The sequence below is a fragment of the Chiloscyllium punctatum genome, chromosome 14 (genome assembly GCF_047496795.1).
Source record: "Chiloscyllium punctatum isolate Juve2018m chromosome 14, sChiPun1.3, whole genome shotgun sequence".
In the NCBI taxonomy this organism is placed as follows: domain Eukaryota; kingdom Metazoa; phylum Chordata; class Chondrichthyes; order Orectolobiformes; family Hemiscylliidae; genus Chiloscyllium; species Chiloscyllium punctatum.
Genome location: NC_092752.1, coordinates 28,308,037 through 28,426,776, shown reverse-complemented (window position 1 = coordinate 28,426,776; position 118,740 = coordinate 28,308,037). Strand labels below are relative to the sequence as shown.

Below are 118,740 nucleotides of genomic sequence, written 5' to 3'. Positions count from 1 at the left end.
TAAAAAGGGAAAACAGATAACCTTTTGAATGTAAACTCATGATTCAAGGCATAGATCATGGCTTTGTCCAGGTCTTGTGAATGAGTACTACTGTTTAACCATGCTAAAACATTCACTGAATCTCTTTGCACAAGATGGCAAAGTCAAACTCTTTGTACTGAAGATACAACTCTTGAAAATTAGTTAAATGCCTACTTTTCAAGAAAAATATTCAATCTAAAAATGTCACCAGTTAATATTACTTAAAAGTGTTAAAAGAAACTTGTTCCATTCAAATCCTGTGCCAACATCAGACTAACATTTGCATTTTACAAAGATTACTCTTTCACTACTGTGCACAAGTTAATGTGGATGGTATTTAGTGCAATGTCCTTGTCTGATTCTCAAGGAAAAAGATAATCTACCAACAAAATAAGAGTGGGGACAAACACAATACTGGAGAAACTTTGCAGGTCTGGCAGCCAATAATGTTTTGATTCTAGTATGATCCTTCTTCAGAACTGAAAGCTGTTGGCATTTTTATTGTATAGGTTTTGAGAGCTGGAAAAGTAGGATGGCACTCCAACAAAATGGATGCTAATTAAGATGTGAAAGGGAGACATTTGGTATTCTCTATTAAGAGCAAAATAAACAAAATATAAACAAGGCTTTGTGTGCAAGCCTACTGGAAATTGCAGCAAGCCCAAGACAGAAATGTTAGCATTAATACAAGTTGGTTTATTGAAACAAGAACTAGGAAGTCAGGGTCATACATATGGACCTAAGTTATTTTTCAGAGAGGTCAACCCTGACACGGCTGAGACTAAACAGGGTTGGTCTCAGCAATGGAAAGGAGACTGCACGGAGAGCAGTAGACCAGATTAAAACACAAGGTGGTTATGGTTGGGGCGTTGGACAGTGAAGAGGGTTCAACGGTACCAGCACCTCCACTGTAGGAATGACACTACCCTCCCAGTTGTTTGTCATTTCAAAAAAATGACCTTGCTCTCATGCTAATATTTCTGCCCTTGGTTTGATGCAATGTTCCAATGAAGCACAACACAAAGAAAAACACCTAATTTTCCATTTAAACATTACTTTACAGCCTAAATCTTGAATCCATAACTTCAGAAACTGCCCACTTATATCTGATCACCATATAATTTTTAAATAGTTCATACCCCTACAGCCTTGTTTCTGCCCCTTACTTTTCTCATCATAGAGAGAACCTAATGAAGCTACTTTACATCTCTTTCACCATTAACACTTTTTTTTTGCACAGGGTCTCTACAAAATCTACCTCTTGCTTCTCCTCCACCTCTGTCAATAACAAATTATGAAAAATAATTCCAACACTTTTCAGTTCCAAGTCAACCTGGACTTGAAATGTTAATTGTTTCTCTCTTCATAGATGCTGCCAGACCTGTTGAGTTTCCCCAATAGCTTGTATCAGATTTCCAGGGCCTGTAGTATTTTGCTTTATTCACAGGGGGATGGTATTACTATAATCAAGAATAAATGTCAAATTATTTAAAATTTATTACACTATCACATCATAGACTTTGCATATATAGAAAAAAAACTTTACAAAGTGGCTTTTGTGGAGAGGATGATAGTTGATAATCTGCTTATCCTCAACTTCTCTCCTTTCTCCCCATAACCCTGGATTCCTTGATAAATAATGTCTATCTCAGCAGCCCACTACAGTAAAGAACATTGCAGTTTCACTACCCTCAGGAGAAATTCCTCCACATCTGCTTTAAACACGCAATCCCTTATTCTGAGATTATGATCTTTTGTTAAAACTCAAATACATTACTAAATATAATTGGTAGGTTTAAGCAGGCAAAGAGTTAAAAGATAATGATTCTGCTGTTCTCATTGATTGGTCTTCTAGACCCACCCATTATTTATCACATTACCACTACTTTTTCTCGGTTAATCTCTCCTGCCTTCCATCCAATCGCAGGCTCTCTTTTGGCTTTTCCAATTCCACTTGCTCAAACTGCTATATTCCAGTTGTAAAGGTAACCAAACTGAAATGATAACTTCTCTCTCTTCCCTTCATCACAAACGTGATCATCCTCCTTCTCTTCTCACTCTTCCCCCCCCCCCCCCCCCACCCATCCCACCTGCCCGCCCCGCCCCCTCACTCTCCACTTATTTAAAACCTTTTGCACTAACATTTTCCGATCTGGAAAGGCTGAAATGGTAACTTTCTCATCACAAATGCTGCCTGCAATGAGGATACTCCACGGTTTATTTGATTTTGCACAGGCATGATATTTTGTTCTGTATATTTTTAGTGAATAATGCATTAAGTTAACATTTCTGGTAATTATTATTTCCTATATAATTAAATCTTGAGGTAAAACTTCAAACTGGACAGAGAAATGTTCTGGCTCATATAATTCATCAGTGGAATAACAGTTAATCTAAAGATGAGATTCCAATTACAGAAAGCCAATATCAAATATTCAGCTTGTATTTATGTATCTTTACAAATTCAGCTTTATTATTATTATCACTAATATAGTTTAGTTAAAATAATCTAAAATATAGCTTACTGTATCTTCAAAGGCAGTCATAACATTTCTGCATAATCAAAATTTATACCAAGTACTTTTTAATATAATTTCTAGACAATGTTTCCCCTTTCCCATTAATCAAACGCTGTTGCAAATCCTAGGGCAAACTTTGTGGGTTTAGGAGGGACTGAAAAACCCTGGAACTAGTTTTCTTGTAAAACTGTCAAAAAGCATTTAAGAAACATTGTGTCTACTGCAGTCATCAGACACCTCTCCAATTTCACCGTATTTTATTCTTGGCAGCTTGAAATTGCTAAATGAGGTGTGTCCTGGATATTGTACTCTTGGCAGCTGGAATGAGACTCACCAAGCTGGTGAGCGCTAAAAAAATGCATTGTACTCTGATCTTACAGCATACAATATAGCTTCTTTTTAAACGTTTAACAGAAACACTAAAATGCAAAGAATTTAGATAGTATAGTTTCTTGAATAACTAGAGACAGGAAGAATTGCCTTGTCAAAGCAAAAATTAAATGTTTTCTACCAGGCCAGAGCTCGATTTGTTTCCTCACCTAAGATTAACGTGGCTTTGGGTCTTCCTGGTAAGACATATGCCAGTTCAGCGGGCTAATCTGAACCTATAGTGAGTGGATAATGAGAGGAACCTATAATTTCTGCTTTTACCCTATCAATTACAGCTGCAGTGACGAAACAGATCACTTATAATACTTCTACATGCTTGTTATTTGATCCATTCTCTATGTGTGGAAATAGGCACACCCACATTTTCCAAAGAAAACAAAGCCTTCTAACATAAAGGATTCCCACTTGCAACACAGTGAATGCAGTTAAATGCACAGAGTATGGATTCTAACATTGAGACTTATGACAAACATGACACAAACACTACCAGTTTATTAGATGCTGAATACAACCATTGTGGTTAAAATGGAACTAACCACATAAACAAATGTAAAATTTTACATTTCATTTGCTGTGCCAGTATCCTGTGTGCTGGATGGATCTCAGACAATGAAAAATAAAACCCTACACAAGGCTCAGTGCTGAAATGGTTTAAGACATGAACACAAAAAACCTGTGATCAAAATCAAATCCTAACAAGTTCAGGGTCAAAGCAATCGTATTGATGTGGACCCACTAATAATCCTAGCTTGTGAACCAGTGAGGCAGTCCATCATTCATACCAACCTAGGAAACTCTGTCAACAGACCCACAGCTGTATTATTTGGATAGATGTAGATAGTACTTTCGGCCTCCAACTTGAACGGCTTCAAAAGTGGTCAGGAAAAAACACACAAACGCGCTGCAACATTAAAATGGAACATTGTGCAGTCATTTTACTTGGTTTGTGTAGCCAAAATGTTAAGTCAGTAACATAAGAATTCACAACCTTGGATTCAACTTCTCTGAAATGTACGTTTAGATACCAGTTGGGATTAGGACAGACGAAATACAAACAAGTTGTATACAATTAAAATCAAATAAATGGATCAAATCACACTTTCTTCAGAAGTAACAGACAGTGCTTTAGAATCAAAATGCTGGGGCACATAATTTTTAAATAAACCTCCTGGAAACTGAAATCTCAAATAAAAACCATGTTAATAAATACCCCAGTTGGAACAATTTTCAAAAAAACTGTTTATTGCATTGTATATTTGGTACCTTTTGCATTTCAGAACGATGGGAATTAAGTGTAACTGCAGAAATAAAGAAGCAAATCCTTTTTTTTCCCCAAAAAATTCTGGGCCCCTTTTAAAAACATACAAAGTTTGGGGCATGAGTAAAACTGCAGAGCAATAAGTATCTTTAGAAATGTTGGGCTTCAAGTACTATAATTGACATTGCATGGAGGGAAAAACCAGTATTCAAATGATCAATGTATAATTTTCGACATAATCTGTGTCAGGTAGTTACTGATGAGAACCTGCATCTGCATTAACAAACCAGTCCTGAGTCTAAGTTCAATCTTTGAAATTAGAACATGAACCAAGTTAATCTATCAAAACACTTCCTACATCACGCAAACTTTCAGGATTTAAAAATAAAGTAATAACTGTTCGCTGACTACCTAAATGTACTACTTTAGGTCGTCAATAAGCAGCAATATGGAAACACAGACTCAGAACTGTTCAGTAATGCAGCTGGTGATTTCCAGATGTACTTAACTTATGTGTTTATTAGAAAATTCCAAAGAATTTAGAAATGATGGTCAATACATGCCCTAATTTTTTTTTCCTCTCCCTTCTTTCTCCCATCTTCAGTTCCAAATACCTCTATCCCTCTTTAACACTTTTTTTTTTAAACTGGGTACATTAATCTGTACATCACAATATACATAAGGTTTTTCCTGTGGTCTGCATGTAGTTTCCATTCATTTTCTGTCAGACACTGCCACCCTGACAAAGTTTGTGCTTAGAGGATCCAGTGCTAGGGCAGCATAATGCTGACCATCACAATCTCAAGACAGTAATGATTAAACAACATTTTTGTGTCACACCCAACTTTTTAAATAGCTCTCAATATTCTTTAGAAATTACATTAAAAACCCGGAAAGCCAATTGCAAGAAGGGTGTTGAGTGCATTCAATTGATGTCAACCTCTCACTCACAGGAGGTTCACAAACACATGGTACAGAAGTTGCCTCCAAAATTTCAGATAATATTTTTGAAGTCAGCAGGATAAAAAAAAAGACCTTCAATTCTGAAAGTCTATGCTCTGTAAGCATTTATGAAACCCTGACATATATTTACAGATCCTGTGGATAAGAGTGGGGGAACTGACATCAGAGGTGTGCAACAAAAATGTGTTCACTTCAGGCACCATCTTCATTCAGATCTCATTGGCCAGTTCTTCAGGTTCGGTAGCACTATCTCCATTTACTGTGATCTTTGCATCATCTTCGTATCCAGGAGGCATGAATGCAAGAGCATAGGGAAAAATCTTGTGACACTGTGCTCTGTAGGTTTCAGCTGTTTCTTTACAGACTCCCAGACTACCATCCCGTACAGCGTCCAACACCTTCACACATATCTGAATTTTAAAAAAAATCAGTTTTGTCAAACTAAGAATTATAACTACCCTGTTTGCACATTAGACCAAGTGTTGATAGACCTGTGGTTCTACAGTATCCAGAAATAATTAAGGTATCTTCATAAAATGTACATTTAATCAAGACCACAGAACTAGCTCCTAAAACCATTTTAAACATGGAGTTACTAAATGTGGTTTTAAATGGAAATATCCCCTTATGAGAAAAGTACATTTTCTAGCATTTTGTACATAAGGCAGACTTAGACACCTCGACCATGTGGAAGTCATAACAGCAGTCAGCCTGGAAAGTGAAATAATCTTTACTACATGTTCATTAGAAACCCATGAAATGCCTGGCAAATGACTGGTTCATAAAGGAGCTTCTCATTGGGCAATCTTGGTTTTCCCCCTGGTCTACATGAAATTTTAGGCTACAGCAGGTCCTTAATAACAGATAAACCAAATTTAGATAACATGAAACACAGGCCATGCATCTAACTATGGGGAGCCATTTAGAAGTAGGGAAAACAGTCTATATAGATAAGAAATGTTTTTGTGGATCCCACAGAGAAAATTAAAAACTCTTAAGAAGATTTCAGCTACAATTACTAAAGCTAGATCTAACTGTCAAAATTGTTGATTGTACTTTTCACTGAAAAGCTGGCATTTTACCATACGGATGATAGATTCCAGGGAATTATGAAATTACTGAGGGCTATTTCCCCCTGCTCCCCCAAGGTCAAACTTCAGCTTTACTAAGAAAATGGGAATCATTTGACCATTTGCAAACGAAACCATAAGTCACGAAAGTAACTCTCAAAAAAAGGATATCTGATAACACCTGACATGAGTGTTTACAGCTCTGTATTACAGCTGACTTCAATGGTAAAAATGAGCATTGAATTGCCAGTGTTTAGGCTGCTCTTTACTTCTAAATCTATTAGAAATAATTTTCTGCTAAAATTAATAGGCTCCATCTCTCTTATCAGCACATATCCTGCATCTTTGGGCTTTGCATTAGATTATGCAATAGAATTTTCACAACAGTCACTGTCACAACACGTGCTTGTGAAAACAGATAGGGGGAGCTGGGTAAATCTCTCTCAGCCAAGTAGACTTATGGACTGAAAGAGAGTTAACAGTCCAGAAAACTAATTAACTGAGAGACTTGACTGAGCCCATTCATTTTGGCCTAAGTAATATTCATTTATCTCAAGTCCTCCTGCACAATTGTAAAGTAGCAATCAAATGTTGGTGAAATAGTTTAGAAATCCTTATCCCACTAATCCCTTCCTATTCATATATGGGTGGCATGGTGGCACAGTGGTTAGCACTGCTGCCTCACAGTGCCTGAGACCGGGGTTCAATTCCCACCTCAGGCAACTGTCTGTGTAGAGTTTGCACATTCTCCCTGTGTCTGCGTAGGTTTCCTCTGGGTGCTCTGGTTTCCTCCCACAGTCCAAAATTGCCCATAGTGTTAGGTGTAGGGGAATGGGTCTGGGTGGGTTGCTCTTTGGAGGGTTGGTGTGGACTTGTTGGGCCGAAAGGCCTGTTTCCACACTGTAAGTAATCTAATCTCATCACAAAATAACTAATAAAAAAACACTTTTCTCCTTTTTTTCTTGTATACAGCTTTTCCTAAAGCACTCCTGCTAATCCATGCTTTGAAAGCCAGACTCATATCACTGCACTCATAACGGTGTTCCATGTAAACATTAATAGCAGCATGCAACTCTATTCCTGATGCTTTAATAGAGCTTACACATAATTTTCTGCCTTTTTAACCACAACATCATTAATAGTTTATAAGATTTTGAGGAGCATGGATAAGGTGAAAGGCCAAGGTCTCTTCCCCAGGATAGGTGAGTCGAAAACTACACAGCATAGGCTCAAGGTGAGAGGGGAAAGATTTAAAAGGGGCCGAAGGGGCAACTTTTTCACACAGAAGATGGTGCATGTGTGAAATGAGTTGCTAGAGGTAGTGGTGCCGGCTGATACAATTACAACATTTAAAAAGGGACCTGGATGGGTATATGAACAGGAAGGGTTTGGAGGGATATGGTCCAAAAGCTGGTAAATGTGACTACATTAATACAAAATCACACAACACCAGGTTATAGTCCAACAGGTTAAATTGGAAGAACTAGCTTTCGAAGCACCACTCCTTCATTACGTGCTTGTGAAGGACACAAGTGTAAGACACAGGATTTTTAGCCAAAATTGTGTGTAGCAATTTTATAGCAAAATTTATTTTGCTATAAATTCTGTGTCTCACAATTGTATCGTCCACAACCACCTAATGAAGGAGCAGTGCTCCGAAAGCTAGTGCTTCCAATTCAACCAATTGGACTATAATCTGGTGTTGTGATTTTTACTTTGTACATTCATTTAGAATATCTGGGCGGTGTGGACAAGTTGGACTGAAGGGTCTGTTTAATTGCTGTACGTCTCTGTGACACTGAGTGATCAAATCTTAGAACCTTCTTGATTGATAAGACTCATAGCTTAACTAAGATGCTCCAAAACGGAACAATACTCAGCTGAATACTAACTAGTGAAATCTTAACCATCACTGAACCATGCATTTCTTGACTAAATTGTAGTCATAATTGTAAGCAGTAACGGTAATCTGCTACACAATAATGTTAGTGAGGTATCATAAGGTTCAGTTCCTCGGGCCCCAAGTACTCACAATCTATATTAATAACTTGGATGCAAGGATAAAAGCTACTATACCCAAATTTGCAGACACCTCTAAAATAGGTGGGAAATAAGTTGCAAAAAAAAAAGAAATTTACAAATTGATATGGAGGTTGGGTGAATGGGACAAACTCTGGCAGATGGCATTTAACATGGATAAGTACGTTTTCACTTTGATCTGAAGAGTAGGAAGGTGTGTTATTATCTAAACAAAGACATACTTTATAATGCTTTAGTGCAGAGGGATCTGTGCATGAATCTGTTCTTGAACATGAATCACAGACAGCTAGTATACAGGTACAGCAAGTAAATTGGAAAGCAAATTGAGTTTTAGCATTCATTGATAAAGGAAGAGTTAAAAAGCAGGGAAATATTGCTGCAACTGCAGAAGGCATTAGTAAGTTTACACCTGAAGTACTGTGTATAGTTTTGGTCTCTATACTTGAGAAGGGATGCAGTTGCACTGAAGACAATTCAGAGCAGATTCAACAGATGAGGGGTTTGACTTATGAGGAAAGATTGAACAGTTTATGTTCATACTCTATAGAGTTTAGAAGAATGAAAGGAGATCTAATTGAGATACAGAGATGTTAAAGGGATTGACGACGTAGCCATAAAAATTAGGTTTCTTCTTGTGGAGCAAGCTGGACAGAAAGGTTATAGTTTTAGGGTAAGGGTTAATAGATTTAAAGCAGAGAAATTACTTATCTCAAAGGGTTGTGAATCTGTGGAATTCACTACCCCAGAGTAGAATGGATGCAAAGACATTTGAGTAAATTTGAGGAGGAGATGAGGGTACTTTTAATTAGTAATGGGTTGAAAGATTATGGGGAGCAGGTTAGTAAAATAGAGTTGAGGACAAGATGAGATCAGCCATGATCATATTGAATGGCGGAGCAGGTTGAGGGGCTGAACTGCCTAATCCCTGCGCCTATCACTTAGGAAGTATAATACATACTTTGACTTGCATGAAACCAAGTAGACCCAAGAATTGCTTATTGTTGATCTTCACCACATCACAGCTGTCTGAATTTGACATAAGCCACCTGCTCTCTGAAGTTTAATATTTTAAAAAGTTTAAAAGTTCCATTATTCCATTTAAAGCCAAGTATCTAAAGGCATCCATGAGATCTTCATTTTCGTTTTTATGCCAGTTACTGTTTTTACCTACCCTAACCCTTTACCCTGTATGTCTTATCATTAGCTAGGCAAGCAAAGGTAACAACAATGATCCTGAAATAGTTCTGTTAACTTACAGTTTACTTCTGTGTACTTGAATGTGTCTGAAAGAATAAATCTACGAGAATTACAATATACAAGTCTTATCTGTAAACTCCCTATTTTTTTTTTACTGTATACTGTTCTCCCTTTGCCTCACAGGCACTACTATTACCCTTCACAAAAATAAGACGACCAATGTGATGACATTCTTCTCAAAAACAGATACAATTACAAAAATATATACAGATTATATATTTATGGATAGTTTACACAAGGACATTTCACAAATAATTACAAATAATGATCACAAAAATTAAATTTCACTTAACACATTGTTGAACACTGCTTAATACTATTCACAGGAGAGTTGTGGGATCAAAGGATTATTTAATATTTTAGCACAATGAAGGAGATCTTGAAGGATATGTTTTGACGTTACTTGTTTGCAGTTGTAGTTTCAATTTTAGCCCATTGGATCAACAAAAGTAGAATTTTCTTGTTTACTGATACAGAAGAAACAGAGTAACTCACTAGAAGTGGATTTTCATAGTATAGTGGATCTTTTGCAGAAAGATCTATCGCAATGCGTTTCAAACTGACAATCACATGTGCCAAATAAGTTTGAATATTTCAAATATAGTACCAGATATACCAATGATCCCAAACGAAGCAGAATATGGTAGCTCTGATGCAGTGTTCTATCCCAGCCCCTTTTTCTCACCTTGCTAACCTCTCACTTATGAAGCATCCTGCAACCAGGGGTGGGACAGCCTTAATCATCAGTCACTGCAGATTAAAAGCAGGCCATTTCTTTTCACTGACTGAAGCATGTATGAGGGGCCTGCAAGGAGAGAAAAATGGGAATATGTTTCTCAAACAATAAAGCTCACCTGGATGCTTCTCTTGTCTAGAAACTCATCAAGTCCTGTAGCTAACTCCACCGCCCTTTTTTGATTGGAAGGATCATTGTAGTACATCATTTTGGCAGCTGTAAAAAAAAGTATTAGAAGTTTTAGACCTTCCTGCAAAAGAATAACCAAAGCAATTTGGAAGGAGGGACAAAATCCCAAAATCTTGACTTTCTCTGGCAAGGTTTCAAAAGCTGTAACTAAGGCACATTCAACTTAAGTTTTCCTTAAAAGAAATCAAGCCACCTCTAAGCTACTGTGCTTTTTAGGGGATTACTTGATCACTAGATTTCAAATAGAATCCCAATAGTTTGAAAACAAGCCATTCGGCCCAACAAGTCCACACCGGCCTTCCTGAGAGTATCCCACCCAACCCCATTTCCTACCCTATTAGTCTAAGTTTATCCCTGGCTAATCCTCAAACTACCCACCCACCCCTGAATACTATCAGCAATGTATCATGGCCAATTCCCCTAACCTGCACATCTTTGGACCGTGGGAGGAAACCGGAGCACCTGGAGGAAACCCATGCAGACACAGGGATAATATGCAAGCTCCACACAGTCACCCAAGGCTGGATTTGAATTTGGGCCCTTGGCGCTGTGAGGCAGCAGTGCTAACCACTAAGCCACTGTGCTTTTCCTGTAATATTAAATACAGTGACAATTGATACTGGTCATTCAAGCTTACTGCTTCTATAATGTATTCAGACCTCTCCTCGTGAAAAATTCCTCTACACAAAACAAATTCTGACTGCTAAAGATCACCAGGTAAGCCACACAAAATTGGCGCTCCTTAATTCTGAGACAATGCACTCTGTTCTTAGGCTCTGCCACAAGAGGAAACATCCTGTCAGCATTTACCCTGGCAAGCCTTTAAAGAATCCTACATGTGTCAATGACATCACATCTTATTCTTCTAAATTCCAGTGAGTACAGTCCCAACATGTTTCGTCTTGCGCATAAATCAATCTCCCCCCCCCCCCATATTATGGAGATAATTCTAGTGAACGTTCTCTGAACCACCTCCAATGAAATTATGTATAATTCTTAAATACGGTTACCAAAACTGCTCATGGTACTCCAGATGTGGTCTCACCAGCACCTGGTACAGTTGCAGTATAACGTCCCTCCTCTTATTCTCCAATCTCCCTGAAATAAAGGGCCAACATTCCATTAGCCTTCCCAATTACGTGCTGCACTTTTTCTGTGCTTTGTGCACAAGTACCCACAACTCCCTTTGTGTTGCAGCTTCCTGCAGTTATGCTCTAGTTAAATAATGCTCTGCACTTCTGATGTCCCTTCCAAAATAAACAACTGCACACTTCTCCACATAATACATCAATTGCCAACTTATCAAAAATCACTCTTGTAAACTTTGTATGAACCAGATGGGTTTGTAAAGAACATTTAGCAATGGCTACATGGTTGCCTTTAAGTTAGTATTGAATTCCAGACTTTAAAAAAAACTTATTAAATTTCACCACCTGACATGGTGGCATTCTGGATTACCAATCCAGTGATATCATCGTTACTATCTCCCATATTTGACAACAGGAACACATCCTGTTTCAGTACACATGTTCTCTTATGGATTTTCAGATAATTCAGGGTAATACATTGGTATGAATGAGATCAGATAGTTCACGTGTAAAATACACAACTTCTTTGTATGGTAAGTGTACAAATCAGCTTGCTTTCAAAAGTTTACATATCTAGGGCAAGGTCAACTGATGAGAGAGTTTGATCTCTGAACATATCCACATAAAACGGTTCAAATGAGAGTATAAGCACTGTTCATGTAAGATTTTTGCAGTTTGTTTTTTGTAGTGTACTTTGCTTAAATAAGAACACTGGATATATCCCATTGTTCGAACTGCCCTTGGGTTACTGAAATCCACAGTAAACCTCACGAGTCATGGAAAGTGGGAATAAAAGTCTACACTAAAATGTGTACCCATACAATACTCCAGGTGAGGTCTAACAAGTGCCTTGTACAAGTTTAACTTCACTTCCTGGTTCTTATTCTCCACGCCCCTTTATTAAGCCCAAGACACTATACACTTTAACAGATCTTCCCACCTCCCCTGCTACCTCCAGTGATCTGCGCACATCGACCACACAGGTCCTGTATCCTCTTTAGAATTTACTCCTTATATCATCTTTCAATGTTCTTTCTACCAAAGTGCGTCACCTCACACGTCTCTGCATTGAGCCTTATCGGCCCATTTCTCTCATTTTCCAATGTCCTTTTGGAGTTCCACATTGTTCACCTCAGTGCATAACTCTTCCAAGGTTTGTGTCATCTGCAAACTTTGAAATTGCCTCCTGCACACCAAGATCCAGATCATCAATATATATCAAAACAAGCAAAAGTCCTCATACCAACCCCTCAGAAACACCATTACAAACTTTCCCCAGTCTGAAAGATATTGACCATGACACTGCGTATTCAAATTGTTACTGTTCCATTTATAAGTTTCCTCAATTCTGATGTCTGGCACTGTATCATGTGCAATTGTGAAATTCGTGTATACCACATGAACATTGTTACCCTCAGTGACCCTGTTCTTCAAAAAAAAACTCAAGCAAATTAGTGAAACATTGCCCCTTTAAAAATCCATGCTGACTCTTGAGTCAACCCACTATTTTCCATGCAATACTAATCTTATGCTGAATTTTTGTTTCTAGAAGCTTCCCCACCAAAGTTAACAGGGCTGGTCTGTAATTGCTGGGATTATCCTTATAAGGTGGTAGCTACTGCGATGCTCCAGAAAGCATGGGCCCTAGCTATTCACAATATATAATCAATGACTTGGATGAGGGAATTAAAGTAATGTGCCCAACCTTGACAATACAAAACTATGAAGAAATTATTAGTGGTGAGGAGGAAGTACAGATGTTTCAAAGCAGCTTAGACAAGTTATACTGTATTTGCCTACTCATTCAATGTGAATAACGGTGAAATTATCCACTTTGGGTGGTTTGGCCGTGGGGTGCGGGAGAATGGACAGAAGAGGAGGATGAAGCTAAGTCACTGAATATATTTAAGAAAAAAATTGATAGATTTGTGAATTCTAAAGTCATTAAGGAGTACAGGGAGAGGAAAGATGTGCAACTGAGACAGAAGATCAGACATGTCATACTGAATGGTGGAGCAGGCTTGATGGGGTGGATGGCATACTCTTGGTCATATTTCCTGCATCTCTATAATTCAGAGACTTCAACCTTGCGTTTTGCATTCATGTACTGGGCTTTTCCACATTTAAGAATGAGATGGCCGTGGATCCTTCTTCTTTGGTTTGCTGTTTTGTTGTCCGATACTATTCACCACTCAAAATGGCAGGACTAGAACGACTGGTGTAACTAAATCACATGCTGTTTCTCGTATGCGAACAATTCTGTAGTTTCTCCTGCATAGAAATAACTAATGCTGTGGCTGGTGTGCTCTCCTAAACTTCTCACTGAATCCATTTATACTCTGGCTTGACGACAATGCCAAAGTGTACAATGGGCCAGGTCTGAGGATTTACATAGATGTTGAATGCAATTCTGCTCATGGTCGATGGCATCTCAAAGATACCCGTTTTTGAGCTGCTATATCTGTTCTGAACCAATATTTAGCAGTGGATGTGTCATATAATGTGACAGAAGTGTGACAACAGGATGTCAACTTTATAAGGACTGTTGTGCTCATTACTACCAGTGCAGAACAGTCATCTTTGTCAGGTGAATTAGTGGGCATGAGCTCAAGTAGGTTGTTTCCCTTGTGATTGTTCCCAGCCCATCTATTCCTATCTATCCTGGCAGCTATGTCCTTGAGTATTTGGCAATTAGCTAGCAAAGGTGCTGCAGTGTCATTCTTAATGAAGAATATGTAAGACTACTATTCAGATGAAATTTTCTATTTTATACCTCCTTGAAAGTGGAGTCGCAGGTAGATAGGATAGTGAAGGCGGCATTTGGTATGCTTTCCTTTATTGGTCAGAGTATTGAGTACATGAGTTGGGAGGTCATGTTGCAACTGTACAGGACATTGGTTAGAATATTGCGTGCAATTCTGGTCTCCTTCCTATCGGAAAGATATTGTGAAACTTGAAAGGGTTCAGAAAAGATTTACAAGGATGTTGCCAGGGTTGGAGGATCTGAGCTACAGGGAGAGGCTGAACAGGCTGGGGCATCGGAGGCTGAGGGGTGACCTTATAGAGGTTTACAAAATTATGAGGGACATGGATAGGATAAATAGACAAATTCTTTTCCCTGGGGCCGGGGAGTCCATTACTAGAGGGCATAAGTTTAGGGTGAGAGGGGAAAGATATAAAAGAGACCTAAGGAGCAACTTTTTCACACAGAGGGCGGTACATGTATGGAATGAGCTGCCAAAGGAAGTGGTGGAGGCTGGTACAATTGCAACATTTAAGAGGCATTTGGATGGGTATATGAATAGGAAGGGTTTGGAGGGCTATGGGCTGGGTGCTGGCAGGTAGGACTAGATTGGGTTGGGATATCTGGTCGGTGTGGACGGGTTGGACCGAAGGGTCTGTTTCCATGCTGTACATCTCTATGACTCTAAGTGATGTTCAATGCAAAAGTGAAGCAGGTCAGGCTACAACCAATGTTAAAACCTGACTAAACCTAATTCTAAAATCTATGATGTGGATGTTTAGAGTCACTCGCTTCTGATGTTATATTTGTGTGCCACCTCTTATGGCAGATGTGTCTTATTGATAGGGTAGCATGTAGCCAAATATGATAATGGAGGAAGGTTGAACATTAGCTACTTTGACATGATTCAGTGAGTGCAACCATGTTAGTCTGTTACTTGGCTGGTCGGGAGGGCTGCTCTCCCAATTCCGGCATAAGTCCCCACATGCTAATGAAGACAACTCTGGAGGGTTCATAGGGCTTGGTGTGTCTTGGTCAATGCTGACTGGTGCTCCAATCTTTTTGTAGAAACTTGATTAGCTCTTCACATAATTGTAAAGGGTAGTTAAGAACCAAAACTATTGTGGTTGACCTGGAGTCAGAGAGGCTGGTCTAGTTGAGAATCACAGAGTAAGAATGGGAAAAAAATCTTTTACTACTTGATATTGGTGAATCAGTTGGGTTTTTACAACAATCCAGTTGTTTCACAATTACAAATGAATGATAATAGGTTTTTAATTTAGTTTACTTTTTGTCTAAATATATACTCCCCCAACTGCCACACTGGGTTTCAGTTCATCTTCAGATCATGAGTCCAGATCTTAAGTTTACCAGTATAATAAAAAATATTAAACAACTGCATTTGTAAATAAATGTACACACTTTCATCAAAGTTTAAACCACTATTTGACAGTAACATCATTATATTTTCATTACCCAAAATGACAAGGCAAGACATCTTTTAATCTATGTTTTTAGGGTCAAGTTCTTGATACCTTCAACTTTTGTGCATGAATCATGAACAATGGCTTTGATTTTGGTTTACCATATAACAGCCAGGACTGGGATACAACTATTACTAACCTGTCCACATCATCTTGACTGAGGACAACGAAGCCAAGGATTTGTAGTTTACTGACAGTCTTAATTCATTGTTTGAAAACTTTCCTGGTTAATACGATTTGGTAACGAGTGCGCAAACCTTTCAACTTACTTTCTTTTTAAGTGACTGTTAAATAATAATTAACAATACTACTTGAATACCTATTAATTGGAGACGCCCTTGAGTTTCAGCCTCATTGTTGTCATGATTTATAAATGTTTAAAATACATCAAGTTAACCCTTAAATGTATCTAATAATAAAGAAATAGCATCCTCGTAATGCCCCTTGTAATATTTTAGTGTGCTGCCTTTAAATTTTTTCCATTCTAATCAGAAGGGGCAGACTTGTACGTAGCCTAGATTTTGGTTTGTTGCAAGGCTGTGCAACTTTGAGGAAACATTGGCATTCTATTTTAGACATTTATCAGAAAGAACTTCAGGGCATCACAGGATGACGGCAGCTCAGTTCATAATTCTCTATTTGATGAGTATCTAATCTATTATAATGAAGTAGCAAGTACAAGTTAGAAACCTTTCACAACCACAAGGATTAAAAAAACTAAGATTACACATTGCTAATATTGGAATTAGTGCACAGTACATATCCAATTACCTGTTTATTTTGAAGGAAAGCAAATAAGGTCAAATGAGAGAATCCATGTGAATAGGAAGGACAGAATTTCACAACTTTATTTAGATTCAAGGCAAAACTACAACTCGAGTTGTAAATTCCTTGTACAATTTCTCCACAAGTAATTTGAGTAAGGTCCTATTCAATCATCATTTTCCTTCATAAAAAACAATGAAAAGGTGATTAAATATTTCTATGATTAGACGTGCTTTATGGGAATCCTGGAAACTTTCACTGGACAAACTGGAAGCGTTTTTTTTTTAAAATCCAGTCTCATTATTTCCAGTTTGTTACCTTTTATAGCTGGCAGTAAATGTGGAGTGACGACCTGGTTTAAACTCCATTAGTGGAGCTTCCTCAAAGAAACGCTCAGATGAACCACTTCTGCAATAAAACCACTACATGTCTCTTTTTTTTGCAGCGAAAGACTAATTTTGATTACATTGCCCATTTAGTAGAAGCTGCAAACAGACAAGAAATTAGTTTATAGGTGCACAACAGCTTTGTAGTTTAAAAAAAAGGCAGGAACAAGTGATGTCAGACTAAAATGAATGCAGACTTCATGTGTGGGAATGAAATGTTTAACAGCTCTAAGCCCATTACCAGCACAAAGTGCCACAAGAATACCTCAGGTTGTACTTATGTTCTGGTGAATTAGCTGATCTCAACAGAGAACTACTAGAAACATTAAGATTATTTTGTGTTGATGAGCTCTGAAAAAGAAAGCAAGAGGTGAGACAGAGGCTTTGCTTGCATACATACAAGAACATAAGATGGGGTGCAAGTTACAAAGATGCCAAGGGATACATTGCCAAGGACTGGATCAGGTTTATTCCTGTACAAGAAATAGCACTTGAATACATGCACAGCAGACCTGCTGATATCAGTAGATTTGCTTCCCAGCAGGAGTCACCATATTTATAAACAATTTAAGGCTGCAGAGGACAGCAGTGTTAAGAATAGAGCTTTGCATATATTACAACTGCAATGGCTTGAATCTGCTTTTCACTTTATGCAACATGAGCACACAAATAATTTCCAAAGTATTTCCCTCTCCAGCTGAAATCCTATTAAGCACAGGAATGACAAATCATCCTGTTAACGACACTATGCAGATCCAATAATAAAACTACCTTCACTTACCAGCTAACCTGTGTGGAATTGAGTTCAAGTGCTTGCTTAGGAAAGCCTCATTAAAACTCTTTGGATTTGTGTCTCCAAACAACCTGCTCATTTGCTGCATCAGCACTGTTTGAACAGCATCAGGCACATTTTTACTCTCCGATACTGTAACAATAAAAGAAAAATTTGTTTGCTCATGTGAGTAAGCATACTTCTCAACATTATACTAATGTGAATGAGAAAACAATTTATTTTTTTAAAAATCACACTTTAATCTGTTAATCCATGTGGCAAAATGCAATATGAAAAAAAGTCATGGATGGATGCCAAACAACTAGTGACTTCAAGATTAATGATCTCAATTGAAAATTTTATTGTAAATTCAGTAAGATATTGTTCTAATATTCTCCACATATAATTCAAAGTATCAGAATACAAATGTCCTTTTCCTCTATTGAACTGTTATCTTGGCAAAGGAAATAAAGGCACGGGAACAGCCTCTACACCTTTTCAAAAGTGTCCAGCTAACAGATAGCAAACTGCATTCTCAAAAATGTTTCAACAGGATTCGATGTGATAATTGAAAGAAATATTTCCCAGGAAGAATCTGAACTCTACTTATCTTTCAGAAATTAAATGAGGAACTCCTCATGCGAGAAATAATGTTGCATCACTGTCTTTCAAATATGAATGTACTATAACATCTTAATATTATATCAATTAAATTTTGATATAAAGTAGAAAAACATAATTCCATACATTAGGCTTTGAGAACATATACCAAAGAGCTTTTTTATTGCCAAACTTTTAACAACATTTGTTAATCAGCATACTCATTTAATAATCTACAGAATTTCTAACCAAATGAAATTTGTTGACTTCACATGTTAAATAAAAAAACTTTTAAATAAACTAACAAGTTAAAAGGACATTAACTGATAAGTATGCTTAACATTTTGTTTGGTGATGAACAAATGTAGGCTAGTGATTCACCATACCAGCTTTGAAGAACCGGAACAAACACTCATGGAGCCAAGGGTTGTCAGGATCAATGGCAAAAGCTCTTTTGACTGATTGCAGCATCAGAAGGAATTTCTCTACAGAAAGAGATAAAATGGCACACTATTAGAAAGAAAAACAAAGCAACAGGTTGTGCTTCAGGTTCTTTACTGGGATTTGCTGCTAATGGATTGTTCTTTTAAGTACAGTATCAGTGATTCTGTAGGCAATCAACCAAGTTTCACTTCTCAGGACACTTGGGAATGCCATGGCTTTTGTTGAACAGTGCCTAATATGGATGTCAGGATTATAGTTCAAATCCTCAGCCAACGAAAACACCTCCAATGTCATACTGCCTCAGGACTACAGTAAACTGTCAGTGTAAATCAAGTGCTCAAGTACTAAGTGCACAGAATGGGGCCAGCTTATCAAGTCCATGCTGCTCTCCATATAGCAATCTAAATCAGTCTCATACTCCTATTCTATTCCCATATGCTGTGATTTATTTCTCTCAAGTACCCATCCAATTTAGTCTTGAAATAATTCACTGTCATCACTTCCACTATTCTGACAAGAGCTCAGGACACTTGCTCTGTAAAAATATTCTTCATCATATTCCTCTACATTTCTTGGCCAAAACCCAAAATTTGTGCTGGTTAGTCCCTGTACCAACAGTTAGTGGGGACAGATTGCCATATCTATTTTACCTAAACCTTTCATAATCTTACACACCTCTATCAAATGTCCAGTTTCCTTTGCTCCAAAATATTTCCAACCTAAATGTGCAAATAAAATCTATGGGATCATTCTCACATGTCATCTTTGCATGTTCTCAAGGAACCCCACGTTCATCCTGAAGAGTGGTGGTGGCAGTGGGGAGGAGAGAGAAAAAGAGGAGAGAGCGAGGCGAAAAAGACTGGGTGTAGTACACTAGTTGTGGTCTAAACAGACCCTCAAAGATCCAGAGTAATTTTCCTGCATCTGTACTTCGTACAAAAGTCTGAAGCATTTGCAGGTATCTTCAGCCCCAAGTGCTGATGATGTGATCAATCACAACCTTCCCGAGGTGCCCAATAGCAATGGTATCAGCTTTTAGCCAATGACATTCATTCCACATGATATCAAGAAATGGTTGAAGGTACTGGACACCGGGAAGGCTCTGTGCACTGAAAAACGTTTCTGCAACAGTACCAAATACAGAGGAATCTCGATTATCCGAACGGGATGGGCAGGCACTATTTCATTCGGATAATCGATTCAACGCCTTTCCTCTGGGGCTCTGAGTTTTTAAAAAAATGTCTGCTCCACATTCAGGAGACATGGCAGCAACACACGACGGCACCGCCCCCCCCCCCCCCGGGCCGTCCACCTCCTCTCCAGGCAGCCGGACGGGACACCAACAAGACTGCTGCTGCTGCCCCCTTTGTGGGTAAGTCTTCAAATAGCGCGCACACACCCACAGAGGCAACTTTTTACTGCAACGTTTTGACAGGTTCCACCTTTACCCTGTACAGGACAATGTTGGAGAGATTATCAGGGTATGGAGGCTTTAGGTTACACCCCTCTGTAAAATTCCAGGGAAAGAGAGGGTGGGTGGGCAGTCAGTCATTTGGAGACAGTGCCTGTTTAATTGTTGTAAACAAAAGACGCGATCACTGTTGGAAACACGTCTTTGATGTAATGTTTCTATCGAGACCTCCTTCAGATAATCCGATATACGGATAATCAAGGTTCCTCTGTACTGGTGTTCCAGAATTAGCATATCCCTAACTCTGTACAGCAGTGGAAGCGACCTGACAATGTGGAAAATTGCCTACTTATATCCTGTCTACAACACACAGGACAAATCCATTTTAGCCAATTACGCTCCCTCCCTCCCTTCCTTCTATCCCCTATTATTGGAATTTTTTTTTAGACAGTGAAGACAGAAGTTGTATTTATTCATTTCATCTGCCTTTTTCTCCATCCATTAACTCCCAATTCTCAGTCTACAGGACCAGTGAAAATTTAAACCTTAAGAATAATTCATTATTCTTATTCAACTGTTGCCCCAGAAGGATCACCTGATTGCAAAGCATCAAATACAGGTGCCTGGTGGATTGAAAATATACTGGTCAAAGAGGTTCTGCTGATCACAAATTCAGAAATTCCTCCACCACCTTTCCTGGTACGCCAATATTATCATAACTTGATATTGGAATCTCTAATCCCTCAAGATCCTCATGTGGCTTTTGCACGTGTCTTGCTTGCATTTGCACACATCTCTATTAGTATTTCAAGGCCTCGTGATTATTCCCAGTAATCCGATCATTTGGCTGCTCATTCTGCTTCTCAACTCTAACCAAATGGATTCTGTCCTCGTTCCTGGGTGATCATGCCTTCCCAACACAAATATTTTTCTTATTCAATGGTGCCACCTCAGTGGCATCATGATAATGTCACTGAATGGACTTCGGAGATCCATAATTAATGCACTGGTAACATGGCTTCAAACTGCATGACTTGGACAAAAAAAAAAAAAAGAGACTGTAGATGCTGGAATTCAAAGTAGATAAGCAGGACTCTGGAAAAACACAGCAAGCCAGGCAGCTTCAGGAGGTGGAGAAGTCAACATTTCCTGAAGGAGGGTTACACCTAAAAGGTCAAATTCTCCACCTACTGATGCTGCCTGGTTTGCAGTGTTCTTCCAGCCTGTTGCTTATCTACTTTCAAAACCTATGGTAGTAGCTGGTGAAATTGAAACATTATTAACAAACTTGGAATGAAAAGCTACTTTCAATAATGGTGGACATGAAACCACCATTGATTGTTGCAAAATCCTACCTTGTTCACTAACGTCTTTTAGAGAAGCAAATCTTGCCACCTTAACCTGGTTTCACTAATGGGGTTGATCCTTTACTGCTCTCAAATGAGGCAGCACGCAATTCATTTCAAGGTCAATTAGGTATGGGCAACAATAACATCACTAGTGGTGACTACATTCCAGAAAAGATTAAATTTTGAAAACTCTCTTTTGTCTTTCCTCATATTTCTAAAGACTTTGCATTCTTGAACATTAAATACCTAATTTCAATATTTTTAAAACACAGCATTACTGCACAACAGTATATTTCCACACTAATTTTCACTTGTAGCTGAATTACCTTATTTAGCACACCATATTAGTCTACATACAAGTACTTGAGCATCGTACGCTTTTCTATTACTTACCTTTTCTATAATAGATTTCAAAAGCAAAAAGGTGGGTTTCAATTTTGTTCTTTACTAAGGTTTTCAAGGGTGTCAGAAATTTAATGGCTTCTTCAAGTGGACTGTCCACCTATTTAACAGAAAACAAATTTCTTAGCATGGGGAGAAATTCAATGACTTTGTGGTTAGTTGATAGCTTTGTACTCTGATGTAGAAACATTACACAATGCATTGGTGCTGCCGCTACAAAAGCTCCAGCGCTCTTCCTGGCAACTGGAAAATTTAGACTCTCTAGTTTTATCACCTTCTCAACCAGGGAAGAGGACACCCATCAATCCTCATGTCCACACTACAGCATTTCCACTAAGGTGGAAATTCCTGATGAAGGGAGAGTACCCGACACAGAACACTCTTGCTCCTCGGATGCTGCTTGATCTGTTGTGATTTTCCAGCGCTACACTTTGATTCTCCAGCATCTTCATTTCCACTAAGTTCACAAGACAGTACTTAGGACAAAAGACTTTAACCCAATTCCTCATCTCTAAATGCTGATGCCAATTTGGCAACCATAGTGCTGGACTAATTGGCATCAAACAATGCAGCACAGAGAAAAGGAACAATCAACTGCTTCAGTTAACTATGAGATTACAGATAATATCTTTAATGTGATTACTCATAATTATTTTTACAGAATGGACAAGTTCGGGTGATGGGGAAAAAGACAAAGTAAAGGAGGATTCGAAGCCTGGACCTCACTCAAATTTGCCAAAAAAAAACCTATACATTTTCAGAAAATACATCTATAGAGCCAGTGCCATTTGTTTGGGCAATTGCACAGGTTACTCTTATGTGACAGTCTACACTGACAATATGGAATTCAAGTAAAAAAAAGGTACATATGAAGCAACGCCAATATCGACAACATACCTTTGCTAATTTCTCAGGTACAAGCTCCTCTTTTTGTGCACCAATCTCTTCCTCATCCTCTTCCTTTTTCTTTCTTTGATTTTTTAGTTGTTTCTCTTTTTCAGCATTTCTCTTCTCTTCCTCCAACTGCGCCTTCTTCTGTGCCCGACGCTGTTTATTTCGTAACTTCTTCAGCTCTTTATCTGAAAGATTTGCTGCAGAGAGAAAAAAAAATCATTTGGTGGTGGACTAAATAAGCTATGTGTTGTTCAAAACAACTGCGATCTTTATCAGAACAGGAATAACGAACAAACTAAGATTATTTAACCAGAAGCCACTGAATACCTGTATCAGCTTCCAATTCTTTGTTCTCATCAGTGAGAGGATGATCATGAAGTTTCAGGTAGATCTCAATAGCCACCTTTGCAGCTTTAAAATAAAATGGATGACACCGGAGCACATCTTCAAGTTTAAGTAAATCCACATAAGACCTCAATGTCATTTTCCTCATGCAATAAGTGTGGAAATCAAATTGGTCATCTGTAATTTCTGCAAAGTGCTATTGAAAAAAAGACTTCAAATCAGCATAAAATCTTACAGATAGAAAGTGCATAAGGATATATCGGGATCACGGGATTTTTTTAAGCTACATTATACAACATACCAAAGAATGCCATTATCCAGCATTTTAGCAAACAAGAACTGTGGATTGGACAATTAAGTTTTCAAGAACACTAGTTTTCTAGAAAATGGCTAAACAGGATTAAATAAATTACAATATAAAGATGTTAAACGCCTGACACTAGAACCATTGATTATGAATAGCCAGTATCATTGGTGCTATTTGGGCATTGATCAGAACGTAAATGTTCAATACCAATTATGAATTGACTTACTGGGAACAACTTCAACCGTTTGCAAAAATACAGACATGATTTAGCACAATGTTAATTTTACACAATATCGGAGTTCTCTCCTCTAGAAAGTCAATAGAATTCGATCTTAATGGGGACAGAGATTGGGGGACTGCAAAAGCCAAATTTCACTGAATCCAATGGGTTTCCTATCTGAAGAGTCCATTTAGAATTACCTGAAGATATCAGTTAAACCACTGTTTCATAGTCAACAATATTGTTTCAAAATATAGCAAATGACTACAAGAAACCAGTTTTGCTCATATAGATATAGTTGAGGAAAGAAAAGTTTCAACCCACAAAATTGTGGCACATTTTAAGGTTTTGTTTTATAATGTAAAACACAAAGCTGAACAAGAATAAAATCCATTTACAGACATTCACTTGACATTACAAAGCAGATACTGAATTCACTTGTAAAATTTAATATATAATTTCCAAATTGATTAGGAAGAACTGAGTGTCTTGGAAAACTTGCATTCCATTAATTTTAGGCAATGGACCTGATAAACTGTTCACCTGGCTTCAACATATTTCCAAGCAAACAGTCTTTGCCTGAATCCACAAAGATCACAGGTTTACATCTACAATGATATAAATTTAGCACTTTTTAAAATTCCAGTTTAAAGCCAGAGAAACCATAACTGCTGAAACTAAGATGGTCACTTGCCAGAATGTTAGCTATCATGTAGGAAACTACCAAGTCAGAAACAGCAAGAAAGAAATACATACTACAATGAATCAGAATCAACTCAGCATCTATTAGGAAGAGTTGGGATAGCTTTCTTTAACCACAGTATTTTCAGTCAATAGACTAAAGTTTAAAAGAGAGAGCACAATGTTGTCTGAAGTGCTCACTAAGCTTTTAGTGAAGGAGAATAAATGACTGCGTATTTGAATTTAACAATGCAAGTATCAGTATAATTGGGTTAAAAGTTATTTCAATCAGGAACCGGTCATGTCTTACTGTGGATAGAAATTGCAGAGTCCGTGTTAACAAAAATATATCTGTATTTAGAGATTTTAGAATGCATACTTCTACTTTGAAAAGGTGAAAATTCCCGTCTTCAATGGCTAAATTATTCTGTACGTGACCAACACTTCTAGAAGCTACACAGAATTAGTTTTTGGCCACTACTTTCTCCAGTAAATCTCTTCTAAATTACCTCCAATGTTTCAGTCCACAAACTTGGGAGTTTAGAACTAGTCTAAATCTTAACTGGAACGAAGTAACAAATTATAAATGATGTATTCCCAGAATCAATGCCTTTCTGAATATTTTACATGACATTAATTTTTATATTTAGTAATCTAGAGGATTGTATCTTTCTTGCAGAACAGGAATACAATAAGTGATCTATTTTATTTAAATTACAAGAGTGACAGGAATTTTTGATTTAGACAGTCGAATCTGTTTAGAGGCCACATTTTAAAAATATTTCAACATATTAGTTTACTTATATTTGGAAATTAAACTGAACAAATAGTTCAGAGTGTATTTTCCAGCTGGCTAACTGGTGGGGACTATGCATTCAGTAAGTAACTGACCACAATTCTATATTAATAGTTAACCTTTTGCTGCACTGACCCATTCACAGTAGAAGATGAAGGTGAAAGCTTGGCTCATAAAATACCACACGCGTGGCATCTAACCTGAAACACTGCCACAGTCCAACAAGCAAATGTTCACTTTATGAAATTGGAATTTGGAATCAGAGCAGGATTTGTTTTTTTTCTTCACTACTTGAAATTATCTGACACTTGATTTACCCCCCTCCTTATCCTCTACTCCTGAAATGGCAAAGTAATTATTTTGGGTTTCCTTGAACTTACCCTCTCTATTTCATGACACTTTTTCAGAGCTTCTCCATATTTGTTCATCGACTGATAGGCCAGAGCACACTCTGTCTGGAACCACATACACTGCATCTCGTTCAGATTGTCCACTGCAGCCGTTCCTTCCTAATTAAACAAAGTTACAACTCAGCATGTAACCTGGAAATGCAGCGACACAAAATGTAGAAATTATACTTTATCTCAGTCACCTATTATTGCTGTTAAGGACATTTAGCAAAAATGACTAGAATGATAAGCTTAGCTGAGTTATTTAGTGAGTTAATTATTAACTACTTTAGTTAAACTAATTAAGAAAAAGTTAAACTAAAAAAATGCATTTAAAGAATCTGTGCTATATTTTGTTTGCAAATACATAATGTTTATTACAGGATCTGTTTTTAAAATTTATTTTTTCCAGACAGCAAACCCTAACACCTTTAAGCATCGATATCAACAGCAACATAAAATCGTGCACAAATGAATTAACTAAAAAAAATCAATTCACATCATGCTATTAGTATACAAATTATCGTGCAGTTTCTATTCAATACAGCTGTTTGGACTGTACAATTAAGTAGCAAGGAAGATACCAACTCTCGTAAACTTGGAACACATGTCCTCAGCTTCTTTCACAAGGTTGGCCTTTAGCATATATTTAGCACATTTGGAATTTATAAATCTGTCAGCTGTATCTAAGGCTTGAGCCTCATCCATCCATTTGGCAGCTTCCTTTATGTTTCCGGCATGCTACATGGGAAATAACAACTCATTAGACAAAAGGAACTAATAAGGTTAATGGCACAAATTTAACTGCAAACACAAATGTTTAGTTTACTAATATTAAACACGTCATTATCTGCTTTAAAGCATTCACATTTCAAATAAATTGCAGATCCAGTAAACTTTTAAATTACATTTTTATAATAAAGCAATTTATAATTTCTACATTCATATTTTAACTGCTTCATCTAAATTTCCAGCATCACAGGCAACGTTTCTTTTTAAAACTATATTGCCAGATTGGTATTGACTGAGCAGAAAGAAATTAGGAACATTAGAAATTTGTAACCCTTAAGAGTAGAAACATTCCAAATTTCAGAAATACAATCATTCTTTTATAATTTTACCTTGTAGATTTTGGCCTTGACAAGGAACAATTCTATGAGAGTTGGGGTACTTTCAATTGCAGCATTGATGTATTCCAAGGCCAGAGAGGGTTGTCCAATTCTATCATAATGTTGGGCTAAAAAGTACTGGACCCACAATCTAGTGGTAGGTGGTTCTAGGTTTCCATCATCTATAAATGGAGGAGGAAAACTAAATTCAAATGGAATCTTACAGTTTCTCGGCAAGCATGCAACCCAAATTATTCAAGACAACCTGCAGTTAGATAACATATAAATACCACACAAAGCCCTAAAGTTCTTCACAGGTTTGACATAAGCTATAAAAGATATGAAAGTAGGAGAACAAAAGACTGGACAAAAAGATAAGTGTTAAGGACCATTTCAAAGGAGGAAGGAAATTTGCAGTGTTTTTAAAGAAAGAATTCCAGGAACAAGGACCTTAGTTGCTGAATGCGACACAAGGTTCTTGACACCTGACTTCGCTGACTGGTTTTAATATCTATAAATAAATGCTAATTTCAATTCAGATCATTTTGCTTATTCCACATTGGTTTCCTGAATTTCCTTTAATTTGCAGTAAGTGATTAATGCAGCCATTTTAAGTTCATGTTTCCGAAATCCATTCTAGTCTATAAATGTCTCAATTCATAAAAATAAATCAGATAATGAAGATAATTACTATTTACATGACATGACACACTATGGTTTTTAGCATGTCAGGTTTTTTTGAAAGCTAACAGTAGTCGTTCAAATCAAGGCAACTCTCAAATTTGTTCAGCGTGGGTACAGCCAAATGGATAATGCTTTCTGCAATTTATTAATCTTACTCAAGCCACGGTATTGGAACTAATTCTACTTGGCTCTAAATAAACTTGCTGGCTGAACAAATAGCAGGAGACTTAATGTTTATCTTAGTAGACTGCATAGCTTTAACTGGTTAAATAAAGCAAAACTCTATAGACCTTTCCTGAGAGATTGCTTAACCTCATCTCTCAACAATTTGTCTCAAAATTATCAGGGATTTGGAGCCTGTGCTTACAGAGGGGATGCATCGTCCAATTCAGACAAAACATAAATCTTTCAATAAACTTATTTCAGCATCATAAGCATGGTGATACGCTCTTGTTAATGTCATATAAGTAGCTATCCAAAACAAATTTCAGACTTGGAAAATACCATTCAATACAGAAACATTTGAAAATGATTTAACTTGTACCCAACCTGTCAGCATTTCATGCTTATGATAGTTGTACCATTGCATTTCCTATTATTTACCCAGCATGTATATTTTTTAAAAATTGACTAAGCTTTCTTACTGTCAAAAATGAAAGGGAACCAAGAAAAAAAAACTGGAAGAGCAAAATCTGTTACATTCGACAGAAAAAACAGGAAACTGTCTTGAAGCTACAGAAATAAGCCAGTATTAAAAAAACAACAATAGTGAGGCTTTGGTGCAGTTCCTCACTGTGGAGGCCTTGTTTAAAAAAACAGAAGGCCATTATATTTCCATATTAAGTCAATGGAGTATCATGGCTTCAGATCAAGATAATGGGACAAGGGAGTTCTGGATAATTAAAATCTAAGTACGCGTTTAAGATTATCAGTTGTTGATGAATAGTGCCATACCAACACTGAAATCCAAAAATATACGTTTTGATGGGTTCAAGAATGGAAGCAGTTTCAAAATTCAAGTCATGGATGTATAAACATAGAAACATACCATTTGGGTTAAAGAGATTGCAACTTTTCAAAGATGTTTCATACCCAACCACTAATTCTTCTAGAATCGATACCTATGAAAATAAAAAGACACCTTTTTAGATTTCTCTTTGCAACAAAATATAAAAGCTCTGATAGCAATACAAAAAAGAAATTACCTTCTCTTTATCATTGTATAATGACTTGAGTGTTGTAAACACGGGAGGACAACCTTTGCTGAAATTTATCCTTAAATATTTGTCCAAAACTTCTCGGAATTTTTCCCCTGGCAGGATGAAAAACAATTCAGCAGATTTTAATTACTGAACATAACTGTTAACACAATAAACCACCAGTATTTTAAATAGAACTTTCAGAACATTTTTGTATGGGCTACAACAGACAGAAAAGCATACAGGCATTGACCATTCCAAGAGCAATACAATTCACTGACTCAACATAGTAACCTCTAAAATAAGTGTAATATACCTCATTATATCCTCCATAAGTAGAATGGAAGGGAAGGACAATGCAGGGATAGGATTAAAAACAGAAAATGCTCGAGAAACTTAGCAGGTCTGGCAGTATCAGTGGAGACAGGAACGCCCTCCTACATATTTCACACCAATGTTCTAATACCCTGTAACCGACATCTTTCATTTTTAACTTGTGTGTTCATTTCAAGTAAATAGTGGAAATCTGTGGTTCAAACTACAAAGAACCTCAGCTAACATGATACAAACATATGAAAAAGGAACAGAAGTATACTATCCAGGCCACCAAGTCTGCTCCACCATTCACAAAAATGACAACTGATCAACTGTGTTTTGAATTTCGCATTCCATCTGTCCCCAGTCAACTCTAATCTGCTGCCAAACAAGGATCTACCTACCTCTTCTATGAAGATATTCAGTGACATTCTTTCACCACATTCAGAGGTAGGGTGTTCCAAAGTTGTGCAACCATCAAATAAAAGACAAAGGTCCCCCCCCTAGTACTGGACTGCCCCAGAAGAGGAATGAATCTTTCTACATCCACTTTATCAAGACAATTCAGGCAAATTGCAACTTTAATCGAGTCATCCCTCACTCTTCTAAACGCTAGTGGAAACAAACCTGGTATGTCCAACCTATCCTTAAGTCAACCCATTCACTGCAGTTATCAATCCAGTTATGTCACCTCTGAACTGCCTCCAGCACATTTTACATCTTTAAGTAATGAGATCAAAACAACACAAAGTACTGAGACAGTGTCTCACTAATGGTCTGAAGTAGCTGATACATAATATCCTTCCTGGTGTAATGTTGAGATTGTGTGCAGAAAAGCAACTCAATCGTAACAACCGAATATGGTGCAGAGTTTTTATCAACAACTAACAATTACCAGAGCTCAAGATTAGTGGACAGGACCAAACGTGCAATGACTGACACATTATACCCAAAGGCTCATTGAACTCGCAATGAACAAATCAAATGTTATGAAAAATTCCTAAATTATTTCCCAAAGCCTCTCATGAAGATAGAATACAACACAATCCAAATGACCTCCAAAGTTCTCTCTAATCACAAAACGTAAGAGAAGCAGGCAGTTTGGCCCATCTATTTTGTCACTGTTCCTTTATTTATTTTTACATGAGCATTTGTGGCTACAGTGCAGTCTGTCCTTTCGTTCAGGTTATTCAGTTTGATCATAAATAGTTGAGGCTCCAGTCCCAATTCCTGTGGCACTTACAGGCTACTTTGGCAACCTGAAATTAAGCCATTTACCCAGATCTCTCTGCTGTTTGTTAACTAAATCATCTATTTATTCTAATCTCTCATCCTCATTACCATGAACTTTTACTTGATTCTATAACTGTTTGTGGCAATTTATTAAAGGTCTTTTCAAACTCCAAACACGCTAGTATTAATGGCTGCCCTTTATCCAACCCATTTCTTACATCTGTAAAGGTCTCTAATAAATTTGTCAAACACACTTTCTCCTTTACAAATCCATTAAGACCCTGCCTGTATTATGATTTTCTAAATGTTCTGTTACAACTTCTGACACTGGATTACATTTTCCCAATGATAGATAATCTAAATGACAAACTGTTAATTAGATCAACTGGTCTAGTTTCTTGTCTCTCCCTCCTTGAATAGTGTTATCATACTTGCAATTTTTCAACCTGCTGGGAATTTTAGATTTGGGGAAATTATGGAAAGTTACGGCAAATGCATCCAGTATCTCTTCAGTCACTTCCTTTAAGTGCCTACAATGCAGGCCATCACATGAAGTGGACTTGTTAGTCTTTAATCCCATTATTATTCTGATTACTTTTTTTCTCTAGCTATCTGGCATCAGATTCACAGAAGATGGATATTGTGAAGATAGATACAAAATACTTGTTCAAAGTTTCTAATATTGCATTGTTTCCTATTAATTTCACAGTATAAAAATGTATGGAACAAAGTTTAATTTAGTTAACTTCTTCCATATTATATGCTTGGAAAAGCTTTTTTTTTTGCATTTAGTTCTCGCTAATTTTCTTTGATACTCCAATTTCTCCCTGTATTTTTATTCATTCTTTGCTTTCAAAAATTTGACAAATCTTCTGGGCTACTAGTAATCTTCACAATAATGTATAAAATTGAAAGGGTAGATATACAATCTTTAAACCTTCTAAATTTACCCAATGATGGTGGTTCTTACTCAGATATCTTGAAGAATTAGGCATTCTCTTACTAATGAATCTGACTCTTTAAAACTGTCATGTAATGGCACAGCATACACATTTCAAAGGGACCACTTCTTGTACACAGTAATTTCTGGACTGCTGTATGACCAAGCAATCAGGAACATGGAGGGAACTCTAATGACCTCCTTTCTACTTCAGAAGATATTGGGAGTTTTACTGGGCTCAAAACATTAACAGTTTCTCTCTCTACAAATGCAACCAGACTTGCATTCCCTGCATTTCTTTCAGCTTTCCAGAATCTGCAGTATTTTATCTTTATCTGGTTTTGAAAGCCAGGCTTCTTAAATAAAACCACCAATAACAGATAATGGATCAACATGGAGGAAAAAAAAGATTTAATTATAACTAATCTGGCAGGTAGATGTCATCCAGTAACAAGGGTACATGAGTCAAAGTCAAGTGAGCAGACATTTTAAAAAAAATATGTTGACTGAGGCCAACAATCCTATTCCATGAGCAATGTAAAGCAGATTTTAAAAATCTAAAACAATTCTTTTCTTTTAAATCTGTCTCTATTTACTGCTGCACTCAATTATTAGGGGCAGCACGGTGGTTCAGTGGTTAGCACTACCACCTCAGTTTGATTCCCACCTTGGGAAACTGTATGGAGTTTGCACATTCTCCCACTGTCTGCGTGGGTTTCCTCCAGGTGCTCTGGCTTCCTCCCACAGTCCTAAGATGTGCAAGTTAGGTGGACTGGCCATGCTAAACCGCCCATAGTGTTCTGGGATGTGAAGGCTAGGTGCATTAGTCTGGGGGAACGTAGAGTAGTAGGGTAGGCGAATGGGTCTGGGTGGGATACTCTTTGGAGGGTCAGTGTGGAATTGCTGGGCTAAATGACCTGTTGCCACAATGTAGGGATTCTATGATTTTCATTGTTAGCTCTGTTAGGTTGTATCATTCTATATTTAAATTTTTTTTTAATATTTCACTCCTAGAGCACATGAATATCAGCAAACACAAATTGTTTTTAAAATTCAATTTAGAAAAATCTTGAATTAAAGAAAAATCCTCAAATTTGCAACTTAATTTATGGGGTTGCAACATTGCTCCCATTCATGGGATAGAGGCAACATTACTACTGCCATTTTTAGAAACCTAAACTGGATAAAACATCAAGGCGGCAGTTAACTGCCTGCTGTCAGAGCTTCTATGAATCTTAAAAGACAAGGACAATCTTCGTGCACGGGACCACTACTCATCTGCAAGTCTCCCTCCATGACACACAGAACTGTGAACTTGACTGTCATGAGGTGAAATTCTTGGAACTCACTTCCAAATTCTGAGAAAGTACCTATGCCCCAAGGACCAAAACAGCTCGTGGCAGCAGCTAATCACTACATTCTCAACAGTAATTAGTTATGGAAAATAAATGCTGGTCCATAATCCAAACAACCAAAGAAAAACAAAGAAAATAGGAGACTGTATGTGTAGCCCAATTATCGGGTCAAGTAAGCTACAAAATCAAGGTGAGTACTAGATCAAATTAGTCCACTTTCATTCATGACAATTTAAGTGTATTGTAGTTCCCCCCAACCCCCCCATACCAATGACAGATACATTCCAAGACCTACTGCGGAAGCCCAAAACCACGTATCGATGCAAACTCATTCATTTAAATGGGAAATGTACGTTCCCGGCAGCCTCCCGGTCCCCGGTTCTGGACGTTTCCTATAACAACATTCAGGCCGCCCTGTGTATCAATCCATTCCTTTTGAACACAATCCAAATCAACTTTTTCAGGACAAATTTTGAAATGCTGCCATATTCTACAAAATTTATCTCTACAATTCCAAATCTGTTTTAAACCATTAAAACACTTACAACACCTTAAAACAAAGCTAGACAGCTAACAAGACTTGTTGTTTTTCACAAAAAGAAACCTGCTCTTGTCCCAAAAAAATTGGAACAATTAGCCCAAGTGCAGCTCCTTATTTTCCTACTGGGTAATACATCGCCAAATTCCCAACATTGTCAATATACAGGCAGGCTATTAAGAGAATGTCAAAAGCACATATCAGCAACTGAGCAAAGTGCCAGAATCAAATTGATAGAAGGACATATAATACAGGACATATCATACAGGTCACTGCATGAAAATTAAGTCTTATTCTGAGGACTTGAATAATAACAAAATAAATTAAGGAATTTATGAAAACTATTCAGGGGCTTACAATTCCACATAAATATCAGCAAGGGCTCCATTTCACTTAAGGTAAAATTTGAATTTTTACTACATCAATTCCCTCAAAGCTGCAATGCTCTTTCTGAAACTGTGTCACTGTAATGCAGCCCTTATTCAATGAGTGTAATTATTCTGCTGAAGAACATTGTAATGAGGCATAAAATGTCCATATGTAGCAGTTAAAATTGAAGTTCTGAAGTAGCATTTTCAAAATGGAAAGATTAATGAAAATATAATTTCACTCACCAGATAAGAAGTTAAGAGGTAGCCTTCTAGGCACCAGCCCTTTAGGATACTTAGTCCAAGCATTTTCATAGATATCAAGTCTCTCCTCCACATTGACTACAGATCGAAATAGAGAAAACAAGTTAACAGATTTTGATAGATGGTAAATAAATCTGGGTGAAAAGTTGGGCACAGACTCTTCAATAGTTCAGTATTATCTGAGCAGCTGAACCATGAGAGAAATGATGTCCAGTTCCAGGTTGAGTTGATGGAGTGTAACAATCTGGCCTAGCACTTGTATTTGGTTGTGGAAACTTTAGCTCCATTGCATTTCTGATGCAACAAAACAGGAAAGAAAATGAAACCTGCAAGAGGAACAGAGTGGAAAGCTAACTCTTTCCACTTTTTAAAAAAAAAATCACTCTTTCCCTTCAATGCAAGCTGAAAATTACATCTATTAAATCTACTTTCCCTTCCTCTTCTATTCAATCATTTAAGTTCCAAATTACATTTCAAGGTACCAACTCAGACGATTTCCTCTCCCTCCTCAAAGACAAGCAAACTGTTCATAAGACACGACTGTCAACTATCAAAGGGCTGTGAAAGGAGTTCATGCAAGATAATTCCACTAATATATTCAGTTATGCTGTAGCATCTGAAAACCCTGCAAGGTATAGTACATTTCCAATGACAAAATGTTGAAGAACAAAAGACTGGTTCTTTACTTTGTGAGGTTAGTTAAAATTTTGCTTTTGGTATTGGCTCCAAAAATGGAGGGTGGAACTCGAATAAGGTTACCTGTCAGGAATTTATCACTATAACTTCATAAAATGACATCAAGATTCATTTAGAAAACAAAAAGTCTAGCCTTGCAAGCTTGCATCTCAAACTCAGGTTCTCTCTCTCTTCATGCGCTATAAAAAGCGCAACTCAGCAGGACCTTTTCTCAGCCAAGATCTGAAACTGGCTTGTGGAAAACAGAATGAAAATCAAGACTGCAACATTTTACAGCAAGATATAGCTGCATGGACAATTAGTTGGCTGGCCTTTGAAGTGGTTGGAGAACAGCACAGCAGTTAAAATCCATGTTCTATTATATTAGACATCTGAAGAGCCCACACTTTCACATATAACTCACCAGGCCTCAGTGCCTTTTCTAATCCTTCATAGTAGGCCCAGTTTTCAGGGTTTCTTTCCAGCAATCGTCTGTAAACCTCTGCAGCCTCCTTTAGTCTGTTCAGTTTTAACATTAGTTCTCCTGTTTTAAAACAGATTAGACATTACATTAAATGTTCAAGTATGAAATTACCATTAGACAGGATATATCAGCCAGTCTATTTTTTAAATTATGCTCACTCATTTTTGTTTCCGAACCTTGAAAATTTTGAAAAAAATGTATGTCCTACAAACCTGATTAGTGGAACATACACTGTAATTAGAGATTACTTGCTGTAATTAATTTTTGAAGACAAAATACAGTTGGTAATCATGTAGCTAACACAAGTTAATCAAAAAGATTATTCTGAATTCATATATTTGAAAATTTAAAGATTATACAAAAATTAAGTTTCCTAAGAATTTGTATTTTTTCCACAAAGATAAAAATGCTATAACATTTTTGATTGCATTAGAAAGAAAATACTGCCTTTAAAAGCTGAAATTTATGAAAATGGTTGACTGTACTTAATTAATTGTTGTCACCATTTGGCACATTACCCTAAGATAGCCTCATGCCTTTGGAAGTGCATAAATAGCAAGACACAGTATTAGTTTTTAACCCAAATACATCAATTTTAATTCAAATACTCATGATTTAAATTACAAAAAACAGGACTGTATGTAAACTTCAGCATTTTTACAAGTTGTGACAAATAGAAACATTTGCTCTACCTTGGCACTCCTCCACAGCCAATTTGTCACAAATTTGTTTCTCATGATTGTCGAGATGCTCCAAAGCCTCCTTATACATCCCTCCTTCCCGCAGTACTTGATTCTGGTAAAGTAACAGTTCACTATACTCATAATCAATTTTATCGGGAGAAGCCTATGAAAACAAAAGGGATCCAGTAATTCCTTTACCTTCAGAAATACTTAAATTAAGTTTACTTAAAAATAGCAACAGAATGTACTCCCACTCCCAACCACAAGGGAATTGTGAAAAAAGCAATGGCTGTACTTCATAAGAATTTGCTGCAAAGCATGAAATAAGCATTTTGCAATTAAAAATATTTTTAAGTTAATGTTTCCTTTACTTCATTCCTTAAAATTTAGTCACAACAATCTTCACAATAACTCTCACATTGCACTTCTCATCATACCTTGAGCTGAAGCCATGTGCCTGACCTAAAATTCAGGGCTTGTACTGGACTACAAATGTGAAGTCTAAATATGGACAGCTTTCAGAATTGGTACATTGGTACATTGACAGGAGTAAAATTCTACACGCATTTATAAGTCTATTTTCCAAAAAGGGCCGAAGTAGTTGGTGAATAAATCCAAAAGCACAATGTAACTATATATCAACAAACCACAATCTCGATTTTACATCTCCTAGTTTTATGAAGGAAAAACCACCTATGCTTTAAAGAAAAGACTGATGAGGAAAAAACTGTTTGATGCCAACATTTCAAAGGTTCGACAGGAGCAATTTTTTGGCTCCAATTTTCTTGGCCCAGGCCCTAAAACACTACTGAATTCTGCATCCAATCTTGTATCCCAGCATCAAGCACAATGTCCAAATATCTTTTACTTTTTTGAGCTGTAACTCACCACACATCCACCCTCAGGTCAGACAATGCTTCCTTGAAGTGCTCAAATGTCCACTAGGTGTCAGGCCAATGCTCCTACTTCCTTCTCTCAGTGAACCTAGCACACCTGCTAGTGTTTCTTGTTAACCTCTACAGTAATAACACCAGATCAGAGAGCAGGACGAATATTTTGGGAGTGCTTCAAAATACTTCCAGAACTTGGAATTCCATTTCTACAAACTTTTAGGTCTATTACTAATGATTTCAGAGGTAAGATCCTAATTTTAATGAAAACCTCAAGCAATTAAAAATACCATATCATAGTAGCTAGCAATCTACCCACTAATTGTTTTTTGTAATGCACAGATTAGTCGAAGTATGTGGCCTTTAAAACTTGTTGGAAGAGGACAGTTGTGAAGATTGTATTACTGGAAACTTAGGATGGAAAATATAATGGATTAAAACTCAAAAACTAGAAAACTAATATCCAATATAGGTAAATGAAATCAGGGAATCATAGATGAGCTGGATTTGGGTAATGGATAAGATGCAAGAATTTTGACAACTGGAGTTTACGCAGAGTACGGGATGAATGGCAAGCCAGGACAGCATTTAAAATAGCTGAATCTACAAATGGAAGAAGGTCATCATTTTAAAAGCTCAGGTTGGGAAGGAAGGATCTCTACCTTTCTACCTTCCTTTCACTAGGGTTTTGGGTCATCTGTCCAATTAATGGCTTGGTATCAAATATTGTGTTATAAGAATCTCTTATGGAATACCTTGGTACAGCTTGTGATCTTTAAATCTTATTTTATCGACGACATTAGTTCTTTTCTGTATTCACTAGAGCACTAATTTGTCAATAAAAGTGACTCACCTTTTATTGTTAAAAATTACACACCAGGTTATAGTCCAACAAGTGTATTTGGAAGCACTAGCTTTCGGAGCATGCACCTTCAAAGGAGCAGCATTCCAAAAGCTAGAGCTTCCAAATAACCTGGTGTTGTGTGATGTTTAGCATTGTACACTCCAGTCCAACATTGGCATCTCCAAATCATGACACCTTTTATTGAGTCAATATGCACAATTACCAGTGAAACAAAACTCACTTCCAAAATTGCATTCAATTCACATATAATAAACCACTATGTCACAAGCCCCACAACTTCACCTAGCTGAGATGCTCTACAGCATAATATTCTAACATTAATCAGCCAACATACATTACTTAAAATAGAAAGCCAAACTGTATTAAGAGTTGGACAAATGAATCACAAACAAAAAAAAAATCACTTTACAAGTCAGAGGGTGGGAAGTGGTATTCCACTAGGTTGGAATGCAGACCAGGTGGGAATCAGGGAGAAGCTGAGAACTGTTAAAGAAATTAACAGACAGAAGGAATGTGAGCCAAGAGCATTTCAGGTCTGAGTGTGGAACCAGAAGCAAGGAGGAAATAGTCATATGGGCACTATGGCAAAAGGCATTAAAGTGAAACTCATGAAGTTAAATATATGGGCACAACTTTATTAACATTTAGCAAGATGACTTTAAGCAGGCACTTGCTATTGAAGATTTTTTTTGAGACGTTGGGATTACATCAGCATCAGATTTCTCAAAGCCAAAAATATTTTTAAAGTAGTCACAGCTACAATTTAGGAAAAGCAGCAATGAACAGCACAATAAGATCTTACAGACAGCAATATGATAATGATTTGATTTTCTGCATTTTTGCTGATGTCAACTGATGAGTAAATAGACAATACAGCATTAGAAATAACTTTGTTCTTCAACAGAATGCAATGAGACTGAGTGGACAAAGAGCATTGCATCCAAAATAAAGCAAGGCACCGTCATTCCCTGAGTGGTCTGTGGGCACCAATCTACTTTTTTGTTCTTACATGCTGAAGCTGAAGCATGGAGGAACGATGCAGTTAAGGATACATAGAAAATAAAACAAAAAAAATGCAATCCTTGCTTAAAAGAGTAGACATGTTCCTGAAAATTATGGCTTTGAGTATTATAATTTTAATAGTCTTTTCAGGGCTCCCTCTCCTCTATTGCTTAGCATTTTCTGCATATGATGTCCCTTGCTTCAGAATAGTTAGATTGATTTCACAACTGCTTTCTATGAATGCAAGAGCATATTTACTTCATTAATCTTGCTTCAACAAGTCAAAGATTTTAAGAGGTTTAATATAAAATTTCACAAAGAACCACACCTGCAGGAGTGAAAACTGAAAACTTTCTTCAATGCTATGGCATGCTATTGGCAATTTACATTTACGCTCAATATTGGACTGGGTTTTATCAATGGCTCCCATCCTTGTGACGTGGCACACAGCCCAACAAACTGGCCCATTAGCCAAACCTGCAGCAAGGTTTGTAGCAATGGCCTGTCTAGAAGAGCTCCAAATAGGAAAGGTTTAGGCAATAATGATCAAAAAAGGAAGTCTTCCATGGCATCTTTCATAAACATTACCTTAAGGCATTTTATAGCTAATAAAGTACTTTAAAAGTTTAATCACTGTTTTAACGGAGCAAGATAATTAACTCACATTTTATTAGCCAACCTAAAATCACTGACAATCTAACGCAGGTGGACTGACACCATGCAATCAGGTTGGGCAGCAAAATGGTCTATTTATTCGGCAGTCTATTTAAAAATCAAACTACAAAGAGCTAAAGACCAAAATTACAACAGACATTCCTGATAAAAGCAGAAGTGTTTTTCAGCGAAACACAAATTTAAGCTCTCCAGGTATTAGCAGGAAAGTCAATCATCTGCACTCTAGCCAAGTCTTGTACTGTCAGTATTACAGATATTTCAATGCCGATTGCTAATTTTGAGAGCTTTTTTTCTATACAAAGCTGGCAGATTCATAAAACAATGACGCAGTGATTCTATTAAACAAGGAAGTTAATGCAGAGTAAGAAATTAGCCAACTTTAAAACGTTTGAAAGCAAAGAACAATGTTTGCCCCAAATGAGAATGTGTATAGGGTATAAAGCAGGCAGGAGGAGTTAACTTCTGAGTTTTGTAAAACAGGAGGTTCAGCTGAGCCTGACTCAGATCAGGTAAGAATTTACAGTTAACAATGGGGTGCTGTAGGCAAGGGTAATGGGTTATCAAGGTGGAAAAGCTGTCATTATGTAGAGCCATTTAACAATACTGGAAGCATTCAGTATGTGAGATCAGTTTAACAAGGTGAAAAGTATTCATTTGTGAAATCAGTCATTCTTTGTGTAACAGCAAATGACTTAATCTTTAATACTGTGACTCGTTGATTCTAATGGTCATCCAATTAATATGTACACTGCCTTATCTGTGTATGCTTCACCCTGTAAAATAACTACACAAGTTCATTGAGAAACTGCTGTTCTGGAGAAGACCGTGAACTCGTGTCTCTGTACACATGGGCGATCATTCTCTCTCCCGTTAGGGCCCAGAATAAAGATAAAGGAGGTAAAACGACACTGTGTCTCTGAGCACTTCGCTTTGACTGAGGCAGGGAAAAACAAGATGACACAAGGATTGAAAACTAGGCACAGAGCAAAACATAACAGCTAACAAGATATCCATAATAACAAATAAGAATTTTCTTAGAGATTAAAGGAATAACATTCACAGTCCAGGAAGAAAAATATGGCACACAAGGGCAAGTGTCAGACCAAACTCATTATTAGACCACTGTAGTGGCAACAACAAAGTATTTTAAATCTGCATTAGAAATCGGAAGACAACTGGGGCTTTTTGCTTCTTCCATGGGATGAGAGTATCACTGGTTAGGCCAGTGTTTGCTAGCAAGACCTAATTCTCCAGAGAAGGTGACAGGGAGATGTCTGCTTGAATGGCTGCATTTCATTTGGCACAGATGCACTGGCAGAACTGTTAGGAAGACAATCCCAGTGATAGAGAAAGAACAGGTACGTATATTTCCAAGTTTGGATAGGATGTGGTTTGGAATGGAAATGCAGGCAGTCGTGTTCCCATCTATCTGCTTTGTTTCTCCTTTTTGATTTAAGAGCTCATAGATGTGAAGAGTGTAAAGGGGGATTAAGGAGTTGCTGTAATGTAGTTTGTGGCAAAAATGGGCAAACACTTCCTGACATCCATCAAAAAAATCACAGAATCCTACAGTGTGGAAACAGGCAATTCAGCCCATCACGGCTACACTGACCCTCCAAAGAGTATCCCACCCAGACCCACCCCCTCCTTATAACCCTGCATTTGCCATGGCTAACCCACCTAGTTTGTACATTCCTGGACACTATGGACAATTTAGCATGACTAATTCACATACACATCTTTGGACATTATCTGATTTTAATATCTCAGACATTTCATGAATAAAATGCTTTGGAAAAAATGGGAAAAACAGACTTAAGGTGGCTAGTGGTCACATGACCAGGTTATACCAAGCTTATGAAACAAACTATGAACAAAGTTTGGGAGAAGATTTGTAGCTCGGGTGCTCATTGTTGTGGTTCTGTTCGCCGAGCTGAGAATTTGTGTTGCAGACGTTTCGTCCCCTGTCTAGGTGACATCCTCAGTGCTTGGGAGCCTCCTGTGAAGCGCTTCTGTGATCTTTCCTCTGGCATTTGTAGTGATTTATATCTGCTGCTTTCAGTTGTCAGTTCCAGCTGTCTGCTCCAGTGGCCAGTATATTGGGTCCAGGTCGATGTGCTTATTGACTGAATCTGTGGATGAGTGCCACGCCTCTAGGAATTCCCTGGCTGTTCTCTGTTTCATGGCTAGTTGGTGACATGACCAGCTATCCTTAGTAGCCACACATTCAGATGACAAGCAACATGAGTTCGACTGGGACAACACTACTATTATAGGACAAGCCAAACAGAGAACAGCCAGGGAATTCCTAGAGGCGTGGCACTTATCCACAGATTCAATCAATAAGCACATCGACCTGGACCCAATATACCGGCCACTGCAACGGACAGCTGGAACTGACAACCGGAAGCGGCAGAGACAAATCACTATAAATGCTGGAGGAAGCATCACAGAAGCGCTTCACAGGAGGTTCCCAAGCACTGAGGATGTCACCTAGACAGGGGACAAAACGTCTGCAACACAAATTCCTAGCTCGGCGAACAGAACCACAACAACAACAACAACGAACAAATTTCACTCCAAGTCAAAAGTGCCGGAAAGCTATAAAATGGCACTGAACCTCATGTATCTGTTTGTTGATTCAGACCTTTTTGGAAGTTAATAAATTGCAGTGACAGGTGCCTACAAACTATCCTGTTTGAAGAAACTAAAATGCTGATCATGAGAACAGATAAGTGAAATACATTCCCAGCAACAGCTTTTGGGGAGTGCAAATGGACATTATCAGCAGATTTGGAAGATACTCTTTCTTCTCAATTTTTCTTAGGCTCCCAAAAGCAGCATCTCGTGGTAACTGGAGAAATATCCACAAAATCAAGGATATCTACAAACTTCACTACTGCTCAAGATAAAAGATATGAATGAAATACTATGATCTTCTCAAAACTCGCAAACCACGATCTGGGATTAAATCCTCAACTCAAAGACCCCAAGGATTTTTAAAACTGGGTGTTCTTGGTGCCTCTTTTTGCACTAGACAGGCTCCTCCTTTTAAATTTTATACTTCTACTATATTTGTGTCTGTGTTTGATGTGTTTTATTATTTATCCTTGAGGCAAGTAACAGATCCTCTTTCTTTCAATCAATCACAAAACGCTTGCAATTGGACTATTTCTTTTCATCTAGCAAACTACATTCTAATTGACAGCTGTAGGACAAAAATACTTCAAATACTGTTTCGTAGGCTGCCAAGACATTAAAAAGAGGGAGCACTTTTGAAAAGATTAACCCTCCTCACTCGGTCATAGTCTTTTTTTTTGAGGCATACACATGGGTCTTCTGGTGCAATGGTAGTGCCCCTAACTCTAAAGGCTTAGATTCAAGTCACACCAGTGCTTGAGGTGTGTAATAACATAACTGAACAGGCTGATTACAAAACATCTACTCACTGTTGAGGTTCTTGTGATGCAGTGCTACTGCTCATATCTCTTAACTAGGACAGCTGAGAAGAGGTTGGGGGTGAATCGATCAGGTGAACTGCTTTGTCCTAGACAGTGCCTGCTACTGCACCATTCCAGACAAGAGGAAATTAGCTCATCACACTTTCGGAATTTAGAATGGAAGTTACTCGTTACAAAATAGCATCTGACCTATTATTGCCATAGCATTCAACTAGCTGGTCCAGTCAGCTTTGTGATCAATAAATTCAAAAACCGTAATGCTGTCAAACATCAAGGAGAGATGGAAAATTCCTGTCGTAGATGGTCTTTGGCTGACACTTGTGGCACATATCATTCTGCTTATTGGCGAAATCTGAATGCCATCAGGTATTGGTGCATCTGAGGAATCATTAATTCTACCCAATGTCGTGCAATTATCAGTGAACACTGCAACTTCTGACCTTGAGGAGGGAAGGCTATGATCAGGCATCTGAAGATGCGTAAAAGTTAGAACATCACCCTGAGGAACTCCTGCAGCAATGTCCTGAGTTTGCTATGACGGCCTCCACAACCATGTTTTGTGTTATTATTTCAAACAGTGGAGTGTTCCCTCAATTAACAGGTCAGACCTGGTTCAAGGCAGTTTTAATATCAGGTTGGATTTGATGGTTTTTTTTTAAAGAGCAAATTTTCCACTTTCAAAAAATACCAGTTCTGAAGCCTTCGTGGCTTAGTTAGCTAGGTCTCAAGCAAATTACTACTGCTAGGTTGCTGTCAATCTTCATAGTCTTTATTCTATGGCTGTATCCAGCGTTTCAGATGTTTCTTGATGTCATCTATAATAAATCAAAATTGGATTGAAGACTAGCATCTATGGTGCTGATAAATGCAGGAGATGTGAAGATGCATCGTCCATTTGCCACTTCAGGTTAAAGGTGGCTGTTAACGCTTCTGTCTTGTCTTTTCCACTACATGGAGACACTGAAAGATAGGTCAAAAGCTGATTTGATTCCATACGAAGTACAGAAATGGCCTTAAATGTTTACTTCCAATCTGTCTTCACTCTGTAGACAGTGCATAAACGATTGCACTGAAAAGTCTACAAATCCAAGCCTAATAGTGCATTTGATAACTTAGACAAGTATTGCAACAACGATCAACATAAGCTCAGCAATCTGTTGCCTTCCCTGATCCGTGTAGATACACATCAATGAATGGTTGCAGAATGTTTTGGTAGGGGAAGTGAAACAGCCTCAGGTCATGGTCAATGTTGGAAATAAATGTAAAAAATTAATCAATTCCAGCAACTACAGAGGTTAAAGAATATTTTTCCAAGATGACAATTTCTGGATAACGCAAATACAGAGTAACCTAGATTATCCAACATTCAAAGAACCAAATTTCAGATTATCCAAACAAGATTGCACGGTTCTAATGCTTGGCTAATAATGTTATCCGGCATTCAATTAACTAAACAAAATACTCCTTGCCCATGTCCTTTGGATAATTGAATTTCTTCTGTATCATGTACTAGTTTACTTATAAACAGTAAGCTGAAGCAGGTTAACGTGTGACTGGAGAAAGGACACAGGGATTCTGATTCCTGGGGCTCAGTTCTGGGACACAAGTATTAACAGGGATGGGACAAAAGTCCACACTAGAAGGTTAAGTAGTAGTATGGGATGGTCAAAACTAATATGGAAGGGAGAGAAATACTGAGATGAAAGACAGCACAGGTACGAGGTGCACAGAACTGGGAGAGATAAACATGAGAATACAACATAATTCAGAAAAATGAAGAATTGGGATGTGGAAATGTGAGACGCATTAAACCATTGTAAATGCACATATTGTACAGATGCATTGGCAGGATATTAACAACAAATAATGATCATGGTTATAACAGAAGAATCTCAAAAAAATAAATGGCATTTAATATTCCTGGCTGCATTTCTTTTTACTAATTCATGGAATATAAGCGTCGCTGACAGCATTTATTGCCCATCCTCAAATGACCTTGAGAATGTGGTGGTGAACTGCCTTCTCAAACCACTGCAATCCATTTGACATAATAGACTCACAATGCCATTAGGGAGAATTGCAGGATTTGGACCCAACAACAGTGAAGAAACAGCAATTTATATCCAAGTCAGGATGACCAATAGTTTGAGGGGAACAAGTCATCGTGCTGTTCCCATGTATCTACTGCTTGTGTACTTCGAGATGGCAGTTGCCATCAGGAACATAGGGCAGGGAAACAAAGCTGTTTGCTGGGTAGAATTTAACAAATTCTATCAAACACTGTCGAAAGCTATGAGCACACTACAGCATACCTGCTGTGTCTTTCTGAATTCTTCAAGAATTTTTGAAGCCATGTCATAATCTTCCAGTAAATGGTATGCAATAGCATAGCCAATCCAAGATGCTCGCTGAGCAGGGCGAAGCTGAAGCAACTGGTACCTGGTTTCCTGAAATGTATCAAACACATGGAGGTCTGTGGCTTGTTATTATTAAATTATATGAAAATACAGTGCTTTTAAATTTATAAATTTGCGTTCAAGTTGAAAATTTTACAAATAAACAAAGATAGTGTATGGTTTTGAACTAGATTTCAAGGTAACACAAATATAGATACATTTGCCATCAAGTAATGGCTAAAGTAGCATGCTTTCTCCACGTTAATTTCTTAAAACTGATAGAGGTCACTGAGGTCAAATAATAATACATCCCCTCTCCATAAGTGATGCCTGAGAGACGGAAATATTTTCAACACTTTCTCTTATTTTGTCTTAAACTTAAAGCTTCATGTGAGGAGAATATAAATTCCCTTCAGTAATGGTACTCTAACGTAATGTAGATATAACATCAACAAGGAATTTTACACTAAGAGGAAAACATTTGAACACAGTCAGTAAAAGAAAATAAATTAAAAGGGAAACAATTCAGTGCTTTTTTCTACTTCCTGGTTTGCAGTCAGAGAATGTGGATGAATTTGTGGCCAATGCCACTACTATGTGACGAATCACATATGGGTGCACAAAATTGGGAATCTATTTTTAAACTTGCATCCAGGAGCAGGTCTGGACAATCACGAATAAAGTAACCATGACCAAAGAAATAACTAAATTTTGAAGAAATTATTCTGGGAGAAAATTGAAAGTCAAAGGCCTTGGATCCAATTTGTGCCCAAAAATTACGTAAAAATAAAGAAACTTTGAATTGCTTCAATTACCGTCAAGAGCTGGTGTGGCATCACGGGTGCAACTATGCACGCGCAGATGGATCACAGCGGCCATATTTAATGGCAGTGCCGATCTCCTGCGTTGGGAACATACACTCCGTGAGAATATTTCAATGTGACTGACTGCTTATTTTTTAGATGACATCAATATTGTAGGATATAGAGATTAGCTTCATTTGGGACAGAAACAAACTAACAAAGTGAAGTCTGCACATCAGAGATTACAAAATCCTCGTGGGCAGCTTTTTTTGATGTCAACAACTGACAACTGCTAATTCCAACCCATTCCCTATAACATCATTTTCTTGCGGGCTGACGGGTTTTCTACAGCCATTATTATCTGGCATGTGAAACAATGAAAGCTCTGTGCCATCTTGTACCAAGGAGGCAGCATGCGCAGAAGAGTTTTTTTTATTTTTATTTTTTCTTGAATGTGGTGACCTATCTTTAAGTACTCTTCCATCTACGCCTATAGATCTTAAGGCACTTGAGAATTTAAATGTAGATAGTAGTTGTTTATGCTCACACTTAAGAATTTGGATTATTGCCCCACCCACACTCCTTCTAGCCTTGGATATATTCTTAGCCAAAGAGCAATTAGCTCACTATACTTTAAAATTAAGACTGTTGTAATCCATATGACTCAGTACCTCTTCACATGGTGATACATTCTAATGACACAATAAAGATGCCCCCAAAACAAATGCTAAGAAAATTCTACATCAATGGATAGAACAAATTTAAATGAGCTTTGTGACATTCATTAGCGATAGAGTGTGAATATGATACCTTCCAATGCCATTCATTCCATAGGAGGACAAGACAAAAAATAAACATTAATTATGCATAATTTTAAAAGTTTTTCTGCAAAAGAAAAAGATGAACAATATAAAGCTGTATGATATTTGTAAAAATTACATATGGCTAATGAATTCAAGAATACGTTTGCTCAAAAATATTATACAAGTTATTTAAAAACAGGCATTTTGGTGTTATTTTTCAACTTTTATTTATGCCATTCTACTGTCCTTTAGGGAAGGGAACTGCTGAGCTTACCTGGTCTGGCCTGCATGTGAATCCAGACCCACAGCAATGTGGTTGACTCTTTAATGACGTCTGGACAATCAAGGATAGACAATGAATATCTGTCTACCCAGTGACATCCAAAATGCCATGAATGAATGAATTAATTAAAATTTTAAAGGCTTCAAGAGACTGATGGGAAAAACATTTATAGGAAATGCAACAAATCCAGCAGCTACTGCCACAAGGGTTAAAAAAAAACAAAAACGGTTTTGCAGAGAAAATGCAACACATACTGACCAAAAGAACTGAGTCAAATATGGAAATTTACAGCCTAAAATCCCCTGGGAGAAAAATCAAACCACTAACTGCACACATTAATCTTCTGGCCATTCAGAAAAGTAAAACTATAACAAACTAGCCTGTTACCAATGCTAAGGTTATCCACACAATTGATAATATCTGTTAAGATGTAACAAATTTGGTGATGACAATGATGATCATGGATTTCCTATAAGCAAATCTATTGGTTTGGAAAAGTTTCCAGCTAGTCAATTGAGGAATCTGAATGATCTTCATTGAGGGAGAAGTCTTAATATCCAGGCTAAAATCAATGTTGCACACAAAAGTAGCTATGCCTACTGTACTTCTCAGATGACTGGGGCACACCGTTGTGACCAAATCTTTATGGGCATATGTGGAGTAATTACAATTTTTTTTTACTTTAACAATATCCCCGAAGATTTTGACAATCCAGCTGCCAACCAGTAAGTGGAAGAAAGAAAAAGGTTGATATTTTTGTTTGAGCCAGACAAGTGCATGAAATGCTCCTGAACCTGCTTGTACCAGCCAAGGTAAAGGACCTGGTGCTACTGTACATTTTGATTAAGTTTGAGCCCGGCAACACAACACCAAGCCATTAGAGATTGCAGCAAGCTATCATTTCAGAATAAGATGTCAACACCATCAAGCCACCATTTGGCCCATCAAGGCCTCTATCATTCAAACAGATCATTGCTGTTCACCATCCTCTTTGGATGTTCCCCATTATCCCATATTCCCTATGTCCTCTTGGACATTGGCTGCATCATTGAAAATGCTGTCAATTCATTGTAATTTGAGAATTTGAGAGTTTCTTTGCGGTTTAAAAAGTGAGCACATTCAAAGGAAGTAGATGACATCACAGACTGATCCCTGAAATGCCTTACTGAGTTGTCCAAGGATTTGGCAAAATAGGATGAGAAACATCAGAGAGTTAACAACCTTCAGGCATGAGGTAAATAAGCAGCAGTTGAGTATACAGAAGCCCTCAACAGACTCTAGTCTTCCCAGTGTTACAACTAAGACCTGTTGTTGGTGCTCAGACCAGTTTTAGACACTGAATTCGCCATTTGTGACGCAAAGTGTTACAGCTCCAAGCAGGTATGCCACAAGAAGTCAACCTGAAAAAAAAGATTAACTGGAGGAAGTGTCAGTCACTGGGTAGGAATGTCAAACGATAAATCTTCACCAGCCACTAATCAATCTAAAATCAGAGGCCTAAGTACTGCTCTGTAGAAATTTGCAGGGCTTCATCATTCAATTACTTATGCATGAAGCCAGGAGACTGGCATGGGTACAGTTAATTGAATTCCCAAGTTACTGTATCATGGAGGTTAAGTCAATATCAGCTGGAAAAATTACCAAGAGCCTAAAATGGAACGGTGTTGATTCCAGTCACGCACAGTAAGCAATAAGCATTTTGAAAAAAGTGAAAAATTAGATTTGGTAGCATCACTTAATTGCAGTAGGCATTTTCACGGCGAAGCAAAATTCAAGATGCGATTGATAAAAATATCCTCACTATCATTGAATTGGTTTCTCTAAATACAATGCTAATGAAGAGTTCAGAGGAATACAAGGGCAGTTCATGATACAGACATAATTGGAAATATTCAGCAACTCAAACAGCATTTTTAGAAAGACACTTTCGAGTTGAGCTGACCTTTCATCAGAACTTTGCTGTCCACAAGGTGTAGGAGCAGGACTAGGCCATTTGGCCCATCAATCCCTCTATCATTCAAACAGATCATTGCTGTTCACCATTATCCCATATTCCCTATGTCCTCTTGGACAAAAAGCAAGATTAAGAATGAAGAATGATCAAGCTTCCACATCCCTCTGGGGTAGAAAATTTCAACCAGTGATTAAATTCCTAATCTCAGTCTTAAATTTTAAAATAGTGATGGAAAAGGATAGACCAGATCGAAAAGTTGAAGTTTTAAATTGGAGAAAGGCCAATTTTGACAGTATTAGGCAAGAACTTTCGAAAGTGATTGGAGGCAGATGTTCACAGGTAAAGGGACGGCTGGAAAATGGGAAGCCTTCAGAAATGAGATAACAAGAAGTCAGAGAAAGTATATTCCTGTCAGGGTGAAAGGGAAGGCTGGTAGATACAGGGAATGCTGGATGACGAAAGAAATTGAGGGTTTGGTTAAGAAAAAGAAGGAAGCATATGTCAGGTATAGACAGGATAGATCGAGTGAATCCTTAGAAGAGTATAAAGGAAGCAGGAGTATACTTAAGAGGGAAATCAGGAGGGTAAAACGGGGATATGAGATAGCTTTGACAAATAGAATTAAGGAGAATCCAAAGGGTTTTTACAAATATATTAAGGACAAAAGGGTAACTAGGGAGAGAATAGGGCCCCTCAAACATCAGCAAGGCGGCCTTTGTGTGGAGCCACAGAAAATGGGGAAGATACTAAATGAATATTTTGCATCAGTATTTACTGTGGAAAAGGATATGGAAGATATAGACTATAGGGAAATAGATGGTGATATCTTTCAAAATGTCCAGATTACAGAGGAGGAAGTACTGGATGTCTTGAAATGGTTAAAAGTGGATAAATCCCCAGGACCTGATCAGGTGTACCCGAAAACTATGTGGGAAGCTAAAGAAGTGATTGCTGGGCCTCTTGCTGAGATATTTGTATCATCGATAGTCACAGGTGAGGTGCCGGAAGACTGGAGTTTGGCAAACGTGGTGCCACTGTTTAAGAAAGGCAGTAAAGACATGCCAGGGAACTATAGACCAGTGAGCCTGACCTTGGAGGTGGGAATCCTGAGGGAAAGGATGTACATGAATTTGGAAAGGCAAGGACCGATTCGGGATAGTCAATATGGCTTTGTGCGTGGGAAATCATGTCTCACAAATTTGATTGAGTTTTTTGATGAAGTAACAAAGATGATTGATGAGGGCAGAGTAGTAGGTGTGATCTATATGGACTTCAGTAAGGCATTCCCCATGGGAGACTGATTAGCAAGGTTAGATCTCATGGAATACATGGAGAACTAGCTCAAAAGGTAGAAGACAGAGGGTGGTGGTGGAGGGTTGTTTTTCAGACTGGAGGCCTGTAACCAGTGGAGTGCCACAAGGATCGGTGCTGGGCCCTTCACTTTTTGTCATTTACATAAATGATTTGGATGCGAGCATAAGAGGTACAGTTAGTAAGTTTGCAGATGACACCAAAATTGCAGGTGTAGTGGACAGCGAAGAGGGTTACCTCAGATTACAACAGGATCTGGACCAGATGGGTCATTGGGCTGAGAAGTGGCAGATGGAGTTTAATTCAGATAAGTGAGAGGTGCTGCATTTTGGGAAAGCAAATCTTAGCAGGACTTATACACTTAATGGTAAGGTCCAAGGGAGTGTTGCTGAACAAAGAGACCTTGGAGTGCAGTTTCATAGCTCCTGGAAAGTGGAATCTCAGGTAGCTAGGATAGTGAAGAAGGCGTTTGGTATGCTTTCCGTTATTGATCATGTATATTGAGTACAGGAATTGGGAGGTCATGTTGCGGCTGTACAGGACATTGGTTAGGCCACTGTTGGAATATTGCATGCAATTCTGGTCTCCTTCCTACCGGAAAGATGTTGTGAAACTTGAAAGGGTTCAGAAAAGATTTACAAGGATGTTGCCAGGGTTGGAGGATCTGAGCTACAGGGAGAGGCTGAACAGGCAGGGACTGTTTTCCCTGGAGCGTCGGAGGCTGAGGGGTGACCTTATAGAGGTTTACAAAATTATGAGGGGCATGGAGAGGATAAATAGACAAAGTCTTTTCCCTGGGGTCAAGGAGTCCAGAACTAGAGGGCATAGGTTTAGGGCGAGAGGGGAAAGATATAAAAGAGACCTAAGGGGCAACTTTTTCATGCAGAGGATGGTACGTGTATGGAATGAGCTGCCAGAGGAAGTGGTGGAGGCTGGTACAATTGCAACATTTAAGAGGCAGTTGGATGGGTATATAAATAGGAAAGGTTTGGAGGGATATGGGCCGGGTGCTGGCAGGTGGGACTAGATTGGGTTGGGATGTCTGGACGGGTTGGACTGAAGGGTCTGTTTCCATGCTGTACATCTCTATGACTCTAAATGACTTGACCCAAGTCCGAGATTGCATTCCTGGTTCTCAACCTACTAGCTGGGGAAACATCCTATCCATATCCACCTTATCACAATGACTTTGCAAGTTTCAATGAAATAATTTCTCATTCTTCGAAAGTCTGGAGAATACATGCCCCGTTTCTTCAATGTCTCCTGAGAAGACAATTTTACTATCCCAGAAATTAGTCAGGTAAACCTCCATTGTACTCCCACAGTGAAACTACGTTCTTCTTTAGATAAGGAGACCAAAACTCTTCATAATACCCCAGGTTCAGTCTTAACGAGATTCGATACAATTGCAGCAAAATATCTTTATTTCAGTACTCAAAGATCCTTGTAATGAAAGTCAACTTATCATTTGCATTTCTAACTGCATGCTAGACTTCATTGATGCATCAAGGAGGACTTTCTTAAATATCAACACTTCACAAATTCTCACTATTTCAGGAAAATGCAGCCTTTGTTTCTTCTACCAAACTGAATTATTTCACACTTAGTCACGTTGTACTGTCTGCCATGTTCTTGCCCATTCACTAAGCCTATCTAAATCCCTTCATTGTATTGCATCCTACCCACATGCACATTCCCACCATCTTCCAAAGTCTTACTGAACTTGAAACATTGATGCCATTTCTCCAGCAGTATATTACCCTCAATCTGTGCACTCTAATTCTGTTCACGATATATTTGTGTAGGACCTTACTAAAAGCTTTCTGAAAATCCAACATATCACAACTATTGGATCGCCTTAACATTTGTGACAAATAGCATCCTCAAAAAAACACTCCAATGGTTTGTCAAGCACGTTTTCCTATTCAGAAACCCATGTTGACCAATCACAGGGTCCAGTTATCATCTACTTTATAATAGATTCATAGGATTTCCCTATTACAGACATCAACCTCACACATCTGAAGCTCTCCATTCTCTCTTTTCCTCACTTAATTAGTGGAGTTGCATTAGTCACTTTCTAGTCTGCTGTAATGCTTCCAGGATGTGAAGATTTTAAGAAATAGGAAGAGGAGGCTGTATAGCCTTTTGGCTATTCAGTGAGCTCACAGGAGATCTATCTCAACATCTGCATTACCCCCATAAGCCTCGATGCTTTCAGTACAGAGAATTTTTTTAAAAATCAAAATACTCCCCAGATTAACCACTCTCTTGGTTGCCCCAATGGACTGATTCTGATGCCCATAATGGCTCCAGAAGATCCCGCAGATGAGAAAACATTTTTTCTGCATCTGAAATTTGAAAAATAACCACCAGTGCATCCACTATCCATTGTGTCACTTCTTCAATATTCTAGAGTGTAATTCCTCTCCTCCAGGGAATTTAACAACATTAAATCCGGATTATTTTTCAAGCACTACCTCTTAATTAATACAACTTTCATTTCTGTTCATCTGCACAAGTCTCTTGGTTCTTCAGAATTTCTAAGATATTTTCTGCATCTTTCTCTGTCGAGACAAGCAAAATAGTTTTATTGTCTAGTTGGTTGCTTAATGTATTGTTCCAAAAACCAGTACACTCTCCAGAAACTTGTCCTCCAAAGTCTGTCTTAATTAGGCATACAAATTGAATTTGCCTATTATCATGTTGCATGCAGCTCTAATGTCCTGATTTTTATTTTACCATTACTACTAAAGCTTGATATCCTATTTTAAAAAAAAAACAATGCTTCCTGTCTTTTGCTGTTTCTTAGCTTCACCTAAACTGCTTGGACATCTTGATCCTTCAAGTCTAAAATCCTTTACCATTAATATACTAATCTCAATCCTTAGCAACAGCAGTACCCCACTTCCTTTACCTTTCTCAAATAATGAATAGATCAGTCATGGTCACCCTTTAAAGTCTCTATGGTGGCAATTAAATCACATCCATCTACCTTTATTTGTAGCTTCAACAGGAAAATGCTTGATCCACTATAATGCCCATCTTAATTTCATTCACTTTCTAATTTTGCTCAGGACTTTGCTAGTTCTTGTTACCAATTTAACTTCCCTCCAATCTGAATTCCCTTTCATGATTCCATATCCCTTGCCAATCTACTTTAAACCTTCCCGAACAGTACCAGCAAATCACCCAGCAATTATTCTAGTGCCACTAACGTGCAATGCAATTATCTTGTAATGATCCTGCCAGTCCCAATTCCTGTGAAATCTGATGCCCTCCTCTTTGCATCAATTGTCCAGCTACACATTAAACTGATCAATCCTTCTGCTCCTATGCTGATTAGTACATGGGACACAGTAATCTTGAGATTACTGCTTTTGAGACTGACTTACTTTAAAACTTCCTAATTTAAAAAAAAGTTAATCTTTTCCATGCTGTTGGTACAATCTGAACTGCAACTCTAACCATTCACCCTCACACAGGGTAAACGACCGACAGTTACTCTATGACATCCCTGACCCTGGTATCAGGGAACCAACACACCATCCACATCTTTGACTACCAAAACACCTATTTGCTTCCATAATGAACCCCCTATCATTTCTAGCTTTCAACTCTGTGCACTTCTGCAAAGCTGAGCTACCTGTAGTAGCAAGGATTCGGCTTTTGCTTAGTTGCAGATTCATTGCCCTCACCGGTATCCAAAATGGAAAACGAGTTTAGCATGCAAGATTGTCCAGGAATCCCTGAGACAATGAAACAGCCTAGTGGTCAATCCACCTGCATACTCATAACAGATAATGCAACTGCCTCCGTAAATATGCTGTCCACATCGCTCTTGTGTCTCACGGGTACACAGAACAGACTTCAGCTACCTGATTTCCAAAATCCAGAGCTCAAGCTCCTGCAACTGGTAACACCTCCAACAGCTGTGTTGGTCAAGGACACATGGTGCAGCCACGATTTCCCACAAACCACAGGAGACATTGCACATGGTCAAGCTGCCCTGCCATAATTATTATTCTAATAATGAATAGTTTGGTGAGTAAAAAACTTGACAATCAAATTATTCCCTGTATACAAGTAAAAACTAGAGGTTAAGGCAGCTATAAAAAAAGAGCACTGCATTCCCTTCGTTCTCTCATGCACCAAACTCTCAATTTCATTCTGTTCAGCTACACTCTACCCAAGTTACACTTAGACCCCTACATTCATGCAACACAGTTTAAATGGGTCACCTCTGCTAAAGCTACACAACTTTTTATTTCAGCTGCTCTTTATTGGAGAGCTTGGTTTCTAGTTGCCAGCTGAGGGAAGAACGAACAAAAAAAAAAGGATGAGAACATTGTCTCAAGCAGAACACAATGATTTGGCACTAGATCAACTGCAAGAATATGGTGATTACAAGGTAACCATAAATCAGGACATCACTGACCCCTTTTCACACCACTGCCAGGAAGCCAAATCTTTTCAAAAGTTAACTCTGACAAATGCCCATCTGGCATTTGTATTACTCGAGTCTAAATCATAAATGATCACCAATGTACACAAGTCTTTTGCAGGTTATGGGCTGCCATTTTGTATGTCTTCAGTCACCAAAATTTTCCAGTTTGATTAACCAAACTTTGCAAGGAATTCAGGGTCTGGTACTTGGGATGACAGTTTATTTCAGCTCCAACAGGCGCACCCATATTAACAGACTGAAAGAGGTGCTCCAATGTTCATATGACTTATTCAGTTGAATTGAAGGCACACAAATGTGAAATGCTTCAAATACCTGTACAGTACTTGAGTCATAGGGTAATCAATTATGAGTTAAATCCTACCAAGAATAAGATTCAAGCTATGATGTGCTACACCTTTGAAACATTTTAGTTCAGATCATTTTTGAGCTAAGTAAATTATTGCAGTAAATTCATACCAGATTTGGCAACACTATTGCATCCGTTGAATCATCAAGGAATGCTGTTCTATGCACTTTGATGAAAGAGTATGACAATGCTGAATTTGTATAAAAGTCAATGTGCATAGGGAACAAGGCTGACACATTACACTGTTTTCAAAGAAATTAAGCTAAATATGCTGCTTCTCAACATGGAGTAGGTGCAGCAAAGTTTCATGAACAGGATAGTGTAGAGGAGAGACCAACTTTATTTGCAGGTGCCATGACAAAATTGTGCTCAGAATGTGAAATATTGTCCTTGAACTTTGGACAAAGAAATTTCATAAATATTTGTATGATCGTAGCTTAAGAATTTAAACTAACCATAAATCAATGACAGCCTTGTGGAATCCAAAGTCTCCAGTACCCACATTAGCTGCACCTTAGTGCAGAGATGGGGTTTGATTTTCGCTGCTGTAAGTCTAATATTAAATATAGATGATCATGCAGACCCAAGAGAAAAGATACATTTTTTCTTTTCATACCTAGATCAGTTGGTAGTCACAGCAAATAGCATTGGTAGAGTAACTTGCAGCACCCTGGGTTGACAAGAGTGGATGACTGTATCACAAATGGATAGCAAAGACAGACCCTGGGATGTAGGAACCAGGTCATTGTTATGCGAAAAAATGAGCTGTCAGATAGTTGTGTTCGTGTCATGTGGGGAGCCAGAGTTATAACTCCTGAAAAGTACAGATTGCAGTTGCTATGTTGATCAAGCAGATTATAATTAGGAAAGTGCTTAAGAAAGATGAATGAGAAGCAATCTTTGGTAACGATATCCCATAAGGCCATGGTAAAATACAATGAAACACTGCAGTACACATCAAGCCATAGAAAAGCTGCTGCTCTTGACACCTTTAGAACAGAAATGGCTGCCTACGTGTGATAGATCTGTACATAGGTTTTACAGACTTTGAAGAGCAAAAGATATTTATGATAATAGATAAGCCATGTGAAAGGGTCAAGGAGCTTCTGATGAATGAAATGACAAATTGTAAAATATCCAGATTTCTATTAGTTCACTGCTTACATGTTGCCAGAAAAGATTTTATTTGACAACAGACCTCAGCTTTAAGAGTTTGCACAATTATAGATGAACAGAGTAGAAAATAACAGAGTTCCATCATATCAGCCAGCTTCCAATGAGCCAGCAGGGCAGAGAGTACAAACAGTCAAGCTTGCTTGTTAAACAAATGCTAGGTAAAAATCTGACAACAAAAAAATGCAGGTCATCACTGGATAACAAATCATTCTTTCCTTTACCCATCACAATAGACCTCAATATTACAAGTGACAGAACACTAACTGAATCAGTTTTAAGGAAAAAACCTAGAATGAAGCTTTCCATTAGCAATGCCACATTTTCTCGATCCTAGTCCTATCATGATTCTCTTCAGGTCTTGATCGTTTCTGTTCAGGTCAGAAACCGTCAGACAGAGTCATGAGAGGGATACAGTGAGTGAAAGAAGACACATTGAGTCAAAACTTTTAGTCTTGGACTCATTACAAACAAAATGCAAGAAATCAGCATTAGAAGGTAATAGCAGAAGAGAGCAATGATTAATTGGACCAAAGTTGGCACGGCGATGCTGTAGAAACTATTTATTGATTCAATTAACTGATTAAATTCAAACTAGGCAAGTGACTCTAATTGGTTAGAGTGCTGCCTCACAGAAACAGTAGGGATTGGATGTGTCCACTGCCCTTTCCTCAGTGAAAACAAGGCAGTGTGGTTATATTCCTTTTACACAGCAAAAGCAGAATGCTGTGTGTTAATAAATATAGTTTCAAGCATATACAAATGAATCACTGAGACTTTAAAAGTATGTATTTTAATATAATTGTAATTCTAACTGTTGATCTTCAATTGATTTCCAGTATAATTGGTGCAGTCAAGACTATTTGGTACAAGTCGTCAACTGCACAATCACATCTAAAGACACAATGTTATGTATGAATTTTGAAAGCACAGGCTAGTTAAGCACAATCAGCAGTCAAACAAACCTGCTGTTTGGCTGTTCACAAGTCACTGGGAAGCATGAGCTACATACCTTTCAGAAATCTGAAGTTGAACCAAGTTAGAACACACAAGTGATTTAAATGGCTACCAAGAAGGGGTGCAAAAACATATGGCCCTCACACACATTTGGTCAACATGCTTGCCAGCCGAAAGGTTACATTTGTATGTGCTTGTCAAGTTTCAACTTCAGAAGTTTATGAAAATGAAGTGAGCTCTGAAGAATCAAACAAGTCTGATGAATCAGAAAGTTGGGATAGAAGTACAGAACCAATAGTTACACCAATGCAAGGAATGCCAGAAACCAGCTTAAATCCATGTCAGAAATGAACAGACATGTTTGATGAAGTCAACAACTCAATTGTACGTCTAGGTCAAAATCAGTTGGAGGAACTGCCTCAGTTCAATTTGGTGTAGGGATTTTCCACAGTTAAGGAGACAGTAACTTTTTTGGAATAGAATATCAGTAATTAAGTGATTAATGAATAAGTAAAAAGGACTAAGATTGTGTGGAACTTTAAAACAGAACACAACTTTCCCACTAGAGGAAGGAATGTTATAGCCCCCTCATGTGGCCATTTATCTAAATATAAATGACAAAACTAGATTAAATTGGTCTGCTACTGACCCATATTGTTTATATGATTGTGTGTAAATTTATGCTACTAACCATAACTTAAATTGTTAATTTTATCATACAATTTAATATACATCAGATCGAGCCTGTAAACCATGCAGCTGTAGAAAACTATGTAAAAAAACTCAATACAGTTTTTCGTCACAATAAAAGCATTTTCATGCAGTCAACATCAGTAAGATTAAATTTGTTTGCAGAGTATCAATTGATTTAAACTGGCTCGCAGAAAAGCCAGTAACCTATCCCCAAGTTTAAAAGTACTAGTTGAATTGTACGTTAGGATCTCATGAACAATAATGTGGATTCATATCAAGTGGATCTACAGACCTTTTTCCTTGAAAACATGGAGGCAAGAAGAGACATCAATATAACACAGTTGTACAACTATCTATTTTCAATGCACATCACAAAGATGGTACTTTCTAAACATCTTAGAGGTATTACAGTAACGATGCCATGCCTTTTTAACTCAGACAGGAAGTTAGCAGTCTTGAACATAAATTCTGCGGCAGGAAAACTACATTTATAGTGCGTTTGTCACTTAAACATTTCTGCACCCGGTTGGACAAACAAGATGTGAAGTAGTACTCACCCTGTAGCCCTCAAGGTCCCGCATTTGAATTTGTAGAAGGGAAAGGTCTCTTAAAATCTGAAGATTGTCTTTGTCCCATTTTAGCGCATTCCGGTAGCATTTGATGGCTTCATCGTATTTCTTATCTGATCTCTGAAGGAGACCATAAACGTGCCAGCCTGTGCCATAGTCAAGAAAAACAGCATCTGCAATTTTCATGAGTTCCTACCTACTTACAAAGATTTCATACTACTACATAGTTTAACATAACTTTACGTGGATATAATTTCCCTCTGATACAAGATCCCTCTCAGGTTTTATAATACTACTACTTCAAGATAATGAGTACTAAAGGCAACAATGTCTTAAACTGCAAAAGGAAACAGCATCAGGAGTACTAAGTATGAGCAAAAGTAACAGCATTCTATTATTAAATAGTGACAAAACAATGTATTAGAGGCTAGTGCAACATGAAAAAGCAATGTTATTAGAGGCTAGTGACTGCGTTTGGTAATCTAGAATGATTTTAACAAATTGTATCATGAACAGCAATCAGGTTACAATGATCTGCAATATTAGCACTTACTACAGCTGTATCAGCACCCTGCAAGTAATGATAGTCAATTTGGAAACAACCAGTAGCTCATTCTCACAACCAGCAGTTACTATTTGTCCTTGGTGGAAAAGATTTGTTGGATATTGAATTTAAGATAAAACTCAATTTTCAACACATGAACTATGCAAAACAAAATACAGCTGTGAACAGCCCAAGGTTTGTTTAAAATGATGGCTTCTCAGGAGAGTATAGGACTAACTGCTGGTATTGTAACTGACTCTATTGTAATGAGAGGTATGTCAGGTTTTAAACAAATAATTGTAATACAGGACGCTCCAGTCTGGGGCACAGACAGATGCTTCAGTGGCCATCAGTGAGACATCAGGATGGTGTGTTATCTCTCTGATGTCAGGGTTAAGGTTGCCTCGGACAAGGTGCAGAATATTCTGAAAATGGAGTGGCCAGCAGGAGGTTGTGCACTTTGTACCAGTGCCATGTAGTAATGACAGTAGGATTACAAAGATAGAGCAGATGAATGCATGGTTGAGAAGCTGGTGCAAGGGAAAACGATACACATTTCTGGATGATTGTGATCTCTTTGGGGTAGAAATGACCTGAATTGGAAGGGAGACAATATCACCGTGTCAGCCCAGCAAGTCCACACCGACCCCCTGAAAAGTATCCCACCCAGACCCATTCCCCTACCCTATTACTCTACACTTATCCCTGACTAATGCACCAAAGCTACTCACCCCTGAACATTGTGGGCAATTTAGCATGGCCAATTTACCTAACCTGCACATCTTTGTGATTGTGGGAGGAAACCAGAGCACCCGAAGGAAACCCATGCATAGCCCGGGAGAATGTCTTTGTGGAGTTTGCACAATCACCCGAGGCTGGAATCAAACCTGGGTCCCTGGTGTTGTGAGACAGCAGTACTAACCACTGAGCCACCATGCCTCCCACTCGAACCTAACAGGGGAATTTGCTAGTGCTACTCAGGAGGCTTTAAATGAATTGGGGAAGGATGAGAGAGAGATCAAAAGCGAGAGTGAGAAAAGCATAAAGGCTGAGGTTGGTTCAGTAGATAAGGGGAGCAAGACTAATAGTAAAGGCAACTAAGAGTTTGGCAGAGAATGAGGTTTGACTGATAAATGAAACTGCATTTACTTCAACGCAAGAGGCCTGGCAGATAAGGCAGATGAACTTGGGTCTGGGATATCATAGCTATTACAGAAATGTGGCTCAGAACTGACAACTGAATGTTTTGGGGTATAGGAAGGATAGAAAGGGAGATGAGAGAGGAAGGGAGTGGCGCCTTTGGATAGGGAGAACATCACGGCTGTACTTAGGGAGGATATTCATGGAAGATCATCCAGTGAAGTTATATGGGTGGAACCTAAAAATAAGAAAGGATGATTATCTTGTTGGCACGTATTATAGGCCCCCCAAATAGTCAGCAGGAAATTGAGAAGCAAATGAGTAAAGAGATTGCAGATATCTGAGAGGAAAATAGGGTTGAAATGGTCGGAAATTTTAACTTTCCAAACTGGGACTGTCATAGTGTTAAGGGCTTGGATGGACAGGAATTTGTTAAGTGCACAAGATTCAGTCTGTGGATATACCTACCAGAGTGGGAGCATTACTTGAACTTTCTGTTGGGAAATAAGGTATGGCAAGTGACTGAGGTGTCAGTGAGGGAGCACTTTATGGCAAGTGATCATAATTCTATTAGTTTTAAATAGTTATCGGAAAGGATAGGACTGAAGAAGTAGTTAACGCTCTCAATTTCAGCAAGGCGAATTGAGACTATTCATAGGTAAAGGGATGGTTGGAAAGTGAGAGGCCTTCACAAGTGAGCAAATAAGGGTTCAGAGACTGTGTCTTCCTGTTAGAGTGAAGGGCTAGGCTGGGAAGTATAGGGAATGATGGATGACCAGAAAAATGGAGGCTCTGGTCAACATAAAGGAAGAAAAATATATCAGGTATAAATTGCTGGGAGAAAGTGAATCCCCAGAAAATTATAAGAGTTGTAGGAGTATACTTAAGAAGGAAATCAGGAGGACAAAAAGGGGACATGAGACAGCTTTGGCAAATAGAGTTAAGGAGAATCCAAAGAGATTCTACAAGTAGACTAAGGGCAAAAGAGCAATTAGGGAGAGAATAGGGCCCCTTAAAAATCAATGTGGCTGTCTATGTGTGAAATCATAGGAGATGGATGAGATACTCAACAAATATTTTACACTCGTATTTACTGTGCAGAAGGACAAGGAAACTAGGGAATTTGGGAAATAAACAGTGATGTCTTAAAAAGAGTTCAAATTACACAAGAGGTGGTACTAGAGGTCTTAAAACGCACAAAAGGTATATAAATCCCTGGGACCTGATCAGATGCTACCCAGAACTTTGAGGGAAGCTAGGGAAAAGATTGCTGGACCCCTTGCTAAGATAGTTGTATCACTGATAGCCATGGCTGAGGTATTGGAAGACTGGAAGTTGGCCATTTGGTGCCATTATTTTAGACAGGCTGTAAGGTAAAGCCAGGAACTATACACCAGTGAATCTTACCTCAGTGGTGTGTAAATTATTGGAGAGGATTCTGAGGGACAGCATTTATACGCATTTGGAAAGGCAAGGGATAGTCAGCATGACTGTGCGTGGGGAATCATGTCTCACTAACTTGACTGAATTTTTTTTGAAGGTGTGAGAAAGAAGATTGAAGGCAGCAGAGGGATACATGTTGTCTATACGGACTTCAGCAAAGCATTTGATAAAGCTCGGCATGGTAGACTCGTTAGCAAGGTTAGGTCACATGGAATCCGTGGGGAGTTAGCCAATTGGATACTAAATTGGCTTCCTCTTACGTAGAACATAGGTGGTAGTTGAGGGCTATTTTTCGGAATAGAGACCTGTGATCAGCTTAACCCACAAGGATTGGTGCTTTGTCATTTTGTGTAAATGATTTGGATGTGAACAAGAGGTATGGTTAGTAAGTTTGCAGATGACACCAAAATGGGTGGCGTAATGGACAGGGAAGAGTACAAGAGGGCCTTAATCAGATGGGCCAAGGAATGGCAGATGGAAATTTAATTTAGATCAATGTGAGGTGTTGCATTTTGGTACGGTAAACCGGGGCAGAAAGTACACAGTAGATTTTGAGAAGATTTGTAGCTCAGGTTGAGTTTCTGGATGTAGGTTTGCTCGCCGAGCTGGAAGGCTCCACCTCAGCAAGCAACCCAGTATACAATAAATGCTAAGGCCCTGGGAAATGTTGCTGAACAAAGAGTCGAAGGGGTGCAGGTGCACAGTTCCTGGAAAATGGAGTCATAGGTAGGCAAGGTGCTGAAGGCAGCCTTTGGCACACTTACCTTCACTGGTTATAACACTGAGTATCGGATTGGGAATAATGTTGCGGCTATACAGGACATTGGTTGGGCCACTTTTGGAATACTGTGGGAAATTCTAATCACCTTTCTACAGGAAGTTTGTTGTTAAACTTGACAGAGTGCAGAAAGTATTTACAACGATGTTGTCAGGACAGGCTGAATAGGCTGGGGCTATTCTCCCTGGAGCATCAGAGGCTGAGGGGTGACCAAGTAGACGTCTACAAAATCATGAAAGGTACAGATAGGGAGAATAGCCATGGTCTTTTTCCTGGGTTGGGGGTCCCAAAACTAGAGGGCACAGGTTTATGACGAGAAGGATATTGTTTAAAAAAGATGTGAGAAGTACCTTTTCACACAGAGGATGGTGCTATATGCAACTAGCTCCCAGAAGAAGTAGTGGAGATGATACAATTACAACATTTCAAGGGCACCTGGATGGATATATTAATAGGAAAAGTTTGGGGGTATATCGGCTAAATGCTAACAAATTGGTCGAGGTTAGATTGGGAGGTCTGGTCAGCACAGATGATTTGGACGAAGAGTCAAGGGCACGGACAGACCTTATGTCATTAACATTGAACAATGTCAGCCAGAATGGCTCGCCTATAAAATAACAGCTCTTCACACCAATATACTGTAACACCACCAAGAAATTTGCTTATTTGAGTTCACAACAATAAAAGTAAAGCTTGAAAAAAAAAAGCACAAAAAATGGGTTAATTTTGATATTACTTGGGATGCAAGCATTTGATGTTTAATTGTAGCAATACCTATTATTATAAACAGGAATGGTGGCCTCATCATGGCTAACAAGGAAAATTATGAATAGTATTAGTTCCAAAGAAGGAACATTTGAATTGGCCAAAAGATGATCTGAGGATTGGTAGCAGTTTAAGATTGAAGCAAAGAAGAACGGGAGTGTTTAGGAGGCATGAGGAAGAGTATGAGTGTAAGCTTGTGGTGAACATATAAACTGAGCACAAAAGATTCACAAGTATGTGAAGAGAAAAAGATTAGTTTAGAAAATGTACATCCCTTACAGTCAGAAATAAAATAAATTGTAATGAGACTCGCAGGTAATGTCTCAAAAATGTTTGGGAACAAAGGGTTTGTAAGAGGAAGGAAATCAGTATTAGAAGGAAAATGGTGTTGGGGAAATTAGATTAGATTAAATTCTCTACAGTATGGAAACAGGCCCTTCAGTCCAATGAGTCCACAGTGACCCTCCGAAGAGTAACCAACCCAGATCCATTCCGACCCGATAATTACCCTTGACTAATGCACCTAACACTACGGGCAGTTTAGCATGGCCAACTCACCTGACCTGCACATCTTTAGATTTGGGAGGAAACCCAAGCAGACATGGGGAGAATGTGCAAATTCTACACAGGCAGTCGTCTGAGGTGAGAATTGAACCCAGGTCCCTGGAACTGTGAGGCAGCAATGCTAACCACTGAGCCATGACAGCAAACTCCAATAAACCCCAGGGCTCAATGATCTACATCGCAGTGTAGTAAAGAAGTGGCTCTAGAAACAGTGGATGCAATGTTGGTCATCTTCCAAGATTCTACATACTCTGGAACAATTTCTACAGATTAGAGGGGTTGCACACATTTATAAGGTGAAAATACTAGAGTCCATTGTAAAAGACTTAACAGTAGTTGACTTTGAAAGAATGACAGGATCAGACACAGTCAGCATGGATTTACAAACAGGAAATCATACTGGATAATTCCAGTAAAATCTTTCAAGGATATAAATAATAAGTTGATGGGGAAAGCATGGATGTGGTCTACATGGACTTTGAGAAAGCTTGCAATATGTTCCTACACAAGAGGTTAGCGTGTAAAATTAAAACATTTGGGATTGCAGGTAGTATACTGATATGAGTACCACCTGATAAAGGAGTAGCGCTCCAAAAGCTAGTGCTTCCAATTAAACCTGTTGGACTATAACCTGGTGTTGTGTGATTTTTAACTTTACATGGGTAGAGAACTGTTTGGCAGACAGGAAACAGGGTAGGAACAAATGAGTCTTTTTGTGGTAGTGGGCAGTGACTAGCAAGATTAGTGATATTCATAACCTATACTAATTATTTAGATAAGAGAACTGAAAGTCACATTTCCAGGTTTGCCGATGACAAAAACTGGGTGGAAGGGTGAACTGTGAGGAAAATAGAGATGATTCTATATGATTGCACAAGTTGAATGACTGGGAAAATGAATTGCAGGCTAGGTACACAGGAATCCAGATTATCTACCATTCGATTATCCGAATTTTGGATTATCCGAACAAGACTGCAAAGTCTTGACGCTTGGGGCTAAACTGTGTTGTGGCATTTGATTATCTGAACGAAGTACCCCCCTCCCGTGTCCTTCGAATAATCAAGGTTCTTCTGCATAATGTGGATAAATGTGAGATATCTGAAATGGCAAGAGGTTGGAAAAGAAAGATGCAACAAGATTTGGGTGCCGTTGTACATCAGTCATTGAAAGTAAACGTGCAGGTGCAAGAGGCTGTGAAGGCAGCAAATGGTATGCTGGCCTTCATAATGAGAGGATTAGAGTACAGGAACAGGGATGTCATGCAGCAACTGTACACAGCAATGATGAAACCACAATTGGAGTAGTGCGTGTAGTTTTGGTCTCCCTATTTTAGGAAGGATGTTCTGGCTATGAAGGGAACGCAACAAGCATTTACTCCCGAGATGGCAGGAATTCCATATGGACAAAGCCTGGATCAGTTAGGACCATGCTGACTGAAGTTTAGAAGAATAAGGGCTGGATCTGATAGAAATCTTTAAAATACAAATTCAGATGCCATTTAAATGTTGCAATTGTACTAGACTCCACCAATTCCTCTGGCAGCTCATTCCATTCATATACCACCCTCAGTGAAAAGCTTGCCCCTTAGGTTTCTCCTCTCACCCTAAACCTACACCCTCCCGTTCTGGACTCCCCCACCCCAGGGAAAAGACTTGTCTATTTACCCGATCCATGCCCCTCATAATTTTATAAACCTCTATAAAGTCACCCCTCAACCTCCGACGCTCCAGGGAAAACAGCCCTAGCCCTATTCAACCTCTCCCTATAGCTCAAATCTTCTAACCCTGGCAACATGCTTGTAAATCTTTTCTGAACCCTTTCAAGTTTCACAACAACTTTCCGAGAGAGGGTAAATACAGAAATAATTGTTCCTGATGACCAGGAATCCAGAACCAGGGATCATAGAATGAGGATATGGGCTGGTCCATTCAGAACTGAAAAGAAGAAAAATCTCTTCACTCAAGAGAGTGGTGCTAGAGTGGAATTCTCTGCCACAGAAAGCAATGGAGGCCAAAACACAATGTTTTAAGAAAGAGCTAGATATTGTTTTTAGGGTTAGAGGGATCAAAGGGAATGGAGTTATAGAGAGAGGTTGGATAGGCTGGTAGGTTTTTACCTGGACATAGGAGGCTGAGGGGTGACCTTATAGACGCTTTGCGATTTTTAAGAGGATTTGTGGTTCAGGTTGCAAGTTTTCTTGTTCAGCTCGCAGGTTTGTTTTCAGATGTTTCGTCACTATGCTCGGTAACATAATCAATGAGCCTTCGGTGAAGCGCTGACGTTCTCTCCCACTGTCTGTGTATGTGCGTCTTGAGGTCTCTCTTGAGGTGGGTGATATCATTTCCAGTTCTTTTTCTCAGCATTTGGTAAATGGGGTCCAAATTGATGTGTTTATTAATGGTGCTCCGATTTGGCCTCTCGGAATTCCCATGCGTGTCTCTGTTTAGCCTGTCCTAGGATGGATGTATTGTCCACGTAGAGGCTTATAAAATTATGAGGTGCACAGATAACATGAATAGCCAAGGTATTTTCCCCCTGGTAGGAGAGTCCAAAACCAGAAGGTATAGCTTTAAAGTGAAAGGCGAAACCCTTAAAAGGGGCCTAAGGGACACCTTTTTCACAGAGAGTGGTGGATATACAGAACAAGCTGCCAGAGGAAAATGGTAGAGGTAAGTACAGCTACGACACTTAAAAGATATTTGGACAAACACATGGATAGATAAGGTTTAGAGGGATATGGGCAAAATGCAGACAAATGGGACTAGTTCAGTTAAGGAAACTTTGTCGGCTTGGACGAGTTGGGCCGAAAGCTGTTTCCATGCTGTATGACTCTATGGAAGAAATTGTGGTGTAGACTCAAAGGCTAATTCCTGCTCCATTTTCTAGGTTTCTACATTTTTGACCAGTGTATTAAATTTAGAAAGGATTAAACAGCAAGGTGATTTTGAAAAAAAATCTTGGGAGGAAAATACTCATTCTATATAAACTTGACAGAACAGGTTCAAGTAACCATTCAACCCTTCAAAGTAGCTCTGACAAGATCAGGATTAGAAACAGGCGAAGGCCACAATTTTAACTTGGTGACATTTGGGTAGTTACATAAATCAGAAAATAAGATGGTGAGACTGGACAAACCAGAACATGACGACAGCCCAAATGGGCACTTCTGTTCCACGAGAAGATTAAACACTTTGGCAGCCCTTTTGGATTTCAATTTACTTGATTATGTCCACAAAAGAACCCAAAGACCTGTATCTAATGAATAGCTGAATTTTACAATCATGGGTGTCAGTTATCACAGTTGGCTGGACAGCTGGCTTGAGAAACAGCAACAGGTTCAACTCCCTCACTGAAGGTCATCAGGATGGTCCCACTTTCTTGACACCCCCAGCACACCCAACCCTCTAGTCAGAGGCATGGTGACCTTCAGATTTAACCAACTCCAGTAGTCTCTTGCCTTCTAACGAGAAAACAGTGAGAATATTCTCTAAGACTGCAGCAACAATCAATCATTATCTCCTCTACTCTTGGCAAAAAATGACTGAAAAAGGATACAGACATGACTCTTCAGATCATTGCGAAGGCCTCGCCGCACATACTCATATGCTTCTTCCTTTTTCCCCAAGCAGTTTAGAGTCAAACCCTTCATCGCCAGGGTCTCTGCAAAATTAAAGTGTACTGAATATGTCACCACTGATTTGACAATTTTATTATAAGATCACAGGTGTGCTATGATTTAAATTATAGTTCTGATTGCCAAACCTAACAGGAATTCAGTTTAAGCATTTCTTCTGATATTCCTTACCAGTATTTATTTTTTACTTGATACATACAGATCTGGAATGTATTAGCAAGCTTTCCTCAAGTTTTTGTTCCTCTTAAGTTAAAGAAAATTGACCTTCAATTGTTCCTTCTGCACATTTTATGGTCTGCATCTCTTGCTGATATGCATCAGACAAGAATGATAATAATTATATCACTTACAGAATAACTGATCGCGTCTAACTCAGATTTTCGTCAAAACTAAAATTCACGATGCATGCAATATTAAGTGTTTATAACAGGATCATACTTAGGCATACGCCCGAAATGTCAATTCTCCAGCTCCTCGGATGCTCCCTGACATGCTGTGCCTTTCCAGCACCACATACTTGACTCTGATCTCTAGCACCTGCAGTCCTCACTTTCTCCATACTTGTATACAGTAGTTTTGTTAGAAAGAAAACATTGACAGTAATAACTATACACTCTAGGCATTAACAATCACGCAAGATTGTGACAAATTATCATTTGGCAATTATCTGTAATTCTGACTAACTCCTTGGCATAAGGAATTTGTAATCTCCAAAATGAATAAAAACAATGCGAAGCACTTCTATCATTTCTTGCTGGTATTACGTTTATCTTCTTTTCTGCCCCAACTGATAACCTTATGGTTCACTTGGCTCAGAGTTACAGCAGGTGAAGCTTTTGTTCTTTAGCTCATCAAGGGAGCAGATCTTCAACAAATGAAGGACACTATCAGCCTCATTACTATTACTTTTTACTAATTTCACAATGATAACAGTGAAATCACAACAGCACTGAACAATTTTATTCCAAGTACATTTAAACACAGCTTCAAAATAACTGTCAACCTACTTAGGTACATTATAGGAGAGAAAGCTATTGTGCTTCATAGCTGTACTTTCAGACCTAACAGATCTTTATATCAGGCTAACACAGGTCAATTAGTACTCTCAGTGAAAGAATAGTTCAGACTTTACTATTAATTAAAGATTAATATAACAAAAATGAAATATACCATATCCTAATAAAAGAGCAGCTTCCACCTCACTAAGAACTTAGGGAATAGGTCTGTTTGAAACAAGGACCCTATACAGGCTTTCACTTCGTTCTCTCTGCCCAGTCCACCACAACAACCATGTGCAGAATATCTCTCGTTTGTGGAGATCAAAAGATTGCAGCAATGGAAAGTTAAACTCAAAGCTCAATTCATAACTTAGCAATAAGTAGAAAGCCCCATCCAAGAACCAAATCAAATAGGCCTATCATTTAGATGAGGTACTTGCTCCATCTTTCAGGGAGAAGTGGCTTTGTATCCTCCATTTCTAGTTCAAAGATGCTGAAGCCAGCTGGTGTACCTTTACTGACCTGAACATTTTTGCACAGATCAAATGTTGAGCCTAGCAAAATTAGTGCTCTGTCTAAAAAAACAACACAGAAGTATAACATTATAAAATTAGTGATGGAAATACGCAGAAGTCAGTATTTCTCTGCAAAGAGAAAAGAATGGCTGACATTTCCTCAAAATTCTAAGTACATATCCCTAGAGTCTACTGTTGGATTATTCACTTAGTGTTTATATTTATGGAATCAGAAGGAGGCCACCAAAGTACATGCAACTTGGCTACGGCACTGATTGTGTTCAGCAAACAAAAACTTGAATGTCAATTAAAGCCAGGGTTTAATCACAAACCTACTGAAATAACAGATGTGAATTTTGCTTTCCAACAACTAGAGCACAGTTTAACAAGTTAATTTTGGATAATTTCTGTAAAATTGTAAATGAAATGTTTCTAAGTTCCAACTGTACAATGGAATCAGTTGTTGATCATCTTAGTGCGTTGGGAGGATCAGATGAATACATTTTTCACCATCTTGGATGACTGCAGAGCTGCTGACCTTAAAATCAAAAGAAAGCTAGACTGTTTAAACACAAAAAGTGGAACAAACAGCTCCATTATCATACTGTACAGAGAGACAATAGTAAAAACCTAAATATTACTTTGTAGGACATGATAAATTGTGATTCATTTCAAACTGAAATTACATTTAAACCAGGTAGTTAGAACAGCTTTCAAAGCACTAACTATTACATAACTGACAGCAATTCATCAACTAGTTATGTGTAAAACAGTTGGGCCACAAACATCCCAGATCCAACGATCAAGGCAGGGATAGTAGTACTTGGGTTTGTTGATTATGATGGATATATAGCAACCTCACTGGTAAATGCATGCAAATAGATATCTGGTGGTACAGAATCTGCCTGGTTAGTGCTAGGAGCAAGAATTACATGAATAAACTCATGACCAAGTGCAAGTACTTAACTTCTTCTCCTCCTACTGACAAACCATGTTCCTCCCACACACAAAGACCCTTCCAAACTACCACCCACACCCACTTAATGGAGTGCCAATCAAGAAACAAATAAAATGCAAATCAAATGGCACAGAAAATATATGTTAAGTGTTTAGTTCAACACAATAAATCAGGTGAATAATTAGACAAATGTTCAATGATGAATAGAAATGTCCACTGTTACAATGGACACGAGAACTTCGTGGAATATTGGGTGTTATGGCAAACATTACAGTACAAAATGCCAAACCATAACAGTAGCCCTATATAAAATCTTACTAATAACAGTCTTGGGCTCTATTCCATGAGAAGTCAAGAGGATCTATCACAGAATCATAGAATCCCTGTAGTGTGGAAAGAGGAAATTCGGAAAGTCTGCACTGATCCTCTGACCCCAGCATCACCAACTCTCCACCCATCCCACTAATATATCCCCATAATCTTGCATTTACCACTGCTAACCCACCTAACATGCACTACAGGGCAACTTTTTTTTTAGCTTGGCCAATCCACCTAACCTGTACATCTTTGGACTGTGGGAGGAAACCAGAGCACCTGGCAGAAACCCACGCAGGTACAGGTGGAACACGCTGACTCCACACAGAGCCACCAAAGGATGGAATTGAAACTGGGCCCCTGGTGCTGTGAGGCAGAAGTGCTAACTACTAAACAACTGTGCTACCCTGGAACACCAATTTTGTACTTGATATATTAATATTCCAATGATAATTTGAAAATGGAAATAGATGTGAGATTCGTATGACAGCAGGAAACTTTTGGTTTTATAACAGATCTTACCATTGTGGAATGCACTTCTAGTGTTTAGTGTCTGAAGGAAGGAGTCATGACTTTTAAATAGGTTATGTAGATAATTGAAAGAAAGGGAATAAATAAATCTCAGTAAAAGACTGGAATTCAAGATTAAAACTGCTGCTCATGTGAGGGAAAACGCACTGGTGAGCTGAATTGAATTATAAAATAGATCAAGGCCATTGGGTCTCTATATTTTGGAACGTATTGGAAACAGGAAAAGACTCCAGTTTAACCAACCTTTAATTTTTTTCATGTTTGTATTTTATAGGTTGAAAGTAGAAAGGTCAGAAAATATGTCATGCATTCCACTTTTAACAATATCAATAAAATATCAGCAAGCTACCAGTGTTACAGGTAAAAATGCTGCAGATTCTCCTTGTCTCAAATTGTTAGGCATCATTACAGATTTTTCCTCCAATTCTTGACAAATGAAATATCAACCGATTCGCTGTTTTCTATAGTGTCATTAATATACTTATTTTATTTTATTGTATAATTAAATTCTTTTTATTTGTGAAATCTTATTTTAATTCATTTCCCGCATTACTGTTTTTCGTTTCCTGTCAATAAATCCAGCTCAGTGTCTACTTGCTATATGCACCCTACAAAAGCAATGAAACACAACTCTATGAAGTCTTGTCTCAACTGAAATTTAGCTTCTGTTTTTCCTATTAAAAATCACAGATATTTAGAAGTTAAAGTATTTGCTCATTTGGAATCTGTATTACATTATAAACAGAAATGCTATTGATCAAGTCAGTAAAACAAAGTGGCATTCAGAAATATTTAGGTGAGCTTCTGGAAAGGTAAACTCAAAGATTAAGCTCTGATGACACAAAGTTGGCTGATTTTGAAAACAAGTGGCAGGTGATTGAGCCTAAAGTCTGCTGTCAATGTATTCTTAGGCAATTTTCCAACACTCATTCAAATAATGACTTCTCCCACATTTAAACCCATCTAATAAAACAAAATTATAAGAGCCATCCCATGAACAACTATAAATAGGTAAAATAACTTGGGTAGAAATCAGAAAAATATTAAATATTTCACAGGGTAACAATATAATCCATCTGATAAATATAACGCTCATTCAATATAAATCATTGGCTTTAAAATTACAGAATAATATCAAGATTTAGGTTAAAGAAATACAGCTAGATGGAAGTCAGAATATCAGGCCATCAGGGTAGAAAAAGCAAGTCATGAAAACCCATGGAAACGGACTGACTAGAATAGCCCCAAAATGTCAAAGTTTGCCTTATCTGAAGTACAGCAACAGTGGCAAGGAATGAAAGGTCCAGGGGAATTGAAGGGTAAGACCCACTTAAAACAGAAATCGCTATGCCCTTGACAAAGCCTCTAACACTTGACCTTAAAAACAATTTTTTTTCAAAATTTTCATTGGCAAAGCAACTTAACCCACTGCATAATTAAACCACATAGATATTGCTACTACATGTATGTTTCACTTTTGAAATAGGAAAACATTGCAGGGTGCTTCACAGAAGCATTACAAAGTCAAATTTGACACTACAACATGTGGAAAAATGTTTTAAAAAGGTTAAGGATCACCTTAATTGAGAAAACAGGTAAGAGAGATAACAAACTTTGGAGAGAGGGTTCCAGTGGCTCAGGACTTTTTGACGACCTGGAGATAGGTCTGCCAATGATGGGGCAATTAAAATCAGGCATGTTTACAAGCCCAGGAGCGAAGTAGTGTAGATATCTCAATTGTGCGCCTACACAACATCACAGGCAGGAAGGGTGCAGTCACGGATGTATTTAAAAACAGAAGGGAGAATTTTAAATTGAAGTGCTTTTTAATTAGGAGTTCATGTATGATGATGATGAACAAAGGACGAGAGCATAGATAAATGGGACTGGATGAGAGTTGAGACCTGGGCTATAGAGATTTGGCTGACTTCAGACTTATGCAGGGTATATTAAAAAAAATCAGTTGATAATGTTGTCATTGTCAAGACTACAAGCAAGGAAGGCACAGATCTAGGATTCAGATGGCATGAAGCAGAGATTGAGCTGGGTGGTGATGCCTCTGACGGTTATTTTGTGGATCAATTATGAACCTACTTGCTTATACTGAATCGGTGGTTAAGGAATACAGTTTACAGTGAAGATCAAAGATAATGGCTTAGTCTTCAGGCATGCCTTAAATTTGATTGCTTGGTTTGTACTGAATTAGCTGGCAATCAATAGTGAAAAAAATAGATTTCCTACAGACTATATCTTATCATGCTGGCTATCAATAGGGCTGTATTTGCAGTACTGTTTTCTTTGGTGCCTTCCCCCACTTCCACCACCAAACCCAACTCACCCTTCCCTCTCAATTCAACACAACAGAGACAGTATATTTAGATTTAGGTTAATTATTGAAAGTCGATCTTCATTTGTAGAGTGCTAACTCAGCAGCATGAACACTCTCGGGAAAAAAATTTAAGAACAACTTGATATTATCCGAACAACAGAGACAGTATAAAAATATTTTCATGCTCTGCAAATTAACAGAGCTGTGAATTTACCTGCACTGCCACCTAACCTGAATCAGCCCTCCATTACTGAGGATAGTCATGACAGCAATTCTGCATTGCAAGTCAAAGACAATGTTCACATTATAAAAACAAAAATGCAAAAGGAAAAATACACAGGCACACGTGTTTAGGCCTATCCATCCAAAACTAACTTACCTCCGTGTTCTGCATATTTTGGATTGCTCAGAATTTGTTTGCAGAACTTCAACCCATGTCTGTATTGCTTGTGTTCGTAGCATTTCTGCGATGAAAGGGGGGAGGAGAGAGAGAGAAAAAATAATGACAATCATTTACATACGTTTAACAACCATTTACTCAAAATTCTAATCAGAATCAGATCAGAATTTTTTGGCCATTTTGTATTTAGTTTTGATTATATATGGGCATTTTTTAAAAAAATAATCCTTAAATTATGCAGAATATATTGAAACTGATAAATACAGAGTGTGCGCAAAGTAATTGCATCACATTTTAGTGTGAGGTCTCAAGTATTGTGCAAACTTTAAAATCATAAACTTCTATCACAGAAACTGTGAAAAATGTCTACAGACACTTTGAAAATAGGATATACCAAAAATGAAAAATGCAAATACAAATCTTCTTGCATATTATTCTCAAGTAAAAAAATTCAACTATGGCTAGGAAGTATTGATATAAATCTGTGACACAAACAGACATTTGACCCACAGTGAACAAATTGTGGGTGTACAGTTATGGGGACATTCTGAAGCAACTAACTGAGCCATGATCCTACGGTTTTGCATGCATGTTACTATGTTTTCCTATTCATGATTTTGCACCTTCTTAAGCTTCATTAGTCAAGACTCAATCACAAAAGTGAGGAATATCAATGCTGTGGAATGAAACAATTTGAATGTCTTAACTGTTAACTCTGGTGCCATTACAGATGCAAACAAAACTTGCCCTAATTCGCTCTGGATTGAATAAGAATTTTGATAACTTAGAACATTAGCCATCAAAGTCACAAATTAGTCATGTCAACACTATGTTACTTTCTGAAAATCTCAAATCTTTTTCAAGTTTAGCTCAGTTGCATTAATGCTTATTCTTTCCGAGTTAAAAATCACACAATACCAGGTTATAGTCCAACAGGTTTAATTGGAAGCACACTAGCTTTCGGAGTGATGCTCCTTCATCAGGTGATTGTGGAGGGCTTGATTGTAACACAGAATGTATAGCAAAAATTTGCAGTGTGATGTAACTGAAATTATACATTGAAGAATTGATTGTCTGTTAAGCCTTTCATCTGTTAGAATACAGTGATAGTTTCACTTCTTTCATGTGTAAATCACAAAACCCTTTTTAAAAAAAGGGTTGCATTCTCGGGTTAGCTGTTAACAACGGTGATAGCTAGACAATATATTGAAGGTGTTAGCCCCCTGTGTTCTCTGTCTATGACCTGATGTTTAGATTGATTCTAATCTAAAAAGTGAGATAACAGAGTTTTACATAAATTCATGCGGTTTTTGAGCTCAGAGTTCTACATGAATGTATGTAGTTTTTGAGCAAAGTGCAATGTAACTCTGCAAGTACAAAAAAATTCACCACACAAAATGTGTGTGCGCATGTGGGTCTTTGTCTGTGTGTGTGTCTGTCTGGGGTGGGGGTTGTGAGTGTGAGAAAGTGTGTGTGTGTGTGTGTGTGTTTGTGTAGTGAGTGCAGAGTGTCTTAAGTCTGAGAGTGTGTGTTTCTATAAGCGTGTGTGTGGGTGTCTGTGTGCACGTTTGTGTGTACCTGTGTCCACACACACAAATATTCCTACACACACACTCTCACATACACACGAATATTTAACTTTGTACACCCCAGTCCAACACCGGCATCTCTGAATTATTCTTTCTGCAATCTTAACCACTACGTTATTGCTTCTATTTCTTATGATATTATTTAAGGCTGAGGTAGACCCTTGATCAGTAGGAGAAATCAAGGATTACGAGGAATGTAATCGGAGTAATCGAAAGTCATGTAGTTGGATCGGTCATGATCCTACTGAATGGCAGGACAGGCTTGAGGGGCTAAATGGTGCACTCCTGTTCCTATTTTTTTTATGGTCTTATCAATACCTTCACCAGATGTCTGCTTCAGAAACAAGCATTCTCCCTTTCTCAGCATCAGTTAAATTTCCTGGGTTTTTCATTCTCACATCTGCACTTGTCAAAAATCTGTCGACAGCTTTCTCCTGTTATGCATCAACACAGGTTGCTCCTCAAAGCAATCAGCAAAAGGCAACTCTATGCATACACAACACCAAACTATATTTCTTCCACTAAAGGTAGGGCACTTTCAACATCACTTTTTGATATAAAGGCTGCATAAACTTAAATTTATTTTATAGCTAAATCTAAAACTGAAGACATGCGGTTCAGCTTTCCATCGTCTCTCTGGTTCCAGTTAGAACCAAACAGTGCTAAAACAACTGATGGCCAATTTAAATACTGGGAAAACCCTCTCCAAATAATAAAGGTAATCAAATAAGTTTCAGATCATAATGACTGACAGCACTAATTTCCCAAATATAAAATCTATACGTACCATTTCTCCAAGACAATTCTCCAAACTTGCCAGAAATCATTTTTTAAATATTACACAATGCTCACACAACTTATATGCTAAAAAATATTTTTTTGCTATAAGTTTTTTTTTGTAATATCTGATGTTAATTGCTTATATCTATCACTACTCAGATACAATTTTGCTCAAATTTTGCAACACAAGGAGAGCATATCCTAGTTCCTTGCTTCCAGATACATGATCTGAGGCATATTAGCATCTATTATAGGAAGTCAATCCAGAATCATATTATTGAATATTTAGTCAGTCATCAGTGCTCGAAAGAGTCCTTCTGAGTCGATGCAAGATTTCTGTAGAGCAATTCTGCTAGTCCTATGCCATCTATCTATCCCCTAATTCAATAGAATTATTTCCCAGAAGTATTTAATTCTCTTTGGAAATCATTCATCGTTTTTACATTCACCACCCACCAAAACATTTAAGATTATTACCATTTGCCATGTAAAAAGGTACTCCTCTTAGCCTTTCTGGATTTCTTTCACAAATGCTTAAATTTGTCCTTGTAACATTAATTTATGGCAACAGCAATCCATACATCCTCACTCAGCCAGTCCTTCTACTCCATATCTCCTGCCATTAGGGGTTTAAGAGCAACACTGTGCATGCAATTCCACTGTGCCAGTGTAGCAGAGCTAGTGGTCTCCACTTGTCTTAATTATTTCTAATACTGGACGATGTTATGACATGGCGGTGAACCATTCTGCTAATTAAACCAAACACACAGAAAAGCTCACCTCACTTCGTAATCTGTCAAAATATGAGTGACCGAGAACTATCCACTAATTAAAGGAAAAAATACCAATTTATTCTTTAACTCTAAAAGGGAACATAGAACAACAACTATTTACAATGGTAAGCCTCCTTCTTAAAGGTTTGTTATCTACTTCCCACTCTATAATAATATACTGACCAATAAAAAACCTCTTAAATTTACAGCAACTTAATTTTCAAAACCAGACTGTCGGTCTTCCTCTGTTTGTAGAACTCCCTGGGTCCTCTTTGGTCTTCTGCTGCAATGATGTTTCATATGAAGGAGGTACCTTTAATAGAGTGTGTTTTTCGGGCAGTATCTCAATAGCAGTTGAGGTTCTCTCTGGCTAACTCTCCAAAATTCCGGCTTTTTTTAATACCCAAACATCAGATCTTCTCATTGATTCAATGTTCTCAAAACAGTAAAATTCAAATTCGATTGGTTTTAGTATCCTGGGACATAATTTAAACAGACTGGTTAAATCCAAATGATCGTCAAAACAACTGAGGTGTCTAGTTTATAGCTAAATGTTATATATTTTCAATTTTCCAGTATACGGAGACAGCTAGTCAGTCACATGACACTCGCCTGCAAACTCTCATTGCCAAAACAGCATTCACTCTCTCGAAGGTACAGTACACGTCTTCAATTTCATAACACATAGCTTCAGCAGGACCATGTGACTGTCAGTATGCATTTGCCATTCATGTAAAAGAAGTCAAACACATGCATTTGACTGCCCGTCGAAACACTGGTCAGGAGCTTGAACATCAGGACTCTCACAGACAACCCTAGCAGCAGCAGACATGAATATCACATTTGTGGGCTTAACTGTGCTGGTGACAAAGTGCAAATATCCAAGAACCTACCAACCTGGGATCTAATAAAAGTGGTCATTATCAAGGGAACAGGGAAGGAGTACTTATTAGAAGAAGCACTAAAACAATCTCCTCAAACAAGACTCATTCCACAACATCAATGCACAAGATTACTCAGCATGCTACCCATTACCACACCAGCACCACCTCAGACACAAGATTGAAAAGACCATCCTACAAAAATCTACAAGGCCACTTGTGCAAACAGAATGCAGGTAGACTGGGAGAATCAGGATGGTATCGGGCCTCAAGAAAGAGACTTTGTGGAGTGCCTCAGAGATGGATTTTTAGTGCAGCTGGTGCTGGAGCCGACCAGGGATAAGGCGATTCTGGATCTGGTATTGTGTAACGAACCAGAATTGGTCAGTGACCTCGAAGTGAAGGAGCCATTGGGAAGTAGTGACCATAATACAATAAGCTTCAATCTGCAATTTGAGAGGGAGTGGGTACAATCTGAAGTGACAATATTTCAGTTGAATAAAGGGAAATATGGAGCTATGAGGGAGCAACTGGCCAAAGTTCAATGGTTTAATACCTTAACAGGGAAGACCGTGGAGGAACAATGGCAGATATTTCTGTGTATAATGCAGAAGATGCAGGATCAGTTCATTCCTAAAAGGAAGAAAGATCCCAGGAGGAGACATGGGCGGCCGTGGCTGACAAGGGAAGTAAAGAAACATATAAGGTTAAAAGAGAAAAAGTATAACTTAGCGAAGATAAGCGGGAAAACGGAGGACTGGGAAGCTTTTAAAGAACAACAGAGGATTAGTAAGAAGGAAATACGCAGAGAAAAAATGAGGTACGAAGGTAAACTGGCCAAGAATATAAAGGAGGATAGTAAAAGCTTTTTTAGGTATGTCCAAGGCAAAAAAATGGTTAGGACAAAAATTGGGCCCTTGAAGACAGAAGCAGGGGAATATATTACTGGGAACGAAGAAATGGCAGAGGAATTAAATGGGTACTTCAGATCTGTGTTCACTGGGGAAGACACAAGCAATCTCCCTGAGGTAACAGTGGCTGAAGGACCTGAACTTAAGGGAATTTCTATTTGCCAGGATTTGGTGTTGGAGAGACTGTTAGGTCTGAAGGTTGATAAGTCTCCGGGACCTGATGGCCTGCATCCCAGGGTACTGAAGGAGGTGGCTCGGGAAATCGTGGATGCGCTGGTGATTATTTTCCAGAGTTCAATAGAATCGGGGTCGGTTCCTGAGGATTGGAGGGCGGCTAATGTTGTGCCACTTTTTAAGAAGGGTGGGCGGGAGAAAGCAGGAAATTATAGACCAGTTAGTCTGACCTCAGTGGTGGGAAAGATGCTGGAGTCTATTATAAAGGATGAAATTACGGCACATCTGGATAATAGTAACAGGATAGGACAGAGTCAGCATGGATTTATGAAGGGGAAATCATGCTTGACTAATCTTATGGAATTTTTTGAGGATGTAACTCGGAAGATGGACGAGGGAGATCCAGTGGATGTAGTGTACCTGGACTTTCAGAAAGCTTTTGATAAAGTCCCACACAAGAGGTTAGTGAGTAAAATTAGGGCGCACGGGATTGGGGGCAAAGTACTGGATTGGATAGAGAATTGGTTGGCTAATAGGAAACAAAGGGTAGTGATTAACGGCTCCATTTCAAAATGGCAGGCAGTGACCAGTGGGGTACCGCAGGGATCCGTGCTGGGACCGCAGCTTTTTACAATATATGTAAATGATATAGAAGATGGTATCAGCAATAACATTAGCAAATTTGCTGATGACACAAAGCTAGGTGGTAGGGTGAAATGTGATGAGGATGTTAGGGGATTACAGGGTGACCTGGACAAGTTAGGTGAGTGGGCAGATGCATGGCAGATGCAGTTTAATGTGGATAAATGTCTGGTTATCCACTTTGGTGGCAAGAACAGGAAGGCAGATTACTACCTCAATGGTATCAAATTAGGTAAAGGGGCTGTTCAGAGAGATCTGGGTGTTCTTGTCCACCAGTCAATGAAGGCAAGCATGCAGGTACAGCAGGTCGTGAAGAAGGCTAATAGCATGCTGGCCTTCATAACAAGAGGGATTGAGTATAGAAGCAAAGAGGTGCTTCTGCAGCTGTACAGGGCCCTGGTGAGACCACACCTGGAGTACTGTGTACAGTTCTGGTCTCCAAATTTGAGGAAAGACATTCTGGCTATTGAGGGAGTGCAGCGTAGGTTCACGAGGTCAATTCCTGGAATGGCAGGATTGCCTTACACGGAAAGACTGAAGCGACTGGGCTTGTATACCCTTGAGTTTAGAAGACTGAGAGGGGATCTGATTGAAACGTATAGGCTTATGAAAGGACTGGACACTCTGGCAGGAGGGAACATATTTCCGTTGATGGGGGAGTGCCGAACCAGAGGACACAACTTAAAAATACGGGGTAGACCATTTAGGACAGAGATGAGGAGAAACTACTTCACCCAGAGAGTGGTGGCTGTGTGGAATGCTCTGCCCCAGAGGGCAGTGGAGGCCCAGTCTCTGGATTCTTTTAAGAAAGAATTGGATAGAGCTCTTAAAGATAGTGGAGTCAAGGGGTATGGAGATAAGGCTGGAACAGGATACTAATTAGGAATGATCAGCCATGATCATATTGAATGGCGGTGCAGGCTCGAAGGGCAGAATGGCCTACTCCTGCATCTATTGTCTATTGTCTATTGCTGAAATGCTGACTCTTGGCCAGTGTAGACAGGGTCAACTTGAAGGAGCAGAGTGTGTGCTGGGAATCTCCAAGACGTGCAACTGATATCATCGTCAAAGGAATTAAGATTCAATTCCAATAACGAGAGGAGTATCTTTGCTGCAGGCCCATTTGGATGCCAAACACCAACAGCTGAAGGACCAAGACCTACAGGAAATAGATTTGGCATGAGAACCAAAAGGTGTGGAAAGCCAATAAATACTTTCAAACAAAGGAAAAACTGCTCAATTTTTAGTTTCTTTTCTTCTAAATAATTCTGAATTCCTAAGAACTGGGAAACATTTCAGCTCCTCAAGACAGGTCCAGTATTTAACACAACCATTGCTGATTTCATCTCAGTCTCAATTCCATTTTTCTGCCTTTTTCCCCATAAGCTTTTAACCCTGTTACCAATTCAAAAGCTGCCAGTTTAGGGCAGCACAATGGTTCAGTGGTGGGCACTACTGCCTCACAGCGCCAAGGACCCCAGTTCAATTTCAGCCTCATGTGACTATCTGTGTGGAGTTTGCACATTCTGCCGTTGTGTGGGTATCCCTCGGGTGCTCCAGTTTTCTCCCATAGTCAAAAAATGCACAGATACTTGCATTGACAGTGCCCCAGGATATGCAAGCTAAGTAGATTAGTCATGGGAAGTACAGGGTTACAGGGATAGGATAAGGGAGTGGATCTGGGTGGGATGCCCTTGAAAGTGTCATGTGGACTCGATGGACCACATGACCCGATTCCACATTGCAGGGATTCTATAAATCTCCTCACTTAAATATACCATTTGCCACACTCTGGCATAATGAATTCAACTGATCCTTGATTCCATAAGAAAAATAATTCCTCCTCACCTGTTTTAAATCTGTCACTCTACAGCTTACAACTGATCTACTGTTCTAGATTGCTCCTCAAGGGAAATAGTCTGCTCTCCATCCATGTTTATTCAGGTTTCATCTTCCATTGATAACAATATTCTCTCAATCCCCATTGTAGCAATTCAAAGATTTTCCTAAACCGCATGTATTTTAAACCATCTACAATAACAGACATCTCCTTAAAAAAAATCTGCCAAGCATGCCAATTGGGACAATTTCCAATCTGTGCCAGGTGCATTTTTAAAAAAATCCTGATAAAGAAACTTGAATAATGAATGCGCCACAAGGATCGGTGCTGGGTCCACTGCCTTTTGTCATTTATATAAATGATTTGGACGTGAATGTAGGAGCTATGGTTCATAAGGTTGCAGATGGCACCAAAATTGGAGGTGTAGCAGGCAGAGAAGGTGTTTATCTCTGAGTATAAGTCACCCTGATGAAACAGGCCAATAGGTCGAGGAGCAGCAGATGGAGTTTAATGTAGATAATGTGAGGTGCTGCATTTTAGAAAGGAGAAACAGGACAGGACTAGTACAGTTAATAGTAAGGTCCCAGGGAGTTTTGCTGAACAAACAGACCTAGAGGCACAGGTGGATAGTTCCTTGAAAGCAGAGTCGCAGGTAGACAGGGTGGTGAAGGCAGTGTTTGGCATACTTGCCTTTACTGGTCAGTGCACTGAATATAGGATTTGAGACATCATGTTGTGGCTGTACTGGACACTGGTGAGGCCACTTTTAGAATACTCCATTCAATTCTGGCTTTCTTGCGATAGGAAGGATGTTGAGATTTCTGAAAAGATTCTGAAAAGATTCTGAAAAGATTCTGAAAAGATTCTGAAAAGATTCTGAAAAGATTCTGAAAAGATTCTGAAAAGATTCTGAAAAGATTCTGAAAAGATTCTGAAAAGATTCTGAAAAGATTCTGAAAAGATTCTGAAAAGATTCTGAAAAGATTCTGAAAAGATTCTGAAAAGATTCTGAAAAGATTCTGAAAAGATTCTGAAAAGATTCTGAAAAGATTCTGAAAAGATTCTGAAAAGATTCTGAAAAGATTCTGAAAAGATTCTGAAAAGATTCTGAAAAGATTCTGAAAAGATTCTGAAAAGATTCACAATGATGTTGCTGGGCTTGAAGGGTTTGATCTTTAGGAAGAGACTGAAAAGGCTGGGGTTTTTTTCCCCTGGAACATTGGAGGCTGAGAGGTGACCTTATGGAGGTTTATAAAATTATGAGTGGCAAGGATTGGGTGAAAGCTAAAGTCTTTTTTGAAGGATAGGGGAGTCTAAAATAAGAGGGCACAGTTTTATGATAAAAGGGGAAAGATTTAAAAAGGGATCCGAGGGGTTCATCTTTTCACATAATTGTGGTGTGCATATGGAACAAGCTGTCAAAGGATGTGGTGGACACAGGTACAATTACATCATTTAGAAAGCATCTGGATGCATATATGAATAGGAAGAGTTTAGAGGAATAAGGACCAAATGCTGGCAAATGGGACTATATTAGTTAAGGACATCTGGTCAGCGTGGACAAGTTGGACCGAGGAGTCTGTTTCCATCTGTATAACTGTCATGACAAAACACAAAAAATAACGCTAAAACAATACTATATCCTGGGAAGCACAACACACATTGTCTGTGTTTGCAATTCACTTGCTCTTGAAAGCTCTGGCTTGGATCCTACATTGTAACCTAAAAACTTTTTGGAAGATGAAACACAACTACTTCAAAACAAATTGAAACTAATGGTATTTTGCCACTGGACCGAAAATAAACTAAATAGGTCACCGCCATGGTATGTGACTGATCTCACAGAAAACATACAGAGTTTACAAAAAAATAGTCTCCAATGAAGATGAACTACACTTATAATACAAATTAACTGCAATTTAAATTGCTCTGACAATCATAAGATTTGGCATTTCTTTTTCAATATGCAATCCCCGCTTTTTTAGTAACTGTTTAGAAAGCATACACTTAGGATGGAAATGTCACATCATGCACCAAAGAAACAATTTATAGAACACCCAATGTAACCGATTCAAAGTGCATCCCACAGAAGAGCTCAATGCTTGCACATTTGTAAAATGGTATGAAATGTTAAAGGGTTAGTTTGCTCTGCTGACCTTCAAGAAATTAGCTATCCTAGGGTGGTATGTTTCTCTATCTTGCAGGTAGAATATAAAAAAAAATTACATAGCAATCTCCTGCAATTCAGAGTCCATTTAATTACATTATTTTCAGAAACAATCAAATCATGACATTGTGTCCTGTGTGGCACATGACTATGGGGGAGTGGCTGGGGGTTGACTTGAGGACATTACTGACTGTGATATAAAATCTTGTATAAAGGAAAAACTGGTCCCTTTTGTAAAGCAGATTTCTTGACATGACTCTGCAAGCCCCGCAAAGTGTGTTAAGGTTTCTCCAAAGGTTTGTACTTGCTTAATCAATTTTGGCTGTTCACAGAAGTTGGCATATTGCAGTTGTATCACGTATGTAAGAATCTCAAGAAAAAGAACCTAACGTTTGGTGGCAGTGATGGGATTCCAACATACATGGAGCTTCTAAGTGGACTGAATAAGTGATTGAACTGAAAATGTGTTGCTGGAAAAGAGCAGCAGGTCAGGCAGCATCCAAGGAACAGGAGAATCAATGTTTCAGGCATAAGCCCTTCTTCAGGAATCAGATGGAGGATGGAGGAGGATGTTTCAGATGGAGGATGCCAGCACATCTGAGCGTAAGGTGCTGCAGCTGCAGCAGCAAGGTAGGTGAACACAACATTCTTTGCTGCTTCTGCTCCTGTTCTCCTGTCAAATGTAACAAAGCCAACTGGCCGTTTTGTTGTTAACTTGATCAGTGAACCTTCATATCCCTTAAATGGATCAGAAGAAATGGCTGCTGCAGTTGCAGCACCTCACGCTTAGATGTGCTGGCATCCTCCATCTGAAGCATCCCCACAAGGATGGAAGTCTAGTCAGTTTTGTTAAGTTTTTAATTGCCCTTCCCCAAGAATTCAGATTTTGCGCACACTTCCAGAGTGATACCCAAGGACAGACTGGATTTTGTTTTCAGGTTGGAGTTTACTGAAAGAGATTTTGGATAACTGACGCGTTTCGACTCAATTTGGACGGGTGGAGTGGTCACTAAGAACTATGTATTTAAGAACTTTACTGGTGAACCTTTTTTCCATGTGAGATGATCCTGTGGACCTTATCGATTGCATAGGCTAGTATTTTTTTTGTTATAATCACTGTATGTTGTCTGTCAATAACATGCGTAAATACTGGCTATAAGATTATGAATAAACTTATAAGTGTCTTTTTCAGCTTCCATTTTGACTATCATGAAGTGATAAGGAGGGAATGAGATCTTAAAGGGTTAATTTGTTGTGCTGACCGTCAAGAAATTGGATGTCCTGGGGGTAGGGTGGTATGTTTCTCTGTCTTGCCATAGTAATGTAAATATTTTTACATTCTGTCTTCTGCTATTCAGCTAAATTTACATTGCCATCTCCTGCTATTCAAAATCCATTTACATAGCCATCTCATGCAATTCAGAATCAATCTAATTATTGTTTCTGGCAATAATCAAATCACTACACTGTCTTGAATGGCATGTGACAAGGGGGAGTGGCTGAAAGCTGACTTGTGGGCATTACTGACTGTGATATAAAATCTTGTACAAAGAAAGAACTGGTGCCTTTTGTCAAGACAGATCTCTTGACATGACTCCGCAAGCCCAGCAAAGAGTGTTAAGGGTTACTCCAAAAGCTTGTACTTGCTTAATCAATTTTGGCTGTTCACAGAAGTTGGCGTATTGCAGTTGCATCAAATATACAAGAATCTCAAGATAAAGAACTGAACAGGTACAGTACTTGGAACACATATGAACTTTCTGGTTGTGCCTATATTCAGTTTCTTATTTTTCTTTTCTTGAATGCTAAATATCAAACTGAAAAATGTTACTTCAAAAGTACTCACATTAAGTTAGTGCAGAGCAAACTTGATGCAAATCCCCAACAATAAAAAAGCTGTCAACACCTATTTACATGTACATCTGCCACTTCAGCAAAGCATACAGACAATTAAAACCATCCATGGAACAACAGGGAGTTAACAAAAAGAGAGCTGACCATTGGATTTCATTGGCAGTTATTATTATATACAGCCTACTCAATACTTCAATCAATCATTCTATATTAAAAAAGGAGTTACTTGATCATTTGAAGTCAGCAATGAAGTGGGAATTTAGTGCTAACAGTTTTGAAGCAATAACTTACAACTATTTCAAGTAAAGATCAGACTGCCCACCCATGCTGGTTTTCACAGAATAGTAGCACGTCCACTGAAAAACAGGTTCATTCCTCAGATATTCTTTGCTGAAATTAACAGTAGATTACATGGAGACAGTCACAGGTATTGACTAGATAGCATAAGACTATATATTCCAATCAAGCTGCTTGTAGTCATGTGCCCACCCACAAATGAATTTGGTTGTGGCTAAACATGTGCCAAGATCTGACTCCAGGAACAAGATTGCCCAGTTATAACTGTATCGTCCCTGATCAGGAATGTCTTTAAAAGACAACCACCAGACAGCTATTAGGAGCAAGACTAGCCCCAGTTAAGTCTCCACAACATCAAATTAGAAAAGACAATCCATTTAGATCAGCCTCGAATACTTAAGAAATCAGAGTTTTTGTATACGTCTTGGGACAAAATGCACCTGTAGAATCATATATATTGCACTGCTTGTGCAGCCTACATTCATGAATTTGCTTCAACTTAAATGTCTTTTAAAATTAAGTATTTGAATTTCACGGACCACCTAACTTCACAGTGCATACAAAATGCACACCTTTCTTTGACATAACATATGAACCAATTAAGTGAATCATGAACACAGCTAACTGTCATTCTATCAAGGCTACTGATTTGTATTATAAATAAAACAGAACCACAAGAATGAGATCCCAAAAACAGTGCACAATTCTAAAAAACAACAATTGATTAACTTAATTGCGTCACCTAACAGCAGAGCATGTTCAAATCAAGAAGAACTCTTGTTACAATGTGAATTAAGCAACAAGCAGCAAATAAGGAGCCAGAGGGACCATAAATATAAACATTAATGAATCTAAAAAACAAATCAGGTGAAACTCCCTTAACCAGACAACATTTACATCATCAAACTTGCTACCATGTGAACTACATGATCACCGCTGCAGTTAAAAGGAAGCCAGTTTGGTATGTGTGGCTAAGAGATATATGGGTAGGATCAGATGAAGCAGGATTGGAAGAGGCTTGTGGAATATAAATTCCACACTGATCTGGTGGGTTGATTAGCCTGTGTTTGCACGTAAATTCTATTAGGAAAGACAGTTCCAAAGATTCATGGCCCCGAGAAAAAAATTTCACCTTATCTGTTGTAAATGTCAACTGCTCATTTTTATATAGTGACCCTTAATTCTAGATTCTGACACGAGATCCTCTTCTTATCTAACCTGCCAAGACCTCTTAACATCTTAAGATAGTATTTTACTCTTCTAAACTCTAGCAGATTCAAGGCTAGTCTGTCCAATCTTTCCTCAAAAGAGCTTGTCTATACCAGATATTAGTTGAGAGTGCAGTGCTGAAAAGCACAACAGGTCGGGCAGCAAGCGAGGAGCAGGAGAGTCAACGCGTCGATAAACGTCGATTCTCCTGCTCCTTGGATGCTGCCTGACCTATGTTTTTCCAGCACCACACTCTTGACTCTGATCTCCAGCATGTGCTGTCCTCACTTTCTCCTATATAAGATGTTAATCTGGTAGAACTTCTCTGAACTGCATTCAAAGCTTTTACATCCTTTCTTAAGTAACATAACCAAAATGGTCTCACTATTTCCCTGCATAACTGGAGTATAATGCCCCCCACATTTTTGTATTCAATCGTCCTTGCAATAAACATCAACATTCAATCAGATTTCCTAATTCTTCCTTCTACCTAACAATTTTGCAATTCAGGCATTGGGACATTCTGCATTTTAGAGTTCTGCAATCTCTCACCATTTATCACAATTCTTCCTGCAAAAATGGAAAACTATACATTTTCCCAGATGCTGACCACTTAACCTATATATTTTTGTTGCCTTATTCACTCTTTACAACTTACTTTCCTAACTTTATAATGCAGAACGGAGGACAGGAAAAAATTGTGACTAAGAACTGCTTTTTTTTGAGATATTTTCAGTATTGGAGCTGATTTCCTCAAGTTCTAGGAACAGTAATTATTGTTTTATAAACTGTTACATTGTTTTATGGTGCTTTAAAAAAGAAGAAAGGGCGACAAAGGTAGTGACCACATGGTGGGAAGTGAATCAACAGAGAAGGAAAGCTACACTGCTGTCGTGACCCAGCAGCAAACCTTCACAGCTACTGCCTCTGCTGTTGATTTCAAGTATCTCTGGACATGAGTTCTTCCAAGAAAAATAAACATGCAGCCAAATTGACAGCTGACCTTGTGGGGAGATCACAGCAGGGCTAGATCGAGTGGCTAGTTTTCTCTTTGCAAATGTACAATAGTGAGCAGAGTGGGTTATTTTTGATTATATATCTGTTTTCACTGAGATCTGTCTCTTGATTAAAACTTTAAAAATATAAAGCATTGCTACTAAGTTACCCTGGCAAGTGTTTTTAAGAGTAGTAAGACGGTGCTATTTTCTGTGTCTGTAGATAGTTAAGGTGCAAAGATGGCCTTTCGTAAAGTGATGTGCTCTTCCTGTTGGATGTGGGAGATTAGCGAGAGTTTCCACATTACTGATGATTACGTCTGCAGGAAGTGTGCTTGGTTAAGAACTCTTCAGGTGGGATGGATTGGTTGGAGCAGCAGTTACAGACAAGGAGGAATGTACGGAGCTGGGGGTTGATGGATGGCAGTTGTAGGAAGAATGATAAACCGCGAATAGAGTCAGGTACATGAGTGACCTCCAGTAAAGTTAGGAGAGGGAGGGAGGTAGTGCAGGAGTCTCCTGTGGCTAAGTCCACTTTAAACAAGTATGCGGTTTCAGAAAATGTAGGGGGTGATGGACCCTCACTGACAGCCAGGTTTCTGGTCCCTACTGTAATGAGGCGTGTGCCATGTTCCAAGTGGTTGATTGTGATAGGGAACTCTCTACTCAGAGGCACCGACTGATGTTCACATTGGAACTAACTACATAGGAAGAGAGAAAGATGGGATTCTGAGGAGAAAATACAGAAAGTTTAGCAGGAATTTTGAAAGTGAAGTCAAGGATGGTAACATTTAGATTACTCATGGTGCCACAAGCTAGTGAAAGTAGGAATGCGTGGCTGAGGAGCTGGTGCAGGGGAGATGGATTCACATTTTTGGATCATTGGAATCTCTTCTAGGGTAGAACTAACCTGTGTAAGAAGGATGGATTGACCATAACTTAGAAGGGGACAAATATACTGCGGGGGGGGGGGGGGGGGGGGGGGGGGTGGAGGAAGAGATAGTGAGGAAAAAGAGCAGTATGACATTGGCACAGTTGGGAAAAGAAGTAAGCCAATCATGGCAGGCAAGGACAGTGAGTCAAAGCAAAGAATGAGGTAGGATTGCTAAGTCAAACTGTATGTATTTCAATCAAGATGCCTAACAGGTAAGGCAGATGAACTCAGGGCTTGGATGGGAACATGGGATTGGGATATCATACCAATTACAGAGACGTGGTTCAGGGATGGAGAGGACTGGCAGGTTAATATTCCAGGATACAAATGCTATAGTGAGGATAGAAAGGTGAGCAAGTGGGTGCGGGTGGGGAATTTTTTGGTTAAGGATAACATTACTGCTATAGTGAGGTAGGATATTCCTGGGAATATATCCAAAGTTATGTGGGTGGAACTGAGAAATAAAAAAGGGACGATCGCTTTATTGGGATTGTACTATAGAAAACCCCTCCCCAATAATCAGTGAGAAATTGAGAAACAAATATATAAGGAGATCTCAGTTATCTGTAAGAAAAATAGTGACTTAATAGTAGGGGATTGTAAATTTCCAAACATAGACTTGGAGCTCCCATAATGTTAAGGGTTTGGATGGAGAAGAATTTGTTAAGTGTGTGCAAGGAAGTTTTCTGATTCAGTTTGTGGGTGTACCTACCACAGAAGGTGCAAACTTGACCTATTTGAAATAAGGCAGGGCAAGTGATTGAGGTGTCAACGGGGAGCACTTTGGGGCCAGTGACCAAAATTCTATTAGTTTTAAAATAGTTAGAGAAAAGGATAGACTGGATCTAAAAGTTAAACTTCCATATTACAGAGGTGGTGATGCTGGACATTTTAAAAGTAGATAATTTCCTTAGACCTGATCAGACGTACCTTGGAAATCTGTGGGAAGCTACGGAAGAGATTGCTGGGCACCTTGCTGAGATATTTGTATAATGGATAGTCTCGAATGAGGTGCCCGAAGACCAGAGGTTGACTAACACGGTGGTACTACTTAAAAAAGGCAGTATGGAAAAGTCAGGAAGCTGCAGACCCAGTAGTGAAGAAGGGTCCTGCCCAAAACATCGACTCTGCTGCTCCTCGGATGCTGCCTGACTTGTGCTTCTTCCAGTGCCACACATTATCGACACAGACTCTCCAGCATCTGCAGTCCTCACTATATCCTAACTATAGACCAGTAAGCCTGACATTGGTGGTGGGCAAGTTGTTGGAGGGAATCCAGAGGGACAGGGTTTATACATATTTGGAAAGGCAAGAATGGATTATGGATAGTCCACGTGTGAAATCATATCTCACTAACTTGATTGAGTTTTTTGAATTAGTAATGAAGAGGATTGATGAGGGCAGAGAGGTGGACGTGATCTATATGGTCTTAATAATGCATTTGACAATGTTCCTCATGGCGTACTGGTATGCAAGGTTAGATCACATGGAATACAGACAGAATTAGCTGTTTGGATATAGGACTGGCTTGAAGGTAGAAGACAGAGGGTGGTGGTGGAGGAGGTTTGCTTTTCAGACTGGAGGCCCGAGACCAGCGGTATGCTACAAGGATCAGCGCTGGGTTCACTGCTTTTTGTCACTTATATAAATTATTTAGATGCAAACATGGGAGGTATGGTTAGTAAGTTTGCAGGTGACACCAAAATTGGTCATGTAGAGGACAGTGAAGGTGGTCCATTTTGGAAAGGCAAACCAGGACAAGACTTGTACAGTTAACAGTAAAGGTCCTGGGGAGTATTGCTGAACAAACAGACTTAGGGGTGCAGGCACATAGTTCCTTGAAAGCAGACTCGCAGGTAGACAGGGTGGTGAATGCAGTGTTTGGCATGCTTGCCTTTATTGGTCAATGCATTGAGTTTGAAACATCAATTGTGGCTGTACAGGTCACTGATGAGGTCAGTTTTGGAATATTGTGTGCAATTCTGATCTCCTTCCTATCGGAAGGATGTTGTGAAACTTGAAAAGGTTCAGAAAAGATTTACAAGGATGTTGCCAGGGGTGGAGCATTTGAGCTATAAGGAGAGGCTGAGGCTATTTTGCCCATAGTGTCGGAGGCTGAGTGGTGACCATAGAGTTTATAAACTTATGAGGAGCATGGATAGGATAAATAGACAAGGTCTTTTCCCCAGGATAAGCAAGTACAAAACTAGAGGTCTTAGGTTTAAGGTGAGAGGGGAAAGATTTAAAAGGGGCCTAAGGGGCAACCTTTTCACGCAGAAGATGCTGCGTGTATGGATTGAGCTGCCGGAAGCTGGTATGATTACATTTAAAATGGATCTGAATGGGTATATGAATAAGAAGGGTTTAGGGACATATGGGCCAAATGCTGGCAAATGGGATGAGATTTATATTGGATATCTAGTCAGCACAGACCAGTTGGACCGAAGGGTCTGTTTCCGTGCTTTATATCTCTATGACTCTATAAGGAAGATTGGCAACTATACCTTCCACCATTTTAAGTCATTTACATGAATTGTCAGTTTAGATGCAGCAACTCTCACCAATGGAAAAAAGGATCCATTTATTCCTAGTCTGTCCTTCCTCTTAGAAAAATGATCATCTATAATCCATTCCAATAAGATACCTCAACACCATTAGTTTTTATATTCCATAATAATCTTTGATGTGACACTATAATAAATGTTTTACTGAAAAAGAAGCATAATATAACCACCAATTCCCTTGAAACAACAGCTCAGTATATCCTCAAAAAAAATCCAATAGATTGATAAAACATGATTTCCCTTTCATAAAACCCTAGTGACTTTGCCCAACTTGACATCCTGCTGAACCAAAGTGATCTGTGTTTTGCTATTTTCCCTTCCTTTTTGAATAAGGAAGTTGTATTAGCTATATTTTAATCTAATGGGAAATCCTGAACTTCGGGAGGTTGAGCCCAATTAATCAAGAGCACTTCTCTGGTGATTGAGATTTTTCCAAATTCCTCCCTTTAGCCCTTCCACTTACTGATGTATAGCTATTTCTGAAATGTTTCATATATGCTCTTTAGTGAAGACTTTTCTGAATACCTACTCAATTCATTTGCCATCATTTGGTTTTTCACTCTCCATTCTTGCTTGATGGAATATACCGATGTATCGGTTTCTGCTGAAATGTCCCTTTACAGGTCTCTCACTGCACCTCAACTGATGTATCCTTTAATCTAATTTGCAAATTCATTTCAGCCAGGACTCCTTTTCATAATTTTTAAGGAAGTGTAAAACCCACTCCTCTCTCCCTTAAATTAAATGTAGAATTCAATCATATAATAGTCACTGTTGCTTAAGAAAAACTTCACTGAGTTCATTAATCAATCCCATTTCATTGCACAATGCCAGGTGTAGCAGTCTGCTCACTGGTCAACTTCTGAGCAGTGCTGTTCTAAGAAATCATGACAAAGACATTTAATTTTGTCCTCATTGTTCTCCAAAGTTAATTGAAAGTGGAGTCACAGATAGATAGGTTGGTGATGAAGATATTTCGCACGCTTGCCTTTATTGGTCAACACATTGCATAGAGGAGTTGGAAGGTCATGCTGCAGCTATATAGAACATTGGTGAGACCACTTTTAGAATGCTGCACACAATTCTGGTTGCCTATCTACATGAAGGTTGTTATACTTGAGAAGGTTCATAAAGTTTTCACAAGGATGTTGCCCGAATTGGAAGATTTGAGTTATACGGGGAGGCTGAATATGCTGGGGCTACTTTCCCTGGAGCATCGGAAGCTGAACGGTGTGCTTAAGGTGGTGTACAAACTCACAGCAGGCATGGGTAGGGTGAATAGCCATGGACTTTTTTCTCAGGGTGGGGAGGGATTTGAAAGGGACCTAAGGGGCAAGTGCTTCACACAGAAGGAGAGTGGTGTGTGTGTGTGTGTGTGTGTGTGTGTGTGTGTTGGGGGGTGGGGAGGGAATGTGCTGCCACGGGAAGAGGTGGCGATGAGTACATTACAATGTTTAAAAGGCATCTGGATAAGTATATGAATAGGAAGGCTTTCAAGGGATATGGGCCAAATGCTGGCAATTGGTCAAGGTCAGATTGGATCAGCTCGTTGGAATGGATGAGTTGAATGGAAGGATATGGTTCTGGGCTGTATGATTATGACTATCTGACTTTCTTGTCTATATTAAGAATAGAAACCTTCCCATGTGCCTTTCTGCCAAGTTATTATTTTTCCCTTTATGTGGTTAATGTGAGAAAGCCTGTGCGCTACTCCCATAAGTGACTCCTTTTCTTTAACATTTTGCTTCTCCACCCAGATCATTTGAACATCCTGGTTTCCTAACTCCAGTCATTACTTTCGATTAGGCCAATCCCATCGTTAACTAATAAGTATCCTATCCAACCCTTTCCTCCCTTCCTATCCTTACAGAATGTCACGTATATTCAGGATTCAGGTATCAATCCACATCATCCTGCAGCTGTTCCTTTTTCAATGGTGACCGGATCATACATACTCTCATTCTATATGGGCCTGCTCTGATTTGATTGCCATGTGCAGAAAGACTTTTTTTGGTCTTACCCGCTTTTCCTTTTCATAAAATCCTTTCTAATGATTTATTCTTACATCGTACATGGCATCTCTTCCTATCACCATCCATTCTATCATTTCCCATAGTTCTTTTTTTGCCTCATCACTACTCTTTTGAGTTACATCTTCCAAACTTGATCCATCGCCTCCAACTATTTAGCTTAACTGTCCTTCTGTACTTGTAACTCACAGGAACATCAGTCCTAGAGCTATTTACGTAGACTGCCCTAATAGAGCAGACCCCATTTTCATTAGTTCTGGTGCCAGGGTCCAAAGATCACTAGTCTTTCAGTATCTCTCTAATTTGAACTGCCCTGTGCCAAATTGCCAACAGCTCAAATAATAATCCAGAGATTATCATCTTTGAGGTTCTGCTTCTTGATTAGATGCCCAGCTCCAAATATTATGTAGAATCTCCTCCTTTGCCCCGAATCCAACCCTTCCTATTCCAATTTCTCCTAACTCTAAGGACAAGCCCGAAACCTGACACAAAGTGGAGAAAACCTCCGAACTCATGCTCTTTGCTACAGAAATTGAGGATGTGTGAATGATTCTAATACACCATCATCATCATGGTCAGTTAGCTCATCCAAACTACAGACTCCAATCTCATCTCAAATAAATTACTGAAGATTTTTAGATTCAGAAAATGTGGCTGTTGGAAAGCTGCAACATCAGAATTATAGAATCGTGACACAGCACAAAAGATAGCAACAGCACCCAAGGCAGTAATTTGGCCCTGTATCCTCACCACTTTCTGCAAAGCTGCTCAGCCAGCCCTACCCTTACCTTTCCCAGTATTCATGTAAATTGGTACTCTACAGTTACACGTCTAATTCAGTTTTGAAAGCCACGAATGATTCTGCATACACCAAAATCTGAGTCAGTGCATTATAGATCCCAACCTTTCACTGAAAAATTGTTTCTTCACACCACCATTAATACCTAATTTCAATCTTTCTGCCTATGGGAACTGTTTCTCCCCCACTCTTCTTTCCATAGACCTTTACAATTTTTAGATTGATATCAAGTCCCCCTCCAAGGATAACAACCACAGGATCTCCAGTCAACACATAACTTTAATATAACTCTGAAAATATTCTCACAAATCTTTTCTATATCCGAACACATTCAAATCAATCCTAAAATATGATGTCAAGACATGGACATAATACACAAGTTAGGGCTATACTATGCTTTCTTCCTATTACTTCACACTTAGCTGCAGTAGAATTTATCAACTTCATGTCTACATACTCCACTAACCTCTCTACATCCTTTTGAAATGAGCACTGCTGGGGGGTGGGGCTTCGGCTTCTGAATCTGTGGAATTTTATTTTAAACCAGAGGGCAGTAGAAACTGGATCATTAAGTATATTCAAGGCTGAGGTAGGTTGGGGAGAATCCAAAGAGTTTTTACAAATACATGAAGAACAAAAGGGTAACTAGGGAGAGAATAGGGCCCTTCAAAGATTAGCAAGGCAGCCTTTGTGTGGAACTGCAAGAGATGGGGGAAGATACTAAATGAGTATTTTGCATCAGTGTTTACTGTGGAGAAGGACGCAGAAGATATAGAATGTAGGGCAATAGATGGTGACAACTTGAAAAATGTCCATATTACAGAGGAGGAAGTGCTGGATGTCTTGAAACACAAAAGTGGATAAATCGCCAAGACCTGATCAGGCGTACCCTCAAACTCTGTGGAAAGCTAGGGAAGTGATTGCTGAGTCCCTTGCTGAGATATTTGTATCATTGATACTCACAGGTCAGGTGTCAGAAGACTGGAGGTTGGCTAACGTGGTGGCACTATTTAAGAAAGGTGGTAAGGACAAGTCAGGTAACTATAGACCGGTGAGTCTGATGTCAGTGGTGGGCAAGTTGTTGGAGGAAATCCTGAGGGACAGGATGTACATGTATTTGGAAATTCAAGGACTGATATGGGATAGTCAACATGACTGTGTGTGGAAAATCGTGTCTCACAAACCAGATTGAGTTTTTTTAAAGAAGTAACAAAGAGGATTAATGAGGGCAAAGCTGTAGGCGTGATCTTTTGGACTTCAGTAAGGCATTCGACAAGGTTCCCCATGGGATACTGGTTAGCAAGGTTACATCTCATGGAATACAGGGAGAACTAGCCATTTGGATACAGAACTGGCTCCAAGGTAGAAGACAGAGGGTGGTGTTGGAGGGTTGTTTTTCAGATTGGAGGCCTATGACCAGTGGAGTGCCACAAGGATCGGTGCTGGGTCTACTACTTTTCATCATTTATATAAATGATTTGGATGCGAGCATAAGAGGTATAGTTAGTAAGTTTGCAGAGGACACCAAAATTGGAGGTGTAGTGGACAGCAAAAAAAGGTTACCTCCGATTACAACGGAATCTTGATCAGATGGGCCTATGGGCTGAGGAGTAGCAGACTGAATTTAATTTAGATAAATGTGAAGTGCTGCATTTTGGGAAAGCAAATCTTAGCAGGACTTATACACTTAGGATGGTGAAGAAAGGATCTGGTATACTTTCTTTTATTGGTCAGAATATTGAGCACAGGTGTTTTGGGGGGGGGGGGGGGGGGTCATGTTGTGGTTGCACAGGACATTGGTCAGGCCACTTTTGGAATAATGCATGCAATTCTGGGCTCCTTCCTATCAGAAGGATGTTGTGAAACTTGAAAAGGTTCAGAAAGAAATTACAAGGACGTTGCCTGAGTTGGATGAATCGAGCTATGGAATGTCGGAGGCTGAGGGAAGAGCTCAAAGGTTTATAAAATCATGAGGAAAGCATATATAGACAAGATGTTTTCCATGGGGTGGGGGAGTGCAAAACTAGAAAGTGGTGGAGGCTAGTACAATTGCAACATTTAAAAGGCATCTGGATGGGTATATGAATAGGACATGGGTCGGGTGCTGACAAGTGGGACTAGATTAGTTTGCAATTTCCGGTCAGCATGGACGAGTTGGACGCAAGGGCCTGTTTCCGTGCTATACATCTCTATGACACTGAGTTATAATCATTGATTATGGGAAAAGGCAGTAAAGTGGACACGAGCATGACCAGCCATGATCTCACTGAATGGCAGCAACTGTGCACAAAGAATATACAGATACAGATCAAAAAAAGCTACAGTCTTATTACCAACCTCTGGGGAATCCCACTATACAACTTTCAGCAGTCTGAAAAATACCTTTACCAACATATCCTGTTTTTTGGAGCTAACTTGACATCCATGCTATGACTGACCTTTTTTATTCCATAAGGAAATTCCTTCAAAACTACATAGCACATTTATCAAATGCCTTTGGGGAATTTACGTATGCTACAAACACAAAATCCTCAGACTTTTTTTTAAATTAATAAATTAACCGAACACTATTTGCTCTTAACAAATCTGGTCCAGCTTTCCAAAGGTAACCAAATGATCATTAATCCCAAGATACTTTTTAAAAACTTTTGCAACAATGTTAACTTGACTGACAGGTACTTGTTGGGTGTCATATCACTTTTCTGTTTACCAAGGCAGGTAGAAATGAAAACTACATCTCGTCAGTTAACACCAATGTGAACAAGTTACTGGAATATATTTGAGGCACAGTGATCGTGCACTTGGATGGAAGGTATCAGCTGATGTGTCTGCTGTGTGAATTTGCAAGCAAATTAGCCATATGTGGTTTAAATATCTGTTTTCTTTCAGCAAATTCATGGGCATTCTTCACAGGAAGTGTAGAGGACATGTTGGAATGGACTTTTAGAGAAAGCCCAATAAAATCTTTACATCACAGATGAGCAAAATGAACATATAAAGTTAGAGCTAACATTATGACATTGTTCAGTGATTCATTGGGAGGTAGGAAGAATAAAATGTTAGTTCCCAGGTTGTCAGGGCATGACAACTAGTGTTCCTCAGCCAGCTCTGTTAAGGCCTCTGAATTTCACGACACAAATACACAGTTCCATATCTGAAGTCAACAGCAACCTAGATGTCGCTTTTGAAGCCTTGAGAAATTCCATCTCCCCTCTCCCAAAAACCACCAAAGTGCAAAGGTAAATAGGCAATGTGGATGGCTTATCTTGATGGCCACATGGTCTGCTCTGAGTGGACGCACCTTCATCTTTACAACACAGTCCACAATGCATATTTCATTCTTTGCCCCAGTTAGAAAGCACTGATATGTAAACATCAATCAGAAAAGCGATAATTGACACTACTAAGACTACAGCATGTCATGGCCGAAAGGGAGCACGTAGTCAACATGTAAGCAAAGTAAAGGCAAACACATTTCTGCTGCAATTGCCATAATCTATAAACTTTATATGAATTGGACCAACAGGCCATAGACTAAATAAGCTGATAAAAGTGGCAATTCAAAAGGCAAGGGCACAATTCCTAGAAGCTATTACTCAGATACAAGTATTCAAAAAGTACCACAAAGTTCTACATTCAGTTTTGGGTACTAAACCTCTTTAGAAAAAAGTGGCCTTGGAAAAGGTACAAATAGATTCACCATGATACCATGAACTGAGAACAGGAAGCATGAAAGTGGCCTGTATTCCCTGTAGAACAGAGTGGTGAGCAAATCAGAGTGCTTAGTGATAAAAGGATTTATTTAAGTAAAGCACCGTGTCTGAAGGGATAATACACAACAAAATGGTATAATCTTAAAATTAAAGCTCAGCCGTCCAAGAGTGAAATTTGTCACATAATTGTAACAAAAATCTGAAACTCACCCTCATACCTAAAAGGCTATGGATTCAGGGTCAAATGAAGTTAATGGAATTTTGTTAGAAATGGGTTTGGCGTGTAACAAGAAAGGCAACTAAAGTAACTAACGGTCTAATGACCGCAATTAAAGTAGGACAGGCTTGAGGGACTGAATGGCCTTTTCTAGTTTCTTGGGTCTCACTCAGTCGAAGATAAAAGATAGGGAGGAGGGACTTGGGGGAGGGCGTTGGGAATGCGATAGGTGGAAGGAGGTTAAGGTGAGGGTGATAGGCCGGAGAGGGGGTGGGGGCGGAGAGGTCGGGAAGAAGATTGTAGGTCAAGAAGGCGGTGCTGAGTCTGAGGGTTGGGACTGAGAAAAGGTGGGGGGAGGGGAAATGAGGAAGCCGGAGAAATCCGCATCCATCCCGTGGCTGGAGGGTTCCTAGGCGGAAGATGAGTCGCTCTTCCTCCAGGCGTTGTGTTGCCATGGTCTGGCGATGGAGGAGGCCAAGGACCTGCATGTCCTTGGCGGAGTGGGAGGGGGAGTTAAAGTGTTCAGCCATGGGGTGGTTGGGTTGGTTGGTGCGGATGTCCCAGAGGTGTTCTCTGAAACGTTCCACAAGTAGGCGGCCTGTCTCCCCAATGTATAGGAACCCACATCGGGTGCAGGAAATGATGTGTGTGGAGGTGCAGGTGAATTTCTGATGGATATTGAAGGATCCCTTGGAGGGAAGTGAGGGGAGAGGTTTGGGGGCCAGTTTTGCGTTTTTTTTGCGGTTGCAGGGGAAGGTGCCGGGAGTGGAGGTTGGGTTGGTGGGGTGTGTGGATCTGACAAGGGAGTGGTCTTTCCGGAACGCTGATAGGGGTGGGGAGGGAAATATATCCTTGGTGGTGGGGTCCGTTTGGAGGTGGCGGAAATAACGAAGGATGATCCGATATATCTGGAGGTTGGTGGGGTGGTAGATGAGGACTAGTGGGGTTTTGTCCTGGTGGTGATTGGAGGGGCGGGGTTCAAGGGCGGAGGAGCGGGAAGTGGAGGAGATGCGGTGGAGAGCATCGTCAGCCACGTCTGTAGGGAAACTGCGGTCTTTGAAGAAGGAGGCCATCTGGGTTGTTCGGTATTGGAATTGGTCCTCCTGGGAGCAGATGCAGTGAAGGTGAAGGAATTGGGAATATGGAATGGTGTTTTTACAGGGGGCAGGGTGGGAAGAGGTGTAATCTAGGTAGCTGTGGGAGTCAGTCGGTTTATAGTATACGTCCGTGTTGAGTCAGTCGTCCGAGATAGAGAATTGCGGGGGGGGGGGGGGGTCTAGGAAGGGGAGGGAGGAGTCTGAGACAGTCCAGGTAAATTTGGGGTCAGGGTGGAAGGTGTTAGTAAAGTTAGTAAAGTAAACTGTTCAACCTCCTCGTGGGAGCACGAGGTAGTGCCGATACAGTCATCAATGTAGAGGAGGAAAAGGTGGGGGGTGGTGCCAGTGTAGCTGCTGAAGATGGACTGTTCCACATATCCGACGAAGAGGCAGGCATAGCTAGGGCCCATGCAGGTGCCCATGGCTACTCCTTTGCTTTGGAGGAAGTGGGAGGATTGGAAAGAGAAGTTGTTAAGAGTGAGGACCAGTTCAGTCAGTCGAAGGAGTGTGTCAGTGGAAGGGTACTGGTTGGTTCGGTGGGAAAGGAAGTAGTGGAGGGCTTTGAGGCCTTCGTGATGGGGGATGGAGGTGTATAGGGACTCTCCTTCTCCTTTGATGCTGCCTGACCTGCTGCGCTTTTCCAGCAACACATTTTTAAGCTCTGATCTCCAGCATCTGCAGTCCTCACTTTCTCACTCAGTTTGTAAGTTTAAACTATTTTCACAGTTAGGCAAACAGAATCACTAAATGAATTTGGTATGGGGTACATATTTCAATTGAATCTAACTATAAATTGCTGACCAAATGGAACAAAACTTTACAAGACTTCATCATCCTGACTCTATCCTGTTCAAACTGTATAATCAACATCCTGATGCATTTGATGAACAATAAATCCTTCTCCTAGCATCCACCTGCAATTTTGAAATCCAAAAACTTGTCAGTCATAACTTACATACACTTGTATTTTTAGAAAACGTGACATTGAATTTCCATACAATTGATAAGTTGTTAATCAGTACAGGGTACTGCAGTATCATATACTAACAGTGTAAAATGTAAGTCACTTCATAACACTTGTTCCTCTTAGTCAGATGCGCATTCCAGATATTCCTGCGCAGTACTGAAAGGGTGCTGCACTGTCAGAGGTGCAATCATTCAAATGCATTGTTAAACTGAGGTTCCTATTTGCTCGATTTCATGGCATTACGTTGAACAGCAGGTGATTAATCCCAGTGTAGAGGCCTACACTTAGATTAGATTATTTAGTGTGGAAACAGGCCCTTCGGCCCAACAAGTCCACACTGACACTCCAAAGGGCAACACCCCAGACCCATTCCCCTACATTTACCCCCTCACCTAACACTATAGGCAATTTAGCCTGGCCAATTCACCTAACCTGCACATTTATGGACTGTGGGAGGAAACAGGAGCACCCAGAGGAAACCCACGCAGACACAGGGAGAATGTGCAAACTCCACAAAGATAGTTGCCCGAGATGGTAATTGAATCCAGGTCCCTGGCGCTGTGAGGCAGCAGTGCTAACCACTGAGCCACGGTGTTGTTTATCTCAAACAACATTCATAATCTGGTCTTCTTTGACAATACAGTTTTAGGAACATGCTACGCAAAAATTGATTGTTTCCAATCCTATATTATAACACACTGACTACATTTCAAAGACACTGCATTAACTATCATTCTGGAATATCTTCTAGAATCATATGCATTACTAAAAGCACATCTTTCTATGATGTCTTTCAAATGGATTTCTGGATGTTTATTTCCCTACATCTCAGATTTGGTGAATTTGACGGCTTGCTTTCGTAAGAAACTACTCAAATAGAATCTGTAAAGGACAGCATGATGGCTCAGTGGTTAGCACTGCTGCCCCATGGTGCCAGGATCGATTCCCGCCTCAGGCGACTGTCTGAGTGCAGTCTGCGCATCCTCCCCATGTTTGCGTGAGTTTCCTCTGGGTGCTCCACAATCCAAAAGATGCGCAGTTAGGTGAATTGGCCATACTAAGTTGCCCATAGTGTTAGGTGCATTAGTCAGGGGTAAGTATGGGGAATGGGTCTGGGAAGGTTACTCTTCGGAGGGTCAGTGTGGACTTGTTGAGTCGGAGGGCCTGTTTCCATACCGTAGGGAATCTAATCTAATGTGAGAAAAATACTTTGAAGGAGTCTTGTATCATTTATTACAAAAATACATGGCTAGACGGTTGTTTTGCAAAGCCAACAGCATGGGTTCCATTTCTGCACCGGCTGAGGTTACCATGAAGGACTCTCCTCCTCAGCCTCTCCTTTGTGGCCCTCGGGTTAAAATCACCACCAGCTTGTCTCTCTGAGAGAAATCCTATGGTCTGGTAAGACTATGGCAACCTCCCTGACTTTTACTGGATATCATTTAAACAGCTGGATAAATTTAGAGCAGCAACTGCACATCAAATATTTACCATTGATGTACCTTCTCCATTTTGGGCAAAGGTTCATAGAGACCAATGTAAAACATCAAACCTTCGGCTTCCACGGATGGATTGAAAGTTCAGTTGTTTGTCATCCAAAATATTTGTGGCTCACATTGCTTTGTCAATGCATCTTCTGATGCAGATCTTGGCCCTTCAGCTTCTGTGGAATCACTAATAAGGTGATTGCCCTATTATTTTAATATTTTCATAGTTATACAGTCAGGGCTAAAAAAGCTGCTCCATTTAGCTTCAGGGTACGAGCTGTCTAACAATTCCATAGATGGCAAATATTTGATACCATGCAAACCTATTTACAAATCGATAGAGAGATGTGGCCAGTGATGACAGAGTTAGCGTTAAACAGCACAGAAACAAACCCTTTGGTCTAACTCATCTGCACTGACCAGACACTAAACTGATTTAATCACATTTGCCAGCATTTGGCCCTCTTCTCATTCATGTATCCATCCAGATACCTCTTAAATGTTGTAATTGCACCCACCTCCACTGGCAGCTCATTCCATAAAGACATCACCAACTACATGAAAACCGCAACTCCGGTCCCTTTTACATCTGCCCCCTCTCACCTTAAACCTATGTCCTCTAGTTTTGGACTCTCAATTTTTTTCAACCTCAAGCCAACCCTCAGCCTCCAATGCTCCAGGGATAAAAATGCCCATTCAGCCTCTCTCTACAGCTCAAATCTTCCAATCCCAGCAACATCCTTGTAAATCTTTTCTGAACCCATTCAAGTTTAACAACATTTTTCCTTTAGCAGAATGACATGTTGGACTGTTCACTCAAAGTATTTGAAGGTTAAGTGCAAGAAAGGCAGACTTCAAAAAAAAACTTGAGAATGCCTGTTCCTATGAACATACATCATGCCCATCTAATTGTTTTCTGATTAAATTATTCACCATGTCATTTGAGAACTAAATTCAAAATGTTCCCAATATGATTAAACAGACTGACACAGTGCAAGTGGTTATTCTATTAGTATTCAAAGCCCCTTCTAGACAAACATAACATCCCAATTCAATGTCAAAAATCGTACTCAACCTGGGATATCGCAGGACACTACAGAACATTTGAGGAGAAAGTGAGGACTGCAGATGCTGGAGATCAGAGCTGAAAATGTGTTGCTGGAAAAGCGCAGGTCAGGCAGCATCCAAGGAGCAGGAGAATCGACGCTTCGGGCATGAGCCCTTCTTCCTGAAGAAGGGCTCATGCCCAAAACGTCGATTCTCCTGCTCCTTGGATACTGCCTGACCTGCTGCGCTTTTCCAGCAACACATTTTCAGCACTCCAGAACATTTATCAATCTATTGTACTAGTAAGTTTTATTTGCTGCCTTATTTGGGCTGCTTTAAAAACAAATTCACAATCTCAACCAAAGTTTGGTATGCAAAAGGCAGTAAACAAACGCAAATTATTTTACACTTTACCCCTCACTTCAAAAGTTGAACCACAGTACTGTTTTTCTTCCTTTTGCTGGTTTTTTTTAATATAAAGGCACACAATTACAACTTCTGGCCCATCTAGTATATGGGAATCTAAACTTATGCCTCCCAGAAGGTTTAAAAGGCATGTTCTACATGCTGAGGCCTATACAAGGCCTGTATTGAACTATGCAAGGTACTTTCACAGGAAAGTGTTTTTTAAAAAATACCTACGTGAGACCCAAGCAGTTGATTCAGTATCCACTCTCAATTTGTGGACAACAAAATCTAAGTTGTGTTTAACAAAAAAATGTCAATACGATTGCAACAAAGAGGTGGTGCAAGGCCTGGGGCCTCACTGCACAAGAAGCGGGGAGCGGCTCGAAATCTCACACCGGCCTCCAATCCACCGCGTTTCACGTGTTTGGGTTGAGCAGGCGCTTGCAGGGAGCGAGGAAGAGAACCGTCGGCGGCAGCAGCTGGCGGGACGACCGAGCAAACTCCCAGATTGTGGAGGTGCTGGAGGGTTGAGCCCCCCCGCCGCTCACATGCCACTTGACTGCAGCGTGCAGGCCCCGATGGCCAGGGTGGAGGAAAGGCTGGTCGACAAGCGGCTGCGGAGTGTGTGTGTCTGTGGAGGGGGGGTCGGGGGCAGAGGAGGGGGAAATGTTGTGAACGCGAACACGGTGCGGTGCGAGCCGGTCAATCGGGCGAGTGTTCCCCTCCCCTCCCCTCCCCCGGAGGGTGAGCCTGGGGACGAGGAGAGATGCGAGGCCGCGGTCTGGGGGGGGGAGGGGAGGATCGGAGTAGACACACATGCCCGCGGAACGGGAGTCGGGGTAAAGTTACAACTTCGGAAAGGCACGAAAATGGATGCAGGAGCCGCAGTTTCCGCTTGGAGGTTTTAACGGGGTACGGGACGGAGTATGCGGAGAGAATGTGCCGGTTGTGGGGCAAATCGTGCCGCCGCCACCGCCGCGAGGGAGGGAGGACAAAAAAAAAAGTGTCCCGATCTCCCGGGGAAGGCAGACTTTCTGGATCTCCTCAAAACACTCACCAGGATCCGCTTGAAGAGGGCGTTCTCCTTGGCTGGCAGCGCTATCGACGGCATGGCTCTGGTGCAGCGGGCTCGGTGGCCGGATCGCCGGGTTGAGTGAGACACGCGCTGTCTTTGGTGCTTCTCTTGCTCCCGAATATACTCCTTGGGGCTGCTCAGCTCATGGGCCGCTTTGCTTCTTTCCCCTTCCCTCCCCTCCACCTTTCCCCCCCTCTCTCACACTCACACACTCTCTCTCACACACACACACTTCTTCCTTCTCTTTCCCCCCCCTCCCCAGCCACTCCGCGGCCCCACAGTTTGCTCTCCCCTCGAGCGGGACCTCCGCCTTCACGTGTTTTTTTTCTCTCTCTCTTGCGCTCCGCTCCCTGCAGCAGTGAATCCAGTGGAGGGGGGAAAGGGGGGGAAAAAAAAAACCCCTCAACCAAAATGGCGGGGGCGGCAGTCAGCGGCAACGCCGGCTCCCTCCGGGTCAGCCGCCACTGCGCACGCGCCGCTCCCCCCCCCCGCGAACCCGCACACCATCGGCTGACCTCCCTGGAGCGGAGCATGACGGGACTGTGGAGGACCGCGTGTGGTCCTCCCGAACGCGTGCATGGTGGTTCGCATCAAGCGCCAACTTTGCTGGTTGTGTGTATTTCCCCAAAACTCTGCATTTTCATCATAAATTTATTTTATTCTTTTAACCAGACAATATCAGTGACATAACATCAGATCCCGATTTTCTTCCTGTGCATTACGGTGTTACATTGTAAAATTATCATAAGGTGAAGGTAATGGAATCAACAAGATAATAAAATATAAATAGTACCCACGGTATTTTGCTTTTATTAAAACACAGCTTGTGGACCGCTGTGACCAGATTGCTCATTATATCAGCAGGAATTCAGCCCCATAGCTTAAGGTTAACACTACAAGGTGATTCAATAGTTCTGCTCTTACACTGACTTCCTGATGGAAGGTTAGGAAGTAGGTGCGGCTCCGGGTTTACTTTCTGACTCTTTGGAGAAAGTCCTACCAGTTCGTTTACGTGCAACTGAATTTGCAAAACCTATCTTACCCATATTTTTTGCGATTCGTTTAAACTAAGGAACCATGCACTTTAATAGCACCTCTTAAGTGGAAACCTGTCTTGGATCACGGCGTAAGTAGAGGATGATTATCAGCTCAGGAATATCTTGCGAGAGGAAGAAGAGTGAACTTTAAGTTATATCAGTAACTTCAGGTATTTATTTTCGAGTCAAACAAGGCAGTCAATTTGAACAAAAAGTTGCCTTCATCTGTTTATGAGATTCTAACCCGCAACCCGCGCGCCGCTGATCCATTTGAGACAGCTCGTATACGATAATTATTCAGTTTCGAAGGGCAGAAACGCAGGGATCCAGAGATGTGTATAATATGTATACATAAATGTAGAAATTCTTAAAGGTAGCATGGCAGGTTGAGAAAGTGTTTGACTTTGACAAGAGGATCTTTAAAACACATATATGGGGAACCCTGGAGAAACTCAACAGGTCTGACAGCGTTTGTAGATACAGAGCTGCAGAGTCATGGAGTTGTACAGCACGGAAAGGGAAGCTTCCCTCCAACTCGTCCATGACAGTAAATATCCTAAATTAACTTAGTCTCATTTGCCAACATTTAGTCCTATCACTCTAAACCCTTCATATTCATATTTCCATCCAGATGGCTTTTAAACATTGGTACTGTACCAACCTCCACCACTTTCTCTGACAGCTCATTCCATGCACACCATCCTCTGTGTGAAAAGGTTGCCCCTTAGGTCCCTTTTAAATCTTTCTCCTCTCACCTCAAACCTATACCCTCTAGTTTTAGACTCCCCACCCCCTAGCTATTCACCCTATCCATGCCCATCATGATTTTATGTTCAACTTTATGTTCAATTGGTTGCCTTGTTTAACTCAAAAATAACTACCTGAAATTACTGATATACCTTAAAGTTCACTCTTCTTTCCTTCGAAGTTCATGCTTGAACTTTATCATATTGAACTTGAAACATAAACTTTGCTTTTCTCTCTCAAGCTGCTGAATTTCTCCAACATTCTCTGCCTATGTGAATTTCCAGTGTCTGCACCATTTTGCTTTTATTAGAAGGGGTCTTTGGCTATTTCAGTACAGGGATAATGTATGAAAACCAAAATGTATTAGCATTTTCTGAACTGCCCGTGAAAGACAGTGATGAACTGCCTTCTTGAACCACTGCAGTCTATTTGATGCAGATAGGCCACAATGCTGTTAGATAGGGAGATTAGGAAGGGTGTGGTGTCATTGGGAACAAAAAGATATTAGGAATGGTTCTAGATATGAAGTACTTCTGTTATTTGGATCAACCACAGAAGCTGAAGGAGAAGGTTGAGCGGGGATTTAATAGAGGGGTTTGATAGGTCATTAGGGAATCCAATGGCTTGCAAGGTTAACTAGTATACCAGTTAGTTTCCTGCTTTTAGGGTAGCCCACATCTACCCTAATAGGGAGGTTGCACTGACTGAGAGGAAACTGCTACTGACTGCAGTACTGCAATTTTCTGCAATGGAAAACAAAGCAACTGAAACAGTACAGCAGGGAGGAGAGTTATCAGGTTAACAGAAGTGGTACTGAAGCATTTGGTCATGGAACCTGACAGAAGGAATATGATCATGGTTTCTTAGGAGTCGGGAATCCCTCAAGGAATGCCTTCCAATTGGAGGAGGTGACCAAGGAAGTCAAAACAAATAGTCTAATCCAATGGACCTGGCAACCGACCAGTAAAATGTTCAATGACTGCATATAAATCAGGGACTGTACCTGCAGATCACAGATATGCTCTGGTGAGTATTGTAAAGTTCAGATCAAGCATTCTCTGCAGCAGCATCCTTGCTTCACCAACAGTATTTTTAATAGAATGGGGATCATTAACTAGGTATACCACCCTTGGGTCTGGTTTGGAGACTCAGAGGGTAATCTGTCTGAGAGTAGTGAGCATTTCTCAACATCGATGGAGCAACCACATGTCTATAGCATATAAATATTACTCTAAGGCAAAGAAACTCAAAGGGCAAAGTGGATAAACCACGTGAAGGAAGAAGTTAAAATTTGCATTTGATATAAAGCAATGACTTATGAGAATGCCAGGGGTGGTAAACTTAAGAATTTGGATTAATTCATGTCCCAGCAAATGAAGTCCAAGGCACTATAAGAAAAGGGAAGAGAGAGCATGAATGCAAGTGAGTGAAGAACATAAAAGTGCCTTGGAGATGTATCTCTGATAGATGAAAGGAAAAAGATCAGCAACAATAATAGTGGGTCCATTACAAGTGGAGACAGGAGAATTTATATTGGAATTTATAGGGAGGTGGAAAAGCTAGAGTGAAACACAAGGTGACAAAGGGGCTGTGTAACTGAAAAATTAGCTGGACTGAGGGTTGGTAAGTCTCTTGGACAAGATGACCTTTATCAAAGAGTGTTGAAGGAAGTAACAGTGAAGGTAGTAGATGCACTGGTGATTATCTTTTGGAATTCCATAGATTCTGGAGGGCAGCAACTATAACCCTACTATTTAAGAAGGATGGAAAATGGAGAGTTACAGACCTGTTAGCTTGATGTTCATCATTCAGAAAATGTTAGAATCTGTTATAAAAGCTATGATAACTAAAGATTTATTAAATTATTTCAAATTGGGCAATGTCAACATGGATTTATGAAAGGGAATTTATGTTTGACAAACTTTTCAGAGTTTTTTTAGACATGTTACTTGCAGCATAGACAAAAGAAAATCAGTGGGTATGGTGTATTTAGATTTTTAGAAGGCTCTTGACAAGATCCCACAAGGGAGGACAGTTGATGTAATTATAGCACATGGAATGAGGGAAATAGTGGTATAGATTAAGAATTGGGTTAACAGACAAAGAGCTGAGAGGAATAAATGAATCGCATGTTGTTACTCGTGAGGTACCGCAAGGTCAGTACTAGAACCACTCACAACCTATTATTACTTATTTGAATGTCAGGACCAACTGTACTATTTCCAAATTTAAATTGTGAGCAAGGTGCAAGCAAGCTTCAAGGGGACTTGGTCACACTAAGTGAATGGGCTAGAACATGACAGATGGAATATGACATTAATAAGTATGAAGTTATTCATGTTTGTTGAAAAAAAACAGAAAGGCAGAATATTTCTTAAATGGTGAGAAGTCAGAAAGTTCAGGTGTCCAAAGCGATCTGAGTATCATTATCCGTGAGTCATTAACAGGTAGCATGCAGGTGCAGCAAGCATTTGGAAAGGCAAACGGTATACTGGCATTCATTCCTTGGAAATTTGAATGCATAAGTAAAGATGTCTTGCTGCAGTTGTACAGAGCTTTGGTGAGAACTCACCTGGAGTATTGTGTACAGTTCAAGTCTCTTTATCTGAGAAAGCATACATCTGCCATGGAAGGAGTGCAATGGAGGGTCATCAGATTAATCTCTGGTATGACAGGATTGTTGTGAGGAGAGGTAAGAGAAACTGTCTGTATTCAATAAAGAATTAGAGGTGATCTCATTGCAACTTAGAAAATTCTTACAGGACAACACAGATAAGATAGGATGTTTCTCCTGGCTGCCAGTTCAAGAGTGGCAAAGCCAAATTCTTTACCCAGCTCAAGAATGGCACTCAAATGAAAAGAGGACAGATGAAGCATTTCAAAAACTTCCCTCAAGAAATGCAACATAGATGTCAGTGTGTGGGAGACCCTCATTCAGATTAAGCTGACTTGGAGGAATGTCCTGTAGGATGGGACACAATTCTTTGAGAATGCACATTGGCAAAAGGAACCAGAGAAAGAAATGCCAATGGTCTGAATGTCTAGGGCCAATTCCACCTCCCAGAAACACCTGCCAAATTTGTGGTCAGGAGTGCAGCTCTAGGATTGAACTCATCAGCCATGTAAGGACTCTCAGAATCGATGACCAGTGACATGGAATTTCCTTAGGTGTACAACCATTCTTATGAGTCAGTGATTGGCAATGATGACAATTCAAGAACAAGGGGATGTAATCTTAGTATAAGGCTAGGCCATTAAAAATCGAGTGGAGGAGGAGTTTCTTCATTCAGAGGGTAGTCAATCTTTGGAACTCTCTATTCCAGGTGACTAGAAGCTCAATAATTCAGCAGGTTCAAGACTAAATTGATAGGTTTCTGGAGACTAAAGTCATCCTGGGATAAGAAGAAAGCGTGGAACAATGACACTGAGGAGATGAGTAGCCTAGATGTTTAATAGCAGGCCATGCTCGATTGGCTAAATGGCCTACAATCCTATGAATGGTAACCCTGAACCTCTCTACATTGAAATGTGTGGACAGTCAGTGGCATGCTATGATTTTGGGATTCTAACTATCCTGACAAATCCATATACCTGCACATTCTGATGCAGTATGCATTGTGAAAATATGATGAGATCACCTCTAATCACAGATAGTTTTTATCATCTTCTGGACTCACGGTGGCCGAATCACTTGTTCACACAGCCATGTGAGACTACAGGTCCCCTTGAAGGTGTTGGCACAATTCTGTGACCACTTCCATGGTGAATCAGAGTCACATCAGACATTGTCCCTTTGTGAACAGAAAGTGTGAGAAATGCTCTCTGAAAATATCAATGGGTAGCACCTTCTGTGGAAACGTCCTTCTCCTCCCTCTTTACAGTGTATACTCTCTCTTTACAGCCTCTTATCCATTGTTTATGTTAAAAATGGAATACACTGATGCCCTCTTAGCTTTTGTCTAGCATGTCAAGGTGACCAAATCCTCTGATCTTCCTCATGGTTGAACCAATGCATCAAAAGATCTTGAAAACAAACCAGAATACTTGCACAAATGTTACAAAGTCAGAGTTTATTCAAATCTGCATGCCTCTCTAATTTTGGAAAGTGGGGCATACAGGCTCCTTCATCCAGTTGAACATGCATTCACTGGACTTGTCCAAGTTTTCACAATATTTGTCAAATCAGCTGGAATTGATGTTTGATACAACAATGCAACTTCTGCAGAATCTTCTGCTGCACTTGAGACAAAGTTTGATAGTGCCCCCACCTAGCATGGACAATGTACAGGCCATACTAGATGTGGCTGGAAGCATAGCTCACACTATTTACAGAAATTGAGGCATATATAGCAACTGGCAACAATAGCTCATTAAGCCCAATTTCATGGCACAAGATTCCACAAATAGCAACCATGACAAATAAAACAATTGATCTGATTCAGTGAAAAGCTAGAAACAGGGGAACTCCAAACAACAGCCTTGAGAGTCCAAGTAGGATACAGGAAACAGTTTAAAAAGCCTTTTAGAAATGCTGATTTTTATATCTAAAGGAATGGGATACAAGTGATAGGTCATGTTTCAACTATACAATGCTCTAGCTAGTCTGAACTTCAAATACTGTGAGCTGACCCAGTGAGCACAACATGGGAAAGATATGATTTGGAGATGCCGGTGTTGGATTGGGGTGTAAATAGATAACAATTACACAACACCAGGTATAGTCCAACAGGTTTAATTGGAAGCACTAGCTTTCAGAGTGCTGCTCCTTCATCAGGTCGTACACAATTTTAAGACACAGAATTTTTAGCAAAAGTTTACAGTGTAGTGTAACTGAAATTATACATTGAAAAATACCGTGATTGTTTGTTAAGCCTCTCATCTGTTAGACCATGTTAGTTTCACTTCTTTCATATGTAAATCACAAAACTTTTTTAAAAAGTTACATTCTCAAGTGAACTTTAACAATTGGTGTCAGCCCAGATAATGTATTGAAGGTGTTAGCACCCCTGTGTGAAGCTGTCTGTGCCATAATGTTTAGACTGATTCTAATCTAAAAAATGAATTAACAGAATCTTACATGGATTCATGCAGTTTTTGAGCAAAGAACAATACAACTCTGCAAGTTGAAAGAACTCGGAAAGAAGTGAAACTAACATGCTCATTCTAACAGATGAGAGACTTAACAAACAATCAAGGTATGTTTCAATGTATAATTTCAGTTACATAACACTGTAAACTTTTGCTATAAATTCTGTGTCTTACAATCGTGTACTCCACAACCACCTGATGAAGGACCAGCGCTCCGAAAGCTAGTGCTTCCAATTAAACCTGTTGGACTATAACCTGGTGTTGTGTGAATTTTAACTGGGAAGGATATATGATCCTGTTGAAATGCAGCGTACATTTTCTTTAACAATATCTGAACTCCAGGGTTAAATTATCACTAATAATTGCACAAACTTGGATAGTCAATTAATAGCTTTTGATCAGTATTTTCAAGATATTAAGGAGTACAGAATAAATAGAAATTAGTTCTGCTTGTTAACAAGTTTATATTTGGAGCCGTAGTCTTTTAATAAAAAGTCAGAACTTTCAGGAGCGAGATTAAACATGGCATACACAGTGGGTGTAGATTAGTGTGGTGCTGGAAAAGCACAGTAGGTCAGGCAGCATCCGAGGAGTAGGAAAATCGACGTTTTGGGCAATTTTCTGATTAAGGGCTTCCTTCTCCTCGGATGCTGCCTGACCTGTTTTGCTTTACCAGCACCACATTAGTCTAGACTCTGATTTCTAGCATCTGCAGTCCTCACTTTTGCCTACACACAGTGGGTGATTAAAGTTTAGAACTCTCTTCCACAAATGGCTGTTGACACCAGATTAATGTTTAATTTAAAATCTGAGATTAATAGATTTTTGTTAAACTAAGGTAATAAGAAATTTGGGCAAAGACAAACATGGCATTTGGTTGCAGGTCAGCCATGATCTTAATATATGGTGTAACAGGCTCAAAGAGCTAATGGCCTTTAACCATCCTTATGCTTTTCATTGAGATCCTTGAGGAATTTATAATGGTTTGGAATCCAGAAAAGGGCCTGCTCTTTTTTTTTTGAAAATAGTGCTTTGGAATAATTTTCATCCGTCTTAACAGGCAAGCAAGGCTTAATATCTAATTTGAAAACAATTTTGCTCAGTTCTGCATAATCAGCATTATGGGTTACAGTGTACCTTAAGTTTCCCCACTCCATTCCCCACACCTAATTTTAAAGCAAGAGTGTTGCCATTGAGGTAAACTGTCACTCAAAGGGAGAATCAATGAGATCACTGTTTGAAGGAAGCAAATAAGTTAGGTTGTATGACATTTTTATTCTACTGTTCGTTGCAAAGTCATAGATTTAGCAATTGAACTTCCATGAGGGTTTTCTCACTTGTTTGCTATTACTTTTACTGAAAATGCAAGCAAACTCTACAAAAATGGCATAAACATTCATTGAAACTGGTTTTAAAGCAAACAATTGAGAGAACCCCACAGACGTTCAACTCAAAATGACTGAAGAAATTACTTTTTCGGTGGAATAAAGGGGGAGAGCAAAAAAAAAATCCTGAATGCAGGAGCAGAGGTAATAGGCTAGAGCAGGTGTCTGGTTAACCTTCTCAAATAACGTAATGTAATTGGATGGATTAGATGATAATTAAGACCTTCACACTGATACACAGGGGAATGAGAAAGGCAGAAGAACTTAATAAAAACAAGGGTAATACATACAAAATATACCTAAAAAGAGAGGTCTCAGTCTTAAGGTGCTTAATTAACCAAAGATTCTAAAAAGTGCAGAAAGGGATATTGGTAGACAGATCAGTGGAAATGTTTGTTCTGGAGAAGAGCAGTGGATTGAATAGAGTTTTCTTTCATGAGCAGAGAGAAATGTTGTGACTATAAACAGTTTCGTATCTGACCAGATGTGAGGTACGAGCACCCCTTCAGATTGTGCACCATCTAAACCAACGTGAGCACAACAATAAGGAAACCGAGAGGCTGGACTAATGGCACACAGTTGTTCATCAAAATTGAAATTGGTTTGTTTCTTTTTCATCCCCAATGATACCTTCCTATGCAAGAGCAAGAGGGGCTACATATGCCTTTATGCTTCCTCAGTGACCAAGGCTCTAAACATTCCTACCAGATTAAATAGGGAATTATTTGCCCTTCATTCAGTTTAATGTACCAGACGATGGTCAATGCTCATGATGTCTTTTCTCTATATTGCAGAGATCAAACACAGATTGGATGATGGCCTCATGGAGCATTTCAGTTTATTTGCCTGTATATTGCAATCTCCCTGTCCATGGCCTCCTACATTGTTCCGATGAAGCTTTGTGTAAGGAATAGCACCTCATCCTTTGGACAAAACAGACTTCACAGCATTCTGGACTCAACAATTTCAGTTCATGACCTCTGCTCCTATTTTGCCTTGTTTTTTTTTAGATGACAGCTATTGTTAATAATTCTGCACACATCTTTTGATTTTCTACATGATCCATTACCACCTTTAAGTTTTTCCTTGCACCACGGTGGCACAGTGGTTAGCACTGCTGCCTCACAGCACCAGAGATCTGGGTTCAATTCCCGCCTCAGGCAACTGACTGTGTGGAGTTTGCACATTCTCCCCGTGTCTGCGTGGGTTTCCTCCGGGTGCTCTGGTTTCCTCCCACATTCCAAAGATGTGCAGGTCAGGTGAATTGGCCATGCTAAATTGCCCATAGTGTTAGGTAAGTGGTAGATGTAGGGGTCTGGGTGGGTTGCGCTTCGGCGGGGCGGTGTGGACTTGTTGGGCCGAAGGGCCTGTTTCCACACTGTATGTAATCTAATCTAATCTAATCTAATCTAATCATCATCTCTTTTGTCACTTTCCACTCTATCAATGACCTTTTATTATTTTTCTCCCAATTCTCTTTCTCTGCCTCTGACCCAGCTTTAAACTGTTCTATGTCAAACTATTCGACTGAAGAAATTACTTTTTCGGTGGAATAAAGGGGGTGATGACTTAGTGGTATTATCATTAGAGTGTTCATTCAGAGACCAAGATAATGTCCTGAGGAACCGGATTCAAATCCCACCTTGGCAGATGGTGGAATTTGAATTCAGGTTTTAAAAATCTAGAATGAAGAGTCGAATAGAACATAGAACAATACAGCACAGAACAGGCCCTTCGGCCCACGATGTTGTGCCGAACTTCTATCCTAGATTAAGCACCCATCCATGTACCTATCCAAATGCCGCTTAAAGGTCGCCAATGAATCTGACTCTACCACTCCCACGGGCAGCGCATTCCATGCCCCCACCACTCTCTGGGTGAAGAACCCACCCCTGACATCTCCCCTATACCTTCCACCCTTCACCTTAAATTTATGTCCCCTTGTAACACTCTGTTGTACCCGGGGAAAAAGTTTCTGACTGTCTACTCTATCTATTCCTCTGATCATCTTATAAACCTCTATCAAGTCACCCCTCATCCTTCGCCGTTCCAACGAGAAAAGGCCGAGAACTCTCAACCTATCCTCGTATGACCTACTCTCCATTCCAGGCAACATCCTGGTAAATCTTCTCTGCACCCTCTCCAAAGCTTCCACATCTTTCCTAAAGTGAGGCGACCAGAACTGCACACAGTACTCCAAATGTGGCCTAACCAAAGTCCTGTACAGCTGCAACATCACCTCACGACTCTTGAATTCAATCCCTCTGCTAATGAACGATAATACTCCATAGGCCTTCTTACAAACTCTATCCACCTGAGTGGCAACCTTCAAAGATCTATGTACATAGACCCCAAGATCCCTCTGTTCCTCCACCTGACCAAGAACCCTACCATTAACCCTGTATTCCGCATTCTTATTTGTTCTTCCAAAATGGACAACTTCACACTTGGCAGGGTTGAACTCCATCTGCCACTCCTCAGCCCAGCTCTGCATCATATCTAAGTCCCTCTGCAGCCGACAACAGCCCTCCTCACTGTCCACAACTCCACCTATCTTTGTATCATCTGCAAATTTACTGACCCACCCTTCGACTCCCTCATCTAAGTCATTAATAAAAATTACAAACAGCAGAGGGCCCAGAACTGATCCCTGCGGAACTCCACTTGTAACTGGACTCCATGCTGAATATTTACCATCTACCACCACTCTCTGACTTCGACCGGTTAGCCAGTTTTCTATCCAATTGGCCAAATTTCCCTCTATCCCATGCCTCCTGACTTTCCGCATAAGCCTACCATGGGGAACCTTATCAAATGCCTTACTAAAATCCATGTACACTACATCCACTGCTCTACCCTCATCCACATGCTTGGTCACCTCCTCGAAGAATTCAATAAGACTTGTAAGGCAAGACCTACCCTTCACAAATCCGTGCTGGCTGTCCCTAATCAAGCAGTGCCGTTCCAGATACTCGTAAATCCTATCCCTCAGTACCCTTTCCATTACTTTGCCTACCACAGAAGTAAGACTAACTGGCCTGTAATTCCCGGGGTTATCCCTATTCCCTTTTTTGAACAGGGGCACAACATTCGCTACTCTCCAGTCCCCTGGTACCACCCCCGTTGCCAGTGAAGACGAGAAGATCATTGCCAACGGTACTGCAATTTCCTCTCTTGCTTCCCACATAATCCTAGGATATATCCCGTCAGGCCCGGGGGACTTGTCTATCCTCAAGTTGTTCAAAATGTCCAACACATCTTCCTTCCTAACAGATATCTCTTCTAGCTTATCAGTCCGTTTCACACTCTCCTCTTCAACAATACAGTCCCTCTCGTTCGTAAATACTGAAGAGAAGTACTTGTTCAAGACCTCTCCTATCTCTTCCGACTCAATACACAGTCTCCCACCACTGTCCTTGATCGGACCTACCCTCGTTCTCGTCATTCTCAGGTTTCTCACATACGCATAGAATGCCTTGGGGTTATCCTTGATCCTATCCGCCAGGGATTTTTCATGCCCTCTCTTAGCTCTCCTAATCCCTTTCTTCAGGTCCCTTCTGGCTATCCTGTATCCCTCCACTGCTCTGTCTGAACCTTGTTTCCTCAACCTTATGTAAGCCTCCTTCTTCCTCTTTACTAGACATTCAACCTCCCTCGTCAACCAAGGCTCCCTCACACGACCATTTCTTTCCTGCCTGATCGGTACATACATATCAAGGACACGTCGTATCTGCTCCTTGAAAAAGTCCCACATTTCCACCACATCCTTCCCTGACAGCCTATGCTCCCAACGTATGCTCCTCAAATCCTGTCTTACAGCATCATAATTTCCCTTCCCCCAATTGTAAAAACTTCCTTGTTGTGTGCACCTATCCCTCTCCATAACCAAGGTGAAAGTGACAGAATTGTGGTCGCCATCACCAAAATGTTCACCCACTAACAAGCCCACCACTTGTCCCGGTTCGTTACCGAGTACCAAATCCAATATGGCCTCCCCTCTGGTTGGACAATCTACATACTGCGTTAGAAAAGAATGGTGACCATGAATCCATTGTTGATTGTTGAAATAAACTACCTGGTTCACTTTAGGGAAGGAAACTACTATCCTCACCTGGTCTGGCCTACATATGACTCCAAACCCACTGCAATATGGTTAACTCTTAACTGCCCTCTGGGGCAATTAGGGATGGGCAGTAAATGTCCACATCCCATGAATGAATGTTTTAAAATGCAGTTCTGATTAAAGATCATCAACCTGAAAGATTAATGTATAATCTGTTTTGCCAAATAACACTAGATGTGCTGACCATTTCCAACATTTTGATTTTGACAAACTATTGTGTTTTGTTTACATAACATTGAAGTGAGGACAATTTTGATTCATCACAATGTGATATGGACAGGAAGGACAGACGAGTAGTCAACAAATCTTACCAATATGATCACACGTGTCAAACAAAATGGTGGAAGCAAATGCATTGTTAAGCAGTTTTGAAGGAAATAGGTGGATCAGGGAGGAAAAGTCTACAGTAATTGATTCAAGAGATATTATTCATTCCTTTCCAATATTTACTCAGTATTGTGAATGAGTTAATGGCACGTTGGAGAGGCTTGAAAATTGAATATTGGAAGAGATGGATTCTGCATTCAAGCATTTTTGGAGAGATATAGGATCGTAAATAGGAGGATATAAGGATGGAAGCTTTCGGGAAATAATAATTGGAAGAATGGTCTTTTAATGCTTTTAAGGGAGAGGTGAGTAGAATCTTGATAAGCAAGGGGGTGAGAAGTTATAATCAGATCAGCCAGGATCTTATTAAATGACTGTACAGACTTGAGGGGTGAAATGATCTTCTCCAGCTCCTTGTTTGAATGTTCATGTAACAATTTTGAATCAGGTTTTGCAAGAAGACAGAAAGCGTTGGCAATCATGAGACCAAGCAGATGCAGCTGAATAATTAGGAACTGAGTCAGTGAAGGGACAACGTAGTAAATCAATAACTTGCACTTATATAGTGCCTTTCATGACCTCAGAATGTCCAAAAGTATTATACAGCTAATGATGTGCTTTTGAGCTATAGTCCCTGCTACAATTTAGGGAAATACATTTGCCAAGTTGCACATAAGTGAAAATGAGATAAATGATCTGTTTTCTGTAAATTTGGATTAGAGATTTATATTAGTCAGGATACGGGGAAATTTCCTGCTTTTTGTTGAGTAGTGCATTTTTTATAGTCCCACTAAGACAGGTAATGCATAAATTAAACTATTATTCATCATTTTCATCTTCAATACTCCCTCAGTATTATATTGAACTGTCATCCTAAATTATCTGCTCTAGTAACTAAGTTATCATTTGATTGCTTGGAAACTAGAAAATAAGAGCTGATGTAGGCCTTTAGCTCTTACAACAAGCTCTATCATTCAATGTGATTATGGTAGATCATCCAACTCGTTGCCCTGTTCCTGCTTTCTTCCCATACTCTTTAATCCCTTTAGCCCAAAGAACTACATCTAACATAGAAGAAAAGGAATCCCTACAGTGTAGAAACAGGCCAATTGTCCCAACAAGTCCACACCGACCCTCAGAAAACCATCCCTTCCAGATCCATTCCCTAATACTCTACATTTCCCCTGACTAATAAAAATAACCTACACATCTCTGAACACTATGGGCAATCTTTGGATTGTGGGAGGAAACTAGACCACCCGGAGGAAACCCATGCAGACACTGGGAGAATGTAGGAGAAAGTGAGGACTGCAGATGCTGGAGATCAGAGTTGAGAGTGTGGTGCTGGAAAAGCACAGCAGGTCAGGCAGCATCCAAGGAGCAGGACCATCGCAGTTTTGGGCATAAGCTCTTCACCAGGAAATGGCTTGTGGGCTGAGAGATAAATGGGAGGGGGTGGTGGGGCTGGGGAAAGGTAGCTGGGAATGTGATAGGTAGATGAAGGTTCTGGGGGGGGAAGGTGATAGGTCAGAGAGGAGGGTGGAGCCGATAGGTGGGAAGAAAGATGGACAGGTCAAGAGGGCGGTGCTGAGTTGGAGGTTTAGGACTGGGATAAGGTTGAGGAAGGGAAATGAAACTGGTGAAATCCACATTGATCCCATCTGGTTACAGGGTCCCAAGGTGGAAGATGAGGCATTCTTCCTCCAGGCATTGGGATTGGTGATGGATGAGGCCCAGGGTCTGCATATCCTTGGTGGAGTGGGAGGGGGAGTTAAAGTGTTTATTTTAATTTCCCCTCCCACTCCACCAAAGACATGCACGACCTCGGTCGCCTCCATTGCCAATCCCGAACCACCCAATACCTGGAGGAAGAATTCCTCATCTTCAACTTTGGGACCACTGAGCACCATGCCACCACATGAGCAATTGACTCAGAGACCAGAAGGTAATTATTGAGCAAAGGCTGATTTCTACAAGAAATCAGTTTGCTGAGATTAGAACGGAAATCGGAAGAAACTGCGCTGTAATTTAAGTTCTTCATTCAGTCAAATATTCACAGGTAAATTAACCTATTGGTGATACTGCCAAAGTAGGAAACTGAGGGAGGGGGAAGAAGATTGGTTTTAACCTGGAACAGTAAGCAGGTTTGGCTGGGGATAGGTTAGAAGCGGCTGAAAATGATATGTACATGTCTGGAAGCTGTGCTTTTCCAGCACCACACTCTCGACAGCTGTTTCTAATTCACTAACTTCCATTGTTAATTTTGGCATGTTTGGCCAGTTATGTGTCATGCTTCCCTGGAGACTAGTTAGTAATGTTTGCTTGATGTGCACCCAGTTTGGTGAACTTCCTACCTAAAATAATGGAATACTTTGTAGAAGTTATGGCCTCTTGCTGAGAGCTCTTTCTCACCCACTTTCTCCCTCTTTGGGTTGCTTGTGTCCCTTTGCGTTGCCTCAGTCTACTCTACATTATGTTCTGTAGCCAATGGGGATGGGAATTCTCAGAGCTATGAGGTGGAAGCAAATTATCTGAGTAGGAGACATGAGGTGCAAACCAAAGCCTTCATCATGTCTCATTCCATTCATATTGACTTCAGTAGCTTTAAATATGGAGTACAAACCAGTAAGTGTGAGTCTATATCCAATAACAGT

The 118,740-nt window shown here is 39.6% G+C and overlaps 1 protein-coding gene and 1 long non-coding RNA gene across 3 annotated transcripts; one reads left to right on the top strand and one right to left on the bottom strand.

Moving 5' to 3' along the window:
* Positions 1 to 3,402: 3,402 nt before the first annotated feature.
* On the bottom strand, positions 3,403 to 103,568 carry naa15a (N-alpha-acetyltransferase 15, NatA auxiliary subunit a). The gene is made up of 20 exons (XM_072584091.1): positions 103,362 to 103,568; positions 72,909 to 72,993; positions 66,805 to 66,909; positions 58,004 to 58,161; positions 44,572 to 44,706; positions 35,376 to 35,529; positions 34,624 to 34,743; positions 33,507 to 33,602; positions 28,518 to 28,624; positions 28,361 to 28,433; positions 26,641 to 26,810; positions 26,108 to 26,260; positions 25,511 to 25,639; positions 23,109 to 23,322; positions 22,785 to 22,978; positions 21,879 to 21,987; positions 18,668 to 18,766; positions 17,691 to 17,834; positions 10,373 to 10,470; positions 3,403 to 5,561 (listed from the first exon to the last, which is right to left on the bottom strand). Exons 1-20 carry the CDS (start codon positions 103,413 to 103,415, stop codon positions 5,361 to 5,363), a joined length of 2,598 nt encoding a protein of 865 aa, XP_072440192.1. The 5' UTR covers positions 103,416 to 103,568; the 3' UTR covers positions 3,403 to 5,360.
* Positions 103,569 to 104,351: 783 nt separating this feature from the next.
* Positions 104,352 to 113,208, top strand: LOC140485682 (uncharacterized). Of its 2 annotated transcripts, none has more exons than XR_011962407.1 (3): positions 104,352 to 104,505; positions 106,031 to 106,189; positions 112,431 to 113,208. It is a non-coding gene; the product is annotated as an uncharacterized lncRNA (long non-coding RNA). The 2 variants fall into 2 exon arrangements; XR_011962408.1 differs by having other exon boundaries at positions 104,352 to 104,586.
* Positions 113,209 to 118,740: the final 5,532 nt, after the last annotated feature.

Excerpts from the sequence above, each read along its gene's own strand:
- naa15a (XM_072584091.1), bottom strand. The coding sequence starts at position 103,415 with ATGCCGTCGATAGCGCTGCCAGCCAAGGAGAACGCCCTCTTCAAGCGG. Across the intron at positions 66,910-72,908 it reads AAAATATGCAGAACACGGAG|AGACCCTGGCGATGAAGGGT; the intron begins GTAAGTTAGTTT and ends TTAATTTTGCAG. Across the intron at positions 35,530-44,571 it reads AATTCAGAAAGACACAGCAG|GCTTCTCCCGATAAAATTGA; the intron begins GTATGCTGTAGT and ends TTGTTTTCATAG.